Below are 144,179 nucleotides of genomic sequence, written 5' to 3'. Positions count from 1 at the left end.
TCTTCTTCATCTGCCTCGGAACCGGGAGGTCCTCCCGCCCCTTGACCTCCATGAGGATCTGGGCCCGGGGGGCCAGGAGTGGGGTGTACCGGTTGAAGCGTCGGTGCGGAGAACGAGGGCGTGTGGCGCCGTGGTTCCTTGCTGGTGACGGGCTTCTGCGCCGGCGTTGAGGCGTCGGGCTCCTCCTCTGGGGTGCCTCTTTTCGCCTTTTCTTCCCGGGCTTTAGAGGGGCTTCGGCGGCCTCCTTGTTCCGGTGGGAGGCTGCCTCCTCGGCGTCTGCATACTGGTTTGCCCGAGACAACAGCTCCGGGAAGCTCCGCGGCAGACGTTTGTCCAGGGAGAAGGTGAGTCTGCCCTTCCGGAAGCCTCGCTTCAGGGCTGAGAGAGCCACCTCCTGGCTCAAATTCCGGACCTCCAGTGTTGCCTTGTTGAAGCGGGTGAGATAATCCCGCAGGCTCTCTCCCTCGTTCTGCCGGACATCGAAGAGGGAGTCGGAGACCAGTCTTCGCCGGCTACTGACGGCGAAATGGCTGATGAAGAGACGGGTGAACTGGTGGAAGGACTGGATGGAATTAGCCTCCAGGCCGGCGAACCACGCCCTTGCCGGGCCGCGGAGGGTCGCCGGGAAGGCCTTGCAGAGGAGAGGATCCGATGCTCCATGGAGGAGCATAAGAGTCCTGAAACTCTCCACGTGGTCCCGTGGGTCCGCCGCCCCGTCGTAGGGTTCGATCGCCGGCATTTTGAACCCCGGCGGGTTTAGGGTTCGCAGGATCCTTGAGGCAAGCGCCGGCTGGGAGGAGATTTCCAAGTCGGCGAAGGGATCTTTGGAGTGGCCCTTCAGGACCTGGAGCTGTCTGTGGAGATCGTCCACCCGCCGGTCCAGGGAGCGCGACCGGTGGGTGGGAGACAAGGAGCGGCGCGAGGGGGACCGACTGGAGTGCGGGCCCCTCGAGGACTGGGGTGTCTGAGAACGCGCCCGGGTCCGCCTCTCGTACCCCGCGCAGCTCCGATGAGAAGGTCCTGGCAGAATGGACCGCACTCGAGAATCCTCCCCGCGCCGGCGCTCCTCTCCATGGGAGAGGAAGGAGCGCGGGTTGTGAGGAAGAGGCGAGTGCTCGGGGAGCAGCGGCTCCTGAGCCCGCTGCGGCACCCGAGAGATCACACCCTGCAGATTCTGCACTGCCTCCGCGAGGGTGCGAACCTGCTGGGCTAGCTGGTCGAACTGAGCAGGTTCGACCGTCTGAATGGGAGGAGAAGCGGTGGAATGCTGCTGAGAGTGTGTTGGGGACGCAGCAGCCTCCCGGCCAGAGGCGCGAGAGGCTCCGCGATCGGAAGCATTGGAAGCTCCGCGACCACCTCGCCGTGCCATTACGATCGTTCTGAGATTCGTGCCCTCCCTCTAGCGCCAACTGTTGCTGGTGGTCCAAACCGAGAACGATTGACACGACGGTGTGAACGGGGTTCCGCCTGAGTTGTCTTGGTTGGTGCTGGTTGCGCTCCACCTTCCGCCAAGGAACCTGCAAACAAGCCTTGCACCACCACCAGGGTGGTGATGGCCCTCCGACGGTCAAGTCAGAGGAGATTGGAGGAGGAGAGATGATAATCACAAGTGGGAGAGAGTGCTCTGGGAGGTATTGCTTACCCCCCCCTTCTCCCCCCAGCCGCATATATACCTGGCTGGGAGGTCTCTCCGGGGGGTTTGTCGTCGTGGGGCACGATAGAATGGCCACTGACATGGCCGTTACGGGGCGTCGTGGAGCAGCGCCGGGTACGGTCATGGCAGGGCGTAGTGGAGCTCCGCTTTGTACGGTCGATACAGGAGATCGTGGGCAGCATCGGGTACAGCCGTTGCAGGGAGTAGTGGAGCAGGAGGCCGCGGCGTGCCTCTGGAGAATAGCCTGTCGTTATCAAAAGATCTCCGATTCGGGGTCGGAATGCTGGATCATAGGGCAGCCGACCCGGGGTCGGGCTGCGGAGCCGAGGAGGTCCGACTCGGGGTCGGAGTGCTGGATCATAGGGCAGCCGACCCGGGGTCGGGCTGCGGAGCCGAGGAGGTCCGACTCGGGGTCGGAGTGCTGGATCATAGGGCAGCCGACCCGGGGTCGGGCTGCGGAGCCGAGGAGGTCCGACTCGGGGTCGGAGTGCTGGATCATAGGGCAGCTGTAGCTTTCCTGGATACGCGTGCCGATCACGTGGGGCATGGCGGCTCAATTCCCCCATAACAGAATATATCCCAAAAAAAATCAAAAAGATAACCAGTTCCGAAAGGCAATATCTCTCAATCTTTGCTTTGTATCTTGGGTTTAGAGGTTAGCTTTGTTGGGTGGGTCCATTGATTTGAGCTCAACTTATTCTAAAGAAATGCGCCAATCACAAACTAAGCTTGAGTATGTTTGATTAATGCTAAGTCAAACTTGAATATGGGTGCTTGAGCTTGAGTGGAGCTTGAACACCAACTAGATTGATTAAACTAGGTTTAACTAGATTAGTATCTAGCTTAGTATGACTTAGCTTATTCGTATCCCTACAAGTAAGCCACTTTTAGTGTCAAATGAAGTTTAATGATAAATCTCTCTGTATGTTATTTATATTAAGACCATAAATAGGGATTCTAATACAACGAGGATAAAACCATTTTGTGGTCACTATGTGAAAATGGGAAATAAAATTAATTGGCAAGTCTATTTATAGTTCAATAATTTCCTTAAAACCAAAAATTTTTTTTTCATATGGTGTTCATAAATCTATAGAGTCACTATATAAAATATGGAGAATAAAATTTGATAATAGGTCACTATTCAAATTTCATGTTTACATGTAACAGCCACAAAACTATTAAAAGGTTAATGATATGTACCTCTATTGTGTATTGTTTATAATAATTTCTAAATTTATGTTTCTATGGTGATGGAAATTCAATCGATGAAACATGAGAAATAAAGTTAATAAAATTTAATGCTAGTTCATTGATTAAAGTAAAATCTAAACTTTGTATTTCCATATAATAATCATAGACCTATTCTATGAGTAGTATAATAAATATTGGAAATGAAATTTAATGATAGGTCTTTTTATAGTTCACTTATTCTATTAAGATCCAAATTTATTATTTACAAATAATAACGTAGATTGGAATGTTGTGCCCATGGATATAGCTCTGTCTTTTGGACATGCATGCTTCGAAACTCTTGCTAGTTAATGCAATACCACTGGTGGTTGTAAGACAAAAATTATTGTAGAAAAAAAGTGAGATGTGACTTTTATTTTTTATTCTAGTTTTAAAAATAAAAGATAGAAATAACTATCAGAAAAAATTACTTTTGAAGTGGAGAATATAAAAAAAAAAAAAAAAGCAAGGCAAGCCATTCTTAGGGCAGAAAAGGAAATCAACAATTATATATAAAAACATGATTTTGAGCTGGCTAGTCCAAGTAATTGATTGTCAAGTCTGTTGAGCCGAACTAGCCTATAGCTTATATAACATATCATGAACTAAAACAAAAAAATGCTTGCATCATGCTCCAGATTGTTTGAGTTTTTGGTGGATCTGTGGATTGGCCAATTTTTAATTTATGAAAAAGAATCAAATCTTGATGTATCATATTGCCATCGTAGTATTGCATCTATCAATCTTGAGCAAGTTAAAAGCACATCTCTTAAAACCCTCCAATCTAAGATTTCCTCTGAATCATGATTTTAAAAAAAAAAAAAAAAAGCTGAAGTCCTTGTGCTTAAGGTTCCATCTAGGCAAGATATATACTGGTTTGTATCCATGTCCGGCATAAGGGCACTCACTGACATTATGTGATTTATCTTTCCAGCTGGTCTGTTTGCATGCATATTCTATAGTTCAAAAATAAAAGAATGTTATGTTGAATCCGTTGAAGATATATTTTTCCTACGTGTCCGGTTTGGGTACCCATCGAGAAGACCAATTTGCTCGTTGGCATGGTATATATCTTCGTACATGCATCTTAATATGAGCAGGATGCGAGCGGTACGTGAATGTTAACACCCGACATGAATCTGAGAATTCTTTCATATTCTGAGAATTCTTTGCTGTGTATTATACTGAAAAGTATCAGAATATATTTCTAGTATAAATAAGAGCCGCTCGTTTCTAGCAGTGCAAAAATCCCGCCACAAAGGATCTGAAATCCTAGTGTAGATCACCCATCGCGTTATTATTTTTATGAAGAATGTTTTGTGTAACCTTAGCCTACCACACACTCTGACCTAGTTTTTTCTTGCAAATTGCTAAGGGTAAAATGGATGATATAATCTTTCATGAATAACCTACTGGGAGTACAAACGATTGAAACTGTATCTTTTGCGATGTATCTGTTATACCATTGAGATCAATGCATACTTGAATCATCGCCATGCCGTCCATCTCGAAAATGAAGGGCTTACTTGGACCAGCTTCTGTCTTTGCTTAACACACATGCTGAACTTTTGAAGGCTTCATCAAGGCAAGAGCCTTCGGAGTGTTTCTGGTCTTAGCTACTCGTCAACAAGAGGGCAAAGGGTGTTGCCATCGTACCTAGATCTTTCTGGGTGCATCTTTCCAGTAGGATGATTTAGGCCTCCCTTCATTAAGGGTTGCCTATGGTGAAGGCTCTAAGATTATATCAAAGGGGTTCGAACACTCAAACTCAATAACATAGCAGTTTGCAATGCGACGCTGCCATTGATGCTGCGACTGCCACCATCGAGATCATTCTTGTTGTTGTATCCTCTTTGCAAACATAGAAGAAGATGAAGAGCATACACAGACCGACCTGCAACCCTATACTCCCTTGTTGTGCACATTTTATTGAATGCGGATTTCCCTCTATTTATGCCTTAACAAACTTCATACTGCGCTGGGCCTCGGAAAATCTTTTGAACCTTGCTTTGCGTTGACATGACATTGGAATAACGCTTGCTCAATTTTTCTCCTTCAGAAAGGACTTAAATTTTGTCCAGTATGTCTTGAACTTACAAGCCTTGGGGAGTCAAAAAAGCGACCTTTTTTTCTTGGGACGGAGCAAGTGAAACGAGTGGAGCGTAGCGCAGCGAGCAAAGTAGGTGGAGCGGTCAATGTAAATTTCATTATTTGTGTAAGACCCAGCCCTTTGGCCTGGCCCATCACTGAAATAGGCCCAAAGAGAAAACAAAAAAAAGAAGGGAACGAAGTTTCTCTATTTCAGTCGAAAGAGAAGACCGACTCCAGCACCTCTTTGACTAGGCCATCATTCTTGCCTTAAATTTGGCTGGCGAGTTGCCAGAATGATGGTAAACATGGCTCCCATGCTTGTTTCTTTTTGCTGGTCGTCGTCGCCACCGGGACCAGCAACGCCGCCGGCAGTTACTACTGGGGGAGGCGCTATCCACCCACCACTACCACTGCTTGAGGCGGCCTTCCTCCATTCTGAAAGAACAGAGAGAGCCTCACAATTCTCTCTTCTTTTTTATTATTTTCTCTCTCCTCTAGTTCTTCTCTCTCTTTATTATTCTTTCTCTCTCTACTTGTTCTCTCTCTATGTGTTTTAGTGGACCAGTGGTGGATCTAGGTACTTTGAGAAGTCGAGCTGACCCTTAGAAGGGTCCCGGCCAGTATTGTGTGACTTGGAGCTTCGAGTCGGTATTGGTCTCGGGTCGGCATTATGCATCCATAAGAAGGGTTCTGGGTCAGCATTATTTAACTGTACAAGTAGTCTCGAGTTTTTGGGTTGATTTCTTTCTCTATCTTGGTATTTTCTCTCTTTAGTTGATCCGGAGAAATTCTTGGTTAAAGGACTGGTGGGTAGTCCTAAGTTACTATATGATGGTGGACTCTTTAGTGGACCAGTAGAGAATTCTGGGTTATCAGATACCTTGAATGATTTTTTATGTTGATTTGATTCTATAAGAGAACAATCTTTAAGATAAGAGGATGTCGAGCAGAATTCTGTACACTCTGATTCGTATATCGCCGTGTTGACAGATGATTAGTTCTACTGGATTGTTGGCGTAGAGGTAACAATCTTTGTACACTCGCCTACATGATTATAGATATTTTGTACATATACGTATGAAATGCTAATGATCAAGATAAGTAAGATCCAAGAATTCTTTTACGATGGTTTCTGTATCAAACTATATTTTGATTATGTATACTTATGATTGATAGTATGATGAATGCATATATGAGTATAACTTACACTTGCATAATCGGACTAATAGATCTGGTGCTATAGACTAACCATGTTATATTGATTGCCCCATCATAGGCAGAAAATGTGACACTTATGGATTGCTCTGTCACAGGCTAGAAATATGACATTTATTGATTGTCCCATTACAGACAGAAAACGTGATCGTGGTTAGTCTAAAACCGAAAACAAAAAAAATTAATATGTGGATGTGAATTTAATTGTTTGAACAAGAACTTTGAGTTGATCTTGTTATCATCGATTGCCCTATCACAGGCTGAAAATATAATACTATTGATCGCCCCATCATAAGCTGGAAATGTGATACTAACGATTGTTCTGTCATGGGCGAAAAATATGAACCTATTGATTGCTCCATCACAGGCAGAAAACATGACCATAATTTGGCCCAAAGTCGAAAAGATAATTAATCCTAAATATGGATCGGGTTAAAAACGAATGGAATGAAAAGATGTTTGAAAATATTATTAAAGATTTATAAGATATCGTATGATATATTACTCTTGAGTGATTGGATTTTTATTGATATTTAATGTATATATGTATATTATTTATTCAAGCATTATTGACAGTTGGTTTGTGATTTCATGATGTTTGTACTGATTTTTTGCTATTTTCAAACTTATACTATTGTATTGGTGTGAATGTGTGTGGATTCTTACTGAGCAGTAAAACTCACACCATCTTTTTTTTCTTTTAGAGTTGTAGGTCGCTTGGTACTTGGCTATAATTGGGATCACGAGTGAAAAAATAAATAGATAGACCATCACTGATACTGGTTGGATGATTAAATTTCGTAATTATACCAGTTTTGTTATTTGTTATGAAATGAGATCATTAATATTTAATGATATTGAGGTTGTAATAAATTTTCAGGCCTTTCATATTTTCTAGGATTTTGCCCTAGGGGGTATAAAAGCATAGATTTAAGATTACTAGAGATTGTGTTAAATAGTATTAGAGCATAAGTTTAAAATTACTAGGGATTATGATAGAAATATATCAGATCTTTGAGATTATGATCACATGGGGCATGACAAAAGTAGCAGAAGTAAATTCAGAGTGTAGGTTTAAAATTACTATGTATTGTGATAAAATGAAAGTATTGGGATTGGTATATGATGAGTGCAGAAGGGATGGACGATTTATGTCTATGATTTCGATGAGTGAAAGTATTGGGATTGTTAACCCTGACATACTGTATTAGTTGGTCATATCATATTGTGTTTATTTGTTCAGATGTTATTTAAATGACTTGGAGGTTCAAACCTGATATGAGTGTGGATATATGTAATAGAACTTTTATTTTTGCTGGTAATTATTAGAGTGGAATTTGTATATGGATCTTTTATAGTATTGGAGTGAGCTAAGAAAGATTTTTCATAACATTAGAAAGGAATGTTTTTCGAGGTTAAACCTGTATATAGATTATATTTGAAATTGGCATATTTTATTGGGGAACTCTGGTTCATTGAATTCTCATGTTTGGATCGGGCTATTAGATCTTTGTCATAATTGCTAAATACTATTAGATGTGTTAATTTAAACTCAAGTCTAGATTTATGATTTGAGCAGGAATCTTTTGTCATTGTAGTAAAGCCACTAGTAAAATGTCATATTGAGTAGAGATGCTTACACGAGTTATCACATATAGCATTGTTACTAGATATTAGGAATCTTGGTGAAGAAAGATTTGGAGGTTGATAGAGTTAATACTACTCATAGTGATATTGGCTCGAAGACTTCTAAGCCATTGAATTTGGAGTAAATCCTTTTGGAAGGAAGATTAATCTGGATTGTCTAATCAAATTTAAAGAGAATCTAGGGTTAATCCACTTTAAATTAAACCTTGATATTTTGAATTCTAAAAAAGTTGTGGAAATCACCAAAACAGATATAGTTGTTTAGTACATTTATACTTACCTTTATACTCTCTTCCCGTATCCACCAAATCAGACACCTTGCAATCTTCATATTTGTAGGTGATACCGTCCATTAATGGTGTTTCATTGGCAGAGAGAAGCACGTTATTTCGTGGAATAACGTGGTCAGAAAAGATGGCACTTGCCACTAGTACAATATTGCAGCAAGATCTCAGGTTACATGAATGAGGTAAATGTGCTAGATGGTGCCAAATAGTTATATAGACTTCTTGAAGAGAAACCATGCATAGAGTAATGTTCCATGATTCATCGAGCCTTACGAATCTTATTGATTTATTCTGTCTAAAAGAGTGCTGATACTGAGAGAATTGCACATACTTTTCGGTATCTTTTGATCTGTGACAATAAAATTTTATATTGACAACAAGAGTTTAAATATCAATTTTGTTTTGACTGATAGGCTACCAATTCCGGCTCGACAACATTGAAGCGGTCAAGGGAAAGGCCTCTTCCTCACCCTCACTGCTTTCCCACTTGGGATAGATTTCGTTTTCTGCACTCATAATTCTGCAAGGTGCAATCATTTGGGCATCTAAGAACTTGGGGAAAGGCTTTCACTGTACATGCATCACATCGTGGTTTCATTTGGGTGTTGTTATACTGAGATATCTCCAGGTATCACGGTTTCAAAGTCCTTGAGCTGCAATCAGTTGCTGATTTCTTTATTCAATAGAGAAGAACTATTGCCAAAATAAGATTCCTTAACATCTAGAGCTCATGGTGTTTGAAGAGTGGCCAAATAACAAAGACATTGATGACAGGGCAAGTTATTCTCCAACAACCAATCCAACAAACAGCAAGAAATAAAATATCCTTGAATGTGTTAGTTAGGGGTAGAGGTATCATCATATTCCACCATCAAGTGCTCCCCTCTCTATTCCACTTGTCATGATGCTATTGGTTTGGCGGTGCCGCCACATTGGTTTGATACTTGTCATCAACCAAATTTCTAAATCATCTACAAGAGGACCATGGGTGAGGTTATGTATTTTTTTTGCGACAATGCAAGATGGATAAGCTTCTTTGTAGTCCAATTGTGTTCTTCCACTAATTAGTATGTGACCAAGTTTTCTTTTTCATGCACCATTTCTTTTGATACTCTGTGACACATGTTAGCTGACTCTCTCAAAATATGCCTTCTGTCAGTGACACAATTTGTAGGAGGTTTTATTGCATATAACCTCCTACAAAATAACTTAGGTGAAAAGTCTCATAAATATTATAAGGTAGAGGACTGGATCATCAAGTCAGAACTCCGATTTGGGGTACATTCAAGCTATCTTTCTCGTGAGGACACTCATTACTTGGTGGCTTTTGGCCCCTTGGTTTGGCCAATTTGAGGCTTTGAAGTGGAAGTTGAATGCAACCACCGTATATCAAGGGATGTCACATGTAAAGGGGTGATCGAACCTTTTCATGGTTTGAAAGGGCTGGGTGGCAGCAAATTTAAAAGGAGACAACTTCCATCCTAAAGGAGTGGAAAGTGGGGGATGACTATACCGAAAAGGAGGCTAGCATCAAGTGATAAATTTTTTAGTTAGACCAGGTCCACCACTGAGCTAGTAGATCAATCCAACCATGAAGCAATATGTACAAAAGCAGATAGGAAGAAAAGAAGCACAACATATGAATGTTGCTTCATGGTTGGATTGATCCACCAACACATGCATGTTTACTTAGCAGCTGCCATGTGGAAGGCTCTGTGTAACCTCGAACTTTAGAAGGTCTAGAGTTTGGAATATTTGGGAGAAAAGAGGGACAGCATGTGGTAGGAAAAGGAGAGAGAGGGGTCATCTAGGCTTCAAGATTCAATAATAAAAGATTCCAATCTATATTAATAAATATAAATGCATGATATCTAATGTTTTTGGTGTTTGTCTAAGAAATAAACTTTTGGGTTCCATAATGTTTTCCTCAAAACAAGGAATTTGTATTGGAATTTTTAACTTAGTTTCCTGAAAACAAGGCCGGGAAAACCTGGTTTTGAGAAGGGTGTCACTGTTGGAGAGAATGAAATTGGATCTGAAGAGAAAAAGCAGCTGAAAAAGCAGCTGGTGGATACAACCCAGTTTATTCAAGAAAATAATGTGTTGTGCCCCATTATGTCTCAATCTCAAATAGATAATGTTTTGTTAATGTTGCAAGCAACAGGTTGCAAAACCAAATCCAAGAAACCAACTAGGAAATATAGTTTTACATCAATATCTTTTCAATGTTTATCATATTTTCAACATGGCAAGTGGATCAACCATCACTCCTTATATCGAACACCCTACAAGGTGATATATTTTGGCACCATCAGACAAAACAAAACAATGACTCTTTGTTTTAGAGAGAGAGTGAGAGAGAGTTTGCAGACTACTATTCAAAATAGAAGGCCTCCTAGTCCATTCTAAATGTTGCCACTGCAAATGCAATCCTGTGATCCAACCTGATGTGGGAGCGTATAGCTGCAAACCTCTTTTAAGACTATAATTTTAGTGGAGCTGGACTTTTTTGGTTCCATAATTATATCCAGTGGGTGGTAGCCTCTCAATCCAAGCCAGTATTTCATTCTATCCGGTTATAATGGTGGGGATCCACCATCCAAGCTTGCCTGGATTCCATCATGGCAGTGGAGAGTCAAGTGGCCTCTGCACCCCTTGGTCAAACAAAAGTCAGCTGCCACCAAGAGAGGCTGTCCAGAATAACGGGCTTTTTTTTTTTTTCCGCCTAAAGCAGATGACTTATAAATATCTAGTAAGGATACACCAAAAAAGATAAAAAAATAACAAATTTTAGAGTGCTCTAGTTAGCTCTCTTTTCTCCACCTATAGAGCTCTCCAGCATAATCAGCCACGTACGAAGCCACCCAATCTATAGCCTTATAACTTAAATATCTAGTATGGATGCACCAAAAAAGATAAAAAAAATAATAAATTTTAGAGTACTCTAGATAGCTCTCTTTTCTCCACTTATAGAGCTCTCTTATAAATATCTAGTATGGATGCACCAAAAAAGATCAAAAAATAACAAATTTTAGAGTGTTCTAGTTAGCTCTCTTTTTTTTACCATAAAGCTCTCCAGCATGATCAGCCACGTACAAAGCCACCCAATCTATAGCCTTATAACTTAAATATTTCAAAGTAGCTATCTTGCCACCAGCTCCCCGAGTTGCCCAATCAAAAATACGGTCAGAGGACCCGATGTGACCTACGGGCCAGTTCCATCGTCGTGGAAGAGAACTCAACTATTGTCATCAATTGGATCCGAGAGGCCCTAGGGGCAATGGTTGATTCCACCTTTTGCTCTAAGATATCTAGATAATGGCGAGGGATGGAAGACCTTTCGAGCCAAGCATGTATTCCATGAAGCTAATAGGACTGCGGATTGGATGGCTGCTTATATAGTCAGTTATTTCCATAGTATTTTATGGGCTAGTAATAAAAAGTTGCTCTTAGCACTATAAAATATTTTATTTTTTAATTTTATTGGATGCATTCATGCTAGTCAAGTTTAGGAGTGGCAAAATATGACCCGACCCACCAACCCGACCCGTGTTCGACCCGCCATAAACAGGTTTGGGTTTAGCCTAAACAGGTTCGGGTCGTAAACAGGTCGACCCGTTTAACCTGTTTATTAATTGGGTCGGATACGGGTTTTAGATGTCTAACCCGTTTAAACCGTTTAACCCGTTTAACATTTTGGGCAGGTTAAACAGGTCTAGACGGGTTAAACAGGTTAAACGGGTTAAACAGGTTAAACAGGTCTAAACAGGTTAAACAGGTCTAAACAGGTCGGGTTGGGCAGGTTAAACAGGTTCGGTTGGACAGATTAAACAGGTCTAAACAGGTTAAACGGGTCAGGTTGGGCAAACAGGTTAAACAGGTCAGGTCGGGTCGGGTCGGGTTGGGTAAACAGGTTACCTATTTATTAAACAGGTAACCCGACCTGACCCGTTTAACCTGTTTAATAAACAGGTCAGGTTCAGGTTTGCAATTCCTGACCCATTTAATAAACAGGTCGGGTTCAGATTTATAGTTTTCTGATCCGACCTGTATTTGATCCGACCTGTTTATGCCTGATCCGACCCGATTGCCATCCCTAGTCAAGTTTGACGCACCTCCTACCATGAAATGATTAAAAAAAAAAAAAAAAAAAAAAAAAGAAAGAAGAAGCTGCAGCAGCAGCAGCGGCAGGAGAGGGAGATTTTGGTGTGAATTTGAATGCTGGGGCCCACCTCCTTTGATGGGGCGGTTGGACTGGTCTTTGCTCCAAATTCCCGTGCCAAGCCCGTTGTCAGATGAGTACATTGCTGAGGCTCCCCCGAGCAATATTATATAGCTTGTCTTCTACTGGCCCTTTGAAACTCCCCAGCCAACAAGATCTGAGCTCTGGTTCCCCCCCCCAATACCCTTCTACCAGCCCTCCCCTTTCCGTCCTGAGAGAACCCAACTTGGAACAGAGTAAAATAAAGCACCCCAACGCATAAAAACAAAGGCAAAGACCATGAGATATCATTATTTATTGCCCCATTTCACCACCCTCTGCAACCTCCCTTTCGAAACACTGTTTTGAAATATATATATATATATTATGTGCATGCCACAGCATTTACAGACCAAACCCATGCTTTAGATTCCATCTCTCTTGAGATCAACAATTTATGGGCTTTGGGTGGGTGCAGTCCCTTGTTCCCGACTTCCCATGGTGAAGCCATAGCCCCCTTTCCATCTCTTTTTGGTTTCCCTGAATAGGTATTTGACTAGGAAAATATGTTCTGCTTTTAAACCTTGTTTCTGCTGCTTTTTGGGCCTCCCTTTGATGGGTTGTCCGTGATCTCTGGGTTACCGTGGTGAATTGTGTGGCCTTTGAGACCTGGTGCTGCACCTTTTGGTGGCATTTTTTTATGTCAATTGCCTCATAACCCCCAGCTTGTTTTTCCTTATTATAGGCATCAGTCTGGGAGCTGTACTACTCATTTGATTTGTATCTATGGGCCTCCACCTTTATCATCCATTTTTGCAGGGATAGTAGCTCTGATCTTTCCATGTGTTGTAACAAAAGGTGGTATGGGCACAGGAGATTTAGTCTCAGACTCTCTGGATAATGCTGTTATTTGGATCTTTAATCTCATCTTCAACAGCTGAAGACAAAGTTCTGCCATTAACATGAGCATCTCATGCTTGAGATACAAATACCCAAAAGAGTTTCTCCCTGTAAGTTCTTTCTTTCCTTTGCTGCTTGTAGGCTTTCATCCAACTCCCCATTCCATGAGAAACTTCTTTAGGCTTTTGTCAAATGTTCCATTCCAAATGAACATATATTATGATGCATATTTTATGAACTTCTTCAAGGAATAGGTGTAGCTTGTGATTTTTCTTCTTCTCTTTCAGCTTTCATTCTTGAGCTACTCTTCTGTTGGCGAAAATCAACATTTTGATAACCTCTACCAAGCTTCATTTTTTCCTTCATGGATGAATCATCTCCACCTGAAGCTCCTCAGGACCTTCCCATCTGCAGTGAGTTCTCGGATTCCACGGAACCAAACTCAAAGACACTGACCATCAAAATAGCAAAATCGTCGGTCGATAATGGCGACAAATCAGTCTCCATCTCTCCTTCCATTTCTATCTCTCCACACTTGAACTCCCCCTCTCCACCGTCCTCTGCATTTGTTTCCGCATTGCAGTCACCATATATATCTCCAAGGGCCTTAGAACCACCACCAGATAGCAACACCACTCCATCTGCGACCCTCCCATCTCCAAACTCTTATTCTGGTTCCCATTCTGATGATATCCCAAGCACTTCCTACACTCCTCCATCATCAGAAAGATATGATTTTTCCGTCGACCCAACTGATCAAAAGCCAAAGTTCTCCGATGCCGCCCGGGTCTCATTCTCCTTCCCTGCCCCCCGAATCTCTATCACAAAAGGCTCTGTCTCCCCTTCCTCCAATACCAAGCTCCGGAGCTGCGATGTTTACATTGGATTTCATGGCCAAAACATTAATCTCATCCGCTTCTGCAAGTGGCTCAAGTCTGAGCTCGAGCTCCAAGGAATAGCCTCATTCGCCGCTGATCGAGCAAAGTACTCAGATACGCAGAGCCACGAGATTGCCGATCGAATTATATGCTCGGCAACCTTTGGCGTTGTCGTTGTGACTCCATCGAGCTTTCTTAATGCTCTCAGTGCGGAGGAGATAAGATTCTTCGCTCAGAAGAAAAATCTAATCCCCCTTTTGTTTGATACCGAGCTTTCCAAGATCGCGGGTCTCCTAGATGGGAGGTTGGAGGATAAGGAATGCAAGGAGGCCTTTGAGGGGCTAAGCAGGAGCAATGAGTTCAAGCTTGAAGCAAATGATAGCAGCTGGAGGAGTTGTGTATCGAAAACGGTCGGCATCTTACAATCAAAGCTTGGAAGGAATAGCATTGCTGCGAAGGAGACCGAAGTCTTTGAGGAACTACCCTTTCCTAGAAACAGACATTTCGTCGGGAGGGAGAAGGAGCTGACAGAGATCGAAGCTGCTTTCTTTGGATGCGGCGATGTTTATGAAATGGAGTGTCCAAAGCCTGTGCCGATGACTACTGGTGGATCAAGTCGATTTTCTGATGGATTTGCTGATGAGGAGAGTGATACAGTGAGAACCAACGGGAGATATATCAGCTTGGAAATGAGAAAGTGCAAGGAGCCTACTTTGGAGGCTTGGATCGATCCGGTAATCGAACTGACAAGCAAAGGAAGCCGACTACAGAAGCAGAGATCGAAACACAAGAAATCAAGAAGTGTGGGGAGCAAGGGTCATCATGGTAATGCCAGTGTGATGTGCATAAATGGGATCTCGGGAATCGGCAAGACAGAGCTTGCACTGGAGTTCGCCTACAGATACTCTCAGAGATACAAGATGGTCTTGTGGGTTGGTGGAGAGGCAATGTATTTCAGGCAGAATATATTGAACTTGTCGATGAATCTGGGATTGGATGTTAGTGCTGAAGCTGAGAAGGAAAGAGGAAGGATGAGGAGCTTCGATGAGCAAGAGTTTGACGCATTCCAGAGGGTGAGGAGGGAGCTGTTCAGAGATGTTCCTTACTTGCTAGTAATTGACAATCTCGAGACAGAGAAGGAATGGTGGGAAGGAAAGGACCTGCATGATTTAATTCCGAGGAACACTGGTGCTACCCATGTCATCGTGACAACCCGGCTCTCAAAGGTGATGAGCTTTGAGCCCATGCAGCTCCCACCGCTGTCCTCGGCCGACTCGTTGCTGCTGATCAAAGGAAGACGGAAGAAGGACTACCCTGCCGAGGAACTGGAAGTCCTTAGAAAATTTGATGAGAGATTAGGAAGATTGAGCTTCGGGTTGTGGGTGATCGGGTCGCTGCTATCCGAGCTACCAATCTCTCCGTCCGCACTATTCGAAGCCATCGAAAGAATCTCCCTCGGTGAGAATTTCTCCTCTTTGTGCGCTACCGATAATGGTGATGGATTCTGCAGGAACAACCCTTACTTGATGAAGATCCTGGCATTTTGCTTAGCCATCTTGGATCGAGATAGAGGAGGAAGCCTTGCATCGCGAATGGTTCTTACCGGTGCTTGGTTTGCTCCTGCTCCTGTCTCGTCAACTCTATTGGCTGCTGCAGCTAATAAACTGGCTGCAAAAGAAAATGGCTTCCATCAATGGGGTAAAGGTCTCGCAATGGCCTTCAGTTGCTGCTCCACCTGCTGTTTCTTAGCTCGCCATGCTCGGAAGAATGAAGTGGAGTCTGCTCTCGTGCTGGTTAAACTGGGCCTGGCGAAAAGAACCATGAGACAACCCGGTTGCTGGATCCAGTTCCACCCAATCACCCAGATGTTTGCAAAGAGGAGAGGTGGGTTGCCACCAGCCAAGTTCATGGTTCGAGGCATGAAGAAGGTCGGTAATGCCGCAGCAGCGAACTCAGATCACCTCTGGGCTTCTGCATTCCTTGTATTCGGTTTCAAGTCGGAACCCCCGCTCGTCCAGCTCGAGGCAGCTGACATGGTTCTCTTCATCAAGAAGACAGCTCTTCCATTAGCGATCCGATCGTTCATGACGTTCTCAAGGTGCAATTCGGCTCTGGAGCTGCTCAAGGTGTGCACGAATGGGCTCGAGGAGGTGGAGAAATCGTTTGTGTCGCAGATACAAGATTGGCGTCATGAGTCCTTGTGCTGGAGCAAGAAGCTCAAATCCAACCGGAGGGTGGATGAGTATGTGTGGCAAGATGTGATACTCCTCAAGGCCACATTGCTTGAGACCAGAGCTAAGCTGATGCTTAGAGGGGGGTACTTCGACAGTGGGGAGGAACTTTGCAGGACATGTATTAGCATTAGAACTGTGATGCTTGGACGCACTCATTCCCAGTCTCTAGCTGCTCAAGAAACACTAGCAAAGTTGGTCAGGTATAGAGGCAAGTTATGAAGCTGCTTCCAGCACTACTGCCAAATCTCTACATTTCAATCATGCTGATTGATATAAATCCTAGCCTTATGCTTAGATTTTGTTAGTCTTATACTTGATAAGTGCATGCAGGTTACTGTTTTTCATTGGGAAGAGCAGCTTAGAGGGTCATTAATAACAGAATTGGCCTTGTATTCATATAGAACAATGTCACAATTTTTTTTTTGAATCCATAATACAGACTTCATATCAAGTTGGTGGATGTGTGAAATGGTGTCGCTATGGGAGTTGCAAAGTGGGTCCTTTAGATATATACAGTAGCCCCAAACTGGTGTCGACCTGCCCTGGACCCTGAAGCTGGATTTTGGTTTGATTTTGTTGAGGTGAGAGAATTTTCGCACTTGACCTGATCTGACCCAACTTAAGTTAGTTCTCCTTCTTGCTCAATTACATATCCAATCTGTTCCGGACAAAAAACTTTTTCAGCTTGTTCACAGGAAAGACAATTCTGAATCAGCTTTGCCTTATAATAGACAGTTGGGAAGAAACTAACATATCAATCAGTAACATTACTGCATTCACAAATTTGTTTTAGTTACTTAAGATGGTGAAAGATTAAGCCCTTATTTAAGCACTGACATCATGTCAAGCTGTCCAATCATCAAAGCACATACATCATGCTACTCTTCTCAAGCCGTATTCAGATGCAAAGAATATACAAAATGGTACAATTCAAGTGCCTTTACATTTATCTAACAATATTAGCCACTGCAAGTGAATGATCCTCCCAAACAAACTGGTTATGAAAATGGAGGATTCAAATAATCATAGATGAGGTAGGCAAGAGGAGAGAATTACATGAAATCACCTCGGTGACAAAAGTTTGGATTTTTTTAAAAAAAATGTCTTCTTATGAATGACAAAAGTCTTGTGTTGGTATTGTGATGAGAAGTTGAAAGTGGATACAGATGCAACCAAAAATGTCCTTACTCCTCTTATGATCGATCCCATCGAGGAACATCAGGCAAACGATGATCAATGTGAGGAACCAAGCAATGATGGTATCGATTTGGAAGTTAATGATGAAGGCTAATGATGATTATAAGAATATTTCTTTTCATGCTTTGGCAGGGTAATCCATCTCACAGACCATGCATGAGAAGATACATGTCAAGCGTTAACATGTGATAATCTTGATTGATTGTGGATGCACTAACAACCTCATAGATTCGAGCACTAACAACCTTATGGTTTTATGTCCTCACCAGATGATGGTATTTTCTTGACATTACTAAAGAATTGTGATCAGCAACCGACAGCAAAAACCTCGAAGAATTTTTCTCTTTTTGTTGGAAAAAAGAAAAAGCCAAGAAGACATTGAAGTTGACATACTGCAAGAGTTAAACATTCATATATTCCAAGCAAACCTAAATTTCAGGCTGCAACATGGTCTATGATAACCAGATCCAAACCGGAAGGTTTGATGCGTTGAGCCATCATGCACATAATTTCAGCTAGGGTTTGGCTAGAAAGATCTTTTCAGAAAATGGGAGTTGCCTATCATGTCATTTCATGCAAGAGAAGGCTAGAAATATGTCAATCTCGTTACGCAAGCCCAATTCAAACTTACATAAAAAGGCTTCAAACCAGACCCACTTCAAGCCCAACTCAAGATATGTTTTCCAATGTAGGCTCCTGGATTATATCTCAATCCAACATGATTCTTGCTTGAACCAACCAGACCTAGCTAAAGTCGTCAAAATGTCAGGTTAAAAACTTTTGGAATTAGTCTAGTTTCAAACCATGTAATCATGCTAAATGTCAAATTAAGCCAGGATAAATTTGGATTCCTTGCTGGTCGAGTCCGATTTGGTTTGGGCTACTTGGCTAACCCAAGGCACCGGAGTTGCATCCTGCTCAAAAGATCTCATACAAAACAACCAACAAAACGAACATAAAAAATCCGAGGGCTTGCTTGGCACTATTGTTATTTTTGCTTTTTTTTTCTTTGATTCTCCTATAAATCAGTGAAATTCCTGCATAAAAAAACCTAGGGTTCTACTTTTGTTTTTTTTTTCGAAAAAACAGGTTGAGATATTTTAAGGATATCACCCATAGGGCTGTTAATGAGCGAGCTGCTCGGGCTCGGCTCGTTAGTCAAACGAGCCCGAGCCCAATATGAGACTTGTTTACACCCGAGCCCGAGCAGCTCACAAGCCCAAACAAGCTCTAGTCTTCCACTGAAAAATCTTATTTCAACACCATAATTCATAAAAATCTGACCACATAGAGAAAAATAGCCTGTTATCGAGCCCGGGCTCGTTTTGGAGCTCGTAATTGAAACGAGTTTTACGAGCTCAAGCCCGAGCCTTTGCTTTGCCAAGCAAGTCCGAGCTCGAGCCCAATATACAGCTTGTTACTGAGCCCGAGCCCGAGCTTCTGTGAAACGAGCCGAGCCGAGCTCTCCCAGGCTCAGGCTTGGCTCGGCTCGTTAACAGCCCTAACCACCCATTCGAACTTGCTAGATCCATTCAATTACAATGTACAATGTAATCACGCTCTAATTGTTTTTTTTTTAATAATTTATGTATGGATCAATATGGTTGGTTCTTTGTATCTGGTTTCGGTGCAGAAGCTATATTATTTTATTATACAAAGCGCCTTGTTAAATAGGAAAGCGAGAGAACGTAGGGTGGTGGGAACCCCACTTTACGGTGAGAGTGAAAGGCTGGTTCCCCTCCCTTTCCACACAAAACAAGCACTACGCTCCCTATGCGAGGACGCCATCTCTTTTTCACCCCTTACTTTTCTTTTTTTTTGCTAAGGTTTTCACCTCTTACTTTGACCGTGAGAAGCGTACCCACGAATTGCTTCCACACCTTAGAATGGCCGTTGTCACAGTTTACTATATATAAAAGCAATTTAAGTAAGATAAATTATTCAGCAAAGTATGGCTTTTAGTTTAATATTTTGTTTTGCATATTTTGCTCGGATGGTATCCTTTCTTGACATATGAGGAAGAAAATGGAGCTCTGATTTCGATTGGCATCAACCTTCAATGGATGGATATATGGTAACAAGTAGGGATTAACTTCTTCTGAGCTAAAAACATATTTTATAAATATAAATTAATTTTTAAAAAGATCATTATTATAATTTGTTGATAATTATTTTATTCATATTTAGTATTATTTCTAATAACTAATAGTTATTATTCTTATATTAATCAATTTCTAATTATAATAGTCAACGGTATTAGCATGTAATGCTACATTGAAGAAACTACATTATCTCATCGTAAGCTTGGCAAAAATTGAAATATTCATCTTTTTAACTATGATTTAAGTAGAGGAAAATACTTATAGACCATTTTATCGCATAATTCTAATAGGGTAGGTAATATAATATATATTTTTTATCAACATGACTTCAAGTAATACTAAAATACAATTTTTCATGAACTCAATAGATGTCATACTGATTAAAAAAGGCATACCGTTATTGATTATCCTATTGAATTTGTCTAATAAAATGATTGGCGTAGCTAGTGGTGCAGCTTAAATAGAATAAAATAACACCCAATATATGGCAAAATATTATATAAGTCATTTCATGATCTAATGAGGATTTTTTAGTTGAATTTAATATATCCACGAAAAGAAAGCAGACCGTAACTATATGGAGAGAACTTCAGCAAAGCAAACGATATCATCCGTATATATTGTCTTTGAATGCAAAAAATAGGTGTCTGAATGCGCCTTGGTTAACCCTCATTTTCTCCTCCTAAAATACAATCGTTGAATCCAGAACAGATGATCAGTGCATGAATAATTGTGATTTTATTAGATGTCATTGTTACCTTCTTTTCTCATGGAGTCTTCCCATGTGTAAATACATTAAAAAGTGCCACTAGTTATGGATCGATCAAGCTTGTTTTTTTGTTGTACAACACAAAATCCAAGCACTGTATTGTTGTCTGGGATTCAAACGACACTAAAAATTTTACAGTAACTTATCACCAGAATAACTCTCTCTCAAGGTAATATCTAACGTCAAAATCATCCAAAAAAAAAAGCCAATTATTGTTACCTTGAGGTGTACGTTTCTCTGTCGGAACTACAGAATGTGAGAGTTACATTGTAGCAGTAAATCCAATATAAGTTATGGCATCAACGTGCACTTGCACATGCCTCACGTGACCATGTATGTAGCTCTCGCCATTTACAGTTCGATCTTTGGCTCTTTGCAAGCTAAAGTCATCTGAAATTAGGCTAGCGAAAAGGGGGAAAGGAGAGAAGGAAAAAGAATTGGAACAAGGGCGGGCCCCGGCGCTGAGGGTTGGCGTGCACGGGGCACGGCAACGATAACGACGTGGGCGAAGGCGATTGGACCACGTTTTTTTTTTTTTTTTTTTTTTTGAAGTCACGCCACCGGGTTAATGGCCTTGTCTTGCTGTCTCCATGCAGCACGCGTTCCACCCAACAAAGCCCCCAACTCGCAACAATCGTAAAGGTAAAAGATAAATCTCCTGCTGCCCCCATAAGAGGGAGAGAAAGAGAGAGAGGGAGTAAATAAAGGAGACAATTTAGAAGGGTTACTGGTGCCAATGAAAAAGATCTCTCTCCTTGTCTTGTCCTATTTCTCATCTGTGTCTTTATTCTATTCTCTCTCTCTCTCTCTCTCTCTCTCTCTCTCACTCACACGCTCTCCCCTTCCCTCGAGCCAGTACGTGTACCTTCTTTGGTTCTGTTACTGTTCATGCAAAAAATCTCCTCTCGCTCTTACTCTCTTTGTAAGCAGTGGGCACAAATGAGGTATGTATGCAACGGCTATATTTCATATGACATGGCTTGGAAAGCTAGGAAAAAAGCAAGGGAGGGCTATCCCGATTTGCTAGTATCATCTTTGGATTCTCTAGTACGCATGGTGTCGCTATGATGGGTCCCTCGTTTCTCATCTCCCTAGTAATTGGCATGGAGGACTAAGGGTGGTAGTATGAGTCAAGTTTGTGGCCCTGTCTCATTTAAAACTGCGGCTCGTGAAGAACATGACTTTGTATTATTATATTTCGAGTAACAGGATAGACTGATTGCTAGCTGGAGGAGCCCTTATCAGTATGTCGAATATGTGGTCCGAGTTGGATCATGGAGTGGTTATTGACTTTTTTGAGGAGAGGAGCTTGGAGTAGAAGACTAGGAGACTTCCGCCATGAAGCCAAGCCTGAGGAATCAAGGCCTTCTGTGTATCTGAATTAATAAGCATGCCACCTTATGCTTGTGCGATAAAACTTGATATTCATACTTGCAACTTCGTAAAGAATGCCTTCCTTAACTATCTATAATGATATGATCTACTTAAGATCGCTTTTTATGGATAAACGGGAAGTTAACAACCCATGGCTACTGCATGCAGCATCTAGGGGATATCCACTCAACAGAAAGCTGTGAAGGATAGGGAAAAGATGAGAGTAAACAATGTTTGACTTGAGATGGTTGTAACAATTTTTTTTTAAAAAAGAAATAAAGAATTTCCTGCAGAATTCCATCTCAAGAATTGCACCTTGCCTGATAAGTCCATAATGAAAGCAACCCCAAATTGATGGCATAAAACTAACTTCCGCAGAAAAGATCCCTTGTGAGTTGTTACAGCAAAGAATGGCATAAAACTAGCTTTCATAAAGATCCCAGGATACAAATCTAAAACTTACGCAAAGCACCCGGCCCCTATCATTGTTACCTGAAAATCTTTTAAGTTTATAGGGTCCTAATATTCAGCAAGGATGTATCACAACCACAACCATTGAAATATCAATAATAAAAAAATTCTAAGCATCAAATTAAACAAGATGCTGCTAATGCAAGACCACCAACAACATGCTGCTTGAGGAGGCTTATTTTCATTGATGGAGGCAGTCAGATTTTATTATTCTAATTTTACATAAACATACTTGGAGAATAGCTCAAGACTGCAGTTCTGTGAAAAGTTTGGAGCCAAAACAACCTTGCTTCAACATAAGTACAGAACCATTACAAAAACTCCGACGGTCATATTCTTGCCAGAATCATGCTTTCTATAGACCTGTTGCCTCCCCAAAGACAGAAGATCCATAAGTCTGTGCCAAAAGAGCACCATTCTTCTGGGTCCCCTCTATATTTTTTCCATGCATTCGACAACTCAGTGCTGCTGTAAGTTCTGTTGGAGATATCTTCCACAAAAAGTTACTGATGGGATCATCGATGAGTCTGCAAGTAATACAACGGGCTCAGCTGACCTGCTGTAGGTGACTGATACACAAATGGGCAAGGTAGAAGAGGACTCAAACCTTGTGAGAAGTATTCTCCCACCCTCGGGTACGAATTGGCAAAAGAGGGCCTTGGACCACCTGAGACATCCCTCGAGATAAATTGGCCCTGTGATGGAAAATAAGAGAATTGTCTTCGTACCATAGGATCTGGACCCAAACTTGCCGGAGGCAATGCACCTGCTGGGCTCGCTAGGTTGCCTCTCTGTATGGCCTCCGGCTCGGGACCGTCGCCAATTACAATGACTTCTTGCATGATGTAGGGAGCTCGCGCAGAAGGAGGTAGCTTTTCGCGCTGCTGGCGAGGTGAATCTGTTCTTCCAAGGCTGCACCTGGCTGGGGAAATGAGATTTTTGCATGAATTTTTCTGCTGACTCTGACCGTCCCTCAAACCATTTGGCGTTGGAGTTCCTCCAGAGCCGCCAACTTGCAAGCCAGGTGAATAGTGGAGCATTTGGTGATTGCCCATTGATGGAAGCTGGCGATGGCACTGAAAGTTCTCATGACTCGCCACAAAGTTGGTTGAAGCAAATCCAAGAGGCGGGAGACATCTGGCATTTGTTGGGTAGTCTGAAGCAACGGTTGGAAGCTGCACAGGCTCTTCTTTCTTCACCACCATCAAATCCTTACCCATCAATCTCAGTCTGGGATTGGCACTGGACTCGGTTTTACTCTGAGACGATGGGCCCGCGGAAACCAAATTGCTGCAACCTTGGATATTTATAGCAGAATCCAAGGAGACCTTAGTTGCATTGGACTGAGTAGGTGATCCCAAGCAGGAGGCGGCCGCCGCATTTGCTCTCGGGCTCTGATACGGATGGAAAGGAGAAAACGTTCTAGGCCCAATGTAGAGGCTGGAAATTGGCTTCCCCTTCGAAGGTAAAGTTGTCCCAGCCGTGACAGCTTTTTTCACCAGCTGCGTCTCTTTGGAAAGGCTCTCCCTACATGAGCAGCAGAAAGGCTGATCCTTTGGAAATTGTTCCACTTTGCTTGGCAGATTCACCTTAGATTCCCTATTAATTCTCTCTGCAATTCTTCCTTCAGTTCCTCCACTGTTTTCTGTAGATGGCACTGCAGAGAGTAACTTATCTTGAGCAGGAGTATCTCTCGACAACAACTCTGACTCAGTATCTTTGGACCTGGAATCTTTTGGAGATGGGAGAGAAACGGTTGAGGCAGTTGAATCAGGAGATTCAGCTGGTTCCCCATCATTAGCCAAATGATTGGATGTTACTCTAATAGAAGTTGCTGATGAGTTCTCTTGATGGACTTCAGGCCCCAGATCCCCATAACTAGTTAAGCAGGCACTAGACTCCTGGATGGAAACTGTATCTGCCTGACATTCTCCATACTGAGATGAACAGGAGTCTTTCAGCACCCCAAGTCCCGCACCATCAGCTATTTGATTGTCTTGGCTGACATTCTCATCACGCAGAACATCGCCACAATCAATTTCTTGCTTACCGAGCGATCTTTGTGCAACTTGTACATGGGCCTGCCCTGAAGAGATGGACTGCGCACGTTCTTCCACAGATAGCTGCAAGAATCTGGCATTGGAAGCTGGTGTGAGGTTTTCCAAAATAGCTTTTTCCAGGGAAGGTTTGGCCACATGATCCCCAGAGAAAGATGATGAGACCTCATCAACTTGCATGTCTCTAGTTTCATTTCCAGGGTCGTGGTATTCAGCTTCCAGAGGCAGCTCCTCTTCCATTGTGCCTGGGGCTTCTCTTTCATGTATAGAATCTGGGATAACAACGGTGCTTGGAGACATAATTTCTCCTATTTCAGACCTTGAAACACGCTCCGAGGAACCAAATTGATGACTCCTGGGTGCTTCATTGGCTCTGGTACCATCAGGGCCGAAATCCTTGATAGAGTCATGCATCCCTTCAACAAGAGAGCAAGCTCGTCTTCCAGTCCTCAACATAGATCTGTTTTTGCGGAACCTTTTAGAGGTGGCGGGTTTCTCATTGAAGTCACCCTTGCTTGCTTCGAAAGAGAAGGATGGTCTTCCAACTAAGACATTCTTCTCCAATGCTGAACAGGCCTGATCCTTCACCAAGGTCTGACAATTCTCAGAGACTTTAGTTGTCATGTCAGAAGGGTTATCAGACTTCTGCATGCTGCCAATGCGAACCTCCTCTCTTTTGCTTCTTGGTGAAGAGGTGAAAGTCCCTGATGATCTTGATAATTTCAGCAGAAGACCACTGGCCAAAGAAGCATTTTCTGACGACAACTTCAAGACAGGTGGTTTGGGAGACTTTTTCTTCCCACATTCCATGGTATGGACCAATTTTGACTGGGAATTTACTTTTTTGGTTCTTGGAGCAGCAGCCAAGTCTTTGGATGGCCTTGAGACCTTCAAGATGTGGCTTCTCATAGCAGTAGAGTTATCTGAGTCTGGTTGGCCATTCTCAGCCAATGTGTCCCTGGTGACAGCTACTGGGTTCTCCAAGGTTTTACAGTTGTCTTTGTTGTTGAGTTTTTTCGGGAGGTCCGAGCGTTTGGAGCACACCCACGGTCTCAAAGTCGCAGAACTGCTGCTGTTGGCTTGGTCACAAGCATTTGATATATTCGACTCTCCCTTTGCCTGATAAGTATCGGCATGACAATCTCCTCCAGATGCTGGTTTAATCTGGTTACCAAATCATGGAACTCATCATATCAAACATCACAAGCAGAAGAAATAGAAACAAGTATGCAATTAATTTGGTCATGCAGGATGCAGACATATATGAGAATTAGAAACTGAGTATTCACAGCAATAAAACTTCTGAGTAAACTAATATAAACCGTTTGTAGATTATGCCTAGTATCAGGGATCAGGAAGCATGCTCAAATAACAGCAAAAATCCCAAGAAATTGGGTGGCAGATGCTACAAAGCTGGAAGGCTGCAATCAATATCCAGGGAGAATTTGAGGAGAGGGGGAAACAGCTAACAAAAATGGGATCCAGAAAGCTTCATAAATTATATTGATGCTGCCTGTAACAAAACATCAATTGCAAATCCAAAACTCCAATTAAACCCATAGACAATACACAGCTTAATCTTTTCTTTAGAAAAAAAAGAAACACAAAAAAAACTTTTGGTTAGTTTTTTTTAATAAGAGAAAAACTCAGGAATATGGAGCTTGATTCAGTCTTTCAGTAAATCTAGAATTTAAACAAGTTTGATACAGCTATTTAACTCTCTAAAGAGATGGAGAAGACGAAAATTTACTTAAGTTTGCCATACAATTAGGCTGAATAGATCCAACTCCAACTTCCAAAAATTTTGAAACTCATTGGGCTTTGCATATCAAAATTCTTACTTTACTAGATTATGAAGAATTTTCACATCATCTAGGTTTACTCAAATCTAACCATAGCACTTGGCAGGTGTGAAAAACATAAAGCAACACATACCCGCATTTTCAAAAGCTTGAATGAGCTTAACTTCTTTTTGTGTGCCTTCACTTTCATATTCTTTGAACCTTTTGATGCGAAACGCTTTTTTTGGCTGATCAACATACGCTTGCTTGGCTTGATGTCTTTTGCATGCTTCATCAGCTTGGAGTCCTCTCTTGACATCCTATCATTGAACTTGGACAAAATTCGAAGTTTTATGCCATTCGAATCAACATAGACTGCTCCTTCATCTCTAGCATCCATAGGCAACAACTTCAATCTTTTTGTCTCGGTCGAGTCCTCATTGGTTAATGTTACCAAAGCCAACTCCAAAGCCCAGTTTGTACCATTCCTCCTGTCAAGGTCTTCAAGAGTGCAACGGGGAGCAGTTTTGTATATGTCCACCATCAACCTCTTCTTCCTTGGTTTAACTTTGGTTGTTGAAGAGTTGGTCAGGACCTGATTAGTATTGGACTCCACTGAAAGGCATTGATCAATGTGAGCATTCAAAGTGGTGTTTGAAGTGGATGCGAACGTTTTACAAACAGGGCAAATCTTTGAGGCCATGGGATCTGAAACTGTGCTAGAGTTAGATACTATATCTTCTGCTCGGTTGGTAATGGAAATGGCACCCGATTTTACTATCAACCTGCACTTTTTTTCCGATGGTTCACCAGAGCTTTCAAGCTTCTGAGGCAGTGGAGCAGGCCCAGCAACTTCTAGTTCTGATGATGCTTCTGATAAGCTTTTATTTACAGATACTGAGCAAGGAAATTCACTGATCTGGCCAGAAAATCTTTCAGTTTGATCATGACTTCTCACTGCCAAGGAGATTTCAGCATCTCTATGGACATGTTCATCCACAGCAACTACTTGATCAACGGTATGTTTTCCTTCGTCCGGTGGTGTGTATTGAGCTTGATCTGAAGACTCTACAACCAAGTCGTGTAACAGAGAAGGCAATTCGGCTTCGAAGCAAGCAACTGGTTGCTCGGGTTCTACTTTCTTTCTTACACACTGAGCTCTCACCAAATCAGGCTGCTCGAAAGGCGGCAATAAATCGCGAACGCCATGCTTCAAGAAAAGTTGCAAAAGCTGCTGAGGAAACGGCCAATTCGTTCCAATGCCTTTGCTCCGGGATGTGAAAACATAATCTCTGGACCCAAAGCAACAGATCTATTAGATCAATATTGCAAAATACCATCCACTGGTTTGAAAATTTCCAAGCCATAAAAAAAAAAAAAAAAAAAAACCCGCCTCCTATAACCAAGCCAAGCAAAGAGATCCATCTTTTGCAACAGACTGAGCAGTCAGCACTAAGCAACTCGGATTATATCATATGTTATTTCCCAAAATTAGATACTTATTACACCAAGGAACTAAGCATACATGCTACAAACAGTAGACCCTCTAAATCAGTCACACCATTAACAAAGACACTATCCTTGATATTAGATAATAGCATTAATTAAAAACCCAAAAACATGTTATCATATGAATGAAGAACTAAAACCGCAAAGAAACCCACAGAAGTATTTACATGATCGATTCTCCGCTGCATAAAACGGTTTCAATATCAAACTCACAAACATGAAATCACACAAGAAATCAACAATTCATTGCTGATGGTTCTACAAATCTGGTATGAGAACATAAGATAATATTAGCACAAACTACAAGATGAACCTTTACTGCTTGTGGTTGGCTACTACCACAAAACCATGAACTGCAAGGGGGGGGGGGGGGGGGGGGGGAATACCCAGATCGAGGAGGATTGAGCCCCAAATCAAAAGATTTGTAAGCGAGAGAACCAAAATGCAAAAGATTTTTAGGATGCCTAAGGTCCTCCAGAAAGTAAACCATGAATGCAATAATTTCTCCTATTGGAAGCAGTGAATTACAACATTGGGCAGTGTACAATGGAACTGTTACCTTATAGAGAAATTGGGAGTTGGTCTCTCAAAAAGGTCTACTGGATCTGCCTCTTGGAGGGCAAGCTTTTCAGAAGCCCTCTCATCAGCTCTCAGAACTGGAAGCTTGGAGGAACATGAGGGGTCTGAGGGGTTTTCAGTGGATAACATCTGAAGAAGGCCTTCTCTATTTTGCCTGGGAGGTAATCCAACAGGAGTACTAGCCCAAGAGCTTTGCTGCAACTGGGCCTTCTCTTTTGCTTGGCCTCCAGCATAACCAAGGACTTTAGGCTCTCAGACAGCACCTCAAAGGAACAGAAACCCCACACAGGAGAGCACACTTTCCTTTTCCTCCCTTCACCCGATTTGATGCCTGCAACATGCAAGGAAGGGTAACCAGGCTAAGGAAAACATGTACCAAATTAGAGAAAGCAGAAACCTATGATACAAGAGGGAGGGCTTCTAGAACATTATTTTATGTAGACTAAAGGCATGGCGGCCTTCGAAGCCCATGAAAGTTGGATCAGACTCCTTGGAGACCAAGGCATCCTTGCCTCCCATATTTACAAAGGGGAGATCACAGGTCGGGAGGGTTGGAGCTTCCAGAGTCATCATTTTATGTGGCCAGAAAGGTGAAGAAATTCTTAATGACAACCGAACCTGCGAAGGAACTCATCAGAAAACTAGTACAACTCCGTACGAAGAGAAATCTTCAGAAACAAGAGAGCGAAGGGAGAGAAGGAGAAGAGGAAGGAGAAGAACGGAGCATAAGGCCTTCTTGGCTTAAACCCGTAAACCCGCCGCACGAAACCATATTTCATGTGAGGAGGAAGAAAACTAAGAAAAGGGCCGGAAATACTCCGCGAAGCAACAAGGTGGGAGACCAGGAGGCCGCAACCCACTAAGGAGAAGCAAAAGCCAAGGCGAACAAGACCATGACCAGTTGCTTGGGAAAAACACTTGGCAAAGCCAGCGACAGGAGCTTTCGAGGAAGTTGATGGAGAAAATAGAAGGAAGGGGTGGAGAAAGAGGGCATGAAATCATGCAAGAGCTTAATCTTAGATTAATCCTCGCTTCGATGGGTTTCCAACAGGAAACAAGGGGGGAAGGAGGGGAAGATGCCATACACGGTGATAAAGCTGCTACGGCGAACCAACAGAAACGGTATGGCAAAAGATTAAGCAGATCTCAGGAGCACCCACCATAGATTTCCTGGATTGTTCCAAGAACTCCATACAAATCCATGATCCAACCAATAGATTCGAGGATACGAAAGGACAGACGGAGGACGGGGTATCGGTTCGAAGATCCAGCAAGGACAAGGCTGATACAAACCCTTGATGCAGCGATACAGAAAATCCCAAGGAAAATCCATGACATGTTACCTTCCTCCGAGACACATGCACAGAGCCAAAAAAAAACTAGATACAAGAGCTCATAAGGGAATCCATGGACAAAAATAGTAAAAAAAACCATAAAATCTTATCCAAACCTTCACTTCCAAGCATTACCCCCTCATGGATTCCCCCAGGAAGCAAATAGACCAAGCTAGCTTAGGTGGGAGGTGAGGCTTCGGAGCTCGCCCTTTTTCATTTGCTACAAGGAGTGGAAGATGGAGAAAACATATGCGTGTATGCGTGTGTGTGTGTGTGTGTGAGAGAGAGAGAGAGAGAGGTCTTTCTTCTTCACAGTAGCATATAGGAAGAAATAAAAGAGAGACACCACCCACTCACACATCAAAGGCATCAGGTTCTCCACCAAAAGCAGGCCAGTACCATTAACAGCAACCGAGAGAGAGAGAGAGAGAGAGGAAATGAAGGATTTCTCAGGGAGCTGTCCTATCCTGCACCTACTCTGTAGCTTTTCTATTTTCTCTCTCCACTTCTCTTTTCTAATATTATGAATAGATTAAAGAGAGGGATAGCTTTTTGACCCTACCTTTGGATGAAATATGGGAATGCCCTGGATGTTTCTTTTCTCTTGTCAGTTGGCCAAACTACCCCTGCTGTAACTTGGTTTCACACTCAAATTCCATACTCCCCCCTGTCGTTTCCAGTATTTCAAAATATAAAAATTAACTTTTTTATTCATTAAATATGACCTCCTGTACTTCTCACCAATTGGTTAAGATGATGCCATATTTTTCTTAAAAAAGAATCTTTTGAATGTGAGTGGGATCATTGAATTTTCCTCAAGATATGAGCCAGTGAATAGAATAGGACTCTTATTCGAGTCAAAGCATTGGTACACCCCTTTCTAAGCAAATCACACCTTAAACATTCTAAATTCCTGCTTCTCCATTCTAGTGCCTTCATTTAATCTCTGGTTATGCTCATCAAAAGCTAGAAAAGAAAGGAAGTCTATACAAGATGGGCAAAAGTAAGTGAAATTTATTTAAGGTAAATTTTAATTGATTTATTACTACTTGGTGATCTCTCCATGGCTCTTTGTGGGCCCATGTTATAGGTTCAATCCATGGGGACTAGAAGTGGGGCCTTTGTGTTCCCTCTGCGGCAGTGGCAGGAGGGCGATGGGGAATCAACTTTGCACACTATCTCAATAACATTAACCTTAACCTATGAAAATGATATTAAAATTAATAAGTGCAATCCTCCAAAGTAAAGGATGAACTTTTTTTTATGGGCACCTCTCTTCCAAAAAGTTATTGGTTCAATAAGATCTACAAACTCGGCGGTAGATCAGTCTAGTTATAGAGCAATACATGCGACATGCAAATATTGCTTAATTTTTTTTTCTCTGTATCCATATATGTTTATTTTTTGATTAGATTAGTCCACTGCTGCTAAACTAATGAATCTGATCCTACCAATAATTTTTTCTAGCTGTTACGACGAAGGCACCGATGTGCCATCATTATCACTGAAGGCTTCTACAGTAATACTAATTTACTATTTAAGAAATATAAAAACGTTGATGAGGGTATCATTGGAACTAAAGGCAATGATACTGTTTTAGGCACATGCAAAGCTACTTTGTTCTATAATATAATAACACAATGTATAATGCGAGCTTGCAGTTTTTTTAACAGATCTTGAATATTTGACAGCTTTTTATTGTCCAAAAATTATCACTTTTTTACTACAGTCCCCCTGAAGGGCAAGGTTACCTGCACCCCGTTTAATACCCCAAAGAAAGAGACCCTGTCAAATTGGCACAAGCTGGGTGCAGATGGGAGCGATGCCAATAAAAAATAATCTAAAATATATTTTAAACCTGAGTGATAAACTTAATAGATCAGATTAAATTAATTATAAATTTATTCAAAATTGATCCATAAATAGATATTGTGACTATGATTTATATTGAACTAGATGCTATATAACAATTTTTAAAGTATCAGTAGTCTTAATTTAAAGTATAATCAAGTGCATTATCATGTTGACATAGTGCGATCGGTCGAAACTTCTCATTGGCAACCATGTCCATTATATTACGCAATTCTTGCTTTGTAGTTTCAACAAAAATAAAAAATAGTGCTGGCAGCCATACATGTGTAAATATCTTTGGAATTTAATTACCATACCAGTATTAATATTTTTGTCATTATCAAGCATTGTGAATAAAGTCAAGCCAAATATGGTACACATCTCTAAATTAATACTCTACAATTGTGGTATTATATTGATCCTATACTGTGGGGTAAAAAAAAGTGGGGGTGGGTTAGGTCAATCACATAGAAGTTTCAAAGGTTAATCGGATCAAACCTGGGTGTCAGCAATGCTGAAGAGTCACAAAGGTGGGAGCCCTCTACACCCCTTGCTTGTTTGAGGGTCCAATGGGGCCATCTCTTTTACGGAATTGGATGTAGATATCCAACAACATCCAATCAAATGGGTGTGGAAGAGTGTGGGTATAAATATTTCCTTGTAGAGGACTCACATCAAGTGTCAAGTGAATGGGTTTTATAAATCTTTTCTTCTCCATCCTTCTTTGGGGCCACGTCATTTTTAGGGATTCGCATAACCTCCTTTCTATGAGATATATCCAAGGTTCCCTTCTTTTCAAAAGAGAGATAAGAAATGGACATGGATGAGGCCAATTCAGAAAAAGGACCTCCAAGTATATAAACTGACGAAAATATCCTCTGAACCTGAGATTTTTTTGGTGGAGAAGGTTTGTTCCTTAGGCAACGGCTATTTAATTTGAGACAGGCCTTAGTTTGACTGGATTGTAGGCGCGTGGGCGTGAGATGTACGCGAGGGAGAAGACAACGATTTGTGGGGGTTTATAAAGAATTGCATGGTCTTTCGTGCAGTGATTAGCATCTTGAAAGGATCTAATCTTGAGAGCTTTTAGTATGTGCCAAATAAGTACTATTTTTTTCTTGAGCAACAAGAAACAAGAATAAAGGAATAAATTTTTTGGATTTAATTAGCCTTCCATTAATTTTTTGTATTGATTTTTTTTTCTTGTTGTAGATGTATTGGATTGAATTGGGTTCAAAGATAGAATTTTTATAACAAGATAGTTCTATTAATGACCTGCTAGCTAGCTTGGCCGGAATCATAGAAATATATTTTATTGGAGTCAAAAATTTTTTTAATTGAACTTATGCAAATTGTTAAGAGAACTATGCTAGAGCCACAAAAGGAGTTTATATTCATTCTCTTTTATGTCTTTTGGCTCAATGATTTTTGTGGTAATTTTTTGGCTCAATTATTTAAAAAATTAAAGAATAGTCATGTAAGTTTTACTTTCTTATTTTGATGAGACCACAACTATAAATGAATAACTCCATAGTCATGTCTCTTCGTACTATCGTTTTCCTATTAAATCTTCTGTTTTCAATGCGATAAGACCATTCATTGATCATTTCCAATCATATTAACAGATAGAAATAAATACAAGAAATAGTTATAACATGAAGGGAAGGAAAATTTAATGTTTTGAAGGAATCTTGGTATATTCTCTCTAATTTCCTTCGTAAATTATGCATGGCAAGCAAGCTCTGCATCGCATAATTTAGAGGCACAAGAGGTGTCGCGTCAATGCCGCCGTATTGTAACTTCTAACATTGCTTAGTACTATTCCTTCTAATATTTTTCAAATGATGGAAAAATATTTAAATTATTTTTAAATTTTTTATATTGGCCTAGTGATTCTCCAAATTTTTATTCCAAATTATATAAGAATTTTTATCAACAAGTTGTGATTGCAAGTCTAGTAATCAAGCTTGTTTCAACCTAAAAAATGAAAATCAAAAGCAAAAAAAAAGGTCCAATAACCATTTTCTTGTCAATTGAAAATTTCATGCTAGCGTAGGCAATGGAGAATACCAATAGTCTGAAAAATATCAAAATAAGAAAAAAATAAAAAGGCTAAAAAAGGTTCGTATTAAAAGAAGGTAATAGAAAAATAAATAAAGAAAAATTGAAAGTACCGTAATATATCCAGGTAAAAAAAATGTAATAAAATATTTACTTTTTAACAGGATCGCACTAAACAAAATATTTCTATTGTGATCCTCTCACTATCTTTAGCAAAGATAAATAAATAAATAATAAAATGATGTTGCAAAAAAAAATAGGAATGCCATCATAAAAAAAAGGAATAGTAGCTATAGATAGTTAAGAAAACATTTAAATTATAATGTTCGTAAGAGTGTATACAATATAAAAAAATAAAAAACTTTCAAAGAAATAAAAAAAATCTTGTGATATTATTTTCATAATTTATATGTAATCTGAAATTTTATTTCATTCTTTTTCAAACATGTATTCCATACTGAGGTGACAGATGTCAGAAAAATGCCAAAACTAACTACAACCCCTTAACAAGTTTAACTCTTGCAGGATGGATGGTAGGCCTCCAATAACAGAAAATTTTGGACCCTTATATTTGATTTTTTTTTTCAGATTTGTTTGTTAGTGTGATCTTATAATTTAGCACTACTGGTCGAGTTCTCCATGCACCGACTCTTGCCGTGCATGAACACACGTACGACCTCCTCGACATCGAAGTGGCCCAAAATCTTATTTCGCGACGTCGACCGTTGGATCGCGCCCGGCACATCTCTCAAAGCATTCCGAACTCTCCATTCAGTCCGCCGAACCGATCTGGAAGCGGATATTGCGCGATCCAACGGTGGATTCGCGCGAATGATTCAACCCCCTGTCCGCTCTTGATTGTGGTGGGTGCGGATTCGGGTGCCGGGGAAGCGGTCGCCGTGAAATCGAGTGAGCCAGCGTGATCGAGGCCGTCAGACACGGCCCGTTGGGGCCCACGTGCGGCACCGTGCGTGGCAGCCGAAGCGCCCTTTGACTCCGACGACACGCGCATCGAGCACAGCTGGTTTGGCGTCCGGGGACCATCCCATGGGAGACCAGACGTGGACGCGTGTCCATGGTGATGTGCTTAGCTGGCACCCTTATTTTGTCGGCCGGCAGCCCGTTGCCTGTCCCACTCCCGGTTTTTTTTTTATTTTTTTATTTTTTCAACAGTTTCCTGCCATTTGAGCCAAAAGGATAAAATACTTCATAAAAATAGGGCATATACAAAATGGATACTGAAAATCTTTTTAGAATGATGAACAGTAAATGAAGCGACCCATTCAGCAGCTCCATTTGCCTTTCGAAACATATGTACAATCTGGTAGGTATCACACTCCCTCAGTAGCCTCTGAATGTCATCTAGAAGTGGGTGATTAGATACCTCGAGCCTCTCCTGTTTTGTACTCCAGTCCTCTTGAGTTTCTTGTGCTCTCCAGATTCAGGCTTTCAGCAAGAAATTGTGGGAATCATTCTTGTTATCTACTGCAAAACAGCTGAAAAATATCATCTATTTCATAGGACATGGAGGATGAATATGTGATGTACGAACAATGGATGATCCGCAGCTGGATGTCTCCATTCCATCCTGATGTAAAGAGAATTCAAAAGGAAATGGCTGGGATTTTTGAGAAAGAAAAGGGAAATGCCAAGATTCTGACAACGCCGGCACATTATTCTCGATCAAAATTATTATTGATCATTATAATTAGAATTTTTATGGTGCTCTTGCTTTTGTTACATATACCTGGATTCAAATTTTCTAGAATTTAAAATGTAATAGTTATAATGGTTGTTATTTATGATTATAAGAGAAACTTATGGTCAGTAATCTAGGAGGAGCTGCAATATTGATTGGCCAAAAAAAAAAACCCTTTTTAGATAGCATGGTGAATTAGATTTTAGAAACATTATTCCATTTAGATGAACGGTAAGAACTTTAATCAATTCATGCTATTTCTCTTATAAAATACTTTAATTCGAATTATCTAGGTGAGAAGGGATGGGTACGGATATAGAGATTCTGGAAAGGGCCTCTCTAGCTTTCATTTTGGACCTAAAGCTTCAATTTTTCTGTCAATACCTGCATGTTCCTTGCGAATTCAGGTGTATCTTTCCGCATAAATACGTGACAGTGATGCCTGATTAGTAGCACCTAACTATTGATTAGCATGATCAAATCCTAGTCGTTGCATTTCCGTAGTTGAAACATTCCCCCTCATGAGTTTCTTGCTATTTTTCTGATGAAAAATGCCTTAGTAACTCAATGTCACTCAAAAAGTCTCTTAGCTGTTGTTGCATGTACTCATCTTTGCTCCTTTTTGAATTGGTATCATAAAATATACCCTCTCATCGGACTATTTTCGTCTATAAAGAGACCAACAGTGCAACGGATTGGGTGGCCTTCTTATGTGGCTCATTATTCAGACCATTTTATCTAGATTAATCAGGCTTTTGTCCCGTCTCTCCTGCAGTCTTTTTTATTTTCTGACTCTTTGGATAACACCCACACCCGTTGTGTGTGAGGCGCCAATATATCAAAAAAAATAAATAAAGTAAGATGTCCGAATAAATTTTTTGAATATATTTCTGAGTTACCCTAGCGTGGAGAAGCTTTGTCATCAACCATGGCAAAATTTATTTTAGCCCAAAGCAAAAGTTCATGGAGCTCAAGTCACAATTTGTAGTTGTTACCATTTGATTTCAACTATCATGTGATGTCTCTGACCCTCTCATTGGCACGAGGGAAGACCAACAAATCTAAAACCAAAAGACTACTTCTCATGATGAGCCATCTATGAAGACAATTTGGTCAGCTAGTTTAGAAGTATCATGTTACACAACATTTTGGTCAAGCATAGAACAAGCTCCTATTCAGTCAAACAGTAAGCTGACCCAAGCTTGAACTGGTCGCACTTGGAGCCCTCGTCAACCCCTTGAGTAACGTTGACCAAGATAATCTCCTTGTTACAACGAGAGGAGAGGATTATGAATCTGGAGGCATGCATAAAATTCTAATCAGGCTACCCAGATATGCCAATTAGCCACTTAAACAACAATTGGACCTGATATTGTTTTGAACCACAAAGTCTTGGTTCCAAATTCCAACCATGCTTCCTGACTGTGTCCAAGACTCCGGGGACAGATCCCTAACACCGGCTGACTTGTTTATAACGTTTGCTTAAATTAATGGACATAAGTGACAAAGGCTGATGTAGGCTTCTAACAATCTGGATTTGTAGGTGAGGGATATGGAATTAAAAAAAGAAAAAAAATCAAACATTAAGGTTCTTAAAGGCTTAAAATCCGGGAAAAAAAGGCTTAAAATGAAGTATAATATATCTTAATAGAACAAATTAGTGGACCTTTAGGTCATGGACCACTTGTATTGCTATTGATAATTAAATAGCTTTACAAGTTAAGCTAATTATACCAATTAGTTTAATTAGTAAAGTTAATGAATTAACGTTGGTACCGGTGATTTGGATTCGAATCCTGCTCTCGTATGATCCTTTGACTGGCTTCCTCTTAACATGTTCGTCGAAAGGAATATCATAATCTTTTTTGGAACTCAAGCTCCAAAATTAACTCAGAGTCAAGATTTGAACCTAAAACTATCGATGAGGTGCCACAAGTCGATCGGCATGGTGGAAGACAACTAGAGAAAGTCGCTTGGCAATTGCAAGTGTTATACTGTGTTTGCTTGTTATCTTATATTAAGGGTTCCTTGAGTATGTTGCTTCTTAATTTGTATTTGCTTCTATTTTCCTACAAGGGAAGAAATCCTTCCACATGTTTGATGCAAACACCAAATGTATCCACTTGAGTGTGGTACAAAAGATGTTCAAGGAAATCACTTAACCACAAACTATCTTCTTGTCCATCTCCAATCGAAGATTTGATAAATATGAAAAAAAAATATTAACACCTTAAAAAAAATCCTCTTGTCCATCTCCAATCGAAGGTTTGATGACCAATCAATAACCTGTTCGACTTCGCAACGAGTAAGAATTAAGCTCAAGTAAAATCACTTGAGCATATGAAAGGATAATATCTGCATAATAATAAAGTCTAATTACTTCACACACCCCACCTATCAGCAGCTAGGCACCATTAGTATACCATCAATATAGCAAAAATCTCCACCTATTTTAAAAAAAATCAATCCTCACTTGTCAGCCTACTCTATACTTAACCCAAAATAATACCTTCCGACTAACCATTTTGGATAAGGTCCTGAATTGTTACAAATTGTATCAGAACGCTCATAGCCTATGTGAACTAGGGAACACTGCAATACAGATTAATGGAGGTTGACCACGGGCCTATCGTGATGCATGTGATTAGATTTGAATGAATTTGATCCTTAACCTGACGAGAACGTCAGGGCTTAAACAAAGAAATATGTAAGAACTTATACGAGCGTGCGTTTAGTCTCACGTCGGTTATTTGCCGAGAAGATTTTGCGTACTTATATAGGACTAAAGAATCCAAAATAATATCTTCTGGCTAGATTGAATTTAGGTGAAAAAATTATCCTGTCTCGTGCCAAAATCTCCTATATCAACCTCAATTCCCCTACTTTCCAACGCACAAAGTACGGAGGAAAAAAAAACAAAAGCAAGCATTTCCAAATAGTTATATTATAAATAATAGGATGTCAGGGGTCAACATGGAAAAGTCTTTAGTGGAAGGTTGGCGGTGACCGAACTCTCTTTTTATTATTATTATTATTTATTTGTTGGTTACGGGTACCTCAACTTCGTATTTGTCACGTCTACTGGCCTTCATTGAAATATTGGCACCAGCCTCTGCAAACTATCATCACCATGCGACAAAACATGAGGACCTAGAGATTAGGTTAAAGCACAAAGTCAATGGGCCTTTGGTGGAAATCTTGCAATTACGAGATGAAGCTCACAAACATCGAAAAAATAAATATACGAGTGCTCGTACTTGATCGAATGATGAGTTATTTGGGATTAGAGCAAAGCACCATGGAGCCAACTTTAAATAGCTCAAGAAAATTGCTATGAGAAAAAAAAAATTGTCTCTATATATGTCCCTCAATCAGCCGGCTACTTTTTTGACTAAAATAGATCTGGTTGGAAGATAAGCCTAGGCAATGGATTCTTTTGTAATGGTACTTGTAAAAAGTTGTTATAACTTGAGATGATAGGAGTTAATTGGGGAAAATGAATGAGATATGCATGAAGCCCAAGGGTTCGGATCGTATCTTTGATGCCAATGAATGATTTATCTTCTTTTGGGATATGGACCAGATCTCTAGGCATTTTGAACTTTTTTTTATTTATCTGCGTGCATAGATCTCAAAGTGACTATTGTACGATTCAACAGTGGATTCACGCAAAGGAAAGCAAATCATTCTTTCGTACGAAACATACACCCCCTACTCGAGGACCACCTATAATGCCAAATTTTCTCTAGCATGCCAAGAGGCACGAAAATATTGGTATTTCATACTATCACCCTAACGTGAATTGCACTAACCTCATCGATCCTAAATTTTTGGCTACGAAACTTATTCGATGAACCTGATGGGAGTCAAATGTGCGCACAAAATTAAAATTCGCTACAAACCCTAGTTTACTTTCCCAGGCGGATACAAAACAAGCCATCCATGGAAGCTGTAGCATGGATCGCTGAGAATCGATAGCACAAAACAGAAATACTACGAATCATGATATGTGGAATACCAAATACTCCACAAGTTCATGTTATTCAGATTAACTAGGCTGGTATTTCCTCAAACCTGGTTGCAAGCGTCACCTGGCCTGGTGGCGGCCTCTTTCTGCTAGTCCGAACAATGGGTCCAGGACACCTACTGCCACTCCATTATCATTTTGTTTTATCCGAGAACGAGCACATGTTTTACTTTCGGTGCATGAACAATCTTATATAATGTCTTAAATAACGATGCAAACACCAATTCAATGCTTCTGAAGGCATCCAATAGAACGTATAGCAGCCCCACAAGCATATTTTGCATCAACATGTAACGTGTTCCACGTGAGTCTAACATCATTTTCCTAGTCAGAGAATAACAAGGGAAGGGAATTTATAATTACACCTAATGTACCTTTTATAGAATTGTATTTTTTTTTTAATTGAATAACGAAGATCCAATGTTGATAATTTAAGTTGTTGGATGTGATCTATTATTTTTAAATTGCTTAATTATACACTAAAAATTATATGATTTAAAAACGTACTTCATATATATTGTTTCTATATTATTTAAATTGTCCGATTTTTGATCACTCAATGCATAGGCTAGAAGACTAGAGGTCTTCAAATCATATGATAATTTATAATTACATCTAATGCAGCTTTTATAGAATTGCATTTTTTTAATTGAATAATGAAGATCCAATATTGATAATCTAAGTTGTTGGACATGATCTACTACCTCTAAACTGCTTAATTATACACTAAAAATTATCTGATTTAGAAACTTCATATATATTGTTTCTATATTATTTAAATTGTCCAAGTTTTGATCACTTAATGCATAGGCTAGAAGACTAGCTACAGGTCTCCAAATCATATGATAATTTATAATTACATCTAATGTAGCTTTTATAGAATTGCATTTTTTTTAATTGAATAACGAAGATCCAATATTGATAATCTAAGTTGTTGGATATGATCTGCTACCTCTAAACTGCTTATATACTAAAAAATTATCTGATTTAGAAACTCCATATATATTATTTTTATATTATTTTAAATGATCCAATTTTTGATCACTTAATGCATAGGCTAGAAGACTAGAGGTCTCTAAATTATATGATTTTTTGTATGTAAGTAATTTAGAGATAGTATATCATATTCAACAATACATACCATGGATGTGGGATCCCATTATCCAATTCAAAAAAATGATAACTCTCTAAAAGTTACACTAGGTATAGTTGGATGAAGCTAGTTCTACCATAGGAAGCTAGTTGATCCCAACTCATATAAAAAACAAATTCTTTGGTCTAGTTGATAGAAAGCTAGTTCTAGGAAAGTAACAAGTCTTTGTTTTTTGTTTTTTTTTTTGGTGATGGGAAAAGTAAAGTTAGGATGCTTTGAAAGAGCGACTCTGAAAAGAGATGGGTGACATCTTTGACAAACTTGTTATCTCAAGTTTCTTGTGATTCTAGGTTCATTTCATTATATTCTAAATTTTCATACTTGCACAAAAATAGCCTCTTGCATAATTGCCTCAAGGATAAACAGATTTTCGGGGAGCAAACCTTTACAACCTCAATTTGATAAGCGGCGAAATTTGATAAACCGAGAAGAGGTGTTAATAAGTCATTTTTAATCTTTAAATAACCAACCTAGCTCTAATTGAGTTGGATGAAGACCAAGTAACACTTGTCTCTCACATATCCCAATACTCAATGTATTCAGATTTCAAGTATTTCCTACAACCAAGATCGAAAAAATTTGGACTTGAAAATTTCTGGATACCCGGCCAAAATTATATTGGACTGACTAGATCGGTATTAAACGAATTTCTGGCACATTTTCATTCCTTTTTCTTCATCACCTGCTCTTCTCGGTGCAGTCAAGTTTCCTCCATTATCCCCTCCACTTAAATGATTTATTGCAATTCAAATCATTCGACTGAACAAGATAATACCTTGGTTGATCATTTTAATCCGATAAACAATATATATATATATATTTATATCTTTTGGGCCACACATGTCTACATAGAGACGAATAGTATAGCTGACTGGGTTGCCTCTTACGCGACTTATCACTCCAGTGGTTTCATCTAGAAGAACTACATGTCTGTTTCTTTTCCTTTGTGCCAACTCTTTTTTTTTATCTTCTTGATTGCACCGACACGGCGACATGCACCTGTCATGTGTGAGGCGCCGTTGTGCCAAAAAAAAAAAAAAAAAACCAACACACGCACACACATATATTAGTCTCAGAAAAAAGGTGGGGAAGAATTAGTCCATCTTGAAGTCCGTTTTCTCTATGCTGATTTTGTCCTATAAGAGCTCCGGAAGGACAGCTTAATTTGCTAGATATCCCATGTCCGACGGGGGCGCAATCGCAGCATGGGCCGCACTTCAGTCTACGTCCTAAGAAACATTGAAACATGGAGGGAGGCCGCCTCTTAATTTCCCGGTCCAAGCAACATGCGACATGCGGCATGATGCGTGGTCCATAGCATGTGCTAGGACCAAGTAAATGCACTGTTATGGATGTCCATAACATACTTATGTTGTTCTCTTTCCAACTCTTTAGCTCATGATGTCACTCATTCATGATTAATGCTATGTGATGCCTGCATGTGTAACATACGATGTGGCGCCCTCGAACCCAGAATCATAATTTGAAAGTATAACAGCCGCAGCATATTTGTGGAGCTGGCTCTATGAATATGCAAGGCATTCTATCTGTCAATGAATTCAATAAAACCTAAAAATTATATAATTTATATCCGAGAGACGGTGAATATCAGAATAACTAAACTATTAATCCAAAATATCACATGTATTATACACATCACCTCAATTAGACCACAGAGTTTCTTCTAAATTTTACAATCCAAAGCTTTTAGTGTTTAAGTTGTTGATAAACATAATTCAGCAAACACTAGAATATGTATATACCGATCAAACCAGTTCGACTATCGACAACAAAGTTACCTCTATATACACATCTTGAAATGCCCATACTTGCCCTAAAATATAATCTCTGAAAAATATTCTGCATGGGCCTCACACACGATCGATATAGCTAGCCAAGAGAGGGGCAAAACATTGGAAGAAACTAGACGGTGTCATGCCACGCGAACAAACATGGCTAAAACTTGAAGGCTAGGGACATGGAATGAAGGCATGGAGCAGATGATGGAATCGAGATGCTTACTACCAAGTATAAGTTAGGGGGCAAGGCGTTAGACAAGCCTCTAGTGCTTGCAATAACAATATCTTTTGACGGTGGTCTTCATTTCACCTGGATATTATGATTTTGCTAAACTCATGTGAAATTAGATAAATATTTCTAAAGATAAGAGTTAGTGTCCAACAACTTTTTATTTATTTATTTATTTGTTTGCATCGGTATCAAAAGATACCCTGCTAAATAGATGCTAATCCTGATTCTTTGAGGCCATTTGCTCATCTGCTTTTACGTCAGTTCAGCATTTTGCAAAACCAAGATTTAAACAAGTCTGAAATACTTGAAGGATGATATCTTTCAAATTTCAAATCTCTTGTTTATTAGGCAAGAGGGTGTACCACTGCGCTAGTTATCCAGAGCCTTCAAAGGACATTTGTCACACGCAACCAGGAGGGTTTCCGGCCACCACCTTCTTTCTTCTTCTTCTTCTTCTCTTTTTTTTTTTTTCTTCTTTTTCCGGCCACCACCTACTTTGGCTTGGAGCAAGTCACACTTACGCACTGTTTAACCTTTAGTTGCGATGAGTTGCTCTTTTTTACCACTTCAAAGTAGGGATGACTTGCTCCACCCAATAAGCTAGTTATAATACACTAGTCGTCATAGAACTAAACCAAAACAAAGTGCATCCAAATATATTGGCATAATCTCTATTCCATATAAACAGATCCTATTTCTTTAGTTTGTGATGTTGCAAGTCCGTGACAGTGAACGGCCTCCCTCAACCCCCAGCAGAAGGGCAGATTATGCTTCTTAGAAAGTGGAGCAAATGTTGTATGGGAGGCACAGATACATGTAGCCTAAAAAAGTCAGCCGAAAAGTATTATTTATATTTCTGAGTTCTATATAAGTACCCAAAATTTTTCCGGTAAATAACCGATTTAGGAGTAAATACATATTCGCATAGGACCTCATATATACTTCCTTCTACTTAAGCTTTGGTGTCCTTGTTGGGCTAAGTGTCCAAGTCCAATCATAAACATCTCGATCAGCCAATGGTTAATGCAAATAAATCCATATTGCAGTGTTCCTTAGTCCATATAAATTATAGGCTAAATCCACTCCGATACAATTTTGTAATAACTAAGAACCTCATCCAAAAAAAGACTAGCCGAAATATTTTTTTCCCCTTTTAACTAAAAAGCTAATAGCTTATTCACGTCGATATTCTATATCCCGCACCCTACCCGTGTTCATCTACTTTTATCATACGAAAGCAAAGAGATCAATGACAAACATATATTTGAATAGAGCATAATCATAAAATCTCCATTGAAAGTTTCTTATTCATACCTAGTTGCAATTACCTGTTTGTTATCTTTAATTTTCATGTTTTCCATTGAGCTATGCATTTTTTTTTTTTTTCTGTTCACAGACATGCAATTAAATAGAATCACCATTAACTGCAGCTAGGTTCTGTGAGGCCACCAGTCTACTCAATTAATTAGAAAGTAATTCCTCCAAGCACTTGGAAACCAGTAACTCATACGATCATGCATGCAGACACCCACAACGTAGAAAGGAGGGTGTTCACACATTCCATTCCATAGAAGCCGGCAATGCACGTACGTACGTGTCATCGTCATGCTCCACAAGCCATCGAACCTTGCACCATCGACAAAATCCACAGCCCATGCCACTTGCCGGTTCAATCCCTAGGCTTACCTTTGTGTCAAGCAAGACCTTTCCATGTCTTTGTTCCCTTCTTAATGTTTTGAAATGCTAGCAAGGCTGGTGACAGGGACTTGGAACCGTGCCCACCAACTTTCTATGTTATTTTTATGAAGCTAGGAGACCGTTGCCGACACGAAGGAACGTCTGTGGACCAGAATTTTTTTCAGGTAGTTTCCCCTTTGAATAAGTCCAATAGCCTCTTGTGCCCGTGGTGTATGATACATCTGCTCTAGCAAAAAAAAAAGAAAAGAAAAAAAAAATCTAATAGCCCTACTGATTGCACGACACACCAAGCCAACGCCCTCAGACTTTCTTCTTGGGTAGGATAATATAATCTCAAGAACTTAAAGATGGAGATGCTAATGGTTATGGGTGTGGTTTGACAAATTATCGAAATTATCGATCGAAGGAGGATATCTCAAAAAAGATATGAATCTTGATTAAAGCTGCTCGAGGAGGATTGGTAGATAGATATATATATGGTTGTTGATTTATAATTTCCGAAAAACAAAAATGCTTTTGGGCACAATTTTAGTATCAAGAAGAAGCTTTAAGGCCATGTGTCATAAGACGATGGGTGTTTGCATTATCAATCCTATTATTATTGATCAATCTTGTGCCGGTTTCCACTAAAAGGTTACACCATTTTGCTCCAAGCTCCAAATTTCGTATGATATGCAATATTTTTCTCCTTCATTTCCTCCATTTTTCGCATACGAGTCCATTTAGTACTCTTACATGGGTCGAATCTAGACCTATAAATCGAATAAGTTTTACAATTTTATAATCATGCAAGTATGACCCCGATCCACATGGGCAAGGCTTGGGTCCGAATATAAACCCAAACACTTTGGTATATTATGCGTTGAGGTTTCTATTCGATGATATTCGGACCCTATCCAACCCATCTCAATAGCACATCTAATCAAATCTATTATAAAAGTCTCGATGATCAAGATTGTAATTATTGGGGGAATAAGATTTTTCCCCCAAGTGACACAAATGCCCCCAAGAAGCCGCACAATCGCCGACCCTGAACAGCTGAAGTCGGCGTCCGACCTCGGAACGCCCGACCTCAAGACATCCGACCTCGAGACCTCCGACCTAGGAAAATCCTGACGCTCAAGGTCTACCCTTGTCAGCCACCTACTACGGCCGTACTCCTCCGAGGTCCAACTGAGGACCATGCCCTGCCACTGCTTCAGCATTTATTGCGCATGGCCGCTGTAACCCTCCGGTTCACTCTATAATTAATGCGGATCTCCGGCTTACTCCACCATTAATGCGGATCTCCGGCTTACTCCACCATTAATGCGGATTTCCGGCTTACTCCACAATTAATGCGCATGGCTCCTGACATCTACGGATCCTCGGCTCTCCACGGCAAGTTAGCCCAGCAGAGTCTGGTCAACCATGATAAGTCTCTGATCTCGGCCATACCTCCGACACCAATGCAATGATTCGCCTGGTAGCGTACTGGTTCGGGTCGTACGACGCCCTCACCGCCGACATCAGCACAATGATTCGCCTGACCGAGCGCCGACCTGAGCCACATGCCGAGCCGTACTATGGCCTCGCCCTGTTACATCACAGGTAAACCGACCCCCACCTATAAAAGGGAGCCTTAGCTTCTCAGGAGGGGGTTGGGAAATTCCGCGCCTTACAAGCACTGTTCATCTCCTCCTTACGCTATCTGCCCCCTCCCTGACTTGAGCGTCGGAGGGCCGGCGCCGGAAAACCCGGCCACCGGTTTGTCTGCAGGCACCCAGACGGAGGACGCCGCCTGCTGACGGATCGCTGCCCCGCCGTGAGGATCCCCAGCTCCCTCTCTCCGGCCACCCCAGACGAAGGACGCCGCCCGCCGACTGGTCGCCGCCCCGCCGTGGTGACCCGCAGCTCCCTCTTCCTCGACCGAAGATTGCCCCCGGGTCCAGTTTCCAGCAACAGTTGGCGCTAGAGGAAGGGCCCGAGTAGCAGTCATGAAGTTGAGAAGTAAGGGAGCCTCCAACGTCTCCCGGCGTCCCCCGCAAAGTCCTGGACGCTCTGTCCAGAATTCTCCAACTCTGGCTGACCCAGTTCCTCAAGTCCAGCCGGAACAGTTCAACGCCTTAGTACAGCAAGTCCAGGCCCTGGCCGCCGCCGTTCAGGGCCTGCGACGCGAGGAAGCTTTACCAACGCTTCCCCCGCGGGCCCAGGTCCCGCCGGAATTTCTTCCCAACGGCCCGGTTCTCCCCGGCCAGAATCTACACGGCTCCTCCAGAGCCAATAACGAAGAACGGACTTCCCCCCAGAGAGAGCTACCGGGGGAGGATCTCAACAGAAGACTTCAGCCTTCTGAGGCTGAGTCAGCCCCGGACCGCCGTGAGCCGGCGCAAACCGCGGCGACAATCCCGCGGGTGGGGGAGCTCGACAGAAAGGTTGAGCACTTGGAGCGCCAAATTGCAGCGCTCCACAGTAAGAAGGCGAGGCAGGAGGGAGACTTTGAGTTCACTACCAAGTCTCCCTTCTCCTGCCGGATCGAGGATGAGCCGGTTCCCGCAAGGTTCAAAATGCCTCAGGTGGAGCCCTACAGCGGAATCACCGACCCTCTCGACCACTTGGAGAGCTATCGGGCCCTCATGGCCCTACAAGGGTCCTCGGAGGCCATACTTTGCAAGGCCTTCCCAGCAACCCTCCGAGGGACCGCTCGGCTTTGGTTTTCTGGACTGAAGCCGAACACGGTGTCCTCTTTTGAGCAACTCGGCAGGCAGTTCGCCACCAACTTTGCTGCCAGCCGGCGCCAGCGACGGACGTCAGACTCCCTCCTCGACATCAAACAGAAAGAGGGGGAGTCCCTCAAGGAATACCTGGACCGCTTCACCGCCGCCACATGGGAGGTCCGCGAGCTAGACCAGTCGATAGCCATGTCGGCTCTGAAGACTGGGGTTCGCTCCTACCGATTCCTCTTCTCCATCGAGAAGAGCTTTCCGGCCGACTTCACCGAAATGTTGGCCCGGGCCCGGAAGTATGCCAAGGCCGAGGAGGCAGTTGCCTCTAGGCGGGGAGCAATCGAGCCCGCCTCTAAGAAGCAAAAGAAGCGCCGCGAGGAGCGCGGCCAACAGAGGAGCCGATCCCCTCGCCATGAGAAGAATCTCCCCAGACTGAGGAGCCCGCCCCGTCAGCAGGGGCGACCTCAGCAGAGGACCCCTCCTCGACCGAGGTCCCCACCACGGCCTCGGACGTACCCGGGAAAGTACGAGAACTATACACCCGTCAACGCTCCCCGGGCCGAGATCCTGATGGAAATTGAGGGTCGGGACTTCTTCCGACCCCCGCCGCCTATGCGAGACACGGGATTTCCCCGTAATCCCAGGAAGTACTGTCGCTTCCACCGAGACCGTGGGCACGACACGGAGGACTGCTTCCAGCTCCGGGACGAGATAGAAGCACTCATCCGTCGAGGAGTACTCAACCGGTTCGTGAGAAACCGACGCGAGGAAAGGAGGCCGGCGGAGGATGTCGTACCAACCGAAAATCCGGACGACAACAGGCCCATTGCCGGCACCATCAACATGATTGGAATGGCCTCAGCAGGAGCAGCCGCCCCGGGAGCACCCCCGAAACGCCCACGCACTGATGAAGTCATCTCGCTCTCAGACGAGGACTTAGAAGGGGTCGAGACCCCTCACGATGACGCTGTGGTCATCTCAATGATTGTAAATAAGTTCGATGTAAAGCGTGTCCTAGTTGACAATGGAAGCTCAGCCAATATTTTGTATTATCACGCCTACCAAAAAATGGGGTTGACAGAAGGACATCTCCGGAGGATCAACGCCCCACTGGTCGGGTTCACCGGAGATTCGGTCCCGGTCGAAGGTGAGACCAGCTTCCTTGTCACAGTTGGCCTCGCCCTCCGGGAGAGCACTGTGAGGACGGACTTCCTGGTGGTCCGACTGCCCTCGGTCTACAACGCCATCCTTGGGCGGCGAGGGCTGAATGCCCTTCGAGCCGTAGTTTCAACCCACCATCTGCTCATGCGGTTCCCTACCGGCCAAGGAGTAGGCGAGGTCCGAGGAGACCAGCTGGTCGCCAAGCAATGCTACACGGCGGCCCACGGAGTAAAGCAACCGACCGAGGCGACAATTCAGCCAACGGGCCCTTCATTGCCCATAGAAACCCTCGATGCGAGGGACACCCTCTGGAAGAAGCAAGTAGAGCCCGGTGAGCTTCTTGTTCAAGTTCCACTAAAAGAAAATTTTTCCGAGCTAACCGTGCAGGTCGGCTCCGGCCTCGGCGCCCGCGAGAGGGATCGCCTCGTCAGCTTCCTGCGGGACAATGCTGACGTCTTCGCCTGGTCGCCTGCGGACGTGCCGGAAATTGACCCTGAGGTCATGGTTCACCGACTCCAGGTGAGGCCAACCAGCAGGCCTGTAAAGCAGAAGAAAAGGGGCTCCGCCCCGGAACGGCAACGTGCTGCGGCCGAGGAGGTGGACAAACTCCTCGAAGCCGGCTTCATCCGGGAGGTCTCCTACCCGGACTGGCTCGCCAACGTAGTCCTCGTAAAGAAGGCCAACGGGAAATGGCGTATGTGCGTGGACTACACCGACCTGAACAAGGCCTGCCCGAAAGACAGCTTTTCCCTTCCAAGCATCGACCAGCTCGTCGACTCTACTTCAGACACCAACTGCTAACTTTTATGGACGCCTTTTCAGGGTACAATCAAATCCGAATGGCGCCAGAAGACGAGGAGAAGACAGCCTTCATCACCGATAAGGGCACCTACTGCTACAAGGTGATGCTCTTTGGCCTAAAAAACGCTGGGGCCACCTATCAGAGACTGGTCAGCCAAATTTCCAAAGACCAGATTGGCCGAAATATGGAAGTCTACGTGGACGACATGCTGGTGAAAAGTCGAGCGGCAGAACACCACATAGCCGATCTCGACGAGACATTCGCCAAGCTCAGAAGATACAAAATGAAGCTCAACCCGACGAAATGTGCGTTCGGGGTCACCTCGGGCAAGTTCCTGGGTTTCATAGTGACCCAGCGCGGAATTGAAGCCAACCCGGAGAAAATCCGGGCACTGCAAGAGATGTCGCCTCCGAAGACAGTTAAGGAGGTGCAGCGGCTCGCAGGGCGAGTTGCCGCCTTGGGAAGGTTCGTCTCTCGGTCAGCCGAGCGCTGCCTCCCTTTCTTCAAAAGCCTCAAACGGCCGAAAGACTTTCGGTGGTCAGAAGAATGCCAGCGAGCCTTTGAAGAGCTCCGGAGCCTTCTGGCCTCTCCCCCGCTGCTCACCAAGCCCCAGAAGGGCGAGGTTCTTTATCTATACCTGGCCGTCTCCCCGGCCGCAGTGAGCTCAGTACTCGTCCGGGAAGAGGACAAGCTCCAAAAGCCGGTCTATTACACCAGCCGGGTTCTCAGGGATGCTGAGACCCGATATTCTAAACTTGAGAAGACCATCTTCGCTCTCATCATCTCGGCTCGGAGACTCAGGCCTTACTTCCAAGCCCACACAATAGCTATATTGACCGACCAGCCTATGAAGCAAATATTGCAAAGGTCGGATCGTGCGGGGAGGATCGCCAAATGGGCGGTTGAGCTCGGAGAATTTGACCTCGAGTATCGGCCCAGGCCGGCTATCAAGGCCCAAATACTCGCCGACTTCATCGTGGAGTGTACCCTGCCGGACGACCCCGAGTTGCCACCCGTATCCGCGGAGGAAGCCCCGAGGCAACCATGGGTCCTGCACTCGGACGGGTCTTCAACCTCGGGGGGTAGTGGAGCCGGACTCATCCTCACCAGTCCAGACGGAGTGATGGCCGAGCAAGCCTTGCGCCTCGAGTTCCCGGCTTCGAACAACGAGGCCGAGTATGAGGCCCTCATCGCCGGGCTCAAGCTGGCGAAAGAACTGAAAGTGGAAGACCTGACGGCCTTCAGCGACTCCCAGCTGGTAGTGAACCAGATTCAAGGAGACTTTGAAGCTAAAGAGCCATCCATGCAAAAGTATCTCCAAAAGGTGCGGGAACTTACGTCTGCCCTGAATTCTTTCAATATTCAGTACATTCCCAGGGCGGAAAACTTCAGGGCAGACCAGCTGTCCAAATTGGCAACCTCCCGCATGAGCGAGCTTCCCAAGGGAACAACGCTCGAGTATCTTCAGATCCCCAGCACGGAAGAACCCGAGCCCACCATGTGCATCGACTCCGAGCCAAGCTGGATCGATGGGCTCGTCTGCTACCTCCAAGACGGGACCTTACCTCATGACGAGACGGAGGCTCGCCGAATCAAGCGCCAAGCCCCCCGGTATGTCCTGTACGAGAATAGACTTTATCGTCGATCATTCACTTCTCCCCTTCTCAGATGCCTCCGCCCCTCCGAGGCGAACTATGCCCTCTGAGAGGTCCATGAAGGGATCTGCGGAAATCACATGGGGAGTCGGGCACTGGCCCACAAGATCCTGCGGCAAGGATATTACTGGCCCACACTCCAGAAGGATGCGACGGATTTCGTCCGGAAATGCGATCGGTGCCAGCGAAACGCCAATATCCAGCGCCGACCTTCGGCCCTGCTGACTTCTATCATCGCCCCCTGGCCATTTGCCCAATGGGGGATTGACATCCTGGGGCCCTTTCCCCAAGCCTCCGGACAAAGGAAGTTCCTGGTCGTCTCCATCGACTACTTCACCAAATGGGTCGAGGCCGAACCCGTCGCCCGGATCACCGAGCAAAAGATGCGGGACTTCGTGTGGAAGTCCATAATCTGCAGATTCGGACTCCCCCGTATCCTTATATCCGACAATGGTCGACAATTTGACAATGTTCATTTCAGGGAATTTTGCTCTGAGCTCGGCATTGATCACCGTTTCACCTCGGTCGCTCACCCCCAGACAAACGGGGAAACTGAGGTAACTAATCGCACTATTTTGCAGGGACTCAAGGCTAGGCTTGATCGGTCCAAAGGACAGTGGGTCGAGGACTTGTACAATGTCCTTTGGGCGTACCGGACCACGTTCCGACTGCCCACAGGAGAGACCCCCTTCAACCTAGCATACGGCACTGAGGCCGTCATCCCGTTGGAGATCGGCCTGCCTTCTCCAAGGGTGGAGCATTATGACCCCGACACCAATTCCTCCCAGCTCAGGAGCAACTTGGACCTCGTCGAAGAGACACGAGAGGTCGCCCAGGCCCGCATGGCAAGATACCAACAGCGAACGGCCCAATACTACAACTCCAGAGTCAAGCCCAAGCTCTTCAAAGTAGGGGACCTCGTCCTCAGGAGAGCCGAGGCTTCTCAACTGACCGAGCAAGGAAAGCTCGCCCCGAATTGAGAAGAGCCGTATCAAATCGCCCGGGTACAACGACCAGGGGCATACAAATTGAAGTCCCTGGAGGGGACTCCGATCCCGCGAAGCTGGAACTCCAAGAATCTACGAATGTACTACCAGTAAAACCCCTAGGGGTTCAAGACAATCAGGACAATGGGCTCAGTTCCTTTTCTGCAAATAATTCTCTTATCTTGACGACTGTAATTCTCTTCTAATGTTGGGCCGTCTGTGATCCTCAGATTCCCCGGCCAAAATCGGGATGCCTCGAGACTCGACCGTAGAGTTCCAAACTCCCTCGACCTCGAGAAGTATCGCAGGACGATGAAACATCGGCTTGACGCAAGGATCCCTCGACTAAGGTCGGGATGCCCCGAGGATCGACCGTAGAGAACCAGACTCCCTCGACCTCGGGAAGAAGCCGTGAGGGGTGGAAAGGGTGGTTCCACCCGGGGCGCCACAAAGTGGACCTCCGGGAGCGGTCGACGATCCCCGATCCCCGAAGCGGACAATACTTTCCCTCGACTAAGGTCGGGATGCCCCGAGGGTCGACCGTAGAGAACCAGACTCCCTCGACCTCGGAAAGGAGCCGTGAGGGGTGGAAAGGGTGGTTCCACCCGGGGCGCCACAAAGTGGACCCCCGGGAGCGGTCGACGATCTCCGATCTCCGAAGCGGACAATACTTTTCCTCGACTAAGGTCGGGATGCCCCGAGGGTCGACCGTAGAGAACCAGACTCCCTCGACCTCGGGAAGAAGCCGTGAGGGGTGGAAAGGGTGGTTCCACCCGGGGCGCCACAAAGTGGACCCCCGGGAGCGGTCGACGATCCCCGATCCCCGAAGCGGACAATACTTTCCCTCGACTAAGGTCGGGATGCCCCAAGGGTCGACCGTAGAGAACCAGACTCCCTCGACCTCGGGAAGGAGCCGTGAGGGGTGGAAAGGGTGGTTCCACCCGGGGCGCCACAAAGTGGACCCCCGAGAGCGGTCGACGATCCCCGATCCCCGAAGCGGACAATACTTTCCCTCGACTAAGGTCGGGATGCCCCGAGGGTCGACCGTAGAGAGCCAGACTCCCTCGACCTCGGGAAGAAGCCGTGAGGGGTGGAAAGGGTGGTTCCACCCGGGGCGCCACAAAGTGGACCCCCGGGAGCGGTCGACGATCCCCGATCCCCGAAGCGGACAATACTTTCCCTCGACTAAGGTCGGGATGCCCCGAGGGTCGACCATAGAGAACCAGACTCCCTCGACCTCGGGAAGAAGCCGTGAGGGGTGGAAAGGGTGGTTCCACCCGGGGCGCCACAAAGTGGACCCCCGGGAGCGGTCGACGATCCCCGATCCCCGAAGTGGACAATACTTTCCCTCGACTAAGGTCGGGATGCCCCGAGGGTCGACCGTAGAGAACTAGACTCCCTCGACCTCGGGAAGAAGCCGTGAGGGGTGGAAAAGGTGGTTCCACCCGGGGCGCCACAAAGTGGACCCCCGGAAGCGGTCGACGATCCCCGATCCCCGAAGCGGACAATACTTTCCCTCGACTAAGGTCGGGATGCCCCGAGGGTCGACCGTAGAGAACCAGACTCCCTCGACCTCGGGAAGAAGCCGTGAGGGGTGGAAAGGGTGGTTCCACCCGGGGCGCCACAAAGTGGACCCCCGGGAGCGGTCGACGATCTCCGATCCCCGAAGCGGACAATACTTTCTGAAGCAGAGCTCTGCCATTGAACTAGCGCGCACCCTACTTCGGTAGAGCTCCCACAGGCCCGCCGACCTGACACAAGACTCCTCGACTAAGGTTGAGGCGCCCCGGGGTCCGACCAGAGGGTCTCAAGCTCCCTCGGCCTCGAAAAAAACTGTAGATCGATAAAGCCTCCCCAGATCCTCTCAACTTCGGTGGGTGTCGTCGGGTCCGTGAGAAGCCCGAGCCCCCTCACAAGTCAAAATGACTCCGGAGGACGACGAGGAAGGGAAGCAACCTACCCCGCCATGTGAAACACAACTCCGAGAATGCAAGAGGTACATCCAACTCGATGCCCTCCTTGTCAAATTTTATCTACATACCGCTAATCATCTAACGTTGGAGTCCTATCTCGCCCCAAAGTCGGGCTACTCCAATGGGTCGGCTTAAGACCGATCTCCTAACTATATTATGCATGCTCCGTTCGACAAGTCTCCGCTCGTCAAGTCTCAACTTGAACAAAGTCTCCGTAAGTTAGGGCCCAACTCGGCCCCCATACGTAGACTCCGATGTCTAGCTGAGAAAGCGGTCCCGGCTGCAAGTGCACCAGCCGAACACAGATACTAAGGCGATCTTCAGAGATTCCAGCCTTACTCACTGAAATCCCGGCAGAGTCCGAGAGCAATAACTATGAAAACCTTCGGCGATAATTCGACTATTAGCCCGCGCTCCCTACAAAGGACCCGGAAGTCAAGTTCGGAAACCCGACTAGACTCCCCCGAATAGCGGCACGAACAGACCTAGCCCGGTCCTACTCGAAGGGCTAAGGCCCGACCTCAATGCCTTGGATTTTTCTAAAGGCCGAACGTGACGACTTTCGCGATTCTAAGATCCGAGTTATAGGACTTAGAAAATTTTCTGGAAACCTAAGCTCGGAGCTCCCTTTGCTCGGAATGACTAAGACCCGAGAAAGCTAAGGTATAACTCAGGAAAAGGGCAACTTCGTTAAGTGGCCCGAGAACTAAAATACAGAGTTAGAGGTCGTCGAGGCGGTTAGCTAAGACCCTAGCCTCATTCACGACAAGAAAGGGAAAGACGAGCACAAAATGACAAAAGTATTTTTTCATTGACAAAGGGCCGGAGGGCCAATTACAAAATTGGAAGTCGGCCATTCAAGAGCCGACCTCGGATACAATGAAAAAGAAAAAATACGCCAAGTCTTAAGCGGCGGCAGTAACATCCGCGGGGTCGTCCGTGGCGATGGCCTCAGGACCTTCAGCCGGCACAGGCTCGGGGTCTTCTCCAACTGGCTTAGCACTTCCCAAATCATGCCATCCCCCTTCCCGTTTCAAGTCAGCACCTTTCTTTCTCCCTGACTTGTCTTGCCCATGCTTCTTTAGCATCTCTATCAGGGAAGGATCCATCTTCTCCGCCTGTGCCTCCACAATCTCGCCCGCTGACATGAAAAAATACGCCAAGCCTTAAGCGGCGGCAGCTACATCCGGGGGATCGTCTGGCACTGTGATGACCTCGGGATCTTCAGTCGGCACAGGCTCGGGGTCGGGGGCAGGGGCCTCGGGTGCCGCCTCCGGGACGTCGACCGTCTCGGCCGCCGGTGCCGCCTCCGGGACACCCTCCGTCTCGGCCGCCCTCGTCGAAGGCTCGGCGGGGTCTTGTTCGTACAATCCTGCCTCGGATGTCAAAATGGCAGGAAGGTCTTCCATGTCGGACCCGTAGCCCGCGTCCATCCTCGGACGGACCGTCGAAAAGTCGTACTGGGGGCAGTACCGAATCACCTGCAGCCGGAAGTTCTCGAAACCCCGGAGAAACCCGTCGACCGTCTCCTCCTCTAACATGTCGCGGAACTCCTGCGACCCCTTGAAGAGCTCCACGGCATGATCAGCTCGCTCGAGTGCCCTCCTCTCTCAGGCCTCGAGCTGCTCGATTCGGAGGCGGGAAACCCCGTCCTCATACTTGAGGCCCGCAACCTCGGATTGGACCTCCCCCAGGCGCGCCTCCGAGGCGCGCAAGGCCGACCTGGTTAGGGCGTGAGCGGCCTTCTCCTCCTTGAGCCCCTCCGCCATAGCGAGGCGCTCGGCCTTGGTGGCCGCCCTCCGAGCCTCGGCCTCGGCCAACGCCGTCTCCAGCTCGGCGATCCTTTTCTTAGCCGGCTCCAACTGCCGGCTGACCCGCCGGGTCTCTTCTTGGCATCCCTGGGCGATGAACACCAGGGTGTCGAGCTCGTGAACATGCTGTAAAGAAAGAGACAAAATGATCATGAGTTAAAAACATACGGATTCACTAACAACTTTAAGGAAATCGAAAAAAGGACTTACCCGAGCGGTGTTGCAGTAAGCACTGTCAACGACCACCTCCAGCGGAATGTTCCGGAACTCGGCCCGGTCCGCTGGAAGCATCGCACGCCGAAGCACGGAGCGTGCGACCTCGGCGTTATGAATGGCCGAGCTCCCCTCGGGAATAGGGGAGTCCGGCTCGACTGACTCCTCCCGAGAAGCTCGGGAAGGGCCCGGCATGCCCGAGCCCGAGGTCCCGGAGCCGCTCGCTTCGGGGCCTCGAGTCGGCTCAGGTCCCGGGCGCTGCTGCCGGATCGTGGACGGCTCCCCCCGCTGGGCAATGGGGGCAGGGCAAGGAGGGGCTGATGGGCCCACGTGGCTGACGACCCGTGCCCGCCTCGGGTCGGCTGTGGAGGGCCCCGCCTCGGGGCCACTCGTCCCGGCCGACGTCGAGGCGCCGTCTGATCTCGCCCTTTTCCGAGGCTGAGGCATAGTTCCGCCGGCCTCGGCCTCTCGCCTCCTCAGGCGAGAAAAAAGCGATGTGTTGCTGGTCGGCATGAAGGGAATGTCTGAACAAAAATTTCACTAAGTGTCAGACCAGTAGCAGTGAAAACAAAGGACAAGGAAAGAAAGTAATATAACTACCCTTACCCTCGGGGCGCGCCGAGCTCAGACCCACGCTCGCCAGGGCGCCCTCCCGCAGGAGCTCGGTCAGGTCGTTGCCCCTCCCGAGGGCTCGCAGAGAGTCTAGGGTCCTCAGCTCCCTCCCCGACGGCTCGGAGAGCCTGTTGAGGGCCTTCAACCGAGGGTGTCCCTACCTCGGGTCGAACCCCCAAGGCGCCTCGGACGCCAGAAAGAAAAACTTCCCCTTCCACTCATGAATCGAGGAAGGGGCGCCTTGGAAGAGTGACATACCGTCCCGAAAGGCAAAGTATAGCCACCCTGCGTCCGCCGGGTTCTTCTTCAACAGAAAATACCGGCGGAAAAGACCCACTGAGATCGGGATCCCGTGCCCGAGGCACAGGGACAAGAACCCGATTATCGTCCTCCACGAGTTCGAAGCCAACTGCACCGGGATGAGCTGGTACTCGGCCAGCAGGTTGTTCACGAACTCGTGAACGGGAAACCGCAGACCAGCCCAGAGTGTCTCGCGGTAGACCGCGATCCGACCTGGGGCGGCTGCGTCACCCTGTCCTCCGGCCCCGCGGTTTCAAGGCGAAACCCGGGCCGGAAGAAGAAGCGGGAGCGGATCAACTCCAGCTCCTCCTCTGACAGGCTGGACCCTACCTCCTCCGGACCAAGACCCATTTTACAAGAGCGAAGTGAAATCGAAAACAGAGAATGAAAACTGGGGAAGGAAAAGGAAGGAGAACCCTAGCAGTTGCAGGGTAGGAACCTACTAGACATTGCCGGAAATCGCTCCGGGCACCGACGGCGAGGTTCGGTTGAAGAAGGAAGCAAGGGAGAAAGACAACAAAAATAAGAGGCAGCCAAATAAAACCTTTAGGGCAACCTCAAGGGGTTTATATAGACCCCCTCGGCGGTCCAGATCGGCAGGGTCGGTTCCCATCCCTCGATCGGATTGCGCCACGTGTTGACCTCGGAAACCGAGGCACCGTATTCACTCCGGATCAATAAATCGGGTACGAAATCGAAGCCCTGTCCCATCGGATCTTGGGGCCTCATTATGGGTCCGCAGAATCGAATCGCCTTGAACAACGAACGGACGGCACCTCCGCTCCCCTCATTTAATAAGGCCCTGGGGCACGTGGAGCCCCGACGTAGCCTTCACCTCGCCGGATCCATGATCCAGTAATACGAGATCGGAAGCGTCCGATCCTAGGTCATGCCGCGTGTCCGTTTTGAACCCCGTAACGGCACGCTCATTGATGAGCGGAGAATTCCGATTACGGGATCGAGGCGTCGCCTCGTCGAGCCCAAGGACCCTCATCATGAGTCCGCCGCACGAAGCGATCTTGGCGATCCAAGAGACGCCACCCCCGTTACACCCGCTCCGAGAAACGTAAAGACACGAGCTCCACCATAAGTTCGCTGAATAAAGCAACCTCGAAACGCCCAAGGGCGCGGGTCTCGCCATAAACACTCCGAGAAACACGAGGGCGCAGACGAGATTCGCCCCCCAACTTTAACGATAGACTTTACTTCCCACGTCCGAGCCCGCAAGCTGCTCGAACTCGGAAGTCGGGGGGTAGTGTTGGGGGAATAAGATTTTTCCCCCAAGTGACACAAATGCCCCCAAGAAGCCGCACAATCGCCGACCCTGAACAGCTGAAGTCGGCGTCCGACCTCGGAACGCCCGACCTCAAGACATCCGACCTCGAGACCTCCGACCTAGGAAAATCCTGACGCTCAAGGTCTACCTTTGTCAGCCACCTACTACGGCCGTACTCCTCCGAGGTCCAACTGAGGACCATGCCCTGCCACTGCTTCAGCATTTATTGCGCATGGCCGCTGTAACCCTCCGGTTCACTCTACAATTAATGTGGATCTCCGGCTTACTCCACCATTAATGCGGATCTCCGGCTTACTCCACTATTAATGCGGATCTCCGGCTTACTCCACCATTAATGCGGATCTCCGGCTTACTCCACAATTAATGCGCATGGCTCCTGACATCTACGGATCCTCGGCTCTCCACGGCAAGTTAGCCCAGCAGAGTCTGGTCAACCATGATAAGTCTCTGATCTCGGCCATACCTCCGACACCAATGCAATGATTCGCCTGGTAGCGTACTGGTTCGGGTCGTACGACGCCCTCACCGCCGACATCAGCACAATGATTCGCCTGACCGTGCGCCGACCTGAGCCACATGCCGAGCCGTACTATGGCCTCGCCCTGTTACATCACAGGTAAACCGACCCCCACCTATAAAAGGGAGCCTTAGCTTCTCAGGAGGGGGTTGGGAAATTCCGCGCCTTACAAGCACTGTTCATCTCCTCCTTACACTATCTGCCCCCTCCCTGACTTGAGCGTCGGAGGGCCGGCGCCGGAAAACCCGGCCACCGGTTTGTCTGCAGGCACCCAGACGGAGGACGCCGCCCGCTGACGGATCGCTGCCCCGCCGTGAGGATCCCCAGCTCCCTCTCTCCGGCCACCCCAGACGAAGGACGCCGCCCGCCGACTGGTCGCCGCCCCGCCGTGGTGACCCGCAGCTCTCTCTCCCTCGACCGAAGATTGCCCCCGGGTCCAATTTCCAGCAACAGTAATCATCTCTAAAATGCTCTTTGAGTGATTCCCAATTTGCGACCTAGCTTATTTAATGGCCTTGTGTGGTAACTCTCGGAGCCAAGGATCCGTATGCTTGTCAAAATCTTGGATGGATTCAAAACCTAATATAGTACTTCAAAGATATTGAGTTTTGAGGGTTATCAGTCAGCATGCATGGAATTATCAAGCTTTCTTAGCACGGTGCTGATGCTCCATGCTTTAAACTGCAAGGACGACACGATGCTCTTGGCATGGTACAAGCCCAAGGCAAGCATGACCATGTGATATGAGATAAATATGAATGTAACTTCGGTTTTTTTTTTTTTTTTTTTTTTTTTTTTTTTTTTTTTTTTTTTTTGTGATCCGCCTACTTTTCATAGCCCTTGAGTAGATACCTAATAATAGTAAGGTATCTACTTTTCATGCCTCTACTAGTGTTGGCTATAATAATATCTTGAAAAAAACTCAGTAAATATCCAAAAAGTTCTCCCATAACAGTGAACCACAATGATCAGCCACGCAAGAAGCCACCCAATCCGTTACCTTATTAGCCTCTCTAAATACATACTTTACTACATATGAAATATTGTTCATCTTAAGCCTCCAAATATCCATCATCAAAAGATAATTAGGTCAATGATGCTCTACTTCTGTAGAGATTTATGAAATAACTATCTTGGAACCCCCTTCAAATATAATATGGTTTGCTTGAAGGATGGTAATGGCATATAACAATCCTTCCCATGCCGCTCACAATTTAGCAGTGGCACCTTGGTTTTATAAAGAGAAAACCCAGCTATCGCTACAAATGCTAATTTGGAATCTCGAATGACAAAACCGCTCCTCCAATCTGGCCTCAATTTTTCTAAACCAAGTGAGACGCAAAATCTGTGCTGATGCGAAACTCCAAATTTTCTATCACCTAATAACCCCTCTAATGGCTTAGCCACATAAAGTCTGAGGCATGATGTAGAGCTCTCAATAAATGACAATAGAGCTCTTGTTGACATTCTCAAGTATTCAACTCTTTCTAGTTGTTGCCACAAATGCTAATTTGGAATCTCGAATGACAAAACCTACTCCACCAATCTGGCCTCAATTTTTCTAAACCAAGTGAGACGATGCGAAACCCCGGATTTTTCTATCACCTAATAACCCCTCTAATGGCTTAGCCACATAAAGTCCTGAGGCATGATGTAGAGCTCTCAATAAATGACAATAGAGCTCTCGTTGACATTCTCAAATATTCTCTTCTTTCTAGCTAGCTAGATATGATATGCAATATAGCATAAAACAACTGACCTCTGATCCACTTCCCTTCTCTAACTGCCTCCTTTTACCACTGAAGAAAACCTGTAGAATTCAGGGATGGATGGCAATAGACGGAAAGCTGACACATTGACTCCAAATCTGTGCTGCTCTGAGCCTAGCCACTCTAATGTACTCACATTAGTTGATTGGTCGAGGCCAAGATGGCTAAATAAATTTCCATGGGATGATAAAGTTCAAGCATGAGTCACTATTCAAAACTTGGAAGTCATGGGTCCATGGCGTGGTGTCGTCTTCTTGTGGGCTTGAACTTTGAGCCCAATACCATGAAAAGGTGCTGGGCCCAAAATAGACAAATTCGATGGGTGACAGGTTTTTGTTGACAAAACTTCTTAAGCATACATCAAATGCACCAGCTGTTCGTGCTGGAAATATCCTCAACTTTTTTGTTTCATTCAGGGACGGGAAACCCATCATGAGACAAAATGAACATTTGGTCATGCCCTGATAATAGCATCTCTGATCTCATTCATGTTCTAGTCGTAAAAAAGAAGAAAGTCGTAATATAAGATCTACTTAGAAGAAAATGTTAAAGGCCTGTTTTGAAAATTCCAGCAGAATTAGGCTGGATTTTCCTTAGAAATCAAGCACGTTAGCCTGTTTAGTATGTTTTCTTCTAAAGACCCATCCTAGTTTTGGTCTAAATCCTATCTATTAGCTTTAGGACTGAAAACGGGTTGGATTATATCTGATCATATTCATTTCCGTATCCAATTTGGATCGGATTTAGATACTATTTTTTTGGTTCGATCGAGACCCGGATAGTTAGTTCAAAATCTTTCGGATATAGATACGGATGCAAATACGCCTAATTTTTCCGAATTTGGATCCAGTGTATAATAAGAAAACAAGTTAAGTGATTAACCAAATCTAAACTAAAAGAATCCGAATATGGGATGACTATCATTTAAGACAGTAATCGGAATATAGAATCCACAATTTGAATAAAATCCTTCGAAGGTTCCGTCCGCTTTCTAGTTTCCACCCGACGATTGCAACCGGCGACGGCTGTGAGATGCCTTGGAGGCGCCATAAATCTCGTCTACTTTGGTGATAAGCAATCTTGAGTGATATATCCTTTATGAAATTATTAGTTTTTATTATTGATGAATGCTCGTTAAAATTATATTTTTAAATTAATTTTCTTTTGTGATTATGTCTTTATTGCTAGCTTTTATCATTGAATATTGCTCAAAATTTAATTAGTATCCAAAAAAAATCCGAATTTCAATAAAAAATATGGATATTGTTTAATATCCAATTCGTATTTGTGTCCGTATATAACAAATATGGACATGCATAATATTTGATTCATATCTGTATCCGTTTAGAATAAATATGGATATTAATTTTGATATCTAGTTAGTATCTATATCTGTGTCCATGTTCGTTTAAAAATATGGATACAAATATAGATGTACCAATATTCGATCTATATCTGATCCATTTTCAACCCTAATTAGCTCATTGAACTAATGAAAAAAAAAAAAAAAAAGACCTATGAAGATCTTTTTTTTCCCCATAGGATTTAGACTGAAGCAAGAGTGGATTGTTGTGGGCCTTATCTAAATAGATTGTATCATCCATAATTCTACAAAAAATTCTGCCGGATTTTCCAAACTTTCCCTAAATGTTCTTACTTTCAACTTGAAATTAAATATCGTTGTCCTCCTCCAATGACCTAGTCGCCTTCTTCTTCTACGGGCTGGCGATCTCATGGCCCACTATAACCATTCCTCTTCTTCTCCTGGGCAGGCAATCTCTTGGCCCACTTCACCCATTGTTAAGATGGGCCAACAAAATAGTAGCTTAGATTAGACTGGAAGTTTGGGCCAGCTTTTATTGTTTGCCCAGTAGCACAGTTTGTCCCGGCTGTATTCGTATAACCTATTGGAGTTACTTGTCCTAAGTTTAAATGGGCATCCAAAGAAAAGAGGAAGCCGATATCTAACTACCCTATATCCTTTCTCTATCTTGGAAATATTGTGTTATAAATTTTTCCAATCTTGATGCAGGAGCATGCGCATCAAGTTAGGTTTGATTTTTGTTCGTTTTATCAATCGAGTTCTTAATTGAGTTGCAGTTTGCTGAATTGTGTCTTTTAATTGGGTCCATGTAATTGATTGCCAAGTGATATCAAGAGGTTCATGTCATGTAGTGTGAAAAAAGGACTTGGTCCACTCCTACTTTGATTAAAAATCTTACTTGGTCCCTTGACTTAATCAAATCCTACTTTGGTTAGGAGTCATTTAGCCCTTAGTATTTAAGTTTAGTCATGAGTCTAAATTTGAGTTTTGTCATAACATTAATTTCCTATTTTGTTCCAACGTTCCATCTATTTAAAGGGTGGACGTTGAAGAATAAAGACAGAATTAATTTTGGTTTTAATTGCTCTTGAGATTGAGAGGCGTGAGACTTCTTCCTCCTTTGGTGAGACTCCAAAGGTTTCTTTCTTCCTCGGTGAGACGCCGGAAAATCCTTGAGTTTAGAATAGAGGTGAGACTCTTCTATTCAGCCCATAGTTATCTTATTACTATCAAAACCACATCACTGTCCAGTGTTTCTTCTTTCACCCACCAACCTTCATCATGCCATAGCTTTAATCCCTTAAATGCCCAATATCACAAAGTCCTTTAAGTTTTAAATCTAAATTGCAGGCCTAATCCCTTTCTCTCACATCCTAACTTAAATTAACTTTGGGTCCAACCAATTTTAGTCATCATCCACAAATATTCAGCAGCCCCCACCCCCATTCTGCCCCAAATCTTCTGCATCCTTTCAGTTAAGGGATTAAAATATTAGTCAAGGATTTTTGACAAGTTTCCTCTTCTGCATGACAGCAAAGGATCTCTGACTGATTCCCCTTTTGTATGATATAAATCAAAGGATTTGTGGTAGCTTTTTTCTCTTATATCTCACCAATCATGGATATTCTTGTAATAGCACTCTCTCTTTTTGTGACTACACTCATAAATCATGGGAATTTTGAATTCTTTTTCTATTTTATATAGACCCAATGTGCACAAGTATGTAAAGTGATGATAATTAGCAATACAATGCACCAAATTTAACACTTTTTTTTTTTTGGTTCCAGAAGAGCGGGTGAACCACCTGCCGAGTGCAATAATAGAGAAGTTAGTACGTCAGCTTTATTAACTTTTCGGCCTTTCTTTGGGCTTATCGGTGGTGCACCTAGAAAGGGACCATTTCGTGCCTCTCAAATCTCAATATGGCATTTGTTGTGGGCTATAGCTGCTTGTGATCTCAAATAGTTGCAACAAAAGCTCATCCAAGGCTTGCAGCTTTCATGCATGGATACAACTCATATGGATGATAGTACGGTCACCATCATCAATAATTTCTGAGAGCTTTGGAATTTATACTCCACCTAGCTCAAAGGCCACATCGATGGCGTTTGGGGGACGTCAAGAATCTCCAGCTCCCACCGTCGCGAGTGCACGGGCTCCTCTCGGCGCATGGAATCCGACAAGAGTCGACGTAGACGTGATACCAATCACTTTGGACGAATGCTGCAGGGAGTCGCTCTTCATATCCTTCCGTAACGGAGTGCACTTTTGTGAAAGGTGGTAGTGGCGGCAGCGGCCCCCTTCAACCACTGGTTATTAAGAGGTTTGATGCATCACCTGCTTTATTGGCTGTTACTATGCGTATTTATACCATCTTTAAATCTTGTACACGGATGTTGGTGACGGAGGCCACTCAGACGATCCGATCGGATACATCTTTGATAGCTCGGGATAGCTGGGGCTCCACATCTGCTCGTGGAGCACTCCGATTGGTGTTTTTCACCTAGGAACCTCCACCCTTGAGTTTCCTCAAGGTCAACTTCGATGGATGCGTCCTGCAGGACGGTAGATGGGGCAGGGCAGGCTTTATGGTCAGGGGCTCCGATTTCAGGGTGCGGCTGGGGGCGGCCACTTATCTGATACATCGGTGCCAAGGATAGAGCTGAGAGCGGCCTAGTCTGACTTGTGTTATGTTCGGCGTGCCTTGCAGGAGAGAGACGTCCTCTTGGAGGGTGACTCGGCGACAGTGATTGAGTAGATCCTGCAGATTTCAGATGGAGTCGGCGACTACCATCCACTTTTAAGAGATATTCGGACTACGGTTCACGATGGATTGGTGCTTACGTATTTCGAGAGGCCAATGGAACGGCGGACTGGGTAGCATCTTTTGTTGCTAACCATTCGGAGGACCACCTATAGGAGGGTGAGACGAAGTTGCTGACGACTCTCTGTGATATGCTGTTTTTTAATTTTTTTTGATTGTATTCGTACATGTTATGTATGGCACTTACGTTTTAGTATTAAAAAAAAAAGGAAAAAAACTTGTACCCCAAGTACCTTTCTATGTAGGTTATCAAAACTGCATCCAATTGTGGCAAAAATCTGGTGTTCTATTTTTCTTTTTTTTCTAATTTATTATATTTTGTCAGCGCTTCCTCAATTTTGTGATGGCTAATTAGAGATTATTTTACAACTTTTTTTTATTATCCAATATTTATTCAAATATTGTTCATCCATTGTATCACCATTAAGTTCAGCGGTCCAATATGGTAGCCAAAAATTGATACAGAATACAATGGTCATACATGGTGTGTGATCTTTAGCATTTTCTAACCATTATTTCATGCAGACCTGATTATATATAAATTATGATAGTTATATATGTATGTACGTGCGCGCGCGCGCGTGCGTGTATAGTTTGAACGGGTATTGAGCAACTAAACTTATAAAACTTGACTAACCTGATTAATTCCAATCTGATTATATATTTATATATCTTGCATCACATCACCATCCATTGCCGTGGAGTTGATATTATGTAACGATGAATGCTGGGTGGTGGCAGTTGGCTGTTGTATTTTGTTATCGCTCTTAATGGAATCGATGACACGAGAACTAATTAAATGGTAGTTTGGCAAGAGATTTTTACGCATTCCAATCAATCATAAACACTAGCATTGAAACTAATTCACAACGTCATATCAAGCTAACATCACACAAGTCCTGCCAAATTAAAAGGCTTATTTGTATGATGAAACACCCCATATCCACGTGGCACTGGTACCTCCTCAAATGAGACAAAAATAGGATGCATAGTTGATTTCAGGGTTCGTTTGGTCCATCGAAGCTTTTTTTTTTTTTCCTAAAAATATAATTTTTGGAAAATATATTTCTAGAAAAAGAATACCTAAAAAAATTCTTTTGGCATGTTTGGTTGACCGTAAAAAAGTGACAGACTTTCCGAGTGCTTATATTTGGTTAGCTATCCACTTTCTTATAAAAATTATGTATAATTTTTATTATATCTTTAATAAAAATTAGGCCTTTAATGCCTTTTTAAAGCTAAAGGATTTTTTTAAGAAAAAATAAAAATAGGGTGATTTTCAATTCATATAAAAGTAATTTTTCTATATTTCTCATAGGAAAGACTTTTTCATAAAATGTGTGAATTATATTTCCATGAAAATACAACTTTTTCATCTCTCTCATTTGAAAACTCCAACTAAATAAGAAATATTTTATTATTTTTTCGTTGACCATACTTTCTTTCCTTCTTTTTTCACGAACCAACGAGCCCTTAAGATTTTTTGAGACGACAGTAAGTCTACAATATATTTACAAACTTAAATGTCTAATTATTTAAGGGACTTATTAAACCAAAAATGTAAGTGATAATTTGCTTAATATATGGTCCTAAAAGTTTAAATTAGGAGTTTAATTCAACTAACGGTTGCAGAGTATCCACCATCCATTCGAGGGCTAAAAGCTGCCACATCCTTCAACCATAAATATGGGGCAAGAATAAATAAACAACATATTCACACATGTTGGCTACGTGTCATTTTGTAATTTGTACGTAGCAGACACCTTGATTCCCGTTCCCAAAACACAACTAGTAGCCCCCTGCATGATTTGTACGTACACGTTTCTGCAATCTGATTTCGAAGACCGAATGGCTAAGATATTGGCCTGCGATACATAGTCCATCAGTTACGATCACCTTCGTCTGGAATGCCATATCCTGGTGATACTATATCCCCGTTTTGGTGCTTTAGTAAGTTCCCCTATTCTTTACAGGAAGAATAGCATATACACGCACATCTTTCTAACTATACTATTCCCTGCACCAACCCCACCATCACGGCCACGACTCCGTCACGCACACCCACCGGCGGCGAACCCAATCCTCGACCTCGCCACATCGTACGCTACCCGAAACGTCTGCTGCTGCCTGTTCCCGATGATCGCCACCCTCTCGGACGGCGCAAAAGCCAGGCACGTAGTACCGCTATCCACATCGATCATCACATTCCTCGTGGGCAGCTTCAACGTCGCACCGCCTTGGAACACCATATCCACCTCCGGCGCCACCAGCCCCTTTGCACTGCCCTTGTAGCACGTGTCCAATATCGAGTACGCCGGCGCCCGCGCACGCCCCCTAAGCGCCGCCACCACCGCCTTGCTCAACGCCGAGTAGACGTCGGGCGGTATCCGAGTAATCACAGTCCCCGAATCGATGATCGTCGGCATCTCGGTGTACGCCGACGGCGCCACCGCAATCCCCTTCCCTCCGACCGTGATGCCCGTAAGCCTGACGAAGTACAAAGAGGCATCCGACGAGCTCGAGACCATCGGGGTGTATTCATACCGCGCGGGGGGGTATGACCCGAGGGACAGATATCCGGTGGACGCCGTGGTCGGCAAGCAGTAGGAGAAGGCGTTGCCGAACTTTGGTGCTAGCTGGGATAGCAGGGATAACTTGTTGCGTGCGAGGCCGATGAGGCCGGCCGATCTGCCGAAGAGGCCCTCGTTGTCCTGGCCGCAGCCATAGACGAAGCTGGGGAAGACTCCGCCGGGGCCGAGGGAGAGGGAGTCCCTGCTGAGGTAGCCGACGGAGTAGGAGCTGTCGCCGTAGCTGGCCTGGTAGATGCAGACGTTGGACGCGGAGCAAGCGGAGGGGTTGAGGGTGGCGGACTCGAGGCCGTCGCACTCGGGGGCGGAGCAGGAGACGGGGCGGTAGGTGGCGGAGGTAGTGGGGTCGAAGATGGAGCCGACCTGCTCGTGGCAGGAGACGCGGCAGGGGGAGCACTGGAGCCAGGTGAGAGAAGATCCTGTGTCGACGAGCATGACGTAGGAGGTGGAGGGGGAGCCGAGGCCGATGCGGGTGATGTAGTTGCCGACGCCGATGGACATGCCGGAGCCGAGGGGGACGCTGGCGGCGTCAGGGTTGAGGAGGGGGGATTTCGGCCTGGGGGCGGCTTTGGTCAGCCGGGCGGCGAGGAATTCCACGCGGGAGTCGTCGTGGGAGAGGACGGTGGAGAAGGGGAGGTGGTGGAGGGTGGCGGGGGAGCAGGGGCTCCGCGGGTGGTGGAGAACGAGGTGGAGGCCGGAGCCGTTGAGATGGTGGTTGTGGTGGTGGTCCACTGTAACGCAAAGACAGCCCGTGGTAAGTTGGTTAATTAGGTGGAGTCTAAATGCGATGTGAATGAGTACAGCTGAGGCTGGGAAGTTGGTTTGGAAGTAAATGCACCCACCACGTTAAGAGGTTGTTGGAGCTAACTATAGAGTCATGCTATGAATTATGAATATAAGGACACAATGATGCATGATTCATGAGTATGCTTCCTATAATTTCTCATAAATTTTTCTAAAAGAATATTATATATATATATTCATTTAGATTTTATATAGTAGATCTGTATGTAGGTCTCTCTGCATTTTTCTAAGAAATATATATATATATATAGAGAGAGAGAGAGAGAGAGAGGGGTAAACTAGAATTTGATTGATTCAATTTTAGCTAGATCCTACCAATCTTGATCAAACGACAAGGGTCCAATTTTAATGATCTAAGCTGTTGAATATCTTCTAAATTGTTTATGTATCAAAATGATTATATTACTTTATGTATATCTAGTGATAAAACATAAATAACAAAAATGATGTATATCTTTTTAACCAGTCGATATATAAGCGAAGAATTTCTAAATTATATGATTCTAAAATATAAATAACTTAAAAATTGTAGAACACATCCAACAGCTTCGATATCAATATCAAACCTCTATCATCCAATTATGATTGGTTGAAGCTAACCTAGAATCCAATCGACCATCCTCTAGTTCGCTACATATATTATGTATGTAAATATTTATGTAAGTGTTTTTGTTTTGACGGTGAGCTTGTTTAGCAGCGTGAGCACTGCTATCGCAACGTATAAATTGGCAAATCTCAATTATTAGGCTTCACAATGCAAATGTAAATTTTGCTTACAAAGGGCGAGCTACTTTAGCCACAGGGTAGTATGGAAGATTTGTCAAGTTGCATGCTATCATATCATATTCAATTTTACCTTACATGGCTGGGCTTTTAATTTGTGACTTCCAAGTGGCTAGATTGTGGGACTCCGACCAATTTAACTTTGTTCTGGCCAGTCTTTCAAGCTAGGCGCAGTTATAGGTCTGAAATTACTGCGTCCAGGCTTCCCCCATTGATAGCCCAATGATTCATACCGTGCAAGTAAATAGCTCGAGTCTGAAGAGGGAATAATCTCTTTTAACATGATAAGCTTACTTTATGTCAAGTCTTTGATGGCTTCCTGACCAAGCACCAGATTGCCAACTCCTGCTGACTTTGCATCTAAACAATAAAAAAAAAACCTAAAGATTTTCTCAAGATTTTTTTTTTTCCAAAAAGAAAGCCACCAATTTTCCCAATAAAAAAAAGGATATGATTTTTTTTCTTACGTTGTGAATATTTTTTGATTTTCAAAAATACTACCTAAGATCCTTTCTAGCAGTGAAAATCTAATAAAATATTTTAATTGCTTCATCAAAATTTGGTCAATCCAAGAACCCAGATGTAGTCTTTGAGATGATGATGTTTAAGTTGCTGCTGAGGTTACCCATTGTTTTAAGCTTTCTTTTTCCTTTTCCAACAAAGTCCACCTTTATTTAAAGTTTATCAAATAGTGGCATATTTTTTTTTTTGATTTAATTAAAAATATATATAAAAGACTCCGTTTTTATTATATTATCAAAGGCAGATCAGAACTCTTAAACAGAGGTTAAAGAGAAGCTGGGTCACAAAAATCTCAGCTAAACCAGCTAAAATCTCATTCTTTTATAAATAAGCCAGCCAAGTATATATATATATAGAGCTTAAAGAGAACAAAAATACAAGAGACAGAGGATGAAACGGATATCAAAGAAAAATTCAGCTCCTTGTTTCAGTATCTTATAAAAAGAGACATAATTAATTCAGAAACATCAGGATATCAGAAGCATAAGATGGAGACGATTACTCTGGAATTTGGAAGAGCATGAGCTGCGGGGAACATCTCTAAGAGAAGATGCTGTTGCGAGGAGAAAAGAGAGAGCAAGAAAGAGAAGCAGCCCCATCTCCACTAGAACTTTGGAGGTGCTCTACTAGTGAGGCATTGTGAGCTCTTTATATAGAGATTCCAAGAGAGCACGGTGCACCCTCTTCGGGTGGGAACCTCAGGATAGCTTTCAGCTCTTCAAATGAATGGTGGCTGCCCCAATATATTGCTGAATATTTATTAGGATGGTGACACCTTATCAAGTTATCATAGCTTTTAACGGCTGGAAAAAGAAGACTTTAGAAAAGCCCACAAATTGATTCCTCCAACATCCCCCCTCCCCCAACTTATCGACGGCTCAGCTACTAAACGCTCTCAATTATTAAAACAAATAAATGCAACCATCTACCTCCTTTCTCTCTCTCGCTCGCTCTCTAAATACGTATCATACCTATGCGCAATGGTCCATCTTGGTCCAACTTGCTCTTGCATGGACATCAAGTTCACCTTATAACCAACACAAGTAAATTTCAAAATAAAGTCATAGGCCCTAATTTTGAGTTTCGAACCTTTGCAGTATGCATTTTGCATAGCACAGAGCAGTATGAGTCTGGATAGCTGCTACATCATCCATTTCTGAGATAAATATCTCTTATTTATCTTGGAAAACTAAATAGATTCTATGTTGGCACGATATAAGATGCGAGAGAGAAAAAAGAAAGCTGATTGTTTCTAAAATGGATGACATGAGAACTGTCTAAACTTGCACCGTCTTTTATGGTGCAAAACACATCTTTGGTCTCTAAATTTTAGAGATGCATAGGGCAACTATTACAACCACTTATTAGGCGGGGAGGTGTGACCACTGTGGTGCTGATGAGTACCCTAGTACAATCTTTTAATTTTTTTTAGGTGTATTGATACTCGACATGTATGACACATCCGCTTCAGCAAAAATATATATATATATATATATATATATATATATTCAAGTACATTTTATGTACTACATAACTAAAAAAGCATGCATCAACATCATCATAATTAGTTATCAGCACAATACAGTTATGAAATGGAGCCCCACGGCATGCATCTATAGCTGTGGCATATCATAATTTTAACAAAATATGTGGTTAATGTTCATCAAAACAAGTGGATCATATGGCTAATCAATAGGAAAGCGAAGGGCCACCTACCATGTGATATGTTGGCACAACCAGACACCGGTGGACGCCACACACTAATGTCTGAAGTGATGATGAAACATTTGTAGACAAATAATGGACAAGGATTGATAATGAGGTAAAGGGTTGTCCAAAATTCACGACAAAATGTAAGCATTCTCGATCATTTTAGACAAAGCAGTCGGCAAATTTGGAAGTGCAAGGATTGATAATGAGTCGATACTTCACGCAATTTGGAAGTGCTTAAAATTTGAACCGTCTGCAATTTATATCTGCAAACTAAATCTGTTTATTACTGTTGCTCTTCGCGTGATCTTCTTCCTGATTGCTTGCTTGCTTGTTTATAATTCACCACCTTGAATGGGTTGGTCCCAGAAGCTGACTAGGTTTTGAAGAGTATCTCAATGATTCGTAATTATATATACAATTTGTTGGATTCTTAACAAGTTTTATCATCTAAAGAGAACAATTAAAATATTAAAAGTGTTATCCAAAAAGAAAATTTTAGATTGGCTGACCAAGTAGTTAGGTCAAATTGAAGCCACCTTAGTAAAAATGGTAGAAGAAACAACTGGTCACTTAAACGAGTGTTTTCTCAGTAATTAACCACTTTCTATCAAAACATTTCATGTAAGCATTTGGTAATAAATCACTGTTTTCAGAAACTGACCCAACCGAACTGACCGGTTTCACTGGTTATCACAAGAACACATCGAACAGTAGTTTGTTAAATATATAAATCTTTCATGAAGTGCTGCCCAAATTTCACTACCATCTAATAACAGCCAGAAGATATAAACAAAAAGGGGCGCAGTCACTCTGTTCAGAAGAATTAAGCCACAAAAATAGTTTCCATTAGAAAACAAGTAAGTTACCATGCTATCAGTCACTGTCCATCAAAAATTTTCAAGCTTGAGCATTTTTTAATTATACAAATGCTTCCTATAGACAACCTTTCCATGAATGGAATCCCAACGCTAATCTGATGCTAAAGTTTTGTAAAGAAAAGCATACAAGAAAAGTCATAGTTATGATGAAGGAATATTGGATGTCCAAGCAATCACCAATCAAAGAATATAGTTAGTTATCCATCACTTATTGGAGTGGCTATAAAGGTCAGTGGTTGGTAGTCAGAAGCACTCCATGCTCGCAGGTAGATGATTGGAACCATGATATCGGAAGCATGCGTAGATATCACTCCGGGCGATGCGTCATCAAAATTGCAAGAAATGAGGGAAGGATCGACTGAATCAGAAGATGGAGATGAATGATTTAGATAATAGTTAATGCTCTAGAGGTTCTAAATTAACAGTTACGATTGTGAAATGATTTAGCATACACACATGGCTACGTTCGGATCATAGGCAAATGACTAGCAGTTCAATTCCTGAAGCCAATGATTGATTTTTGTGCTGCATGCATATAGTCTAATTAAACTAAAAATATGGTCCAAATTCATGTCAGTGTCTCTTTCTTAAATGGATTCTTACTGGTAGCACAGCCACAAGATTCTTATGAGAGAGAGAGAGAGAGAGAGAGAGAGAGAGAGAGAGAGAGAGAGAGTTGTAATCTTCACAAAAGGAACTTCAGCATTCCACCAAGTGATGATTTGATATCCATTTCCCATGTCATGTGGAGCCAGATTGGCCCAATGTCAAGTGAGGCCAGAGACTCTCAGGCATCTATCACCGAGAAGGGCCACGAAGAATTTTGGAGATAGTAGCTTTAGCAAGCAAAGTGTCAGCACTTCACCTTTATCTCACATGTCCCCAAAAACTATTCCTCAGAATCAGTCCATATATTTTTCTTGCACTGTAAGAGAACAAAAATCTTTTGAAAAAAAGAGTCATCATAGAAGGCTTCATAGTGCTCAGAGTACAATGTGGGCCAAGTTTGGTTCGCTATGGTGATGGTCTTGGTAATGGATCTTGCACATATGATTGTCTTATTTTATAACCTCCAGTTCAAGTAAAGGCATAAAAAGGTAAAATGAAGTCATAGTCATCTTGATTGAAGTCTCAAATTGGTTTCTTTTCAACTTGGAGAAATATGGAAATGAAGGGGTTGTGTAAGAGTATTGCAAAGAGCAGCCATGATTTTGGGTAATGTTCTGATGGGTCTAGCAGGAGAACAAATCCTCGTTTATTAACATTCACCAGAGATGAATTTAACTACTGATATAAATGGCGGCTAAGAGAAAAACAAAGCTAATATTATGGAATGTAACTTGAGTGGCAACAGAAAGGGAAGAGAAGAAGAAGAAGAAGAAGAAGACTGCAACAAAAATGGCAGCGAAGAGATAGACCATGGGAAGCTGAAAAGAATGAATGAAGCAAGTTTGTTTTTGTGACTGCAAACAAGTCTAATGGGACCCTCCCTCTTTGTCCTGTCACTGTAAGAAGACAGCCAGGTCTACTTCAATCTCCATAATGCTAGGCGAAAAAGCCAACCTACCACGTCTTCAGCCTACACAGAGTGGAGCCACAATCTATCAAAGAAACGTCCTTTTTTTTTAATTCTGAATCAAGGGGACCTCTATTGGGAGTTGGAATATTATTATTATCAGTTCTGCTATCATATGAATGGGCTTCTTTGGAGTTGGTTCTAAGGTCCCCTCAAGCCACTGGCTAAATCCAATCAGGTCCTGAATTCAACCACATCTTCGCTCGCAATGTAGCTGATCCAGACATTGCAACCTCTACTTCCATGACCTGCAGGGGCCCAAATGCTGAGTATAAAATCTTGAGCTACTACGAACAGAAGATGAGGACAAAGGATGATGAGTTTAAGTACAGAATCTCGAGTTACTACGAATAGATGACAAATGCAAGTTGGAATTCGTTGTCATCATTGAAGTGCAATGTAAAGGCACTTTGTTTAATTAGATGGCCTGCTGCTGCTTAATTGCAGAGCATCATTGTCATAATACGATATTATTCAATGAGTAAGAATGAGATTACATGAATACCAGGGTGACTCCCGGATTCATCTGTTGGAAAACTACTATTGCTTAGAAATTGCTATATCATTATTTTATAAAAAAAATAATTTACTAAAATAAATTCAGAAGATTGAAAAGAGCTTGCCTGGATCGAGGCATATGGTTTGCAGCAATCTCAGCTTTTACATGCAGGTTTGCAGCGATCTCGTCCCTAAGGTACAACAATCCAGCTCAGCTCATAAGAAAGAAAAAATAGAAAGCAGAAAGTTGAAGAGCGGAAAAACTCTGACAGTGGAAGAAATTCTTCGAATGATAGAGTACGAGAGAGAGAGAGTGGATTGGATTAGAATTAATCTCGAAGGAATCTATTTATAGACTCTATCCAAAAACCGAAGAGATGCAATGGTTCCAAAGATATATAATGTTTCAGAAATACCGTATCTTTTTGGAAGCTAACGTTTTCTTCTGAAGCGTCACAACTAAAAGTATTTTAAAACATTTAAAACAACTAAAAGTTAAGGGATAAAAAATTAATTTATTTTTTAAAATTAAAACTCCAACATCATCCACTACCCTGAGCACTTTGTAGAGCCTTTCCCAAGCCAAAGGATTATGTTCATATGAGAGTAGCTCTCTGATTTCTATTTACTAGCCTGAGCTTGGAATTTGGCACAATCCTGAGACGACTGACAGTATCTTTGTCAAGCCTTTCCAAACCAAAGGTGCAGTCCACAGCCAGCCCAATTTTAGCGGCACAGAGGTAAGACGAAAAAAAAACTTGGAAACGCTGAGAGGATTACACCATAGCTCGGTTCCATGGAACAGAGTTCTACATTTGGAGGCTCAACCCCTTGGGAATCTAGCTCTTTCCATGATACAGCCTCGGCCATGACTTTATGCCCACGATCTTCCAACAAAATGGAGATTTTCTTGTTCCTTCCCTTCTTACCCAAGCGCTGCTCTGATCCACAGACAATAAAATATTTCCAATGCAGACACCAAGCATTATCTTCCACTGCTTTCTAAATCGATCGCCATTGCTTGCTGAGTCTACCCAAACCATTTATTGCACGTCGACACGCAATTGCGTAGTGACAAAGTTGATGGCTTATCATGGCACATTGAGGATCACTTTTTGTCCAAGACAGCCAAAAACCTTAAAAGGACGTTTTTGGTATGAGGTGATCATCCCTAAATGGAACAAAAATAATATGAATGGAGATGATAAAATCACTGCATTTGGTTGCACCGTAGTGATCCTACGTGATAATAATCCCAAATCATTTTCATTTCTCAAATCACCATCCAACTCAGTGATAGAAAACTTATCCTTAAGATCGAGTATACAAGATCATCCTAGCACAGTGATCTTGGCTTGAAGTTTGGAGATAAAAATACCCCTCAATTCAATAGAAAAATGAGTATATTAATATACTATATCAATATTATATATGTAATATTATACTAATATTACATTTATTGTATTATAATGTACTATTATTTGCATATTAATATTCAATTAGAATTTTAAATTATAAAAAATATATTATTGTACTTGGTATTTATATTACAATATTATTTAATATGTGAGTTCTATTTACCTTATTTTTCTAATCAAAATAAATATTAGTAATAAAATAATAACATATTATAAATGTAAATATGAATTCTATAATAATAGTTAATATTTTTTAGAGGATTAATAAATATATTTTTATATAATATATTAACAATTAATGTATCAATAAATATATAAATAATTTATTGTTAACGTATTTTATGTGATTAAATATATTTTATAAAATATATTTGAGATAGTTTTGGTATTTTATGGCCAGTGATCTTGAATTCTCATAGAATATCAAATAGGTTATTTGTGGATATCTAGGGATCTTTAATCATTTGAATATAGTATACCAAACACATGATCTTAAATCATCGGAGATCAGATTACTCCAAAATAAGGATCATCAGTAATCCAAAATCACTTTAATGATCTCATGTGGCTCACCAAACGCCATCTAAGGGTTAGCTATGATAAAACAAGTTATGGTAGATGTGTGACAAAGTTCAATTCAGATAAGACCACAAATGAAATCACCAAAAAGAACTGAGAAAGATCATCTTAGGTTCTCATAAATATAATGGGCTCAGAATTGTCTTGGAAGGCAGGAAGGAGGATACCTTTAAACAACAAATGGTACAATTAGCATTGAATTGACAGAAGATGAAGATATGCAGTTTTAAAAACAACCCAAAATGAGGGAAATGGTTGTCAAGTTAATAAAAATAAAATTAAGCTCACCCCTAAGGCTATGTATTTTTCAGCAAAAGAACAGTTAATTGTCCAAAATATGGCATTTCAATTAAATTTTTTAATGTGACTCACAAGTGGTAAGTACAGCAAATTTATTTTGAAACAAACTACAACAACAACTGGGCATGAATGTTCTTCCCTCTGGAGACATAAACTGCTTAATTGATTTAGAGAGCAAGAATTAAATGACTGAGGTTGATATTACAGTCAACCTACAATCAGCATAAGATTTCCATCAAATAGCATTAAAATTTGACTTACATTATCAGATGCAAGTTGGAAAACTCTGCAGCACGACATGCCCCTCAAAATAACCTAAAGTTTCGCCCTAAGAGTGAAGCTTTTCCTCCCATATCTAATTATAGTATATATAGACCTTCCAAGAGGTCGTGTTAAAACAGGTTTGCAGGCATACAACTCAGGCGTGTGTGCTTCTGGAAACTTTTATCTCAAGAAAATTGCAGCAATAGTGGCATCCCTTACCAAGTAAGAACTTGTCATAGTTATTTAAAAGGAGGAATAATTCTCCTCCGGTGCTTTGGAGTCTCCATCTTCACATACATTTTTTCCAAATCATTCAATGCGCGACTTGATCCATCAGGCAAGCTCACAAACTTCCAGCCGCCGCCACCTCTGCGTTTTCCACGAGCACCCAGCTTTTCTATAGTAAAACTTCATCCTTCTGATGGTCGCCTCCTGCTATATTTGTGGCATATCACATCCCCAGCCACCTGGAGAAAGAAGAGGAAAAGATGAAAAGGTTTTACAGAGAGCAGGAGGTTCAGAACAACTGAAAAGGAACCAATGGATAGAGTATGGTTTGCCAGTTCTTGAGTGGCAAGCTTGGTCCAATATTAGCCTATCAAGAGAATATGCCTCCATTTTCCAACCACAACCAAAAGTTGGTATTCAGAAAATAACACAGAGAGAGAACACCCAAGTAGTATCCTCTGAAGTTATTACCTTCAAACTTTTCATTTTGCACCAACAGTTAAAACCTAATAAAACATAATATATACTGTGTAATAGAAGCACAGATTGAAACATTGGTCCTACTACACATGTTTCTGGATCCCTCTTTAGAGTATATACAGATAGCATGCCCAAATCCATCAAATATAAACTAAAATCATACTGGCTAGTGTCACTACAAGTCCTTGCTTTGCAAAGAGGATCGCTGGCCCCATTCAAACACAATCACACATATTAACAGCAGTCAACTTAGAACTAGAGTCACTAGACCCGCCTTTTATATTCTACGTAAATGGAAGAAGTGGCATCAGAACTCTCTCCGCTGCACAATATTGTCTTAAAGTGATAGAGGCGATGCTGAATGCTTCTTGAAATTAATATACAATACATCAAGAAGTTAAACCGGTTGTAAGAAACTATTTAAGAAAATAACGAAGGAAATATTTCCAAACACTAGAAATGATGGCTATGATAGGAGCCAAGAAAGCAGCACAAAGTCCTTCCTAATCGTTAACAAGATGATAACAATAGACGGAACCGAAGGCATCATAACCAGGTCAAGATTTAGTGTCTTTTCTGAATGGTACTTCGATTAAAACCTTGGTCATATCCTTCCACACCTCTGACAACATATTATATGAAGTTTACATCCTCCATAATCATCATTTCATTTGGAGGTGGCATCTAAGCCAAAAGCAAAGAAGCATTCTCACAGAAAATGGGATCAAGAGCGTTAGCATTGGCAAAAGAGACCATAAAAAGTCGAAACTGGAAAAATAAGGCCCAAAGGACTCAACCTCTACTAAAAGAATAAGAGAATTTCCTATCTAAGATAGTCCCCATTTTTTGCAAGTACTTCCCACCACAAATAGCCATCCTTACAAAAGCCAGGATCTTAGAAGGTGCTGTTGGGTCTCACAAGGCCAGTGCTTCTAATGTTAGCAGGAAAGAATTCCCAAAATGGAACTAAATTAGCAAATGATCCCAGCAAAATCATAGAGATCAAAATTAAGCAACAAGCTTCTTTAAGTTTCTCTACGTGCAAGCCTAATAATAGGAAGGTATACACCATTCATCCTTCCAACCACAACCACTAGTCTATTACTGGAAATTGTCAAACAAAAGTAGAACAAGCAGGAGATAAGTCACCTAGAAGGAAATCATAGAAGGGTTGCAATGAACAACTACATTAGCATCCCATTCCATATCCTACTAAAGGTAGGGTGGCAATCTATGACCTGCTCCATCAACCCGACACATATCTGACCTGCATTAAACAAGTCCCAGTTTATGATAAACAGGTTAAAAAGGTCGACTATCTCAACCTATTTGTTAAACAGATTGGGTTTGGATTCATGGTTTCGACCCGTTTAAACCACATAAACCCATTTATTTATATTCAGGTGTAGAATGGGAGCCGTGCTACGAGGTGTCTAGGCATTTCAAGTCACCAATCTTGCTCCCAGAGCTTCAAGCAATAAGATAAAAGCACATAATTGCATACTTCTTCAAACAAATCTACAGCCATCCATATCCCATCCCATCCCTTTTTGTTAGCAACAGGAGAACCCGCTCTTGAAACCACCGACCCTAGTTCCCTCTCCCTTCTCTCTTTATACCATTTTCCTCCCCAAAATCCCTTCTCTCCACTCTCCCACTCCAAGATCACAAAGGTGAAGGCTCCTCAAGTCTTAGCCCATCACCTGCTTCGATGACCAGAGCCACTCCAATGCCACCAATTCGGTCCTTGACCTCGGCCGCTCCCACCATCACCACTGGTGCAGTCAATCAACTCTCTCTCTCTCTCTCTCTCTCTCTCTCTCTCTCTCTCTCTCTCTGTGTGTGTGTGTGCGCGCGCGCTTGATCTAAATGTTGTCTTCGTTCTTGATCTTGTTCTTGATTTTCTTTCAAAGATTTCAGCTATTAGATCACAAAATTTTGTTCAAAGATTTAATCTTTTTTGGCCCTATTTCCTCAATTTCATGCTGAAAGCACTGAAGAAATCAATGCCAAAGACCGGGAGAGTGATGAAGCCCCCAAAGGTATTGGCCAGGACTGTGGCATTTGGAGATCCAGAAGTAGCAAAAGAGCACAAAGTCGCTGATAAGGAAGCTGCTCATCTTTGATCAAGAAGATGCTACGAGAAAAAATGCAAAATGTTAGAAGAACAGAGCAAATCCTTTTCTTTGTTTATCATTCTTTGTTCAAAGAAAAAATAAATTTGTAATTTGAAATAAAACTTATGACATTGTTTTTGAATGATTTCGTTGTAATATCTAGGTTAACATGCTTAAATTTGTGACCTGAAATTACACTCATGTTCTAAGACTAGTTTTTCTTCTGATTTTGAGAGTTTTTTTCATGATTTGGCTGTAATATCAAACAAGTTACTTGTGTTAACCCTTTTACATATCAAAATGGGTTACTCATGTTAATGTGGTTAACAGTTCATCACAGACCTGATTTAATCATCTGTTTATCAAATAGGTTAAGCAAGCAGGTTGGGTTACCTATTTACTAAACAAACCGCGTAAGTTTCAAACCCTGACATGTTTAATAAATGTCAGGCTCGGGTTGACAATTTTTCATCCCAATCTATATTTGACATGATCTATATCTAATCCGACCTGACCTAATTGCTACACTAGTACAAGGTTATCAAACTACTTAGGCCATCCAAAGCAAGAGACATCCTACTAGATGGACAAAGCAAAATTCCTATACAACCAGGCCCTTATATAAAATATATTTTGATTATATAAATATTATTATTTATATTCCTAAATATGTATTCCAAAGTTTCCAAACAACAAAATATGAAACTTGAAAAATTAATATTTACAAAAACAATAAAACACATGTCCACAAAAAATAATATGCCCAAGCACCTAAGCATAAGAGCCATCCTATACACCATTGCTTTTGACAACACTAGCCCAATGTATCCAGACTCACTTAAGACATTGATCATTAGGGGTGTCGGCAGCTTGGGCTCTGATCAGGGTCGGCCATATTTGTAACAAAACCCAAAATATGCTTGCTAGATCCAAACTCAAATCCAAATCCAATTGAAACTCTATACTATCACCAATATTGGACTCAAAAAAGGTTGGATAGTGGATCAGGTTTTGGCTAGAAATTGGGTATTTGACAACTTACCATGCTATATTTTTGGACAATTTTCTCAAATTATTTAATAAATCAAAATGCAACCTCATGAACTATGAATATGAAAAAATAGTGATATAAAAATATAAAAAATTTTATCTAAAAGAGAGCATCTATTCAACTACTATTTTTGTTACCAAAACATCCATACTTAAAAAAAAATAAAATTATGAAAAGATCCTACTACAATCAAGCTTGGTATAAATATTAAACCATAATAAATATATTGCAAAAAGACTACCATACATGACATTAGCTAGGAATTTGGTGGAACAAGATGAGTTACAGTCTCACTATATCCTATTTGATTTTTCCTTGTATGATTAAAAATCAAAATGATAGATACACATATAGACATATATGTATACAATCTATACATATCTGTGCAAGTGTGTATATATATGTATGCAAATAGTCAGGTTGGGTTTTGGTATTTTGGGGTATGGATTTACCTAAACCCAAATCCAACCAAATAAGAAGTCAGGTCTAATTTCAAAATCCGAACATAGCCCACTTATTTTTCATACCCAAACCCTATGTTTCGGGCCGGTTTTGGATCGGGTTAGAGGTTATCAACCTCCATAAACAATCCCAATGATCATAGTGATCAGAAGCAAGTCCAAGTTTTACTCAAGTTCTTCCTCTTCACACAAGTCTCTTTTCAATATAAAGAACACGCCCTCAACCCTCTAGCCTCCCAATACTAACAGTTGCTCATTTTAGGCTCTAAGTTGGATGCTGAAATAGAAGGTCTAACAAAGCAGGAGACCAAGGTCATCTCTCTGCAACAATGCCAATCAAAATCAAATTCTGAAACCCTCCTGTATATCACAATCCATCTTTCATAAACTCTACTAGCATCCTTCTAAATTCTAAATATCAGATTTGTGTAGTCCACCTCCCACATCAATGTATACAACTTTATTTGCAATATGATAAATTATAATTTTGATTGTGTGATCTTCGTAGCATTTCTATAAAAGAGCCTAATGAATCTCCACGAAGTCCCTCACAACTAACCACCTTCAACCTTTAATGTATACAGTATCCGAAGCAACCAAATATATGCCCTGATAAGTTTATGGAACATAACATGACCGCTGCCTTTAAGCTAGAACAGGACAGCATTATGTGCTTCAAAATAGGCATATAATAAACTGAAATGTTGGTTAACACAGCTTTAATAGGAGAGAAATATGCACACGACAAACTAAAATGTTGATCAATACAACCCTGATAAGTTCTAAGAAGTTCGCATTCAACTAGATGGTCTCCAGTCAATGCTCTCCTCCATAAATTCTCACCATGTCTTAGCCAGGTAGCTTTCTTCCCCATCTAGAGCCCTACATCATTTTGGATGAAACAATTAGACCAATGCGATACTTCGTGACTAACTATTTCTTTTGCCTAATAAATACCAACCATCATGGATGGGTTTAGAAATGTTTGGTAGCTTCATCAATAATCTTGATGCCTTGAAGCAAAAGTTAGATGAATTGTGACTATTTACAAATCATTAGCGGAATTTATGCTTTACAAGGTTCTTCATTGCATTCCATTTTGCAACATTTCCTTCCTAAAAGGCCTTGCATGGGTCTTTACCACATGCATGCATTCCTTCTACATAGGGAAATAATATGTACCTTCCATCCTTCCTAAGTATGATGTTATTAAATCAATTATCCATACCAAAAAGGCAAATAAGAGATTTGAAAATTAACTTCTTGTAAATCTCAATTAACCCCTTTCATGTATGGATGTTAATGACCCAGTAAACAATTCTACCAAGAAAGTCAGCTTATATCTTTTTTTAAAACCAAAAAAGATCACCATTCAGGCCAAATAATTCAATCATGTTGTTAATGTAGTGTGTTCAAATTTCAGCCCTACAATTACAAAGATGGAAGATACAGTTGATCTATAGTGGCTACTAGAATGTAGACAGGCCAGCTTATGAATCAAAGCAGCTTCTTTAGGCAAAAAAAAAATCAAACATCTTACGAATAGAGATACTCTTAAGTAATTTGTTTTCTTATCCTTCTAACCCATCATAACCCATAATGTTCATTCTTCATATGTCAAGAACATCCATGCTAAAGTTCTTCATAGGTGAGCCACTAGTCTAGAATAACCAATTAATTGAATATCAGTTCCTACTTCAGCGGATAGTGCTTGAAAGTTTATGATTGGATTCTACGTCGTGCCATCCTACTTGCATAAGTTCAACTAGAACCAATAATTCCACCTGATGACAAGCGAACTCACTTCATAACTGTCATTACAATCCTTTTTTGTCAAATATATTTTTTTTAAAAAATGTCACATTACATTAACATCCATCCAGTTTTATAGTTTATGAAGCCACATATTCAGTGATTGACAGCAGCACCTAATATAAGAGCAAGACAAGTTCCCAACTGCATTTCTGTTTAGTCTTACTGATCTAAAACCAAAATGACCATAAAGCATATGGCAAGTGCTCGCACACATAATCGTCATTTTCATCTCAGAACAAGCCACCAATACACCCACTTGGTGAGCTCACCAAAAGGTAATCTTTCAACCAAAGCAAAAGATCAAGATTTTATAGTGATAGCAGGAAAACTTAAGCTCAAATCATGCAGCTCAAGAAAACTAACCAAAAAGTATGATTTTTTCAGGCTTACTCTGGAAAGTTATCAAGCAAGATCTCAACTAAGTCATCCAGAAGCCGGTCTAGCTTCTTCTCCTCCTCCTCCACCATCTCCTTCAACCACAGGATGGCATGCACGCTCTGCCTCATAACTCGGTAGTCCTTCGCCAGCGTTCCACCGTGTACACCTCTGGTCCTCTGGATTCTCCTTATGAAGCCGGTACATCTTCGCCTTCTCCGAGTCCTTGAGATAAGCCCCCCTCGTCCCGGGCTCCTTCACTTGTTTCCGAAGTTAGTAGGTCTTCATCATCCTATCCCCCACCCATCCACGAATGCCTTGTTGTCCCGCTTATCCTTTTCTACCGCCCGCAAGATCTCATCTTCCTCATCCATCGCCCTAGCCGCCGCCTTAAGCTCGCTCCCGGGAGCGACATGGCGGCCGACGGCCTCGCCATCGAAGTGCTCCTTGGTCAGGCCCGTGAACCAGGAGGAGACCTCGCCCCAATCGAGCCCGGGAATCGGTTCTCCTCCTCCATCGCCGGGGCCGCCGTCTGATCGGGATTGTCCCAGGCGTTCTCCCAGGAATCGTCCTTCCCTCCGCCTTCGCCTTCGCCTTCGCCTTCGCCTCCGCCGCCCCAGCCGCCGGAGGAGGCGGAGTAAAGTCGGGCGAGGGAGTCCCTAATTCCGCTGACAAGGGTACTGGTGATCGGAAACCCTACAGGCGGCGGCGGCGGCCGCGCGTAAGAGGGAAGGTGGGGGGGCGGAGGAAAGGGAAGGGAGTCGGCGAGGGAGGCGGCGGTGGAGGAGGGTTCGGATCGTCGTCAACATTGCCGGCTTTTTTCTCGCCGCGAGGAGGGAAGCATGTCTTTACTGGGATTCTTCCTCCATGGGAGGGACGAATTCGAAGCTTGGAGCTCTTCTTCGGTGCGTCCGGGGCTTTCTCACTAGGTTTCATGGCCGTTTCGTCCCTCCCATGGTGCCCCGCTCATTTGATATTGAATTATTTAAATACATATAGAGCAATGGGGTGAGCCACTATTAGACTGGCCCACTGGATCTGATTCATCTAATAATTAAACCTATCATTGAAGAACCGCATATCTATAATTAGTAAAAAAAATTATTACATGGTGCGCACAATCATACTAGTGCATGTCACCAATCACCTAGGTGTATTGCTATATGCTTCTTCTGAGATGAGCACGGGATGAATAGAATATATTCTAATATTTCAGTAATAGATTACATAAACCAGTATAGCCGTATATATAATGCATAATAATTTCTCTGTCTAGTGTGGTCCACTGCTATATAGTGTATGCGGTATAGGATATAATTTAAGACGAAGGAGCATTACCCTTGTTAACAAAAAGTTGCATCCATAGTTGCCTATCTTGATAACTTGTAGTTACAATATATAATACTAATATTAATATAATGATAATATTAATAATATGAAGATAATTGCAATATCATATAATACTGGTATTTATATATAATATATAGTAATAATAGTAATATAATCTATAGCATTGCGTCATATAATATATAGTATATTCTTAGAATATATATTAACATAATTTTATATCCAAAATATATGCTATATAAGAATATCTATTTTCATTATTACTCAAACATGTACCCGATATTAAGGAAAATAACACCTAAGCCTTTTTTCTTGAATGGAAAACCTATGTCCCAATGAATTAGCAAACATATAAATTGGCTAAAACAAAAATGCATATTGCCACTTGTTATTACGTTGAACCAAACATGGTTTTTCGATTTGGTTATTTCATAATTCAAATAAGAGAGGTTGTCTCATTTACCATGAAGCTGCTGACTCTGTTAAGAACAAAGGATTCTCGCAAATAACAGAAGCCCAATCTATTCTGGTCTGCATCTTATGGAAAGCTAGAAATGAAGAAATTTTCCAAGACAAGATGATGGTTCTATTCACCTCAATGGTGCCGGCACTGTCTTTGGAATCAGAAATGAGGAGGACCAAGTTCTTCTTGCTGCATCCTTTCCTGTGTTCAGGACTTCAGTTCCCATTGCCGAACTTATAGCTGCTTGGGTTGGGCTAAAATCGGCAACTACAAGCTTCCAACGTGACGGAATTCTTTGAGATGGAGACTTAATGACTGTGGTGGCATTGAGTCTATTTGCTCTCAATGCTTAAACTTCTCCGGCCGCCATATTCTGCGTGACGCCAAGCAAGTAGGAAATCTTTTAGCCAATTTCAATAGCATGAAGCAGTTGGAATCAGTTCAGACCGAAACTTTTTCTCCCGACCTTGCTCATCTAATTAGAGCAAATGCTAGTGGCGTAACCCTCGTTCAATGTAGTGGTCTTTCACTCCCTGTTACCAAAAAAAAAAAGAAGATTTTTTGCATAAATATCCTCATAAATATTGGATTTTGCATGAATATCCTTCCAAAATTGATATTTGCATGTATACCCTCGTAAAACACTTGTTTCATTATTCTACCTTTTTCTTTTATTTTTGCATATGTACCCAGGCTATCTAACGATGTTAAATAATTTACGGTTTCAAATTAAAATGACTAAAATACCCTTAATGGGTAGCCATGCAAATAGATCGCAATTCCGATAATAGAAAAAAAAGACAGGAACAATAGCATAATTTTAAAATTTTAATTTATTTTTAATTAATATAAATATGATTTTTCTTAACACCGTTAGAACAACCGTTATATTACGGACATTTGTACAATAACAGAGTTTTACGAGGATATACATGTAAATATCAATTTTGCAAGGGGATTAATGCAAAACCCGATATTTAGAAGGGTATCCATGCAAAAAATTCAAAAAAAAAAAGAGACTAATCTTGATAAACCAAAACATCTAATTAACTACATTGGTGATCAGTCCAAAAGACCATCAAACCAAAAAATAAGGGGGTCAAATTTAATATGTCATTAGTCGCTTTCAATAAACAAGGACTAATCCTGATAAACCAAAACATCCAATTAGCGCATTCGGTCAATCGCTAATATAAAAATGATTATCTAGAGCTTATCCTTTATATAAAAGTTCATTTTCAAACGAGATTAACAAATATCGAGTCCAAAATTATAGAAAATGTGTCACTATGCAACAAGACATGTCACCCATGGGCTAATCCTATCTGATACTCCAAGCGATGTCCAAGATCAGGTAATCCATAGTCCAACTATTAGAGCTGAAAACTAGATGTGATGCAAGCGGATCTATGAGGAGTAGATCATATATAATTTTCAACAGGATTTCTCATGTGATGGACTCTCACAACCTAAACCAAGCCTTTCACTCACAGTGCATGCAAAGTTTTTTCGTAATGATATGGGAATAGAACTTTGAAAACACTCTTTTGACAAAATATTTCAAAGGAAGCTATATCATGTATAGAGATTTGAATTTCATTTTGTACTCGTGTACATTCCTTTTGTCAAACATTTTTTTTATAAAAGGTCTTCATTTTCTTCTAAAATTACTAGTCAAAACAACATTTATTTCAGCATATATATATATATATATATATATATATATATATATATATATATATATATATATATATATATATGCACGCTTGATTTAACATCTCTCTTCAATGACAAACTAATTAAAGCATTCAAGAGTAACCAACATTCAAATTTTAAATTTTAACTATCAAAATTATGCAATTTAAAATTTTCCATCCTAATATAAAACTATTACCCTTCAATTCTCCAACTCTTAAGACAACCCATCTTATATAACAACAAGCTATGTTGGATCTAATGGCCCCTCCTGAGACTACCAACTAAATTTGTAATCCATCTTAACTTCTAGAAAATGAACAAAATGATAAGTCCAAAAAAAAAAAAAACTAAGACTTAAAACCATCACACTGCATTCTGTGTCAGTAAATTAAGGATCAAAGATACAGTGTCTCCAATTAATATATTAATCCCAGCCAAATGGATGCAAGTGAAAGCCTCTTAACCGTTTATCAAAAAAAAAAAAAAAAAAGCCTTTTAACCCATGAAGCGGGACATGATTTGCCACCTGGAAGTGACAGCTGATCCGCTTTCTATTTTACTTCTGATCCGCTGCTCCGACTTGGAACAGACAACACCAAAAAGAAAACAGAAACGAGTAGTAAAAAAAACCGCAAAACTCAATGGGCCCCACTAAAATTTTCCTACGTGGCCTTTACTCATTCATTTTTATGCAATGATGTGTTGCTTATGCCAGACATAATCATCACCTTCCAAACCACCGTGCTCGCTCATCAACGGATCAAGTGAAGCCGACATAACATGATACAGCTAGAAGTCAACCTCCGTCCCTGCCACCTACCCAACTTCAAGTGGGCCCCACTTCGAAACCACTTTAGACTGCTTGGCTCGCACGAGCAACGACCGCCGCTTGCCCTTTTCCCGCTCCCTATATAATCAAAGGAGACCGGAAAACAAGAGGTAAGCAATAAAGAAAAAATAAAGCCATTTTTAAATTTATTCATTCTTTTAATTTCTCCGCCATCCTCCTCGGCAATCGGCGAGGTGAAGAACAAACCCCCACCCCGAGATCTCTTTCTAGGGTCTTGAGATCCGCTTCGATCGGCGACACCACCGCAATGGAATTCTAGGGTTTCTTCGAGGATTCGGGGAGGGCTCGATGTCGGGGGAAGAGTACGGGACCGACGACCACAAGGCCCTCCTCAGATCCGCTCCCTCGGCGTCCGACTCCGATCTGGAGGCCAACGGGCTGCCGGCGGTGGCGACGCCGACGTCCGCAAGGAGGAGCGGGATCGGGGACCTTCTGAGGCACCTGGATCGTGGTCTCTCTAGCCGGAGCTGGAGCCGGAGCCGCCGGTACACGGACCACGGGGGATCGCCTTTGGCGTTCGATGACCCGGCACACGACCCCCTCGGCGACGGCGCGCCGCCGGAGTGGGCGCTGCTGCTTATTGGGTGCCTTCTTGGTCTCGCCACCGGTATTTGCGTCGCTGCCTTTAACCATGGGGTAAGGAGCTGCCCCCCCGAGGTTTTTAACCTTTTTGTTTTCCTGTTACTTTGATTGGAGTCAGGAATCATTAATTGAGTTTGGCGTTTTCGCCATCATGTTGAAGTCAGTATGGAACTACGAATGGTAGCCGAAATTGTGTTTTTTTTTTTTTTTATTGTATATAAAGAGTCATCTTTACGTGATTTGTGTATAAGTTATTGAATCCAAAGAGGTTTGGCCTGAATCGGGTAGGGGATATGAATAGACTTCTCGTCTTGGGGGACTTGAAATCATAAGCAAAGTGGAAACCAGAAGGTCAAGTTGGTTTTATGAGTCGGAGCTTTGATGTTATGCTTACTGTAATAGATATCTGGTGTTTCTAACTGAATTACGGGAGAGCTTTACAAATTTAAGGCCGCCTGACTGCAGATTATCAAGCTATTATATGGATTTGAAGCGGTCACTTTGAGTTTGTCCAGCATTAAGTTTAGATCTCAACTTTGCAGTTATGTGGTCATACCAAGAAACTATGTGTTTCTCTTTATAAAATATCATGAACTATTTGCAGGTCTAGAAAAACTATGCCTTCTTTCTTTTAATATTTATGCGACAATTTCATCTAAGCTTGCAAGTATACAAAGATTTGGGTCACTCTGGTACCTACAGAACCAATGGAATAATGAATTGCAAAATTCATTAGTGGCATGCAGATATCTTAAAATGTGGCATTCAACCAAGTAGTCAATCGGTTTCATTTAATAGTTCACTTTCAATTTATGCTAAAAAAGGTTTGCAATACATAGAGTTGGGTCACTCTGGTGCCTACAGAACCAATGGAATAATGAATTTGCAAATTTCATTAGTGGTATGCACATATCTTAAAATGTGGCATTCAACCAAGTAGTCAATCAATTTCATTTAATGGTTCACTTAAAATTTAAGCCAAAAGGCCCCAGAATATTCCCACCTTTGAGCATGAAACTTCTGATATTTTGAGCAGTTCAAGCCACTTAAGCTAGCTTTTAATTTAGTGTTGAATCATACTCATCTTCGAGTCAAGTGTAAGCAACACCCTATAGGCAATTCTACAATCATAATTGAGATACCAGTCTATATTGACTTCCTCTTGTTTTGGAACTCTTTCTGAATCCCACAAAATTTTGAAATTTTGAACTTGCGCTTACATAATCCTAAAATATGCAATTGTGGCAATATTTTGGATAGGTGCATGTAATACACGAATGGGCATGGGCAGGTACCCCAAATGAGGGTGCTGCCTGGCTGCGCTTACAGAGACTGGCTGATACTTGGCACAGAATACTGTTAATTCCTGTTACAGGAGGAGTTGTTGTCGGCATGATGCATGGATTACTTGAAATATTCGAGCAGATAAAGCAGTCAAGATCTTCACAGAGGCAAGGTATTGATTTGCTGGCTGCAATGTTTCCAACGATAAAGGCCATCCAGGCTGCAGTTACTTTGGGCACAGGTTGTTCATTAGGCCCTGAGGGGCCCAGCGTCGATATTGGCAAATCTTGTGCAAATGGGTGTTCGGAAATGATGGAGAACAATAGAGAAAGGAGGATTGCTCTTGTTGCAGCTGGTGCAGCTGCTGGGATTGCTTCAGGTATAGCTTTTAATTTACTTTTCTTTTTAGGTTCCAAATTATGTTGTCAGTTTTCCATATTAGGGATGTTCCACTTTTTTGAGACGTCATAAAGATGCAAAGTTTATTAGTAAAATGGGCTGATATCAAGGGACAGGGCTGTGTTCGCGAGATTTTATTCACTTTTTCCATTCTTTGCTGTTTTATTGTTTCTCTAGAAATGAGTTTGACCTTTCTTTGTAACCCTTGGGCTGAATATTCTGCCTATATGAGAGTACATTCTGAGATTTTTTTTAAAAAAAATTATAACACCAGTTTCATTTTTATTTATTTTGTCACTCATCAATCTTCTTTCGCATTATGTTGTTTAGTTCACTGGATGCATCAAAGAAATTGTTATGTGATCTTGTGTGGATTTCAGGTTTCAACGCAGCAGTTGCTGGATGTTTCTTTGCTATTGAAACTGTGCTGAGGCCACTTCGAGCAGAAAACTCTCCTCCATTTACAACTGCTATGATAATATTGGCTTCTGTTATATCATCCACAGTATCAAATGTTTTACTTGGAGAAAAGCCAGCTTTTATTGTGCCGACGTATGAATTAAAATCTGCTGCTGGTATTTTATCTTTATCTAACCCACTTTGATATTATCAGCGGTAGTTATCAGTATATATTATTGTGGAAGCATGCTGTTAGTTTTATGGAAGGTGGGACAAACTTTTGCATCTTGTTTCTATTCCATCTGTAAAATTTTTGTTGATCAAAGAATCCATGATCAATTCCATGTAGCATTTGCTATTTTTCAGTGTGTGTGATTGACTAAATTTTATTATGCTATGCGGCATAATAAGCTGAGATGCATGTAGGAAAGTTTTGGTGGGGGGAGATATTACTATGATGTCGCCCCTTAATATCTTCCACCTTTTCTGATGTCACTTGCATTTCTGTGACATCATTTATGGACATGCTGTGATGATTAAACAAGATATCACAGTTCCCATTTTGTGGATATTGGTCTGCCGAAAGTTAATTAACAAACATCTCCGTTAAAATAAATGATTTATTTGAATATGAAAATTTGTTTAGGCAGTCAAAGAAAGGCCTACTTTGGGCTTGATAGGGTTGGAAAGGATTAAAACTTAGGCCTGCTGCTTGCTGTTACGATCAGCAAAGTGTCATGATGTGGAAGGCGTTATTTAGAATCATAGTGAACATTCGGGAAGGGTACTGCCAGAAATGTATATCTAGGCTATGATCTTTTTTGCTTTCTTGTTTCCTAGTGGGTATTGGCATGATACAGTGAGTGCGAAATACTAAGGACCCAGATTCGTGCTTCACTAGACTGACTCCTATTAGTTTTAATCAATAGGCTAGCTGATACTTTGGAGGTTATTGTTGGCATTCAGAACAAAGAAAGGAAATTTGTTTGGCCTTTTGCCTTCCTCTTTTCACCTTCATGCTGTTTCTTTTCCTCATCTTTTTCTAATCTTACTTAACCCTCATCCGATCACATCAGAAACCTAAATCCCATTTAGAATGTATGGCACTTTTCTTCCACCATCTTACTTTAAGGGACCCTAGCCTCCATTCCTGGCAGCCACTAATCAGATAAGGGCTATTTGGCTGTCTGTCAGTTTTACTTAAATATATAGTCATAATGTAATTCTTTATGAAACAAATGTTTGAAGAACAAAGGGGTGCTTCTTTTGTAAAACTCCTTTTGAAGATTTATGATCTGTTAATTTCTTGAAATAAGTTTTATGAAAAGCAGCAAACATGAATTTCATAGAATTCGCTTATTTTTTTTATGTAACTTTGTCTTAGAACTTGATAACCAGTGAGCTTTTAAGTTGAAGGCCGGATAAAAACATTGGGCGGAGCTTATAAGTAGAAAGATGCTTGTGAAAACTTGTGCATATGGGTACTTGTCATTGAATGTGCGACTGACTTGCATTAATTTATGCTTGTATTTTATTCTTAATATTGTAGCCTGACCATCCCTTCTCCCATGCAGAATTACCTCTATACCTTATTCTAGGGATGCTGTGTGGAGCAGTGAGTGTGGCTTTCACTTGGTTGGTAGTTTGGTTCTCAAAATCATTTGATTATATAAAAGAAAGGTTTGGTCTTCCTGCTGTTGTATGTCCTGCCTTAGGTGGCTTAGGTGCAGGCATGATAGCTCTTAGGTATCCTGGAATATTGTACTGGGGTTTCACCAATGTTGAAGAAATCCTACACACGGGGAAGAGCGCTTCAGCCCCTGGAATTTGGCTGTTAACTCAGCTAGCTGGGGCGAAAGTAATAGCAACTGCTCTTTGCAAGGGTTCTGGTCTTGTAGGTGGTCTTTATGCTCCAAGCTTGATGATTGGTGCTGCTGTTGGCGCTGTTTTTGGTGGTTCAGCTGCACAAGTGATAAACTCAGCAATTCCAGGAAATGCTGCTGTTGCCCAACCACAAGCCTATGCATTGGTAAATTTTGTGAATCATTTAGGCAAAGTTCAATTAAAGTTTTGGTCCTTGCAAAATAGTTTTTGAGTTTCTTCTGCATACAGGTTGGAATGGCTGCTACGCTAGCTTCAGTTTGTTCAGTTCCACTGACCTCAGTATTGCTCCTCTTTGAGCTAACAAAGGATTACAGAATATTGCTTCCACTCATGGTAAAAGTTTACCTCTATATAAGTGTATATTTATATATTTTAGATATATGCATACATATACATACACAGATACATATACATACATGTACATGTACACACACACACACACACACATATATATATATGATTGTGTGTGTGTATTATATGTATAGATGAATCATGCATGTATCACATGTTTTATATGGGTTTGGCCCTGCTTATGGGAAATTCGGCTTCTACAGTTCTCATGATATTTGTAGTATCCATCTTGCCTTCTGAATTTGTATGACTTCCCATTGTTTTATAACCAATATCTTGCAAACTCATCTAAAACCATTTTTCTCTCTGGCCCGTTCCCTTCTTTTCTTGATCCTCGTTTCTTCTTGGGTGAATAATTCTTTTTAATCTAGCTTTGTTAGTTATAGAAAAATTTCTCTTTCGGTTTTTTATGCCTTGCTCAACATTGTTAATGTGCATCAAGGGTTCATATCTTGAGGATCAGTGTTGTAGCAATGGCTGGTTGGTATGGTTTGATCCTCGATATGCTGTACTACACCCTGATACACCTTTAGTGCAAATGAGAACAAAGAAGTGTACTGAGCAATATGGGTTTGATACAGTTTTGATACAATGGTGATATGCCTAGATACAGATGATATGGTTTGATATTGGCTTAGTTCACCCATTCTGGCCCTGATAATATTGGCTCATGGTGGCATGGTACATTCTAGCCAGTACAGGGTTGGTATGTACGAGATTTCACTCCTTGATGGCGGGGATAGCATGTAACTCCCTGGCCTATCTGCAGGACAGATGATTGTGGATCTAGTTGCTTAGCTTTTGGCCACCAGTTTTGCATCATGGCCCTTTATGAACAGCAAAAGACACCAAGGTTCACCCTAAAGGACTGTTAGACTGCTTATCCAGAGACTCTGAGTGTCTAAGGGATGGATAGTTTCCTTCTACACTTCAAACAATTTGCATGGTATAAAGGAGGGATCGGTCTAATTGAAAATTGATTACAACTCATTGGCAACTAATATATTTTTCTACCTTTCTTACAATTTCTGTACTAATAGAATCATCTATAGCCATTCTGGGATTCCTTGGAAAAATTAACTAGTTTCAAAATTTTTCTTTGAAGCAACTTCTGGTGTATTAAACAGTGTTCTTGGTTCACTTGACAGCGGGAAAAAATGTCTTGCTCTTATGTGCTGTTAAGCACAATTTGGTGGGATCAATCTGTAACGTACGCCTGCTTGTTTATGCACATTCTCACATACTAACTTCAGTACAGTCCTGTTAAAGCTGTTTGAGGTTGATTTTCTGCTTGATTTGAAGACATTCTGTAGGACTTATTTGGTCCTTGATTTTGGCACCTTGAAGTTATCCAACTTGTTCACAAACTCCATTTTGCATAAGGTCCTTGATGCATATGATTTTCAAAATCCGGTACATGTACCATCATTTTTGCTAGACCGTAAATGAAAAAATATTTAATGATGATTTAACACATGATTAGAATATGTGGTTATGATGATTCATGTTGTATACATCCATGGTCAAATTCTAGAAGTCTAGGCTGTTCAAATAAATATAGAAATTTCTCATGAAGCTTTCCAGGTTTGCTTAAATCCGTCATCACCTAGAACCTAATAGTATGGTGAAAACTCTTTTTCATTTTTCAATTTAGCAGGCACTATTGTCTACGAGATGATCTTGCACTCATGCAGTTTTGGGTTGCATTAGCTCGCTGTTGAGTCATAATAATATACTGCACTCCAGTCTGGTAGTGAACCATCAAGTTTAAGAATAATGAACATATAGTAAAACGACCTATTGTGAAATGAGGTGTTCTAATAGTTGTTACCTAGTAACATGCATGACTCAATATTTTGGCCATTCACAAATGAAATTCAGATATTTTTTGTTCTCTCTCAAATCTTAAAAATAAGTAACTGGGAAGTGTCATAGTGCTGCTGATCATTGTACAATATGATAGTTCAAGTTCTCAATTTTGCCTATATGGGTGAAAAATGAGCTAATACGGATTGTTTATTTGCTGATTTAACGAACTATTTAATCTTTTTTTCTTTTTTCTTTTTCTTTTTTTTTTTGGGTCAACAGGGAGCTGTTGGTTTAGCAATCTGGGTGCCTTCTGTGGCAAACCAGTCCAAAGATAGTGAGGTATTGGAGTCCAGGTCATCTGGGCATGGTTATTCTTCTCTTTTGTCCGCTGAAGACAGAAATGAAGCTGTCTGGAGAAGACTTGATGGAAGAGGTGATCGTGAACTTTCTACAGTAGAAACTGGAATTCACCAACATGGAGCTATTAACGGGGGAAGTGGTTCTGGATGACCTGAAGGTTTGATTCTTCATGTTCTTCTAGTTGGCGATTACGTTGGGGTATAATTTGCTGTGGTGAATTTATTCATTAACCATGTTCAATAATTTTGATCAGGTCCAGGTTAGAGTAATGCATTTTCTGCCATCATACTTCTTTATTAATTCAGAACTACTTATTTTATCAGGTTTCTCAGGCCATGTCAAGGAATTATGTTAAAGTTGTACCGACAGTTATGGTGAAAGAAGCTTTAAAACTTATGCATGATAACCATCAAAGTTGTGTTCTTGTTGTTGATGATGAAGATTTTCTGGAGGGAATTCTTACACTAGGTGACATTCAGCGGAAAGGATTAGAAGCATGTGGAGGGACTCCTCTTACTCCCAAGGGAGATTCAACAGGTTTAGATGTATGAAACCTCTGAGAATTTTGTTACCTGTTGGTTTTGATTATCATATTATTGTATAAATAGAACGGTTATTTACAACATTACACATCAAAATATTAAGGTTCTGGTAGAGACTCTTCATATGGAGCACTATTTTTTTTTTGCTCAAAGAGAGAGAGAGAGAGAGAGAGAGAGAGAGAGAGAGAGAGAGAGTGTGTGTGTGTGAGAGAGAGAGAGAGAGAGAGTTATCCACACTAATTGATGTATATGAGGCTGTTCTCTTCAAGTGTTCTCTGGGCTTCAGCCTGCACATCTGATTCTTTGATAATTAAGTGGCTAGGTTGGCAAACCAAAGTGTGTACATGGATATATATTCACATTAGCAACTCTAATCTTTGATGTGATCACAAGGGTAAGTGCTAATGCATGGTTATCAATCTTTCTTCATATATTGTGATGTAATATATCTGACTGGTTAAGGTAGGCTCCAAGTTAGGTTGAAGCCAATGTAGGCATAATCTAATAAGTTATCATGTCTGTGCACCATACTGGACTTTTAGAGGTAAATAAGTTATGGCCAGGCTGAATCCATCTTTCTAGGTAGCTTTTTGAGGTAAATAATCAACCTGGTCTGTACTAATTGATAGTTTATCAAGAAATAGTATACGTGTGAGTGTAACTGCTACTATCCAGGTCTCCTTATTTTAATGTATATTCGGTCATAATCTTCCATGTTGACTATCATTAAATCCCACCTAACTTCTAAACCCAACCTCTTCCCATTCAACAACACACCATTTTAAGGTTTCCAGCTTGCCCTTTGATTCGCTTTTTAAATACATATATATTGACTTGAAAATTGTTTTTCAGGTGAACAATTGTCTCATTTCATCATGCCTTACTCGAGGGTTTAAGTATCAGGGGATTGAACGTGGACTATTAACATGTTTCCCTGACACTGACTTGACAACTGCAAAGGATCTTATGGAGGCCAAAGGAATCAAGCAGTTGCCCGTGGTCAGGCGTGGGGGGGGCCCTAGAAATGGATGGAAGCGTGGACTTGTTGCTCTTCTTCATTATGATTCAATTGGGCGCTGCCTTAGGTTAGTATGCCCAGATTCCATATTCATGCTTTTGCTGGATACGTTTACTTCATGATTCCATTTTTTGGATTCACTTATTGTTAGCTGCACCAGAAGATTCAAGTAAAACATACATGAAAGGGGTGAAGGGGTGTTAGATCTCAACTCACTAGACCATTATGCCGTAGCTTGAAGAGTTAATTGGTAGTCCTAGAACAGTACTAAAATATTTAATGGCTTCTCTTCTCAGTCATATTTAATAAAAGATCTGGTTAAATTAAAATTAGTTTACATCCTTTTGGCTTCTTTTGGAAGCAGAATGAATTAACCTGAAGTAAATGGGTTTACTAACTCCTACCCTCTTTATTCTGAAATAAATAGCTCCTAGGTCAAGTGGGAGTAAAATGATTTGGATGGCAAAAATTGTGTCGCAACTTTAAGGAAACACCCAATTTGCCCTTCCGAAAAACTGGTTCATTCCTGATGTTTCAATGAGTATTTGGCTGAAAAAGGGGGCGGAATAATTGAGTTAAATGGCTTTTAATCCCTCTTATTTTGCTTCAAAAATGCAGCCTTTATTTAATTGTGTTATCTCATAATAGTACTGCAGTTTTTTACATATTTATTGTTAGATCCTTAATCTTACAAAATTATTGAGAGAATCTTTGGACTTATATTTTGTTAAGTAAATATATCTTATAGACATAAAATAATGCCCATCCATTTTTCAAGTCAATATTATTTTCTTGATATAAATATACAACTTTTCTCAGATGAATTTATAAAAAAACTTTTAGTGTTTAATGATAAATGTATCCTCTCATGGTTAACATTAACATAATCATTAACTTACAAGGAAGAACTCACAACATGACACTTTTCTCTGGTGAATTTATAAAAAAAATAATGATAGATTAATGTATCCACTCATGGATTAACTTTAACAATCATTACAAGGAAGAAATCATGAACATTACCCTTTTGCATCTACTATTTATGATGTAAAATTCTTCATGTCTGGCCATGCAAAGCCAGTTGAGTTGTCAGATCACATGCCTGGATCATGCCTTCGGACAAACCAGCTGCGCGTGTTTGGGCATAGTGTGGAAAGAAGTCACATTTCCTTCCTCTTATTCTGAAAAAGTACCTTTTGACTCGGTTTTTTTCGTGCCTTCCCTTTCTTTAGGGAGACATACATTTCAATAAGAAAACAACTATTGGTTCATCTTTGACGTCAGGGTTAAGGAGTAAAGTCGTTCACCCTACCAAGAGTGTGGCTTCTTTATCAAGTGACATGAACAATATAAAAAAGTTGTTATTCAGTTGGGATATTACCTTTACCCATGCTTCTTCTCTCATGCATTGCACATTCACCCACTAGTTATTGCTATCTTAAATTTTGTCGCAAATGACGTGTCCATCTTTGTGCTTCTTTGGTAGTGCTACTTTAAATTTTTCTGCATCTACATATTTTTTATTTATCTTCATTGGTTTCACCCCATCCATTTCAACCTTTTTCATGTCTGCTAAGTGTTTCATGCACGCATGCTGTTTGTTATTGATCTACATGCAACATCTAATGGTCACAAGATACTCAAGACATGGTTATCTGCATGGTCATCTGCCTTGTCCTCATAACTTCAGCAATGAGACATCCTAAAATTGAATATATTCCATTGAAAATTTGAACACTGACATACCAACTAACTTTAGATCCTCATTCCCCTAAAAACTCTCCATTGTGATCTAATGTAGGATTTCTCTTCTTGTTGCATCACTTAATAGAGTATCTTTTATTGACAGCATGAACTGAAGGATTCCTATTGGCTGTCAATATATACGGTACTGTGTATGACATATTGCCAAGGTTTTAATGCCTACACTTGAGCGTAATTGGAAACTAGAAGTATGTTGTTCAGACTTGTCCGTGCTATCGCTGTGTTCTTTATATAGATTTATATGTTCGTACCTTATTACTTTTCCATGCTCTCTTATGCCTTTCTTTTCCGCTTCATTCATCAATGATGTATCTACATTTCAAGCGGACAAATGTTTTCTCCTTTCCTCCTATTTAGCATCCCTATAAATGGTGTTCAATTTATGCAGAGAGGAAGTGGAACACAGGAAGACCATCTACCTGCATAGGAAAGATCTCCAGGAAATCACCACAAATGGGCATTGAGTATGCAGCAAATCATGTAGTTACCTTTCAGAGTTCCTCAAACTCATATACAGGCCATCTAGCCCAACCACTACGTTCATAATGGGGCACACTTGGAGTTGGGGATCCCATCAGTTCCTTTATTCCAATGCATATGTTCTGTTTTGCAGAGTTCTGCTCCTCTAATTCAACACGGCTGTATGCGCCATCCACACTGTATGAACCAGGCTCTCTATGCAAGGATTCTCTGAAGGCAGTGGATGCTTGAGCGAACACAATACTGTTTGGGCACATGCACCTGCAGCTTGTAGTCTTAGTGGATTTGGAGATACAGCATCTTCTATAGAGGATGTAGTAGTATTGAGCCAGTGCTTCACTCTTCCATATTAGCTGATCAACATTTTTTTTTTTTTTTACTTGATTTTTTTGAAGCTATAGATCAAGTCATGTGGATAACTGAGTTTCCTTGTATCACCACCCTATGCATTTTGGACCATTTGGGTACTGACAGGATGTTGTAAATCTAGTGGAACAAGCCTTGTATGAGTGAAGGTGCTTAATACAATTTTACAGAACAAATCCTTCAATATCTGCAATATTGTATTGTATACTCTGCAATGGAGTGCGTCCAATGGTCTTTCTAACAAAGAATGCATTTTTTGAGTTTGTACTTCGTCATATGAACTATGAAGATTCTTGAGGCATTGGTTAACTTAAGTGTCTTGTTCATCAAATCTTATCTATATTGGCGGCCGCATGTGGGGCTTTGTTTTCTGCCAGTAGGATCTAATGAAGCACCGCTGTGTGGAAAGGATTCAAAATTCTGCTTTGTTTATGTGTCCATTGGAATTTGGCAGGTGTGATGCATGGGGAATGAAAAGATGGTTCCCATCCGATTAAAACTAATCATGGAGATACTTTGAGATTTTCAAAAGCATTGGATTTGTTAGAATGGATGAGAGTTATTCTGGGTGGCAATGGCTCGGGTTGGGTCGGATTTGTGTTTGGTTGAGAAATTGGTACTTCATAAAGATTGCCAACTAAAACCCGACCTATTTTTTTTTTTTTTTTTGCGGAAAAAAAGGGGAAGGGGGGGAGGGAGGACAATCCTACCCCCGCGTAGCAGCCCCTACTAGGTTCTCATCTCATCAGGAGAATGTTTGATGCGGACAGAAATGACCGTGTGTTGGCACTCCCTCGCCCGCATAGCAGCTCCTACTAGGTCCTCATCTCATAAGGAGAATGTTCGATGCGGACAGAAATGACCGGTGTGTTGGGCACCCCGGTCGGTTTTACTCATACCCTCCCCACCTATGGGTCCGGCTCGTTACCCTTTGGGCTCCGATACGGTTATCCTCGTATGAGTACGTCACATCTGGCACCACCGAGGCTACCAGCCGACCAGTAGTGCTTCTAGATTCCGTGTCCAGGCGTGGAGCATCCGGTCTTCAAATTTAATCGACTCCCACACGTAAAACCCGACCTACTTGATCAATAATGTACAAACTGAAAGCTGACTGTGATTTGTTTATTAAAGGTTTGTTAATCTGTTCTGCAAAACCCATTTAAGTAACGGATTCATTGAGGTCACGCACTTGCAATGATACAAAGGTAACCTAATAAATTGTAGAGCTAATTTGGTTATGTGCTGTACAAATTTTCAGTCTTAGTGTTGTCGGCATGACATGATTATCGAATAGGTCGAATCCAATTCCAAACCCAAACATAACCTGTTTAATAGAGAAGCAAGATTAGAACCTCTTCATATCAAACACAAATCCCATAATTTCATGTCAGATTCATGTTAGGCTGGCAATTTGGATGGAGGATTACCACCCTTGGCAGCTGCTAGATTTTCAGAATGGAAAGAAACATGTTCACCCAGAGTATCAGATACTCGCGATTTCTTTTCCTTTCTCCAGTTATCCAAGGATCCATCGAGTGTCGAAGTGTCATGGTAGAGTTCAGCATAGATTTAACATAGTTATCCAAGTGTCATGCGAGAGTTCAGTACAGGTGTAACATAGGTCGCCGCTATTATGGCTGATTCAGAACATGTAACTGGCATTAAAATTGGCTTGTTAGGGTGCAGTCAACAATGGAAGTGAGAGTTACAGGCTATCTTGTGAGGTCTAACTATAGTCTACTATTACTTGAATGGTGTTTTCTATTTACCAGAAGCCAAATAGGCCATCAAGGCCAGAAAACTGCCTCTAGAAGCTACAGATACCAGTCAGCGAATTCAAGGACCTCCAAAGGTCATCCATGGGTCAAAGAATCAGCTCACATACACCATAAAACATCAAAAAAAGAAAGAAAGAAAGATGATGCCGCAACCAAAGCCAGAAACCAAAAGCAATGTTGGAAATAATAGACGACTTGCTTGTCGAGTCTTCAACAAAATATAGTAGCTAGTAATTTTCTTTTCAACTCTTTTCTGGATAGTTCAGTCTTGTTGAGTATGTAAGATAAGAATGTAATGCTGTAATTTTGTTTTTAGGTGGTTCAGTCGACTGTAGCCTAGTATGATGGGCTACATAATGAGTAATTTTCTTCTCTTTTCTGCTGCTGGGTTTGTATGTCTCGTTCAGTTCGGAACCTTGCAGTGGTTTTGAAACAGTGTGCTAACTTATTTTTACAAGACATGATCAGCTGGCGCACTTAAAAATAAAATTAAGGTCCGAATAGAGACCTGTAAGTAATTTACCATAACGAACAACACTCGATACAACCAACATACCCCCCCCTTCTCGTAAGGAAACAAACTAATCTCGCGTGCAGCGATCCTGGAATAATAGTTCATTTTTACCGCAGCAGCTACTGGAGAAAATAAGCACAATTAAAGACCTATGAGTAAATTAGTCAGGCAGCTAGCAGGACAATGTACTTAAAAATAATACCAACCTGGTTAAGGATCTGTGAGTAATTTAAGCTATCAGCAGAAATGAATTAATCTCAGAACGCAATGTGCCTGGACAATGTATTTTTTCCACATCAGCTAGTTGGCCTGCGGATTTAAAAATAATTTAAGTGCACTTAGGCGGCTTTTGAGTTATTTGGCTCTGGAATAGAATTAACTAGTTCGAAGGTATTGCATTCCCAAGCTAGATCACCTTTGCGGGCTTAAAAATAACATATAAAGAATCCTTTTGAGTAATGATAAATGCAAGACATCACCCATTTTTTATCACCTCTCAATCACTGGTCTATGTAAAATATATGAAATGACGATACTCGGGTCTCTATCTTTCATAGATAGACTACCATAACAATGCACAAGACTTAATTGACACCATCCAATCCTCATTCGCCAGCTGCGGTAGGTGATTATCATTTTCTTTGAGCAAGCAGCTTTAGCAAAGGAGAGATACCAACGGAGACAGTAAATTGGTTACTTCCCTGCAGGATCAACATGACAGATGCAAACACCGTGTGTCCCCTCTCTGTCCTATATAGACTTCTTTTTTTTTTTTTCTTTTTTTGCTTAGACGGATCTTCATATAGTGCGTGTACGAATACACCCAATAAATCAAAAAATACAAGCTCGTGTAGTGTCTGTGGAAGCTTCCCCTTTCCTGACCACAGGGTGTATCCTGAGTGGTGGGCCCGCGTAGGCAGCCACCCAGTCAGCCACCTCGTTGACTTTTCTGAATACATGTTGACCTCGAAGGCCACTCTATCCCTCATCATCATCCCTATGTCCCGGATTAGGGGGTGGTCCATGCCTTGCCCATCGGCTCCCCCGAATCAACTCGATAACCGTGGTCGAATCGTCCTCCAAGATGATCGAACTGGCCTGCAGCACCTGCCGCGCATGTCGAAGACTTGCCCAGGCAGCTCGCAACTCTGCCCCTGGAACTGACGTGTCAAACAACTGGCAGACGCCTGCTGCCACCATCTTGGAGTGCGAGCCTCGTATAACAAGCCCGCACTGCCCCACGTACCTCCATCCAGCACCGACTCGTCGAAGTTGACCTTGAGGAAGCTCGAGGGATGGGGGCTCCCAGGTGAAAATACTGTCTGAGAGCTACCTGAAAAGAAAGGCAACCCTAGGTGTCCCGAGCTATCAAAAGCTTTATCTGAAGAGGGGGTGGACCTGATCTCCATCACCTGCACTCGAGCGACTCCGCAACAAACCTCGGCGACACCCTTCTCTCGTCAAAAGTCGAGCATTCCTTGCTAGTCAGATCTGATGCGCTGTACAAGTCACTCTGATGGCCTCCTGACATGTCCGTGAACTAGCCAACCACTGTCGTATCACCTGTAGGAATTGTGGCCTCTCACGTCAGGCCTCATGCGGGATCCCTGTCTACTGCCATGTCGACCTCACCCATGTACACTAGAATAGCACATGATCCACCGACTCCTCTGCACCACATGTCTCGCACTCTGTAGGGATCTCAAGCCATGCTTGCTCAGTACTGCTCTCGTCGGAAGGCGTCCCACGTCACCTTTCATAAGAAGAGTGCTGTGCTCGGTGAAGCCCGGACCTCCAGATCTAAGTACAGTCCGCCCCGACTTGTGCTCCCGCTGGATAACATGGGAGAGGTCTCCCAATCTAACACTGGCCCTGCATGAGATATCCCAAACCCTGACATCTGGCCCCACACATTCTGGTACCGGAAGGGATTGGATCCTTTCATAAGGTGTACCCCGAACAACTATCGTAGTCTAGCCTTGTCCCACTCTACCCCACCTGGTGCTAGAAGTCGCACACCTCTGTTGCCTTAGTATCACCATGGTTGGCCAGCACCTCAAAGGAAAGATATCCACCAACGGATCACCAGTCACATCGATGCTCTGTCCATCACCGATCAGCCACTTGGTGTTTGCTGACGCAGTCAACAAATACCTCCTGATCTCGCGCCACATGAAGGAGACTCTACGACCACTCCATGCCACCTTTGAGCCCCTCGACCATATTTGGCTGCCATCACCTGACTCCAACGCTCGTGTGGCTCTGACAAGAACCAAACTGCGTGCCGAGCAATGAAAACCTGCGCCTCTCCAGGAGGAACTGCACCCCAGACCTCCCTCACTAGTAGGAAGGCAGACCTGCTCCTAGGCCACCAGATGCACCCTATGGCCTCCGCCTGTGACTCCCACAAGATGCTTCAGAGAAGTTGCTCGATCCTCAACAGAGTCATCTTCGGTACCACAGTGTTGTCCATAAGATATATCGACATTGACCCCAACACCGATCTGACCAGTGTCAATCTCCCCATCAATGATAGAGATGACGCCCTCCATCCCTCCAACCTGCTCGGGTCTCGCTGCACCAGATCCGAGCACTCTGCTACCCGTAGTCTCCAGCTTGTGATGGGGACTCCCAGGTAGATTAGTGTCCCCTCCTGCTTTGGTATTTACAGTATCCTCCGGATCTCCTGTCTGACTCTGCTCTTCGTGCTAGGGCTAAATGAATGGCTAACTTCATAAAGTTCACTCTCTGTCTGAATGCCGTGCAGTAACTCGCCAGCACCCTGCGAAGGACCTGTGCATCAGAAACCCACGCCCTGGTTAGGAGAAGGCAATCGTCAGCGAAGAGTAAATGAGAAATAGGTCCAGCCCCTGGTGCTGGAACATGAGCCTCCAGCTTTCGGCTGGTACACACGTTCTGCAAAGCACGGGACAAGATGTCAGCACAGATAATGAATAAGTATGGGGATGAGGGACATCCCTGACACAGCCCCATGGTGGACTCGAAGTAAGGTGACGGTGTGCCGTTGACTAAGATAAGGAACTTAAGCCCCCGGACACACCCTAGGACCCATCCAATCCACCGCTTGTGGAAGCCATAAGCCTCCAGTGCCCGCCAAAGAAAACTCCACCTGATCCTATCGTAAGCCCTCTCCATGTCCAGCTAGACTATCATCAAGCTTTGCCGCTTCGGTGCTCGCTAAAAAATCCCACATCATCTCTTGGGCCAACATAATGTTGTGGGAGATGTTTCTACTGGCTACAAAGCCCCCTGCTCTTGGCTGATGATGCTCGGCAATAAGGGCTTCATCCTGCCCACTATTATTCTCACCACAACCTTGTACAGGATTGTGCACAAACTAGTGGGCCCAAAGTGACCAGGTTCTATTGCCTCCTGACACTTCGGTATAGCATGATGAAGGTGGCCTTCTATCCTTAAGCAATCGCTGCCTGGGTAAAGAAGCACTGAACATCCTCTACCACAGCTCCCTGAATGATACCCAAATACTAACCGAAAAAAGAAAGGAGGAAAACCGTGAGGTCCCGGGGCCTTGTTTGCTACCATAGCCCAGACTGCCTCCTGCACCTCCCGTACCGACACCGGTTGGACCAGAGTTGCATTCCTATCATCATCAATACCCACATTCACCCTCGGAAGGTGGTCTCCATCATCCGAGTCTCCATCCTCCATCCATCTGGCAACGAAAAAAGTCAAGTAAGACCTGTTTGACGGCAGACTCACCTTTCATCCGATGATCTGACCCATCTCGCAATGAGTGGATCATGCTCCGCTGTCTCTGAATAACCGTCGTCCGATGAAAAAATCTAGTATTACGATCACCCTTACTTACCCACTGAACCCGAGATTTCTGTCGCCAGAAGATCTCATGCTGTCGTAGTAGTGAGTGGTGACTCGCTAGAAGCCTCGAAGGTTGACCATATCATTCACCGAGAGCACGCCTCCTAGGTCTTCTTTCCTTTGCAACGCAGCAATCGTAGTCTCCACCTCCTCCAATCTCCAAAAAATGTTGTCCACAACCTCGCGGTTTCATCGGCAAAAGACGCCTCTTGGTCAACTCTAGTTTGTGCGAGACCCATTGCATTGCATCTCCCTGCACCGGGACATGCCATGCGTCGCAGACAATATCCCAAGACTGGGGGTACAATAAGCTAAACCTTCTCAAAGCAAAAGGGGTTGTGATGACAAGGTTCCGATGAAGTGGAAAATCAGCAAGGGATAGTGGGTCCGATGCTATCCAGGGTAAATGACTGACTCGGCAGGTAGGAAATTGTTGCCCAAGGTGACAACCCAAGAGGGGGGGTGAATTGGGTTTTCTAAATTTTAAGGCCTCAAATTAATTTTTAAGTGAATGTGGTTTGGCTATGTGATTAATATAGGTGCAAGTGGAAGCAATAGTAGTAAAGCTCTAACAATTGTGATTAAGTTACTTTTAGAATTTAAGTTAGAGCAATTGCTTAAGTAAAAAAATAAACCAAGAAGCACACAGTGCAAACACAATCAAGTATAGTGGTTCGGTGCACCCAAAGCACCTACGTCCACTCCCTAAGCATTTTCTTGGGAATTCACTATAACCCCTCAGATTACAGTTGGATTTGTTTTCCCGGGCTCCACAATCCAAAATCCTTACAATTGGGGTTTTACGGGATCACCAATTAACCTAACCGTTGGTTTTACGGGCTCACCAACAACCTAACCGTTGGTTTTTATGGGCTCACCAACAACCTATGTTGGTTTTACGGGCTCACCAAACAACCTACGTTGATTTACGGGTTCACCAACAACCTACACCATTGGTTTTACGGGCTTACCAACAACCTTATAATGAATGAAAAATATAAAGCTTAAAGCTCCTAAGTGAGCAAATATAACAAATGTGCACTTCAAGAAGGGATAAAAAAATAATTATCGCTTTGAAGATCCTCTTTTCTTCTTTGCTGAGATTGTTTCACTCCTCAAGGGTTGGTAGAGCTCTTGAAGTCTCTTGAATTCTGGTCAACCACCTTCTTTCAAGATTTTGAGATGAAGTAGTGAATGAAACTCTCTTGAATTTTCTTTTTCTCTTGAATGTAACACTTCAATTCCACCCAAGATGCCTTCCTTTGATGAATAGTGGCTCTTAAATACTTCTCCAACCTCCAAAGATGACTTTCTAACCGTTGGAATGGAGAAACTAGCCGTTTATAGCCGTTGGAAGCTCAAAAAATACTTCTGCAAAACTAGCCGTTATGTTGTCAGCCGTGCTGGGGTCGACTTGAGGAAATCTGTGCCTTCTCAGTCAATTCCAGAAAGCTGTTTTTGCGGTGGCTGAAGCTGGGGTCAGCTCGAGCTTTTTTGGGGTCGACCCGAGTTATTGTTCATCTGTGCCATATGTGCCATATGCACCAGATGTTTCCAGAATTTTTCCAAAACATGCCAGGGTCGATTCCATCCTCTTTTGGGGTCGACTTTTTATGCTGTGCCAAGTTGTTCCAAAGGCATACCACTTCGTTTCAAGGGCGTGCCAAATGTATTGGGGTCGACTCCAAACTAATTGGGGTCGACTCTAACCATGTTTTTTCTGCACTTTGAAGGTTAGTTATGCACATTGAAACAACAATATGATATTTCAAGCAAATTAGGATGCTAGACACAACAAAATTTTATTCTCTTTGATAATAAAAATTACAAAATTACCCTTTAAGGTAATCTTAACTTGAAACTTTGTCATAATCAATTTCTAAGTTTTCTCTCTTGCTCTACTATAACCCTTATCTCAAATTTACTCTTGAGAGTTGTTTTGATCTTGTATCCATGATGTTTTATAATGTATCGAGTGTATCGAGAATGTATCATTTCTGTTCTTATGTACATACGCATTTAAGTTAATGGCATTAGCACTTCCAATATGGTCTCAATGGCTTTGTAAGCATCGAAATAATACTAGAATCCTCAATCTCCCCCTTTTTGATTATTACAAAACATTGAGTATAAACAAATTGGCATTCATATGAAAAATTAGATTTAACATTTATAACATGCTTTTGGTTGTAGAATTTCAAATAGTCCAATTTAGAGTAATGTATCAATGAACCAAAAGTTTTCGGCTACTCTTATGCAAATGAATGTCAAAAAAAATTCAGTTTTGCTCCCCCTTACTCTTGTATATCATTAAAGGCAAAATTTTCAAAAGTTTGTGCCAAAACAAGAGTTTTCATTGTTATGTATCGAGGCAAGAAAAATATCTATGATTATATGTCAAAATTCAGATTTTTCTTTTTTGTCAAAATTTAGATTTTTTTTTTGTCACATGTCTCCCCTTAAGTACATAATATATGCCTCTTAGTTCAAGGTTGATGCTCATATTCTCCCCTAATATAATTTTTCTTATAGAATTTGCTTCTAGTTTCTCTCTTATATTTCTTTCCTTTTTTGTTATCATCAAAAAGAATGAATAACAATGAAATAGATAGGCATTGTAAGGACAATCAAAAAGATCATAACTCAAGAGAAATACTGTATTTCATCTATGCCAAAAGTACAGGCATTTTAGAGAAGAATACAAACTATCACAAAGAGTAAATACATGTCAAAACAAATATAAAATCTAGGAGACACTTTAAGAACATATTTTATGATAATGCTTTAGAGTTAATCAACTTTAACATAATCAAAATATTTCAATCTAAGCTAATTTATATTCAATTCAGAACATAAAGCATTATGAACATATACTCAGAAATTTCTCTTCTGTTTTGATAATATCAAGAAGATTGCAAAATAATGAAACATTAAGGATGAAAAAGTTTGGGCTTTAAGAAATGAGACATTTGAGATACGAGCCAAAAGAGATCCCTAAATATAGATTCCAAAGATAGTTTTCAAATCCAAGTGTAGATGAAATCTTTCTTAAGTTATTTTAAAGAGTATCAAAAATAATATTCAAAAAAAGTACGAATGAAAATCCACCCCTTCTTTTAAAAAAATCTTTAATATCATATGAAAATCTTTTCATTTAAAATCTTTTTTCAATATATTAAGTATGTAACAACATGAGAGCAATCTAATTAATTTTTAGAGTATAGAATAAGAGCAGATAAATATCAAAACTTATATACTCGAAAAATATATGATCATGTTGAATTATTAATTTCTTAATGATTTCAAGGTTCTTCCAAAATATAAAAGTATTGGAGCACAGATACCAAAATATAAATTCATGGCCAATTTATGATACATCTTAGAGCATACATAAAATCTAAAGTTTTAAAAGTTCTTTTTAGAACTCTTTTAAAGACTTTCTTTTACTCCTTTAAAAGATCATATCATCAAAATCAATTAACATAAATTGGCTCAGGATTGAAACACTGAAGTGTAAGCCAATAAAGCTCATTAGTAGATTCCAAAGTAAATTTTCCAATACTAAGACAATGAAATTTTTTTCAAATTAGTTTTTCAAAATAAATGATTTACCAATTAAGTACAGATGAAAATCTAACTTTTAAAAGATATTCAATGAATCACAAAGTTCAATACCAAAATATGCTCAAATTGATATCAGTTTTGAAACCAATTAGACATTAAAAGCATATTAAAAGTCCTTTGCCAAATTTACATAGAGTAATCTTTAATGATTTAGCTTTAAGAATATTCATTTCTCTTTCACTTATATAAGGCTTTTGATATCAATTCATGCTTTGTAAGTAAAATAGTTAAATTTCGAAATTGACGGTAAATGATCATGAATCAAACATAAAACATTCAAGGTATGCATCAAATGAAAGGTAACTTTTGAATAAGATGCAGAATGCAAATGGATTGAATATTCAAAGCTCCCCCTCAAAAGATGCGTTGTTCTTTAAACATTCTTTTCTTTTATTGATTTTCAGATTTTAATGATAATTGTGAATAAAATTAAAATTTTGTGATATCAAGAATGTAGAGTGATCTAGAGTTTTTCAAGATTTTATAGCAATCAATCTTTTTAAATCTTTCAAGAACAAGTTGTGCTTCCTCTTAATTTTGAGAATATGTATTGAAAACTTAATCAAAAAATAATTCTTTTGAAGCTCAAATTTTCTTCAAATGCAATTACATTTCTTTCTTTTAAGAATCATTTGAGTGAGTTTGAAAATATTTCTAGCTTTAGGATCATTCACTCTCCTTTAAAATAGCTTTTTTCCTTTTAATGATAGAAGCAATTAATTATGCAGAAGAAAATATATACATAAAAGATTAATCAAGTGTATATTTATAAATTTTCAATTTCTTAGTCGTGGTTTTCTCAGCAATGTATACATGAAGCACAATAAATCTTTTTAATATCAAAAATAAAATTATATATTTAGAAATATTTGTTTGCAATCAAGATCATTGGAAAAATACATTATTTAGACTAATTTCAGTAAACTTATAAGATAAAAAATGATATGTTTCAGATGTGTACGGAGCAAACAACAAAGGCATTAAAATTATTCTATTTTTCTTTATACTGTAGTTTTTATCTGGAAATCATATTGAGTTATTCTCCAAAATGAATGGCAATCATTGAAGCATATAATAAAAATTACAAAAATGCAAATAGTAGAAGTATTTTTAAATTAAGTTTAAACCTTCATTACAAAATCAGATTCTGAATTTATAAAAATTTTAAGAAACCTTTCAAGATTATAATTTGAGATAAGTATCTTCTACATTGTAGCTCATCTTAAATTAATAAGATTGAAAACACATATTTCAAAAAACATTAGAGCACATCCAGAATCTTTGTAATTCATATTGTATTTTGGTACAAATTGGAGGACATTATGTACTAATATTAGGCAAATTGAAAGATAAATTAGAATCAATATATTCTGCAAATTCATATTATTCTTTTCTTTTATTTTTTTTTGAAGATATTCATTAAAATAGAAGTGCCCTTCTCTTCTCCTTTTTGCAAATATATTCAACTTTTAGATTTCAAAGGTGATCATGAACGACAAATCTGAAATTTCTTGCAAAAATACTTTAGAAGAATTCGTATGTAATTTTTCAAATATTCAAGCAATTGGAACCAATTTAATAAGAAAAGTTTTGATCAGAAGGGTACAAGAGAAATCAAAAATATCATTGATAAGTATGGAATGCAAGTGAAAACAATTTTCATTAGGCTTTGAAATACAAGTTATTTCGAAGTCAAAGGTGAAGGCAAAAACTTGTGTGCGCAAAGTTAAAGCCTATTTCAAACTATAAATGTCATAAAAGGAAAATAAAATTGCTATTGGTAGAAATATGTTTCAAACAAGTTGTTCAAGCATAGAGCATTACAAGTTATACTTTAAAGAAGATATTTGTTATCTAAATATATAATTCAAATCATCATGTCACATGCAAGACATAATATGCATTAAGTTATAACATTATATATTAAAGCATTAAGAACAAGCATGTCAAAGTGTGCTTTAAGGTGATTGAAACTTCATTTTGTTTTTCCAAATTTCGTTAGTTTCATTTGTTTTTACTCTGAAATTATCAATGTGAGCAACAATCCTTCTTATATATATTTTTATTTATCTTGTCATTCATTTCCTTATTTTTATGAATTTCTTTCTTTAAGCAGCCAATGAACATTTTGATCTTCATTTCTTTTTGGTTTTTACTTTTCTATGCTCTATACTCTATTTGCTCCCTATCCGGTAGAGTTGGAAGGGGCACGAGGTACTACCACTAGCCTTCTTCTTATACCCGTCCCTAATATACCCTACACCGAATAGTTGGGTCAAATAGTGTCGGGTACTACCACTAGCCTTTCCATTGACACCATTCCTATGATGAGCAATATAGAAAGGTTTAAACCGTTCCCTTTAAAAAATATTCACTCCAAATTCTCCCTAGTTTAAATATAATTAATATACGGATTTTATTTCTTCCAAAAGAATTGCTCACACAAGTCTCACAAATGTGCCGAATATTATTTATGCTTGTTTTGCTTTTCCTTAAGATAGGAGTATTTGCTTTTACTTAGGTTTTACTTTTTTTGAAATAATGTTATTTTTTTTTCTTTATCTCTCTCTCTTTTTGTTAGTCCTCAAGTAATTTACATGAAAGAGCAGAATTAAAAAAATAATCTAATGTATCATATAGATGTATATCATGCAAATAATATTTTCATTATGCTCAAGAATTCATAGTTTATCACAAGTTATTTTAAATCAAAATTGAAAGCATAAACTTGTGTATTTCATGGTTATACATTACATAGGCAAAGGTATATTTCAATTTAGGCAAACCATAAAATAATTTCCAAAAGCATAAGTTAGTCAATACATCTGTAGGCATGATATCAAGAAATTAATAATTAAAGACTTTAATCATGCCACAATCAGATTTAAGTTATTGACTTTGCTCAGTTAATTTACAAGAGAGGTATCTGAAGTTACCGATTCATTCTGCATTCTCAAGTCAAAATACCTACTAGATTTCTTATGTATAAATTTTTTGGCTGAAGAAAATTCTCTCTCTTGTTTGCATGTGAATGTTTATTATATCTTACGTGAAGGTGTCCTTCAAGTTGAAATCTCTCATTTCTTGCTCATAGATCCTGCATTATTAGCAAAATCTTTTTCTTTCTTGAAGAAAAATCATTAGTTTCTTCAAGATACAAAACATTCATACAACATATTTTTTTTTTTAACTAGATGACTCAAAAATAAGATATGACAATAATTGAATATTGAGTCTACTCAAGAGATTGCCTTAAATATAAGAAAGCACAAGTCACTTAAACTAAAGAGATAGTTTCATTAAGTAAGAAGGTTCAAGGACACGCATGTTAGGCAATAGGAAGATTCATTAAGGTCAAATCAATTTCTTGTTTTCAAAATCAATTTAGCTTAGATTTTATTTACTTAAGATAATTATTAATAAGATATACAAGTTATGTTTTAACCAAATTATCTTAAACAATTGTTTCTATCAAAATTCTGATTATGATTCAGCTTTTAACACAAGTAATCATGTTTCAGAGAGATAAGCAATCTTCTTTTAGAGCATATAAGATTTTATTTTTGACTTATGAGAGATAGTTCAAAGGAATTAATATTCATGCTTTAAAAGATTTTTATACTCAGATTAAACATGATAGGTTAAAATAATCAGCAGAGTTCGAGATAATTTTAGAGAAAGATATTAATCATGGATACAATGATTATACTCAATGAAATATTTTAATGATCAGATTTATTGATTTTAAATTTTTAGAATAGTCCTTGAGCATTACTTGTAAGAGGGAAGACGATTTGTTATTATAAAAACTTTTAAGTAAGTTTCTTATTATGTCATAAACACATTAATCATTTATGATTGAACCAATTTGAGATGATTATGATTTAACCTATGATGCATATATGAGACTTATAAAGCAAATATAATACATTTCAGATAATCATATAAGGAATGAATGGTATAATAATAACATGATGAATTACATTCATACCTTCACAAAGGATAACATAAGATTTCATAAGTTATTATGCTCAATAAAGTTTTAGGCATGAAATCAGCATCAAATATTTATACTGGAGAAGAATTTAGATTTTTAAAAAACTTAAAGGAGAAGGTTATACATATTCATTCATTGTTTTCTTATTATCATGCAAGCACTAGAAAAAATTTATGCTAAGATTGTTGAGATAAAAAATTTACATACATATAAGGCATTTAAAGCTTTGATGCAGAGAGTATCGTAATTTTAATATATGATGTAGAATGTTAAACCTGATACTAGATTTAATGAATAAGTTGAGACTTATTTTAAATTATGTGTCAACGCACCCATTTGTATGAGAGTTCCATTTATTCCATGGGTAACTTGGCCACACCTATATCTACACCCTCATATTTTCATTTTAAGTACCCAAACTTGCTTGGGTCCTTGATGGTTAGTGCATATAGTTCCTTTTGGAAGCCAAATTTGTTTAATAGTAACAACTTTACCATTTGTTTAATAGTATTGGAACTATAGGCAAAGTTGTTATGCCCAATCTTTTTCATGTTTGAACTAAGTTATCTTATTTGATGGTTTGTTTGGTGAATTGATGGACCCTTTTATTTAGGGGTTTAAGTAAAGAAGTCCAGCCCAAGTCTTGATTTATCAAAAATAGCATGTTGGCTTTCAAACATCGTTTTAATCTTTCTGAACTTATAGTGAATTTGTTAATAAAAGATTTTAAGTTTGGTTAACTTTTTTACTTAAGTTTTGATTTTCTTCAATTAAATTTTGATTTTTTTGAATCAATTCTTCTGAATTTAACCATAAGTGTTCATCTCAGAATTTAATTTGTCTTTCATTTCAGCAGTTAGAATTTTTTTATTCTGACATTTTTAGATGTAGCTTTTTATTCTTTAAACGAAGCTTCTTATTCTTTAAATTAAGCTTCTTGTGTTCTAAGTATAAATCAGAAAAAGCATCATGAAGTTCATCAAATGTAAATCAGATTGAGCTTCAGTATGTACTTGATTTTTGAATGAGAAATCACTTTGTATTCGAGTACATACCTCATCTTCATGTGCCACAAAACATAGATTTTCAATTTTAGTTTGCTACTCTTCTTCTTTGGAGCTAGTTTCAAATTCACTAGAAATGTTAGTGCATTCATGTTTAACTTCAAGCATACTCCATATTTTTTTAGCAGTTATGCAAAAAGATATGCTGTTAAGTTCACTATCATCCAATGCACAATATAGAATATTCATGGCTTTTGCATTTTGCTGAGCCATTTTCTTATCATGATTAGTGTTTGTGTGTAGCCCATTGACTATGATAATCTATAAATCGTAGTCATGTGCTTGAATGAAAATGCGCATGCGTGCTTTCCAATGTGTGTAGTTTATACCATTAAATAGTGGAGGTCTATCAATTAATTGTCCCTCTCCTAAAAAACTATCTATTTGAGTTGTCATGATCTTTGGCTCTTTGACGGTTAGGTCAAAGTCATAAGGCAAGAAATTATAGAGTACCTGCTCTGATACCAATTGTTGCCCAAGGTGACAACCCAAGAGGGGAGGGTGAATTGGGTTTTCTAAATTTTAAGGCCTCAAATTAATTTTTAAGTGAATATGGTTTGGGCCTATGTGATAATATAGGTGCAGTGGAAGCAATAGTAGTAAAGCTCTAAACAATTGTGATTAAGTTACTTTTAGAATTTAAGCTAGAGCAATTGCTTAAGTAAAGAAATAAACCAAGAAGCACACAATGCAAACACAATCAGTATAGTGGTTCGGTGCACCCCAAAGCATCTACGTCCACTCTCCAAGCATTTTTTTGGAAATTAACTATAACTCCTGGGATTACAGTTGGATTGTTTTTCGGACTCACAATCCAAAAATCCTTACAATTGGTTTTACGAGATCATCAATTAACCTAACCGTTGGTTTTACGGCTCACCAACAACCTATGTTGGTTTTACGGGCTCACCAACAACCTACATTGATTTTACGGGCTCACCAACAACCTACACCGTTGGTTTTACGGGCTCACCACAAATCTTATAATGAATGAAAAATATAAAGCTTAAAGCTCCTAAGTGAGCAAATATAACAAATATGCACTTCAAGAAGGGATTAAAATATAATTATCGCTTTGAAGATCCTCTTCTCTTCTTTGCTGAGATTGTTTCACTCCTCAAGGGTTGGTAGAGCTCTTGAAGTCTCTTGAATTCTGCTCAGCCACCTTCTTTCAGATTTTGAGATGAAGCAATGAATGAAACTCTCTTGGATTTTCTTTTCTTTTGAATGTATACTTCAATTTCCACCAAGATGCCTTCCTTTGATGAATAGTAGCTCTTAAATACTTCTCCAACCTCCAAAAATGACTTTCTAGCGTTGGAATGGAGAAACTAGCCGTTTATAGCCGTTGGGAGCTCAAAAAGTACTTATGCAGAACTAGCCGTTATGTTGTCAGCCGTGTTAGGGTCGATCCGAGCTTTTCTGGGGTCGGCCCTCTCAGTCAATTTCAGAAAGCTGTTTTTGCAGTGGCTGAAGCTGGGGACTGGGTCAACTCGAGCTTTTCTGGGGTCGACCCGAGTTACTGTTCATCTGTGCCATATGTGCCACAATGTTTCTAAAACGTGCCATGGTCGACTCCATCTCTTCTAGGATCGACTCCTACTCTGTGCCAAGTGTTCCAAAGGCGTGCCAAATGTATCGGGGTCGACTCCAAACTAATTGGGGTTCGACTCTAAGCATGTTTTTCTGTACTTTGAAGGTTAGTTATGCACATTAAAACAACAATATGATATTCCGAGCAAATTAGGATGCTAGACACAATAAGATTTATTCTCTTAATAGTAAAAATTACAGAATTACCCTTTAAGGTAATCTTAACTTGAAACTTTATCATAATCAATTTTAAGTTTTCTCTCTTGCTCTACTATAACCCTTATCTCGAAATTTACTCTTGAGAGTTGTTTTGATCTTGTATCCATGATGTTTTATGAATGTATCGAGTATGTATCGAGCGTATCGAGAATGTATCATTTCTTTCTTATGTACATATGCATTTGCGTAAATGACATTAGCACTTCCATATGGCCTCAATGGCTTTGTAAGCATCGAAATAATACTAGAATCCTCAAAAATCGAAGGATCCAGTCTAGGGACGCAAAAGCACTATCTAATCGCTCTCAAACCCTAGCACTGCCAGATTGATTGTTGCACCAGGGTAAACCATGGTCTAGAGAAACCTAGATCCACCAGGCCGTTTCGCGACATATAGTCATGAAACTCCCTCCTGTCCACTCTATCCATGAAAACCTACACCTCCCCTCTTGTCACTCACACTCTGGACTACAGTTGAAGTCACCAACTATCACCATCAGGGATACTTGGGCGGCTAGATTGGTGATCTCCTGCTAGAGAACTCTCCTAATCCTGGTAATCCGTGCTCATTATACACACCACACAGTACCCATGGATCAGCGTCAGGTTCCGACACGATCATTACTACTTATTGGGCAGCAGTTGTAGAAAATAATAATTGTCGCCACCCTCCACCTCCACAGGACCAAAATGCCACCAGACAGCCCCTGGGAATCGACTGATAGGTCTCCCAGTCCTTCCTCAGGGGGCTGCCTCAGTCGACCGAGCCCATCGCCAAATAACCGAGTCTCACAAAAAAAATAGATCTCCGGACAGTGGACCTGTATTAACTGTTTAAAGAAAGACATGAAAGATGGCTTGGCCGCCCCCCTGCAATTCCAGGCTAGGATCTTCATGATCACAATTCGCGTAGTCGGCCTCAGACTCATCCTTCCCCTGGGCCACCGGAGCTACCTCAAACTTGCGGGCCTAGGCCGGCCCCGGCTGCTCGTCCTCATCGCATGCACCGGATGCGACACGCTGCCCGTAAGCAATCGCCACTGCCTCCTGCATGCACGACTCCCTCACAGGGTGCCCTACTAGGTGTGCCCCTACCGCACCCTCTCGTGGCGACAGTGGCTCAGCCAGACTCCCCTCAAGGTGCGGCACAAGGTGGCCCCCGGCCTCGCACCCACCGAGAGCAGCCTCCAACTGCTTACCCAATTTTAGGGTCGGAGAGCCAAACCTGGAAGACCCCATCTGAGCCTCTCCCAAAGCCCTCATGTACGTCCTACGGCCATGACTCACTCAACAGGCCCCGCGTAAGGAAGACCTGGCTTGCGGGCAGAGGGGTCCCCAGCACCGAATCCAGTCTCTGATAAGGTGGGCTGTACTGGAAAGGCCCCGCTGGCTCCTCGAGGGACCTATCCAGGATCGGCTCTTCCTAAGCCTGCAAGTCCCACTCGGCCTAGGGTCCCCAGGCCTAAGGCTGACTGGACCTGTGGGCCCACCATAGCCTGGGCCTGTGGGCCCACTATATCCTGGGCCTGGGGGGCCTGGGCTCGCGAGCCCGACTCTTACAGTGTGGCTAGGGCATGCGGATTGGCTGGGCCCGCGTGGCCCACGCACCTCGAGTGCGTGGCTTGACTGCGGCGCGTGGCGGGCCCTCGAGGCGCACCTGCCGGCCCATGTGCCCCGTGCCCAGCCCATGGGCCCCGCGCCCCGCCCTATGGGCCCGGGCGAGCTAGGCCGGCACAGTAGTAGCCGGCTGGGCCGCCTTGAATGGGCCCTGTAGCGGACCAAGGCCTACGGACGGCTTGGGCCGCTTGTTCATTTTGGCGCGGGCCTCACTCAGCTCGCTGGGCCCCGGGACAGCCCGCAAGGGAGCCGGGCTAACTTCTGGCTCCGTCTCCCTTGCTTGGCCCCGAGTCCCCTGACTCGGCCAAGCCCCCTCAGGCTCGTCAGCCGAGTAAACCCGGAGAGGGCTGAAGGGGGTTTCGGGTACAGCCCGTCCCCCCACCAGCCCGTGGCGACCGCGCGGTGCGCGACTTTCACTGGCTTTTGCCAGCCGTCGGTGTCCGACAGGGACATCGGTGAGGTCAGGCGAGCCACCAGAGATGGCAGGACAAGTCGAGGACGGACTCGAGCCCTGGTTCAGGCCCGGTCGTCTCCCTCGGCTGCGGCAGCCGGTTTTTCTGCGGGAGTCTCCGCCGCGTCGCCACCATCCAAGGGCCATAAACTGGCCCTTGGGCCTCCACCCCGGCACCGGGGAGGGTTAGGCCCGCCCCCCAGGTCCACCACCACAGAGGGCAGGCTCTCCTCCGTTCGGACAGTCACCAGAAGACGGCATGCCACCTCCAAGTGTCCCATCTGCCCACAATGGAGGCAGAGAACCGGCACATTTTCGAAGACGAAGGGCTGCCATCGCACCTTCATCTTCCCTTGGATCAAGACCCCCGATATAAGGGGTTTGATGGCGTCGACCGCCACCTTCACCCGGGTGAACCTCATTCGCCTGTCGTTGCTCAGTGATCCCATCCACCGCAATCGGCTGGATCGCCCGGGCCCGCAATGTCGAGGATGGTCGACGTCGACCAATACTCCAGCGGCAGGCGAGACAGGCGGAGCCACACCAACGCCGTTTTCACAGCGTCCTCCCTGAGCTCGAAGTCCAGGACCAAAGGCCCATGGCAAGGAGCTGCCCCGCCACCACCCACGGTCCTCGCTAAGGGCCCAGTTCCGATCCGCTGTCGATCGGAACCTCAAGGCCAGGTGGTCGTCCGTGAGTGGGACAGCCACCACCTCCTTTAGCTTGGCTCGGGCAGCCACATCCTTGAAGGGGTTCTAACATATCCATAATGGCAGTGGAAGCTAGGAATTTTAAAAATTTCTTAATAAAGTTCCTTAACATGAAACCCTTATAAGCCTAGATCACCTTAATGGTAACAATCAAATAATATATAATATAAATGTAGGAATAGAAGAATACCTCTAAACGCTAATCCAATATGAATAATCTCCACGAGGCGTCCAAGCGTCCAACCTCCAATGGTGATCCACACGAAAACTTAATTCAAGACTTTAGCTCCAAAGACTTTGATCCTTAATGCAGAAAATTCTTCTAAAGAACTCTATTGACTTGCTTTCCTTCCTTTCTAATTTTCTTCTTCTTTCTAAATTTTCTTCTAATCCCTCTATCCTAAAGATTACCACCTTGTTCTTGGGCTTAGGACACCACTAGAAGCAATGTTAAGAACATGAAGGGAACCAATGTAAGAAAGAAAAGGAACAGAGGAATAGCGGCTGGATTTGGGATGATAAAACCCATGGAGCGCTAGCCCTATTTATAATTAGGCGTGGGGAGATGCATCTCCAAAGGATGCATCCCATCCACACATCCTTTCATGAAAGGCCATCATCTAAAGGGCCATATCAAATAAGAGAAGGCGCAGATCAAGTGAGGAGGTGTATCAAATGATATGTCCTTTCATGTGGTGCCATATTTTGACCAAGTCAACATCACATGCCAATCACATGTCCATCACGCCTCACCTCTTGATCTTTCATGATGATAATCCAAGGGCTCCAATGCAAGGCGCCATTCACTTGACCCATTATGTCTTCATCCACGGTGGGATAAAGATCCAATGGTCAAAGGTGGTAGCCCTTGTCTAACCCAATCTAATTGAGTTTGAATCAACTCACCATTATGTCTTCATCCAACGGTAGATGAAGATTTAATGGTCAAAAATGAATGATTTATCAAATCTAATCCAATTAGAATCAAACCAAGCTAATTAGGTGCCAACTCTTGGCTAACCCATATTAGGATATGATCTAATCAAATTAGATCAATTAAGAATCAGATTCAAATCCAATTCGAATCAGGAGCTAAGGGTTTTGCAACACCTGCTAGGATATTTATCTTGCAAACATGATCTAATGCAATTAGACCCTTGACAGTTTTCTTGTGTGTGACCCCATTGGGTTCATACATAGTCAGCAATAGGTGTGAGTGCGAGTTGACCCAACTTGATTAGAACTCTTCTGATTTAGGTTCCAAACTGCGCGCTACCCTGAACTTTCAAATTTTAAAAGAAAAACAATCCCTTTCTGATTGGTGATCAAATTAAACTCTTTAATTCGATCAACCTATAATGACAAGTTGACGTGTTAGCAACGTGTCATGTCTACCACCGAAAAAATATGAAATTTTGGTGGAAATACCAAAAATACCCTTCAGTGGGACAGTTACCGTGCAATTCAAGTCCTTCAATTCAAACTACATTCCGATATGTATAACGAATATGCATTTAATGTTCAAACTCAAATTTCATATTCGATAATTTCTCTTAAATGCTTCTAATGATTAATTCTGAATCACTGAAGACAGTTAGAAACTTCTTTCTAATTTTCATTCTACTTTGATCAAAGACTTCCTGAATTATCATATGATTAGAATAAATGGGATGCGATCTTCTCTTACTTGAAGTGATTGATTCCTTGTTGACCTACTCATAATCTTCGTAAACAATCCACCATATCCAGAAGACCTCGTACACAACTTATTGTCATGAATGAGTGTCAACTAAAATATGGATTTATGTGCAGAAGATACCATGGGGATCTCAGGTCAAAGGATCAGTTGCACAACTCCCACTAAGAAAATCATCTTTTGACATGTAAGTAAGACTTCATAAGATATTCTCTTGGCAGGTCAATTCAGTGAACTCATTCCTCTAATGAGCATCCACATCTTTGTATTAGTGTCTCCACACAAGTGATTGTGAGATCAATCACCCTCTGCATCGAGCATACATAAGACGTGCCAGTCTTTCCTGTAATATTGATCCCCGACTCAATGTACCAACGACTGCGAATATTTAAGATTAGAATTTTAGAATTTTATGTCTCACTAGTATGATCTCATCATAGCCCTAAAAACCCATTATCCTAATATAAGGGGTTCATCACAAATATAATAAACAGCGTATGATGAAACACCAATGCCTTTATTCATAATTAAATGTCATGTACATGATTTGGATAAATCAAAAAGAAAAATCTTTCGCAATACATATTGTGATTGGCTTGTAGGGCATCTATTCTTTTCAATCCTTGGCCACCAATTCTGCCGGAATGCGACGGCCAAGGCTGTAGACTACCGCTACCCGCCTTTCCCACTCTAGCCGAGCCGCCGAATGATTCCTCCGGTAGTGTCAAGACTACCGAAAAACGATGACTCAGCCGCTCCACCTCCGCGGCCGTGGGCCATTGAGTCACCTACGGTCCCAGTCTCGACCAGGTGCCGGAGCTCTCCCCACGCCCGTTAGACTTACGCTGCCGCTCGCCACTCCTCCGTTTTCTTCCACGCCGGGCTGTTTCCTCTTCCGGTTCATGGTTGTGGGAATTGCCACCCTGCAAGGAAGAAGACCGTTAGTGAAGAAAAACGAGAGCTACCCTGAGACGTCGAGCTGACTGCGAGACCCTAGCCATCGTGCTTCCACCGGGTGCCGTACGCTTGCCCCTCAAAGATTCTAACTGGCCGGCTCGACGCGATGTCGGTGTGCCCCTTCGCCTTGACCGGCGACGACCTCGCCGAGCTCTTCACTAATGGAAACTAGCCATTAACACCTCGGAGGAGATTTCCCTCCCCAGAGTTTCTCTCTAAAAACCAGCCATTTTCTTTTATATAGACTGTTCGTTGCCACATCTTTCTTGTAAGAAAGGGCTTTCTCCTTGCACTTAAAAGGTAAAAAAAAATAATATTATGCTAATAAGAACGACCCACTTTTACAAAATGTCCTTCAAAATAGATCAACTTATAATTTAAGTTCAACCACAAACGCTCTATTTTGACTCAATGATATTTAACAAAACATCTTGGACTCAATTCTGTAAATGCCAGCTAAATTGAAATGGGGAAACATGCACCACTCAAACATCATATAAAAGGCTTACAGAAATACAGAATTCCTACACCCAACTCACTACAATTCACCTGACACTTCAAAATATCACTGAATTCCCTAAATCTAAAGCGCTTTTTGAGAAATCCCTGAAGCTTTATAGCCAACCACTTGGGCTTCTGGTCCAGTCGAGTAAGCACAAAGCAATGTGCTAGGTCTATCAGGACCTAGCAAGCCATCTGTCCTGCAGCCATCCACATGAGCTTGGTCTTCACCTCGCAAGCCATCTGTCCCGCAGAAACCACTTACATGTCATGCTCATCCCTGAGGGTTCGCAAATCTTCTATCCTCCAGACAGTAGCAGGGCTCCAAATCCACCAGAGTTGCGCGCCACCTTACTAGTTGTATGGTTCTGGCTTCTGTAAACTGTATAATAAGAGTAATCTTGGATTACTGGATGAAAGCTACAGATTTGATAGATGGCAGAATCTTGATAAGCTCTATCTCCTTTAGCATAATACAATTCAATCAACATTGGAACCACTGCCCAAATATTCTGCTATAAATTGTGCCACTTATCAAAAAGAAAGCAAGGGTGTTTTGCATTCTCTGCACCTAGAAGAAAAAAGAGCACAAGAACTTTCTCTCCCCACTTTTTCAGGTGTATGGGAACATCTATTTTCTCAACATATTATTTACAGCTAAGGTCCTAGAGGTAGCCTGCTCATCATCTGATGATATGCTGACCCTCCATTTGATATTGGCGGCCTGGACTCTGAAATGGGTTCCTCCTTGGGCTCTCCTTTTGGTATCTTGAACCCTGCTTCAGAAGCCTGATGATGCCTCAGAAAAGGATGGACCGGAGGAAGAACCGGCATGTTCATTGAGGCCACAGGGCCTAATCCAGCCATCGCAAGCCTTGCCAGGCCTTGCTGACCCATCCCGAAAGAGAAAGCGGTGGCTGGTCCTAGCTGTTCCCGTCCAGGCAGGCAAAATGTGCCAAGTGGTGTAGGGGCATCGAACCTGACCAGTCCATCTTGGGTTGGCTCCGGTCTTCGGTGAAGGCTATGAGATTGGGAAGCAGAGTTGCCGGCTGTTCCAGAGGGTGCAGAGTTTGGGTGACTGCTGTTCTTGCAGCAGGGACATCATGGTTGTGCTTTCCCTCATAGGTTGTAATCACTGATTGAGATCATGCGATGCCCTCTCCACATGCTTTCGAACTGTGCATCCTGGATTTGTGCACTTGTAATAGCTCCTGCACCAAAAAAAAAAATCATATATATATATTTTTTTTTTGGTACAACGGCAGCTCACACCCGACAAGCGTGAATGCAGCCAACAGAAATCATTTGCATTTCAATAGAAATTTCTTTATGCTTTCTTATATCATTTAGCCAACATGACCAAAGCAAGTACCAATGCTACACAGATTACTAAGTAGACCAGAGCATTTGCTGCAGGGAGCTTACAATGACTAATGAAGGAGCATTACTTGATATTATGGACAGGCCTATATAGTGTCGTGGCATACCTTGGATTTGGATTTCCCTTGACCACCTTTTGTCCATACTTGCGCCAACGATACCCATCATCAAGGATGTCGACCTCACTTGTTGTCTGAACCACAACCCTTGGTTCACGAACTGTTCTAGAAGCAGCATCATTTCAATTGCACAAGCATCAAGCTTTCTAAAACAAAAAAAGGAAAAATCCAAAATAATAAATGCAGCATAATCTAAACCAGAGCAAGCTTAAAAAAATTAAGCTGATTTCCAAAGCCACTAACTAGAAGTTATCATTAAGAAGCTAAGGAATATTAACCTTCTTTTTGACTCTGTCTCATCCCCCTCACCATCACCACCCAGTGAGACACTGCCATGAGTTGCCTGATCATCCTCCTCTTCCTCATTGGATTGAGCAGACGAAACATCTAGGACATCCTGGGATTCAAAGCGAGGGCCATTTTGTGTCTGTATGGATGTAGATGGGTTGCAGAGTTCAGCAGCAACAGTAGCAGATGATGTTGCTTCCAGGCCATCACCTCGCCATTCTTGGCCTCCAGTTCCATTCTGTGTGCTTGTTGCCCATAAGGGCTTGCCATCAAAGCTGGCCTGTGAACCAGGTTGTTCTGAACCATCAACCTGTGGATCATTGAATGGGTGGAAGGATGGAACACCAGATCGGGCGATTCGGAGGAGGCTTGGGGTGATTGTGAGCACCCTTGTAGATTATCTCTGTGATGTGGCCTTCATGTGAGCGCTCCACCTTCTTCTTCATCTGGCAATTCGGGTGGGTGCATTTATAGTAACTCCGTGGGTATTCGCTACCTTTTACCTGTTTCTGCCCATATTTTCTCCAATTGTATCCATCCTCAGCAGGTGCACCCAGAGCCACAGAAGAAAGTTCACCTTTTGGAGCAGCTTCACCATCTTGTTGGTCATCAGGAGGTGGTGAATGTCCATTTCCCATAAAGGAATCAGACATCCTCTGGTCGAACATGATGTCATCAGTGGCATCTTTTTCTATCAGCTGAGTCAGAAAAGCCAGCCTGAAGGTTGAATTGCTGTTGATTTTGCAAGTTCAAAGTGCCAGTTTCTAGACTTGGTGTTTGAATATGTTTTCCTGATTGAACAGAAACCCCTATACTTGGTAATGACTGCTGCTGATCAACAGTTGAAACACCCTATAAGTAACAGAACTAATCAGATGGAATACTAGGAAGCAATTTGCACACATGTTATACACGAGAGTTCACAAAGCATTAATTTGTACAAATATTCAAATTTACAACAGATTATATACACAAGTATTAGAGGGGGCACGAAAAGCAATAAAAGAACTGTCAGCTTTTATGAATATGGCAACCCGGGCTGGTAGGAAGCTACTCATCTCCAGAGTATAACTTAATCTATAATTTCTGTAAACATTTTAAAGCAGAAAAAGTTGGATCAACTTGAGTACCATCTTGTTAGATAAATTGATTGATTGCATAAAGATGAATTTGTCTTATGTTACCTGGAACCAATTCTTCTCTTCAACAAATTGAGGTCATATAGAAATGGGCTTCTGTTAGTAGATCAATACACAGCACAGTAGCACAGTGCTGAATCAGATAAGTCATAGCTAAGAACTACTAAATTATGTACTTGGGTATGTTTATATTGACATAAGGAGGTCTGATTTCAAGTATATATTAGTTATACTATACCAGAGGGACATGTTCTGCACCCATATACTAAACATGTCTGCACTGTTTGGAATTGTATCCTAAAAGTCAATCGTCAACATATTGATGATTGAATTTTGTAAATGAATTGACAAATTAATAAAATGTTATTTGGCATTATTCGTCATTTTATTGAACATCTTCAAATGAACTCTTATATGATGAAGTCCTTAGGACTTATTTTATGATAAAGGAGGATTTATATTCAAGTCCTTAAACCTGTTCGCGACCAAATGATATATTATTACTAGGACGACAGCATTATCGAGATTAGGTCGTTGTGAGACATATACGTTGGTTGTCCTCTTAACCAAGGAGTGTAGAGACATTGATATACCACACAGATGAAGTGTAGGAGTACATTTCACTGAACGTGACCAATTTCGGAACACTCTACTGTCAGAGTGTTCCGAAAAAAAAGCCCTGCCCGGGCACCTTCGCTAGACGGAGAGTAAGCGACATTTAAAACTTGGAGTTTTAATCCCTTTCTTTTATTTCTTCAATCATTGATAAGAACTAATAATCCAACCAAGTTTCAGAGATGTTCCGAATGGATATGGGTATAAGTATCCCTCAGACCTGAGATCACCACAGTGATTAGCAAGCAACTCACTGTACTTTGGTACCGGATTAGCAAAATTTCTAACTAGGACGGAAAGTTACTGGGTGTAGTCAAGTACTTGCGAAATCAGTGAGTCAAGATGGAATTGACCCCTCCTGGAAACAGGAGATAATGCTGTGTTCAATTTAGCAAAATCTTGGCCAAGTAATCCTTGTGAGGAGTCACAGGACTTCTAAAGTTGAATCACATCATGGATGCACTGATTACAGAGTTGACAGAACTCTAAGGTCATCCTAGCATTAGGAGTCAAAGGGATGAATTATACAGTAATCATAGTCCAGAGTTCCAGAATATTTGCTTCGCATATATTCGGCCTATCCGGACGTCGGGTACCATTGCTAATGGTCACATCGATTAGTGCAGAAAGTCGTTCCTGTACTACGGCCTAGGTTCGAACCTATGAGTCACACGCATAGAATTTTCTGATTGATCAAGATAGCTGATGGATGGTTAGAATCATTCAGGTAATTTGGTCAATTCGATTGGCAAATTATCTTATAAAATAATTAAAGTAATTATTGAAGAATTAATTAGTAATTAGATTACTAATAAACTCAATTTGATTGAGTAAATAGACTAAGGATGAGCCAAATTGAATTGGATTCAATTCTGGGCTCAATCAGGGTTTTTGACCTGATTGGATTAGGTCTGAATCAAGAGGACTTAGGTTGACCAAATTAAATTAGATTAAATTTGTGCTTAATTAGGGATTGACCTAATTGGATTAGGTTCAACCCAAGGTAATTGGACAATCCTAATTGTTAGGATTTAATTAAATTAAATGGGTTTGATCTGAAACTGTTCGGATCTTGAAATCCACGTCACATATCCATGCATGGCCATAAATTAATTTTTAATATGATTAAAAATTAATTTAATTTATTTAATGGTGCCATGGGATATGTGGCACACATAAGGACCTCCTTCATCATCAGATGGGGCGAAATGGAGAGATAAATTCATGAAAAGAATTGGATAAGATCAAATTCTCTCTTCATGGCATATGTCATCCTTATCTTTATCTCACTTCTAATTAAGTTTGAATTCGAATTTAAACACCACAAAATCACCTCATGACCCTCTAATCTGATTGGGGCATGGGAATTTCGAAATTGAAAGAAGGAAAGTGGCGACATGATGAATGGTTTAGATTAGATCAAGCTTCATCATATGTTGCGCATGAAACAAGCATTTGAATTTTGAATTCAAAACCCCATAAAATCCTCCCAAATATTGGAAGGTTGGCATGTGAAGAGGAGTGGAGGGCGACATTAAAAGGACCTCCATCAGCTTGTGGCCGAAATTAGAGAAAAAGAAAAAAAAAGGAAGGAAGAAAGGAAAAGAAAAGAGAGGAACCCTAGTTCATGCATGGAAAAATTCTGCATTCAATCTAGCCAACTTCTTCCTCCTCTAAGTCCATCACGCCATTAGTGTTAAGGGTCCCTGATAAGAGCCTTTAGATCAGATCTAAGTCCTCTTCAATCCCTATAAACCATTCCTCCAAATTCTTCCAAGAAGGCAGATCAAAAGTTGATAGCGTGGAAGATCAAATTTCAGCCTCAAGAAATTCTGCGCAAGCTAGCACTTCCGCAGGATTGGATCTCTCCAGAACTTCGCGTGGACTACTCGTAGAGGCCAGACGAGTGTGGCTGCGAAGCTCGAGCATCAGATCCATTATATTCTGATTTTGCAAAGGTATAAATCTAATACCAGTAATTTAGATAAGATCTAATCCCCGAGGGTTAAACTCTTCAGGGGCTCCTCACAGAGTAATCTTCAGAACCTATTCAATGGGTATTCGAAGATTAGTTGGATCATAGATTAGTCAAGTTTAGAACTTAATAATCTCATTTAGATCTGATATTAATCATGCAAATGATTTAGCATAATTGTTTAAACGATTCCGGCATATCGATCATGTGTTTTTAGTGATGTTTTGAAATTTGATTTCTTATGCATGCTAGAATTAAAATGTTTAATTCAATTTTTCCGCTGCGATTTTAAATTAAAAAAAACTACGTATGGCTTGATCCCTTATGAAGGGGTACGTAGGCAACCCGAACAGTGCAGTCACAAAAATTTTAAAATTTCAGCATGCAACACTGCTAAACCCACCGATCTCTTTCAGTGGTATCAGAGCCAGGTTTCTGTTTAAACTTTTATGTTTTAATCATTGCAATTAAATCTGAAATATGAATATGTTTAGATAGATCTAAAGTAGATTTATGAATGATTTAATTGCTGATTATGCATGATTAGCTAGATCTGAAATTTTGGATGCATATGATGCATGTTTTGTTAATATGTAACATGAATAAATTGAAATCATAAATTGTTTAGATTAGATCTAAATAAATATATGATTCATTTAATCTCTGATTTTAAAAGAAATCAGATCTGAAAATAAATGCAAAAGTTGTATGATGTTTGAATTAATTCATGGTTTATATATGTGATATGAACATAAATCATAATGATTTAAACATGAATTAAATCTGATTACATGATTAATTACAAAAACTCAGATCTGAAAATAAGTTTTAAGAACTGAAAATTGTAATTAATATGTAATTAAGAATATGCAATGATCAAAACTTTCATAAGTACTTAATTGAGAATTAAGTGTTATGAAAAGATCTAGAATTGTAACTCAATTAATTGACATTGCATAATTCATGGGCATTGGGTTAGCTCAAATCAAGTTCTTAGGATTGGGTTAGACCTAGGTTAGAATCAACATGGTCTAATTAGAGTTAATTGATCAAATCTAATTAAGTAGTAACTAGATTAGGTCAAGAAAACTCTAGGTCAAATACAATAGTTGTAGATTGATCAATTCCATGTCTTTGATTAGACCAAGATGGAACTTGATTTAGGCTCAGAGGTAGAGCCCGAGTCATTTGAGTAATCAAATCGAAATTGATTAACCAGTCGGTGTCTAAGGTAAGTTTGGCAGACTTGACGGTGGTTTTTAATTGGGAGCTACTCGCACTGATTCGTCTTTGTCGAGTTAATGGCATATCCCTTCCACCGATCTCACTTACCTGGCCGACATGGTCAATCACATTTTGATTGGATCACTTAATGATTCGAGTTACCCATGCCTTAAGGAAAATCAGTATGACTGATTTAGGTGTCTCCTTAACCGGTTGAATTAGTCTAATCTGACTTGTGAAGTCAGTGGGAGATTAGACTAACCGGTTCTTCTCATCTATCTAATTATATCCTCTAAAATTATTAGGTCCTAAAATGAAATGGTTATAGAGATAACTAGGTCATAGCCTCCCATTAAGTTGGGTGATAATGGGTCCAATGCTGATAATATTGGAGGCGCACACGCCTGGTATTATTTCCATTGGAATTGTCATTCAATATATGATGAGTAAGTGTACCTTCAATAGGGATCAGGTGAGCCGAGCCACACTCGGGCTTGGTCATCTATTATAGATTACAGAAACCTATCATTTAATGGTTGGACCTGACTATTTTGGTGGAGGCGCCACACGCCTGCCAAAGAGACTGGGCAAAATTATCACTAGAATTGTTTGGTGAAAGCAATTAGTTCAGAACCTACCAATAGGTGCATATGGGTTGGCCGAGCCACACTCGGGCCATATGCGATCAATTGGGTTCTAGTGCCACTAAAAATTAAGTAGTAATTTTCGAATTGAGGTAGAGCTACAATTTGTATAAAATAGTGGAGAATCTTTAGACTAAAGTCCAAGTCTTTAGGTAGTCAATTCATATACTAATAGCCGATTTTCTTTTTATGCAGAAATGGCCACTATTTGTCACTTCGTTCGTTGTTGGATAATGACAAGTTGACTGGTCCAATTTCAAATAATTGGCATAGAAAACTAAATAGTGCTAGAGCATGAACGAATCCTTTATGTGATAACGGATCCAGCACCTGAGCAGCCTGCTGCTAATGCACGGTACGGGCCAGAGAACTTATCAGAAGTGGCTAGTGACCGATCACTTCGATGCATATGTTGCAGCAATGAGTGATGAGTTTAGTCCGGTTGAGAAACGCAGCCTGAAGAAATTGTTCAAGGTTGAATGAATCTTTTGGCACTCCTGACGACGTTGAAAGGCAAAACTAGTTGTGCCATTTCAGCGCCGAATGAAGATGGGCATCGTAACTGATCATGTATTGTACATGATTGAGTTGATCGAGCGCCTAAGCACTCTCGTTTTCCCCTTCATGATCAATTGGGGAAGGATGCCATACTAAACTCTTCTGGATCGTACCGTCCTTTTCTCACTCTTTCGTATGACGAAACCGTAGTAAATTATCACCAATTGTTGGGTTACTACAAACGTTTGAGAATGATCACCAACTTCTAAAAGACGGTGAATTTAGTGGGAGGTTCATCCAAGGGTCGCCCTTTAAGAAAGGAAAAAGAAAAATAAAATCAAAAGAAAAAGGTGCATCATGCTCAGAGTCAGAAAAAGAAAAGGCTGATCAGAGCAAGGCTGAGTGCTTCTTCTGCAAGAAGCAAGGACATTGGAAGAGGAACTGTCCTCTTTACATTGCATCTCTGATCCGAACGGCCAAAGAAAAGATGCAATCAGTTGCCAATCAAGGTACTTATATGATAACACCTTGTAATTTTTCAATTTGTGATAATTCGACCTGGGTATTGGATACCAAGTCCTTTTAATATTTGTAATTCGTTGCAGGGCTACAGTCAGTGAGAGATTTGAAGAAGAGAAAGGTTCCTGAATGTTGGAGATGGAAGATCAGTTCCAGTTCTAGCTTTAGGAATTCTTAAACTTGAATTCAAGCTCTCATAATGTCCTTAGTGATTGTCACTTTGTCCTTTTTTTATTGAATGTAATTTCTGTAGGCCTTTTGGCCAAAAATGGTTATAAATCAATAAAAAAAATTATGTGATATCATTTGAATGGTGTTACTGTAATGAATGGAATCTGAGTAATGGATTTACATTTGTCACAGCCTGTTAATGTAATGTACAAGTCAATAAGCGCCCTAGAATAGATAATGTCACGGATGTCTACCTTTGGCATCATAGGCTAGGTCATATTAACAAGAACAGGATGAACAGGTTAAGTAAAGAGGGAATCCTCGATGTTAATGATTGTGAATCATTGACAACCTGTGAATCATGTCTTCTTGGTAAATGACCAAATCACCTTTTACCGGAAAAGGTGAACGAGCCAGTGATTTATTGACCCTTGTACATTCTGATGTATGTGGGCCAATGAGCAAATGCTAGAGGTGGGTATTCATATTTCATTACGTTTACAGACGACCTTTCTAGGTATGGTTATGTCTATTTAATGAGACATAAATCTGAATCATTTGAAATGTTCAAATTATATCGTAATGAAGTAGAAAAACAAACTGGAAAGAGTATTAAAACTCTTCGATCAGATCGAGGAGGTGAATACCTCTCCAGTGAGTTTTTGACATATCTAGGAGAAAATGGGATTCTCTCCCAATGGACTCCTCCTGGTACACCAATATAATGGTGTGTCAGAAAGGAGAAATCGAACTCTGTTAGACATGGTTCGATCCATGATGGGGTTTGCTGATCTGCCCATATCCTTTTGGGGATATGCACTTGAGTCAGCCTGCTATATACTTAAATAAGGTTCCAAGTAATCTGAATAAAACACCACATGAGATGTGGACGGATGGAAACCGTCTCTCACCTTAGGGTTTGGGGGTGTCCGGCGTACGTCAAACGTTTGAAGCAGACAAACTTGAACCCAAGTCTGATAAATGTTTCTTTGTGGTTATCCTAAAGAAACTAAAGGATATTACTTCTATGCTGAAGAACAAAAGTTGTTCGTAAGCAATAGAGCTGTTTTCTTAAAAGAATTCCTTGGTAGAAGAAAAAAGCTCTAATGTGACTTAGAAAGTTCAACATGTAGAAGATCCGACACCATCTACTGAACCTATTGAGTCGGATTTGATTAGATCAGATCCGAACCCATCTTAGATGCACCATTAAGGCGATCAGGTAGAGTACCACGTCAGCCGGACAGATACTACGGTTTCTTGGTCCGGGACGGGATCCTGTCGAACTTGATGAAAACGATGAGGATCCGATCACTATATGGATGCAATGCAGAGGTATGACTCTGATAAATGGCTTGGAGCCATGCAATCCGAAATGGAATCCATGAAGGTCAATGATGTATGGACATTAGTTGACCCACCCGAAGGGATTAAACCCATAGGGTGTAAGTGGATTTTCAAAAAAAACGGGAGCAGACGGAAAGTAGAGACCTATAAAGCCCGTCTGGTTGCCAAGGATATCGTCAACGTTATGGTATTGACTATGACGAGACGTTTTCTCCTGTGGCAATGCTCAAATCCATTCGGATTATGCTTGCGATAGCAGCACACTTAGATTATGAGATCTGGCAGATGGATGTTAAAACCGCTTTTCTAAATGGAGATTTAGAAGAGGAAGTGTATATGATACAACCTGAAGGTTTTACATCTGCAGATGAGTCTAAAGTGTGCAAGCTTCAAAAATCCATTTATGGATTAAAGCAAGCTTCACGGAGTTGGAACATACGATTTGATAAGGTGATCAAATCATATGGCTTCATTAAGAATGAAGAGGAACCTTGCATTTATAAATGGGCAAATGGTTCAGTTATTATATTTCTTGTTTTGTATGTGGATGACATTCTTTTAATCGGGAATGACATTCCTGCATTACAAGGAATAAAGGTTTGGCTATCATCTCAAAAGGATTTGGGAGAAGCATCTTACATCCTAGGGATGAAGATCTATAGAGATAGATCTAGAAGATTGCTTGGATTATCCCAATCCACATACATTGATACTATACTGAAGAGGTTCAGTATGATTAATTCCAAGAAAGGCTATCTTCCGATGGGCCATGGAATTAACCTCTCTAAAGGGATTGTCCGACAACCCTCAAGAAAGAGAGAGTATGGATAGAATTCCATATGCTTCGGCAGTGGGATCTATAATGTATGCCATGACATGTACTAGACCAGACGTGGCATACTCACTAGGAGTAGTGAGTAGATACCAGTCTGATCCAGGTAGCAACCACTGGAAGGTTGTAAAAACCATCCTTAAGTATTTGAGAAATACTAAAGATCAGTGGCTTGTCTACGGTGATTCTGACTTAAAACTTGAGGGATATACCGATTCAAGTTTTCAGTCAGATCAAGATGATAGCAAGAGCGTGTCGGGATATATCTTACTCTTAAGGGTGGGGCCATCTGCTGGAAGAGTTCCAAGCAGCATACAGTGGCAGATTCTACATGTGAAGCAGAATACATTGCAGCATCTGATGCCGCCAAGGAAGCTGTATGGTTGCGAAGTTCATCACCGAGCTTGGAGTGACACCCTCCATTGATGGTCCAGTGCTGTATTTTGTGACAATACTGGAGCCATAGCTCAAGCAAGAGAACCCAAAGCACATCAGCGGACCAAGCATATTCTACGTCGCTACCACCTGGTTCGAGAGATCGTCGAACGAGGTGATATTGATCTTCAGAAGATTGACACAAAAGAAAATCTGGCTGACCCATTTACCAAAGTCCTCGGCATCAAAGAGTTCAACGAACACAAGTCGAAGATGGGTATTAGATACTGTGCCGATTGGCTTTAGGCTAAGTGGGAGTTGTTGGGAATTGTATCCTAAATGTCAATCGTCAGCATATTGATGATTGAATTTTGTAAATGAATTGACAAATTAATAAAGTGTTATTTGGCATTATTCATCATTTCATCTTCAAATGAACTCTTATATGATGAAGTCCTTAGGACTTATTTATGATAAAGGAGGATTTATCTTTGAGTCCTTAAACTGTTCGCGACCAAATGATTTGTTACTAGGACGACATTATCGAGATTAGGTCGTTGTGAGACATATACGTTGGTTGTCCTCTTAACCAAGAGTGTGGAGACACTATATGCCACACAGGTGAAGTGTAGGAGTACATTTCACTGAACGTGACCAATTCCGGAAACTCTACTGTCGAGAGATGTTCCGAGTGGATATGGGTATAAGTTTCCCTCTGACCTGAGACCCAACTGTGACTAGCAAGCAACTCACTGTACTTTGGTACCGGACTACCTGAATTTCTAATTCAGTGACGGAAGGTCACTGGGTGCAGTCAAGTACTTGCGTAGTCAGTGAGTCAAGATGGAATTGACCCCTCCTGGAAACAGGAGATAATGTTTGTGATTAATTTAGCAAAACCTTGGCCAGGGTAATCCAGTGAGGAGTCACGGGATTCTAAAGTTAATCACATAATGGATGTACTAATTATAGGGTTGACAGTGAGCTCTAAGTCATCCTGGCATTAGGAGTCAAAGGGATTGAATTATACAGTAACCATAGTTCAGGGTTCCAGAATATTTGCTTCGCATATATTCGGCCTATCCGGACGTCGGGTACCATTGCTAGATGGTCACATCGATTAGTGTAGGAAGTCGTTCCTATACTACCGGCTAGGTTCGAACCTATGAGGTCACACGCATAGAAATTCCTGATTGATCAAGAAGCTGATGATGATTAAGAATCATTCAGGGGTAATTTGGTCAATTCGATTGGCAAATTATCTTATAAAATAATTAAAGTAATTATTGAAATTAATTAGTAATTAGATTACTAAACTCAATTTGATTGAGTAATGGACTAAGGATGAGCCAAATTGAATTGGATTCAATTCTGGGCTCAATCAGGATTTTTGACCTGATTGGATTAGGTCTGAATCAAGAGGACTTAGGTTGACCAAATTAAATTAGATTAAATTTGTGCTTAATTAGGATTGACCTAATTGGATTAGGTTCAACCCAGTAATTGGACATTCTAATTGTTAGGATTTAATTAAATTAAATGGGTTTGATCTGAAACTGTTCGGATCTTGAAATCCATGTCACATATCCATGCATGGCGCCATAAATTGATTTTTAATATGATTAAAAATTAATTTAATTTATTTAATGGTGCCATGGACATGTGGCAACATCAGGGACCTCTTCATCATCAGATGGGCGAAATGGAGAGATAAATTCATGAAAAGAATTGGATAAGATCAAATTCTCTCTCTTCATGGCATATGTCATCCTTATCTTTATCTCACTTCTAATTAAGTTGAATTTCGAATTTAAACACACAAAATCACCTCATGACCCTCTAATCTGATTGGGGCATGAATTTCGAAATTGAAAGAAGAAAGTGGCGACATGATGAATGGTTTAGATTAGATCAAGCTTCATCATGTGTTGGCGCATGAAACAAGCATTTGAATTTTGAATTCAAAACCCCATAAAATCCTCCAAAATATTGGAAGGTTGGCATGTGAAGAGGAGTGGAGGCAACATTAAAAGGACCTCCATCAGCTTGTGGCCGAAATTAAGAGAAAAAGAGAAAAAAGAAGGAAAGAAAAAAGAAAAGAGAGGAACCCTAGTTCATGCATGGAAAAATTCTGCATTCAATCTAGCCGACTTCTTCCTCCTCTAAGTCCATCACGCCATTAGTGTTAAGGGTCCCTGATAAGAGTCTTTAGATCAGATCTAAGTCCTCTTCAATCCCTTAAACCATTCCTCCAAATTCTTCCAAGAAGGCAGATCAAAAGTTGATAGCGTTGGAAGATCAAATTTCAGCCTCAAGAAATTCTGCGCAAGCTAGCACTTCCGCAGGATTGGATCTCCAGGACTTCGCGTGGATTACTCGTAGAGGCCAGACGAGTGTGTGGCTGAAGCTCGAGCATCAGATCCATTATATTCTGATTTTGCAAAGGTATAATCTGATACCAGTAATTTAGATAAGTCTAATCCTCGAGGGTTAAACCTCTTCAGGGGCTCTTCATAGAGTAATCTTCAGAACCTATTCAATGGGTATTCGAAGATTAGTTGGATCATAGATTAGTCAAGTTTAGTACTTAATAATCTATTTCAGATCTGATATTAATCATGCAAATGATTTAGCATAATTGTTTAAACGATTCCGGCATATCGATCATGTGTTTTGTAGTGATGTTTTGAAATCTGATTTCTTATGCATGCTAGAATTAAAATGTTTAATTCAATTTTTCGATGCGATTTTAAATTAAAAGAACTACGTGTGGCTTGATCCCCTTGTGAAGGGGTACGTAGGCAACCCGAACAGTGCAGTAACAAAAAATTTTAAAATTTCAGCATGCAATCACTACTAGAACCCACCGATCTCTTTCAGTGGTATCAGAGCCAGGATCTCTGTTTAAACTTTTATGTTTTAATCATTGCAATTAAATCTGAAATTATGAATATGTTTAGATCAGATCAAAAGTAGATTTATGAATGATTTAATTGCTGATTATGCATGATTAGCTAGATCTGAAATTTGAATGTATGTGATTAGTGTTAAGGATCCCTGATAAGAGCCTTTAGATCAGATCTAAGTCCTCTTCACTCCCTATAAACCATTCCTCCAAATTCTTCCAAGAAGGTAGATCAAAGGTTGATAGTGTTAGGAAGATCAAATTTCAGCCTCAAGAAATTCTGCGCAAGCTAGCACTTCCGCGGGATTGGATCTCTCCAGGAACTTCGCATGATTACTCGTGGAGGCCAGACGATTGTGTGGCTGCGAAGCTCGAGCATTTGATCCTTTATTCTGATTTTGCCAAGGTATAATCTGATACGTATTTTAGATAAGATCTAATCCCGAGGGTTAAATCTTTCAGGGGCTCTTCACATAGTAATCTTAGAGCTATTCAATGGGTATTCGAAGATTAGTTGGATCTAGATTAGTCAAGTTTAGAATAATAATCTAATTTCAAATTGATATTAATCATAAATGATTTAGCATAATTGTTTAACAATTCCGGCATATCTATCATGTGTTTTGTAGCGATGTTTTGAAATCTGATTTCTTATGCATGCTAAAATTAAAATGTTTAATTCAATGTTTTCCGCTGCGATTTTTAAATTAAAAGAACTACGTGTGGCTTGATCCCTCTTGTGAAGGGTACGTAGGCAATCCGAACAGGTGCAGTCACAGAAAAATTTTAAAATTTCAGCATGCAACCACTGCTAGAACCTACCGATCTCTTTCATGCACCATATTACAAGGTGCACACATGGAAAAGAGGCCAATGTGAAGCCACAGAATCCATAGAAAACATTAAAGAGCACAATCAGTAAATGATATGTGCCATGGAAGGATCAACTAATTCATGGATATATTTTGGAAAGAGAGAAAAGAGACAAGCACTGTTTTGCAGGATTTTGAAAATGCATTATTGTAAACACATGTCCGGATAATCACAATTTGTAGGAAAATTGAAGTGAACAAAGATGTGATGGAGAGGACCAAGGAATCAAATACTAGGCTACATACTAAAAAAGCTCACGAGGGTCTATTTTCCTTCAACATAAATCACCATAAGAAGTTTACGATGTGCATTGTTGACTGAAAATGGTGGCCTTTGCTAATCTGCATTCTGGGGAAATGTTTTGCACTAAGTTTGATTGTTACAAATTCACTGCTATAAAAATCTTATGAGCTTGTGTCACAGAAATTAATAAACAGTGTTAATGCCACATTAGCAGAAGGTGTCATGTACTGAAGGTATGATGTACTGGAAAAGATCGAATATTTTGATTAGATGGGTTAGGAGTAATGAGGCAATAAATGGCAGGTGTATGAAAGAAAAAAAGCGTTCTTAAGAGTGACTAGCACTATAATGAAAAGGTTACTGTTATTCCAGAGATCAGTATTCATGGGTAAAAGGGTGCCTTTTTGCAGAGCATGATGGAATTAGCCATATCCACAAACCAGAACAATAACTGTTTGGGCTATGTGTTGTATGAAGATAACTGATTTATAAAAATGGTTCCTATTATGGATTGCATCCTTTTATGAAGCATTCTCATATGTAATTTAACAACTTCAGATCATCCTTTTTCCAATAAGAACAAGACAAAAGGAAGATCTAACATAATATTGATAGGTAACTAATTAGCACTAGCACCCCTTAAATATTTAAAACAAAGAAGTTTGGTTCAGAGCACAAATGTTCTTAACTAGCCTCTTGATTAACCATGGCAAAAAAAGAAAGAAAATTCCTGATTGCTCCACATGCACCCAGGCCCATTGTGCAGTTCCTTCTGCTTTTGGCAACACACGTTCTCCACTGTAATTATTCCTTGTTCATAAAACTCATCAAGGTTCCTCCTGGTAAATATATTCTTGGTTTTTAACACATATCAACCTCAACAGAATCATTCCTGCTATGCACCAGTATCCTTTCTTTTTAATCATGAACAACTTCAAAAGCAAGCAAACAACATTCTAGACGTATCTTATAAAAAAAACCATCATGAAGTTACTCTATTGTATTCTTTCCATTCTTCTAGCCGATATTTAAGTAGAACCTAGATTGTGAGATGATCAGTCTAGAGTCATCTTTTTGGTCAATTACTTCATTTGAGCTCTTCCTAACATCTGACAACATGTACTCTTATTTGGTTTGACTGAACCTAGACCATTATCTTCGACTTTCCTCCATCTCACCATTGTCCTCATCTGATAACAATACTAACCAAAAAATATGCGCTATGCAAGATTCTCTTTAATGTCATCAGTCAATCATCTATGAGAATCAAAGGCAGTGGCTACCTTTGTAGTAACAGCTCCTCACACCATTGACATCAACCACCCCTTGACCATAATGAATCAACAAGACAGAACCCAAAAAAGAAAAGTAGCAAAAATAGATTAAAGAAAAGCTTTGGCCTGCACCTTTAAGAATTACCACAGAAATGATGAATGCCACTTTAAAAAGATTTTGCAGTCTAGTGAGCAGATCAGTTTCAAGTAATTAACATCTTCCAATTATGTAATAAATATTCAGATGTGGAATTGGCAAGCTAATAATATAAGCATAAAAAGAAGCCTATCCTTGCAATTTGTGATGTTTGTAACATAACGAGTCCTACAAACTGAACTAAAATATTAAAATAAATCAAAACCAAAAACAAGGCCTTACAATGCAATTGTCTTTTTGAAGAAGAAAAAAGTTTGCTGTTAGCCTTTTGGACCTTACCCTCATCATGGCTTCCTACTGAGACTGATTTACCAGGATAACTTTTCATATACCCAGAATTGATTGACAGGCATATGTATATTCATTAAATTACTTCTAATATCTTGCTAGTTTCTAAATGGATGGAAAGTCATTAAGTGAATTTCTTATTATGATCTATTTTAGAAAAACACAATTTCGCAAAGCAACTCATGAAAGCTACCGGACCGGTTCGGTACTGATTCAGGCCGTACCGAACCGATACCATTGGTTTGGCATTCCGCAAGCTTTTTTTTGAAAATTCTCTCTTTTTCCAATTTTTTATATAATTTAAGTCTAATTTGACCTTTTTTATTATTTTTTTTTATGTTTTATGATGTTTCTATGATCCCGGTTTAAGCTAGATGATGCATCCTATTACTTTAAAATAATACAAATCATAAATAACATAAAATATCTTCAAATCAAGATACAATCAATTACATACTTTTAAAGTACTCTCGGATATCTAAAATCGGATCGAGTAGCGATGTTTCTCGTAGATATATGAATCATCAGCATAATAAGGAGGCAGATCAACCCATCCCTCTACCCAAGCGGTGTTATAGTCTTATATATCAATTCCTGAGAAACTGCGCATCGGGATTATAAGAACTATTAGATCTCTCGCTGAAGCTCTGACTCTAAGAGGTGTCCTCTTACTGATAATATGGCTGTGGAGGGGCTCATCCGAATATGCTGGCAGCAAAATCCAACCTGTGAGACGCTTCGGGCTGTGCAGGGTAGCAGCCACCAGAATATGACTCCGATGCACCATATCCATAGGCTGTCTGAGATTGCGGATAATAGGATCCCAGTATACAACTCGGAACATGATACATCTATGGACTCCTACTTCATTCCTACGAGAACGGTAAATTTTTTTATTTTTTTATTTTTTAACCTTTTATAATTTCTAGTTAAAAAAATTATTTATTATAAATTCAGAAAAAGTAGATTTCTACCTCAAAAATTACTTTGAATTATGTAGAATGTACTACTATTTTTTCAAAATGTTTTCTATTTTTTTATATTTGTTATTATATTTTAATTTTAAAAATATTTTTAAATTAATTTTAAAAATTCTGAAAATAAAAATATTTATGTCAACATGCACATCCTTCATAGAAAAATCATGTCCAAATCAAAAAAATTTGGCATAATCTCCTCTTATTTTGCAATTTTTGAGCTATTTTTTCTAAGCCCCTTAAAAAAATATTAAAGAAAAAAGATAAGAAAAAAAATCATACCTTAATTAGCCTTCACTGAATTTTTTTGGAAAGAGAAGAATGCTCTCTCACCTCAATTTTCCTTTCTCCCGAATCAATTTTGGAAAGCTTTCTTCAGCCTTCCCTTCGGGAAACCCTTCTTTGGCCTTCCCTTGTGGAAACTGTTCGGCTTTTATAGCCGAACAGCGGAAAGGAAGAGAAGACAGCGCATGTGCCACTATCACCGAACTGGAGATGGCGTGTGCCGCTGTCGGCCGAACTGGCGACAACGCACGTCGCTGTGGGTCAAATAGGCCACTGCGCGCATCGCCGGTACAAAGTAGTCCCGGAGATGTACCGGTGCAAACCGATCCGGTTTTCACCGGTATGCTTCCGTACCGATCATTACCAAGCATGAAAATGAGGGATATATTCAAAGCAACACATAAAGATCACATATCCAGCACATTACCTTCTTTTCTGCACTTGAAAAATATGAGGAACTTGAATCCAGATGAGGCTTGAAGGCAAAAGCTTCACGAACATCTTCGAGTGAGTAATCTTTCACCTTTTATTAGGACATGCTGAAACCGAGGTTGTTGACTGTGTTTGAATTATCATGCTGCGGCAATTGGGAAACTTTCCTGTAGTTGGAGATGGTTGAGCCTGCAGAAAATCAACAATTCCAAAAGGTCAGGCGACACAACTTGCACATAATTGATCCAAGTTGTTGTCCATGAAATATACTTAATATGCTACTCACTTACAAAAGTTAAGGAAAACATATCAACATAGAAGGAAATAATAGACTCTTTAGTTGACAATTACATTAATACTTAATGAAAAAGCTCCTACATCCATTAATCGTTGAATATCCATTAACTAAGGCAACCACCAATAAAGGAAGATAATTAGGACTTTGCTGTGACATAGTAGATACAATAGAGACCATGTTACCAACATAAATTGGCCTCTAAACAAAAAAGCTATTTTCTAGCCAGTATGCCATTTTGTGTATCTCAGGGGGGTGCCATATATTTGTTCCTCATGGGGTGATCTAATTTGTTTTCACCAAAATGTAGGGCATATGCAATACACTGCAAAGTGGCAGAGTTTGTAAAACTCATTAACTGGCTGAAACTCCGCATATAGTTTTAAAAGGCGGCTGCATTATGCGGGCGGTCAAGAGACTGCGTAGTGCATATGCAGTATTATATGGGCACATATGCGGTTAATATGTTTTAACTAATATAAGACAATAAAATTGATTGAGTACAATAAAAACAACAATATATATTGGATAAATAAATTCAAAACCAATAATAATCACAATTAATATTAGTGCTTATTACTTAGGACTTAATAATTAATACTAGGAACAATTATAGCATAATGAAACCTACATCCAACCTAACCATTGGTTTGAATATGATCCATCTGCACAGGCCCCATAATGCTAAGTGGATCATATATAGCTGATTGAGCCAAGTGAGCTGCATTTGCACAGGCCACTGCTAATTGAGCTGCATATACATCTGTATAGTGCTAATTGGACTGCCTTTTCAGCTCCTATTGTAGTAACAGGTGATGCGGTGCATCAAGGGACCACATTCGCATCTGCATCCTCATGCACCACATTTTAAAACACTGAGTACAAATACATACAATCAGAATTCAGCATAGTGAAACTTATTACACATTTTCTAACTCATTTTTTTACAAATCATATAACTTTCTATTTTAATTGTTATTATACTGCAAAATGCTTTGCATGTGCGTGCGTACATATGCAATATAAAAGCGGTTACATACCATAAAAATCAAATTCAATAATGTTTACAATTTATTTGTTGAATCTCTCAAGATCTGTACAAGAATACTTGCATTTAAAACTACATTTCTTGCTTACATTTCCATAAATATCACATAGTAATGCCATCAGATAATTACTGAAAGCAAAATTATGCTTACATAGGCAAACAAAGCACTAACATAATAATGGGGTTCATAAAGGTAAACCCAAATGCCATGACCCAAGGAGAAGGATAATTATGTGCACACATTCTCACAACGCATTCACCAAACTCTATCAAGCACTCTGTTCTGAGTTATTAAACCCCAAAAAACTCACAAAAAACTTCAATTTTTGGCCAGGAAATTGACAGCTGCAAGATTGAAACGTATCCAATGGCAAATTCTTTTGTGGGTATGTAAATGACACTTCAAATACATTAACTAAGAGACTAGAAACTTTTCCACAGCATGAAATCCATTGATGGATTCCTCCACTCTTCATAATCATGTCCTAGATTCGCTTTACAATCTCCATTTGCTCAATTTTCTATTAATAACATATTAATTCTCATATATCACAACAACAAATTAAGGATATCAAGTATGAACCGTACCATAGAATTAGAAAGAAAAACTGGAGACTCCAGCAATGTTGTCCGGGCTGAGACCAGGTGGAATCGTCAGATAAGGAGACTGAACATATGAGGATGATGATCCCACGCTGGCTGATGAAATGCGAACCATATTGAGCTTCGGAACATTAAATCCGGCCCTTGCCGCCATCCTCTCAGCAAGACCCCCTTGCGAGCTTGATTTGCGGGCACGAACAGGCCTCGGTGCTAATGAGAGATCGCTCGAGTACTGGACCCCCACCTGAACCTTTTCTTCTTTTGGATCCGTAAACGTTTTCTGTTTCTCAGATCCAGGCGGCGGCCCCTCATTCCCATTCTCTGCCGAGAGATCAGAGAATGATCTCGAACCGTATTCCTCGTTCAAAAAAGTGGACAAAAACGTCCTTGGGCTGGGGATTCCGGAAGAGTCGTCCAGTCATCGATCATGGTGGCGTTGTCGTGTGCCCCAGCCATGATGGATTCGATCCTTCCCCCAGTTCGGAAACAAGGCTTCTTTGATCTAATATGGCAAAACAAGAAACGGGTTTCAGCTCAGTCCAAGCAATAGGAAATGCGACAGGTTATATCGATAATCAAAGAATTCAGGCTTCCAAAATGAGAAAATGATAATCAAACCCACCTTCAATTCCTCCTCGGAGAAGCAATTGCCCGCACCAACTGAATAAAACGAAAGAGATTTTTCTCTAAAATTCTACCTCGATCGCTGAGAAGGAAAAATGAAGATTTAAAAAGTTCCGATTTTTAAGAAGCTACCAAGAGAACTCGATCAACCAAACCACCCAAATCGCACAAGCACCAAAAACGCGTTAAAATACCAAGACGGCCCGAAAGAGCCAGAGCCATCGAAATGAAGCACGATATAGCACAAAGGCCGCAAATGGAGCAGATTTAGACTACAATAAATAAACTCAGATCGCTAAATCGCCCAAATCTCTCACTAACAAAAGGGGAAAGAAATCTACAAAATAGAGAAAAATGGGGGAAAAAAATCGACCCAATGGAAAAGAAAGGGAGGTGGGAAGCAAGGGGAACAAACCCAATCACCTCAAAATCAGCAGAAGGGCTGCTGCCTAAAAACCAATGATTGGGCGCTCCAAGAGGAGCTCTCAGTCCCACGGCACCGAAGACGAAAGACAAGCGAGGGAGAAAAAATAACAACAAAAAAAAAGAGCAAAGAAGCCCAGAGAGAAGAGAGAGAAAGAAAGCGATTTAACCGAGGAGGGAGTGCGGCCGCGAAATAGGAAGGATTCGTTGGAACTCAAAGCCATCATGGCGACCTGTCTTTATCTCCGCCCTTGTCTTTGTTCCTTCTTCTTCTGTTTTTTAATCTATTTTTTTCTAAATATATTCTACACTATAATATATTATTAACTTTTTGGTTTTTTTTTTTTACAACTAAAGGAGTGGATTATATATTTTTAATAAAATTACCGAAACACCCCTCAACTTCGGATGAATCTTTTACTTGCCGCCTCTACTTAATGTTTAAGAATATTCAATAAACCCTTAATATCTTTAGCTCTTAAAAATGCATCATCTAACATTTATGTGATATTCTTAAAAACTAAAATATCCTTTAATTTCTTGACTTTTCTCCGTATTCTCCTTTCTTCATTCTCCTACATTGGACAACTATTAATTAGATGATGATAATAAACAATCTTATTAAAATAAAGGAATACTTGCTGAAGAGCTACAACATCAACTTAAACTACGAAGTATTGCAAATCAGAAGAAAAAGTCTAACAAGTCATAGCATCATCAACAACTATAATAACAAGAAATGAAAGTATATCTATGTCTATGACTTATTTGATGCTTCGCTTATTGTTCTTCTTTTTTTTCTGCCCTTTGTGTGAATATATACTATACTATAATATATTATTAACTTTTTGGTTTTTTTTTACAAGTAAAGGAGAGGATTATATAGTCTTTTAGTAAAATTATTGGAACACCCCTCAACTTCCGATGAATTTTTTACTTGCCTCCTCGATTGTTTCAAAATTTTCAATAAAACCCTTAATATCTTTAGCTTGTAAAAATGCATCATGTAACGATTATGTGATATTCTTGAGAACTAAAATATCCTTTAATTTCTTGACTTTCCTTGGTGTTCTCCTTTCTTCATCTCTCCCACGACACCACCAGCCAGCAATTATTGATTAGATGATGATAATAAGCAATCTCATTAAGATAAAAGAATACTTGCTAAAAAGCTACAACATCAGCTTAAACTACGAAGCATTGCAAATCAGAAGGAAAAGTCTAACAAATCATAGCATCAACAACAACTATAATAACAAGAAAATGGAAGTATATCTATCTCTGTAACTTGTTTGATCCTTCCCGCTTCTTGTTCTTCTTTTCAACTAAAACCAAAAAGATGATGACGACAATAGCGTGGAGGAAGTAAAAAATCCTACAATCGAGTCAAGGAGGACAATGAGGAGGGGAAGGCATTTGATGTTAAAGGGGGCGATGAGGTAGTTGAGGGTGTTGCAGAGGTGATAGTCCCTCTTGAACTGGGCAGTGGTGTCCTCGAGCTCAAGAAGCACTTGCTATTCCTCGGGGTCCCTTGCAGAGGTGATACCATGAAGAAGGAAAAGAGGTGTGCAAGAGGTTGCATCGCAAGTCTGTGGCCCGATCCTTCTTTGGCTTGTCGTTGAGATGGTTGAAGATCTAAATGATGTAATGAAAAATTCTTCGAAAGAGATGTTGGTTTCCGAAAAAATGCAGTTTATTTAAAACACTATGTATCTTCAGAACCATCATGTCTATCAGTCTTTCGGATAGAGTCTATAAATAGACTCCTCGGAGATCAATTCAAAAATAATCTGATCTCTTTTTTTTATTAGTATTTTATCTCCTGAAAATTTTTCTACAGACACAAAGTTATTCTATCCTTTAACTTTCTATTTTATATTTTTTATTTTATGGACATATGAAGGAGTCGATCGGATCAAGCATCCACAACGATCGTGCTCGTTAAAGAAGAATCGAGCTGAGCCGAATTACTGTACCTTGGAGATAACGATCGTGCTTGTTAGTGGTATTGGTGAA

The 144,179-nt window shown here is 41.1% G+C and overlaps 5 protein-coding genes and 1 pseudogene across 9 annotated transcripts; 2 read left to right on the top strand and 4 right to left on the bottom strand.

Moving 5' to 3' along the window:
• Positions 1-12,783: 12,783 nt before the first annotated feature.
• On the top strand, positions 12,784-16,791 carry LOC103712008. Its single transcript, XM_008798371.4, has one exon. The coding sequence runs from the start codon at positions 13,593-13,595 to the stop codon at positions 16,557-16,559; it is 2,967 nt and encodes a 988-aa protein (XP_008796593.2). The 5' UTR covers positions 12,784-13,592; the 3' UTR covers positions 16,560-16,791.
• Positions 16,792-22,390: 5,599 nt separating this feature from the next.
• On the bottom strand, positions 22,391-30,022 carry LOC103711980. 5 transcript variants are annotated; one of them, XM_026806549.2, is made up of 5 exons: positions 29,871-30,022; positions 28,160-28,510; positions 26,246-27,383; positions 22,861-25,474; positions 22,391-22,780 (listed from the first exon to the last, which is right to left on the bottom strand). In XM_026806549.2, the coding sequence occupies exons 2-5, from the start codon at positions 28,306-28,308 to the stop codon at positions 22,713-22,715; spliced, it is 3,969 nt and encodes a 1,322-aa protein (XP_026662350.2). In that variant the 5' UTR covers positions 28,309-28,510; positions 29,871-30,022; the 3' UTR covers positions 22,391-22,712. The 5 variants fall into 5 exon arrangements, with proteins under 5 accessions (XP_026662350.2, XP_008796552.2, XP_008796551.2 ...); XM_008798330.4 differs by having other exon boundaries at positions 22,391-25,474; XM_008798329.4 differs by lacking the exon at positions 29,871-30,022 and adding an exon at positions 29,630-29,850 and having other exon boundaries at positions 22,391-25,474.
• Positions 30,023-65,638: 35,616 nt separating this feature from the next.
• On the bottom strand, positions 65,639-69,390 carry LOC103711981 (aspartyl protease family protein At5g10770-like). The gene is made up of 2 exons (XM_008798335.4): positions 69,182-69,390; positions 65,639-67,301 (listed from the first exon to the last, which is right to left on the bottom strand). Exons 1-2 carry the CDS (start codon positions 69,276-69,278, stop codon positions 66,034-66,036), a joined length of 1,365 nt encoding a protein of 454 aa, XP_008796557.1. The 5' UTR covers positions 69,279-69,390; the 3' UTR covers positions 65,639-66,033.
• A 6,430-nt stretch (positions 69,391-75,820) lies between these two features.
• LOC103712009 lies at positions 75,821-84,468 on the bottom strand (annotated as a pseudogene).
• A 2,429-nt stretch (positions 84,469-86,897) lies between these two features.
• On the top strand, positions 86,898-98,288 carry LOC103711982 (chloride channel protein CLC-f). The gene is given in 10 exon segments (XM_008798336.2): positions 86,898-87,426; positions 88,633-89,035; positions 89,436-89,630; positions 91,029-91,483; positions 91,567-91,671; positions 93,778-93,975; positions 93,977-94,015; positions 94,182-94,403; positions 95,253-95,485; positions 97,571-98,288. Coding segments are annotated over 10 exon segments (2,274 nt in total). The 5' UTR covers positions 86,898-87,078; the 3' UTR covers positions 97,647-98,288.
• Positions 98,289-120,448: 22,160 nt separating this feature from the next.
• Positions 120,449-142,390, bottom strand: LOC103711983 (probable WRKY transcription factor 2). The gene is given in 10 exon segments (XM_039116865.1): positions 120,449-121,698; positions 121,701-121,751; positions 121,754-121,821; positions 122,098-122,227; positions 122,230-122,255; positions 122,388-122,750; positions 122,752-123,225; positions 139,166-139,359; positions 141,102-141,618; positions 141,739-142,390. Coding segments are annotated over 7 exon segments (1,383 nt in total). The 5' UTR covers positions 123,066-123,225; positions 139,166-139,359; positions 141,102-141,618; positions 141,739-142,390; the 3' UTR covers positions 120,449-121,267.
• Positions 142,391-144,179: the final 1,789 nt, after the last annotated feature.

This window comes from Phoenix dactylifera, unplaced genomic scaffold (assembly GCF_009389715.1).
Source record: "Phoenix dactylifera cultivar Barhee BC4 unplaced genomic scaffold, palm_55x_up_171113_PBpolish2nd_filt_p 000143F, whole genome shotgun sequence".
NCBI classification, from domain to species: Eukaryota; Viridiplantae; Streptophyta; class Magnoliopsida; order Arecales; family Arecaceae; genus Phoenix; species Phoenix dactylifera.
Note: the sequence above shows the minus strand (reverse complement) of the source record. Positions and strands in the feature narration are given on the sequence as shown.

What these genes read in the sequence shown, in the direction of transcription:
- LOC103711980 (XM_008798330.4), bottom strand. Translation starts at nt 28,308, where the DNA reads ATGTTATCCACTGAAAACCCCTCAGACCCCTCATGTTCCTCCAAGCTT. An exon ending in ACTCCCAATTTCTCTATAAG is followed by an intron (nt 27,384 to 28,159) that starts GTAACAGTTCCA and finishes CTTTGGGTCCAG; the next exon opens with AGATTATGTTTTCACATCCC. An exon ending in TCAAGCTTTTGAAAATGCGG is followed by an intron (nt 25,475 to 26,245) that starts GTATGTGTTGCT and finishes TTTGGTAACCAG; the next exon opens with ATTAAACCAGCATCTGGAGG.
- LOC103711981 (XM_008798335.4), bottom strand. Translation starts at nt 69,278, where the DNA reads ATGGGGCTGCTTCTCTTTCTTGCTCTCTCTTTTCTCCTCGCAACAGCA. An exon ending in ATGCTCTTCCAAATTCCAGA is followed by an intron (nt 67,302 to 69,181) that starts GTAATCGTCTCC and finishes TTTGCGTTACAG; the next exon opens with TGGACCACCACCACAACCAC.
- LOC103712008 (XM_008798371.4), top strand. Translation starts at nt 13,593, where the DNA reads ATGGATGAATCATCTCCACCTGAAGCTCCTCAGGACCTTCCCATCTGC.